A 139,151-nucleotide genomic window follows, 5' to 3' on the forward strand; every position below is an offset into this window, starting at 1 on the left:
GGTTACAGTCATTAGGGTTAAGTGTTTAGAGGTGAACGTTAGAGATGAGTGGTTTGGCTATAAGTCGCCCTCTGGAGGACATCTTTGGAGTACCGGTGCAGAACTGCACGGTACACGGTCACGTGACGCCCACTTCAGGACAAATACAAAGCTACAACAGATACATTAATAAAATAACGAAGTACCGAAGCAGACACGAGCCGCTACATATTTGTCCCTGCACATAAACGATTCAAGTGCTTTATGCATCCCATCAGCCACACAACCTTCTAAGAATGCATTCTATCAGCAGCATTGGTTGAACAACAAGCAATACTCTGGACAGGTTTTGACCCTCTTTTTTATATATATTTTTTATTTTTGTTTTGTTAAAAAAGATATTATTTTTCAATTTTTTGTTTTTATTTATTTATCTTATATTTTAAATATTTTTTTGACCCTCAGTCTCATCGCTTGTATCAATGCTTGTAAAGTGCCAGATGTTACAAGCAAGGCCCCACTCTGTCAGATATGGGTCCGAGTTGAGTGCAAAACTCCATGCAGCAGTGCCATGGCTCAACACCTGACCCTGTTGATGTTACAATGCAGTACACCTGCACATTATGCCTTCTTGTTCACAAATCTATTCCAACAGATTATTTGTACGTGCTGCGTGTACAGTGGAGAGCAAGGACAATTAACAACAAACACGACTCAACACAATCGTCAATGACACCGTCTTCAATGGAATATAAACATTAGGCGTCTGTTTCTAAGCAATGGCCGTTGTTGCCCAGACCAGTGGCTGGTCCCTTTGAAAGCGGACACCAAAATCCCCGTGCACGAGGACCACAATCCCCGTGCAGGAGGACCACAATCCCCGTGCACGGGGGCCACAATCCCCATGCACGGGGGCCACAATCCCCGTGCACACTTCCGTAGCAGCTCCTCGCTCTTCGTGCTCAGTCCCCCCCTCCCACCCCCTGTTCCGTAGGGCAACCCATGATCTTAGAAATAGCCGAGCAACGTTTGGGAACAACACTTTACCACACTTGTCCTACTCTAAATCACTTTTGGACCTCCAATCCCTTCAAGTGTACGTGCTCTTCTTTGCACACTTTAAGTTATTTACTTACATATTGTGTTCATCTCGCCTCGTGTTCTGTGTGCTGATTGCGCGTGATGTTGATGCATGACATTGCCATTCGGAACTCAACCTTGTACACTGGACCATTTACACTAGAACCTGCACACTGGAACCTGCACACTGGAACCTGCACACTGGAACCTGCACACTGGAACCTGTACACTGGAACCTGCACAGTGGACCCTGTACACTGGAACCTACACTCCCTCACACTTACACTCCCTCACACCTACACTCCCTCACACTTACACTCCCTCACAACTACACTCCCTCACACCTACACTCCCTCACACTTACACTCCCTCACACCTACACTCCCTCACACTTACACTCCCTCACAACTACACTCCCTCACACCTACACTCCCTCACACTTACACTCCCTCACACCTACACTCCCTCACACCTACACTCCCTCACACTTACACTCACTCACACTCACACTCCCTCACACCTACACTCCCTCACACCTACACTCCTTCACACCTACACTCCCTCACACTTACACTCCCTGACCTACACGCCCTCACACATACACTCCCTCACACCTACACTCCCTCACACTTACACTCCCTCACACTTACACTCACTCACACTCACTCACACTTACACTCCCTATCACCTGCACTCCCTCACACTTACACTTCCTCACACCTACACTTCCTCACACCTACACTCACTCACACCTACACTCCCTCACACCTACACTCCCTCACATTTACACTCCCTCACACACTCACACCTACACTCCCTCACACCTACACTCCCTCACACATACACTCCCTCACACCTACACTCCCTCACACCTACACTCCCTCACACCTACACTCCCTCACACTTCCACTCCCTCACCTACACGCCCTCACACTTACACTCCCTCACACCTACACTCCCTCACACTTACACTCCCTCACACCTACACTCCCTCACACTTACACTTCCTCACACCTACACTTCCTCACACCTACACTCCCTCACACTTACACTCCCTCACACCTACACTCCCTCACACTTACACTCCCTCACACCTACACTCCCTCACACTTACACTTCCTCACACCTACACTTCCTCAAACCTACACTCACTCACACCTACACTCCCTCACACTTACACTCCCTCACACTTACACTCCCTCACACCTACACTCCCTCACACTTACACTCCCTCACACCTACACTCCCTCACACTTACACTCACTCACACTCACACGCCCTCACACTTACACTCCCTCACACTTACACTCCCTCACACTTACACTCCCTCACACCTACACTCCCTCACACTTACACTTCCTCACACCTACACTTCCTCACACTTACACTCCCTCACACTTACACTCCCTCACACCTGCACTCCCTCACACCTACACTCCCTCACACCTACACTCCCTCACACTTACACTCCCTCACACCTACACTCCCTCCCACTTACACTCCCTCACACCTACACTCCCTCACATCTACACTCCCTCACACCTACACTCCCTCACACACTCCCTCACACCTACACTCCCTCACACTTACACTCCCTCACATCTACACTCCCTCACACGTACACTCCCTCACACCTACACTTGCGCACACCTACACTCCCTCACACTTACACTCCCTCACACTTACACACCCTCCCATTTACACTACCTCACACTTACACTCCCTCACACCTACACTCCCTCACACCTACACTCCCTCACACTTACACTCCCTCACACCTACAATCCCTCACACCTACACTCCCTCACACTTACACTCCCTCACACCTACACTCCCTCACACTCACACTCCCTCACACCTACACTCCCTCACACCTACACTCCTTCACACCTACACTCCCTCACACTTACACTCCCTGACCTACACGCCCTCACACATACACTCCCTCACACCTACACTCCCTCACACTTACACTCCCTCACACTTACACTCACTCACACTCACTCACACTTACACTCCCTATCACCTGCACTCCCTCACACTTACACTTCCTCACACCTACACTTCCTCACACCTACACTCACTCACACCTACACTCCCTCACACCTACACTCCCTCACATTTACACTCCCTCACACACTCACACCTACACTCCCTCACACCTACACTCCCTCACACATACACTCCCTCACACCTACACTCCCTCACACCTACACTCCCTCACACCTACACTCCCTCACACTTCCACTCCCTCACCTACACGCCCTCACACTTACACTCCCTCACACCTACACTCCCTCACACTTACACTCCCTCACACCTACACTCCCTCACACTTACACTTCCTCACACCTACACTTCCTCACACCTACACTCCCTCACACTTACACTCCCTCACACCTACACTCCCTCACACTTACACTCCCTCACACCTACACTCCCTCACACTTACACTTCCTCACACCTACACTTCCTCAAACCTACACTCACTCACACCTACACTCCCTCACACTTACACTCCCTCACACTTACACTCCCTCACACCTACACTCCCTCACACTTACACTCCCTCACACCTACACTCCCTCACACTTACACTCACTCACACTCACACGCCCTCACACTTACACTCCCTCACACTTACACTCCCTCACACTTACACTCCCTCACACCTACACTCCCTCACACTTACACTTCCTCACACCTACACTTCCTCACACTTACACTCCCTCACACTTACACTCCCTCACACCTGCACTCCCTCACACCTACACTCCCTCACACCTACACTCCCTCACACTTACACTCCCTCACACCTACACTCCCTCCCACTTACACTCCCTCACACCTACACTCCCTCACATCTACACTCCCTCACACCTACACTCCCTCACACACTCCCTCACACCTACACTCCCTCACACTTACACTCCCTCACATCTACACTCCCTCACACGTACACTCCCTCACACCTACACTTGCGCACACCTACACTCCCTCACACTTACACTCCCTCACACTTACACACCCTCCCATTTACACTACCTCACACTTACACTCCCTCACACCTACACTCCCTCACACCTACACTCCCTCACACTTACACTCCCTCACACCTACAATCCCTCACACCTACACTCCCTCACACTTACACTCCCTCACACCTACACTCCCTCACACTTACACTCCCTCACACCTACACTCCCTCACACCTACACTCCCTCACACTTACACTCCCTCACACCTACACTCTCTCACACTTACACTCCCTCACACTTACACTCCCTCACCTACACGCCCTCACACTTACGCTCCCTCACCCTTACACTCCCTCACACTTACACTCCCTCACACTTACACTCCCTCACACTTACACTCCCTCACACCTACAGTAATTGTCTAACTGCCTGTCCAGACGACCGGTGCTCCCTGACCAGACCACAGTGTCCACCACCACCACCATCGCTGCTGCTGCATCTCGCAGTCCCCTCCTCCCTACCTGACTTCCAGCTCGTCGCTTCGCCTCCTCCTCCTCGCTGGCTCCCTTCTTCTCGAACAGGAGAAGGGGGTTGTCAGCAGAGGCGTGGGGGGGCTCGCCATCCCCATCGGGCAATGGTCGTCTCTCTCATTAAGTAATGCACATTGAAGGTTTGTGCCACGAGCGGTTAGAAGCTGCTGCGGCAGTTACATTAAAAAACATAGCCCTTGATGGATGCATCTGCATTCGTTTTGGCTATTTGATCTGACAGGAGGCAAGTTATGGGCCACCTCGTCAAGTGATTCCATCGCTACTTGGATGTACTTACTGTATCCCCATCGCGGATGTTGGCAACGGACCCAGAATGTCCAAAGCTACCAGCATCACAAACTTCATGAACTCGTGCGACCACCGTAACGGATCGCAACTGCGCCCGCTCGTGCTGTGTTGGTGGCTCGCGCTGAGCGTGACCGCCGTTCACGGCCACCCCCACTGCTCGACATCGATCTCCATCCTTCGCGAGTGGAATCGTGGCGCGATGGCTTAGAAATAACTCGGCTTTGGGAGAGTGAGTGGAGGTCGCTTCAGCCGGGTTACACGGAGCATGGTGTACCACGTGTCGGCACGAATAAACTAATACACGTGTTCTGAGTAAAGGTTGTTCGGGGTTAGATAATGTAAATATAAATGCGTCGTTAACCCACCAGCACTCGACACAGCCAATTACTGAGGTTTGTCACCTTCACAAAACGTGCCAATTAGTTACTACGACATCACTAACAGGTTGTGTGTTGGAGAGTAAACCCACAACATTGACAATTTGAGTACGTTTCGCTGGTGATTATAACCAGCTTCATCAGGCGATTTGCCATAATTATGGGTGTGTCGGGTAGTGGTGGGTTAACGATATATTTATAGGATCTAAGTCAAAAATATTTATGATGAATAATATTAGTCGCGAAACCGACGAATATAATTAAAAGTGGGGATAATAATGCATGATTCATGTAAGGATTATTAAAATAAAACTTCAAAATATGAACCCAATGTAGGAGGACCCTCTCAGTGTGGCTCTCCTGGATAGATAGATAAGTAAATTATTATCGTGCATTGACGAGGGGCCTAGAGAGGAGGGTGATGCTTCAACCATATACTTGTGTCGACTTGGGGACATTAAAGCGGAGAATCAAACAAGACCGGCAGCAGGCAACACCATGTAATGACGCAGATGTGGCCACAAGCCCACGAGTAACGTTTATATCAGGGGTGGTAGGGTCAGGGGTTTGGGGGGGTTAGTGGTGTGGTTGTGGTTGAGTTACCAACGAGTAAGTTTATATGACGGTGGCGAGGGGTCGGAGTTCGCTGTGGTTACCTGTCACCCTCTCGTGGACATATTCAGTACTCTCTTATATACTCACTGTTTAGTGGTCATCGTTCGGGTTTAGGGTCAAGGGTTACAGCCATTAGGGTTAAGGGTTTAGAGGTGAAGGTTAGAGATGAGTGGTTTGGCTATAAGTCGCCCTCTGGGGGACATCTTTGGAGTCCCGGTGCAGTACTGCACTGTACACGGTCACGTGACGCCCACTTCAGGACAAACACAAAGCTACAACAGATACATTAATAAAATAACGAAGTACCGAAGCAGACACGAGCCGCTATATATTTGTCCCTGCACATAAACGATTCAAGTGCATTCTATCAGCAGCATTGGTTGAACAACAAGTAATACTCTGGACAGGTTTTGACCCTCTTTTTATATATTTATTTTTATTATTTTATTTTATTTTTTCAAATTATTTTTTTCTATTTTTTGTTTTTATTTATTTCTTTTATATTTTAAATATTTTTTTTGACCCTCAGTCTCATCGCTTGTATCAATGCTTGTAAAGTGCCAGATGTTACAAGCAAGGCCCCACTGTCAGCTATGGGTCCGAGTTGAGTGCAAAACTCCATGCAGCAGTGCCATGGCTCAACACCTGACCCTGTTGATGTTACAATGCAGTACACCTGCACATGATGCCTTCTTGTTCACAAATCTATTCCAACAGATTATTTGTACGTGCTGCGTTGACAGTGGAGAGCAAGGACAATTAACAACAAACACGACTCAACACAATCGTCAATGACACCGTCTTCAATGGAATGTAAACATTAGGCGTCTGTTTCTAAGCAATGGCCGTTGTTGTCCAGACCAGTGGATGGTCCCTTTGACAGCGGGGACCAAAATCCCCGTGCACGAGGACCACAATCCCCGTGCACGAGGACCACAATCCCCGTGCAGGAGGACCACAATCCCCGTGCACGGGGGCCACAATCCCCATGCACGGGGGCCACAATCCCCGTGCACGAGGACCACAATCCCCGTGCACGAGGACCACAATCCCCGTGCACGAGGACCACAATCCCCGTGCACGAGGACCACAATCCCCGTGCACACTTCCGTAGCAGCTCCTCGCTCTTCGTGCTCAGTCCCCCCCCTCCCACCCCCTGTTCCGTATGGCAACCCATGATCTTAGAAATAGCCGAGCAACGTTTGGGAACAACACTTTACCACACTTGTCCTACTCTAAATCACTTTTGGACCTCCAATCCCTTCAAGTGTACGTGCTCTTCTTTGCACACTTTAAGTTATTTACTTACATATTGTGTTCATCTCGCCTCGTGTTCTGTGTGCTGATTGCGCGTGATGTTGATGCATGACATTGCCATTCGGAACTCAACCTTGTACACTGGACCATTTACACTAGAACCTGTACACTGGAACCTGCACACTGGAACCTGCACACTGGACCCTGTACACTGGAACCTGCACACTGGAACCTACACTCCCTCACACTTACACTCCCTCACACCTACACTCCCTCACACTTACACTCCCTCAAACTTACACTCCCTCACACTTACACTCCCTCACACCTACACTCCCTCACACCTAAACTCCCTCACACCTACACTCCCTCACACCTACACTCCCTCACACTTACACTCCCTCAAACTTACACTCCATCACACCTACACTCCCTCACACCTACACTCCCTCACACTTACACTCCCTCACACTTACACTCCCTCACACTTACACTGCCTCACCTACACGCCCTCACACTTACGCTCCCTCACCCTTACACTCCCTCACACTTACACTCCCTCACACCTACACTCCCTCACACTTACACTCACTCACACGCCCTCACACTTACACTCCCTCACACTTACACTCCCTCACACTTACACTCCCTCACACCTACACTCCCTCACACTTACACTTCCTCACACCTACACTTCCTCACACTTACACTACCTCACACTTACACTCCCTCACACCTGCACTCCCTCACACCTACACTCCCTCACACCTACACTCCCTCACACTTACACTCCCTCACACCTACACTCCCTCCCACTTACACTCCCTCACACCTACACTCCCTCACATCTACACTCCCTCACACCTACACTCCCTCACACACTCCCTCACAGCTACACTCCCTCACACTTACACTCCCTCACATCTACACTCCCTCACACGTACACTCCCTCACACCTACACTTGCGCACACCTACACTCCCTCACACTTACACTCCCTCACACTTACACACCCTCCCATTTACACTACCTCACACTTACACTCCCTCACACCTACACTCCCTCACACCTACACTCCCTCACACTTACACTCCCTCACACCTACAATCCCTCACACCTACACTCCCTCACACTTACACTCCCTCACACCTACACTCCCTCACACTTACACTCCCTCACACCTACACTCCCTCACACCTGTACTCCCTCACACTTACACTCCCTCACACCTGCACTCCCTCAAACTTACACTTCCTCACACCTACACTTCCTCACACTTACACTCCCTCACACTTACACTCCCTCACACCTGCACTCCCTCACACCTACACTCCCTCACACCTACACTCCCTCACACCTACACTCCCTCACACTTACACTCCCTCACACACTCACACCTACACTCCCTCACATCTACACTCTCTCAAACTTACACTTCCTCACACCTACACTCCCTCACACCTACACTCCCTCACACCTACACTCCCTCACACTTACACTCCCTCATCTACACGCCCTCACACTTACACTCCCTCACACCTACACTCCCTCACACTTACACTCCCTCACACTTACACTCCCTCACACTTACACTTCCTCACACCTACACTTCCTCACACCTACACTCCCTCACATTTACACTCCCTCACACCTACACTCCCTCACACCTACACTCCCTCACACCTACACTCCCTCACACTTACCCTCACTCACACCTACACTCCCTCACACCTACACTTCCTCACACACTCACACCTACACTCCCTCACACCTACACTCCCTCACACACTCACACCTACACTCCCTCACCCCTACACTCCCTCACACTTAAACTGCCTCACACCTACACTCCCTCACACTTACACTTCCTCACACACTCACACCTACACTCCCTCACACCTACATTCACTCACACTTACACTCATTCACACCTACACTCCCTCACACCTACACTCCCTCACACTTACACTCCCTCACACCTACACTCCCTCACACTTACACTTCCTCACACCTACACTCACTCACACTTACACTCCCTCACACACTCACACCTACACACCCTCACACCTACACTCCCTCACACTTACACTCCCTCACACCTACACTCCCTCACACCTACACTCTCTCACACTTAAACTCCCTCACACCTACACTCCCTCACACTTACACTCCCTCACACACTCACACCTACACTCCCTCACACCTACACTCCCTCACACCTACACTCCCTCACACTTACACTCCCTCAAACTTACACTCCTTCACACCTACACTCCCTCACACCTACACTCCCTCACACTTACACTCACTCACACTCACACGCCCTCACACTTACACTCCCTCACACCTACACTCCCTCACACCTACACTCCCTCACACCTAAACTTCCTCACACTTACACTCCCTCACACTTACACTCCCTCACACCTGCACTCCCTCACACTTACACTCCCTCACACCTACACTCCCTCACACCTACACTCCCTCACACTTACACTCACTCACACTCACACTCCCTCACACCTACACTCCCTCACACCTACACTCCCTCACACTTACACTCCCTCACACTTACACTCCCTCACACCTACACTCACTCACACTTACACTCCCTCACACCTACACTCCCTCACACCTACACTCCCTCACACTTACACTCACTCACACTCACACTCCCTCACACCTACACTCCCTCACACCTACACTCCCTCACACCTACACTCCCTCACACTTACACTCCCTCACACACTCACACCTACACTCCCTCACACCTACACTCCCTCACACCTACACTCCCTCACACCTACACTTCCTCACACTTACACTCTCTCACATTTACACTCCCTCACTCCTACACTCACTCACACTTACACTCCCTCACACCTACACTCCCTCACACCTACACTCCCTCACACTTACACTCACTCACACTCCCTCACACCTACACTCCCTCACACCTACACTCCCTCACACTCACACTCCCTCACACCTACACTCCCTCACACTTACACTCCTTCACACCTACTCTCCCTCACACTTACACTCCCTGACCTACACGCCCTCACACTTACACACCCTCACACCTACACTCCCTCACACTTACAATCCCTCACACTTACACTCCCTCACACCTACACTCCCTCACACCTACACTCCTTCACACCTACACTCCCTCACACCTACACTCCCTCACACTTACACTCCCTCACACTTACACTCCCTCACAACTACACTCCCTCACACTTACACGCCCTCACACTTACACTCCCTCACACCTACACTCCCTCACACTTACACTCCCTCACACCTACACTCCCTCACACCTACACTCCCTCACACCTGCACTCCCTCACACTTTCACTCCCTCACACTTACACTCCCTCACACCTGTACTCCCTCACACTTACACTCCCTCACACCTGCACTCCCTCACACTTACACTTCCTCACACCTACACTTCCTCACACTTACACTCCCTCACACTTACACTCCCTCACACCTGCACTCCCTAACACCTACACTCCCTCACACCTACACTCCCTCACACCTACACTCCCTCACACTTACACTCCCTCACACACTCACACCTACACTCCCTCACATCTACACTCTCTCAAACTTACACTTCCTCACACCTACACTCCCTCACACCTACACTCCCTCACACCTGCACTCCCTCACACTTTCACTCCCTCACACTTACACTCCCTCACACCTGTACTCCCTCACACTTACACTCCCTCACACCTGCACTCCCTCACACTTACACTTCCTCACACCTACACTTCCTCACACTTACACTCCCTCACACTTACACTCCCTCACACCTGCACTCCCTCACACCTACACTCCCTCACACCTACACTCCCTCACACCCACACTCCCTCACACTTACACTCCCTCACACACTCACACCTACACTCCCTCACATCTACACTCTCTTAAACTTACACTCCCTCACACCTACACTCCCTCACACCTACACTCCCTCACACTTACACTCCCTCATCTACACGCCCTCACACTTACACTCCCTCACCTACACTCTCTCACACTTACACTCCCTCACACTTACACTCCCTCACACATACACTTCGTCACACCTACACTTCCTCACACCTACACTCCCTCACATTTACACTCCCTCACACCTACACTCCCTCACACCTACACTCCCTCACACCTACACTCCCTCACACTTACCCTCACTCACACCTACACTCCCTCACACCTACACTTCCTCACACACTCACACCTACACTCCCTCACATCTACACTCCCTCACACACTCACACCTACACTCCCTCACACTTACACTCCCTCACACCTACACTCCCTCACACCTACACTCCCTCACACCTGCACTCCCTCACACTTTCACTCCCTCACACTTACACTCCCTCACACCTGTACTCCCTCACACTTACACTCCCTCACACCTGCACTCCCTCACACTTACACTTCCTCACACCTACACTTCCTCACACTTACACTCCCTCACACTTACACTCCCTCACACCTGCACTCCCTAACACTTACACTCCCTCACACCTACACTCCCTCACACCTACACTCCCTCACACTTACACTCCCTCACACACTCACACCTACACTCCCTCACATCTACACTCTCTCAAACTTACACTTCCTCACACCTACACTCCCTCACACCTACACTCCCTCACACCTGCACTCCCTCACACTTTCACTCCCTCACACTTACACTCCCTCACACCTGTACTCCCTCACACTTACACTCCCTCACACCTGCACTCCCTCACACTTACACTTCCTCACACCTACACTTCCTCACACTTACACTCCCTCACACTTACACTCCCTCACACCTGCACTCCCTCACACCTACACTCCCTCACACCCACACTCCCTCACACTTACACTCCCTCACACACTCACACCTACACTCCCTCACATCTACACTCTCTCAAACTTACACTCCCTCACACCTACACTCCCTCACACCTACACTCCCTCACACTTACACTCCCTCATCTACACGCCCTCACACTTACACTCCCTCACACCTACACTCTCTCACACTTACACTCCCTCACACTTACACTCCCTCACACATACACTTCGTCACACCTACACTTCCTCACACCTACACTCCCTCACATTTACACTCCCTCACACCTACACTCCCTCACACCTACACTCCCTCACACCTACACTCCCTCACACTTACCCTCACTCACACCTACACTCCCTCACACCTACACTTCCTCACACACTCACACCTACACTCCCTCACATCTACACTCCCTCACACACTCACACCTACACTCCCTCACCCCTACACTCCCTCACAACTACACTCCCTCACACTTAAACTGCCTCACACCTACACTCCCTCACACTTACACTTCCTCACACACTCACACCTACACTCCCTCACACCTACATTCACTCACACTTACACTCACTCACACCTACACTCCCTCACACCTACACTCCCTCACACTTACACTCCCTCACACCTACACTCCCTCACACTTACACTTCCTCACACCTACACTCACTCACACTTACACTCCCTCACACACTCACACCTACACACCCTCACACCTACACTCCATCACACTTACACTCCCTCACACCTACACTCCCTCACACCTACACTCTCTCACACTTAAACTCCCTCACACCTACACTCCCTCACACTTACACTCCCTCACACACTCACACCTACACTCCCTCACACCTACACTCCCTCACACCTACACTCCCTCACACTTACACTCCCTCACCTACACGCCCTCACACTTACACTCCCTCACACCTACACTCCCTCACACTTACACTCCCTCACACTTACACTCCCTCACACCTACACTCCCTCACACTTACACTCCCTCACACTTACACTCCCTCACACCTACACTCCCTCACACTTACACTCCCTCACACTTACACTCCCTCACACACTCACACCTACACTCCCTCACACCTACACTCCCTCACACCTACATTCCCTCACACTTCCAGTCCCTCACCTACACGCCCTCACACTTACACTCCCTCACACCTACACTCCCTCACACTTACACTCCCTCACACTTACACTCCCTCACACCTACACTCCCTCACACTTACACTCCTTCACACTTACACTCCCTCACACCGACACTCCCTCACACTTCCTCACACCTACACTCACTCACACTCACACTCCCTCACACCTACACTCCCTCACACCTACACTCCTTCACACCTACACTCCCTCACACTTACACTCCCTGACCTACACGCCCTCAAACATACACTCCCTCACACCTACACTCCCTCACACTTACACTCCCTCACACTTACACTCCCTCACACCTACACTCCCTCACACTTACACTCCCTCACACCTACACTCCCTCACACTTACACTCACTCACACGCCCTCACACTTATACTCCCTCACACCTACACTCCCTCACACTTACACTCCCTCACACTTACACTCCCTCACACCTACACTCCCTCACACTTACACTTCCTCACACCTACACTTCCTCACACTTACACTCCCTCACACTTACACTCCCTCACACCTGCACTCCCTCACACCTACACTCCCTCACACCTACACTCCCTCACACTTACACTCCCTCACACACTCACACCTACACTCCCTCACATCTACACTCTCTCAAACTTACACTTCCTCACACCTACACTCCCTCACACCTACACTCCCTCACACCTACACTCCCTCACACGTACACTCCCTCATCTACACGCCCTCACACTTACACTCCCTCACACTTACACTCCCTCACACTTACACTCCCTCACACTTACACTTCCTCACACCTACACTTCCTCACACCTACACTCCCTCACACCTACACTCCCTCACACCTACACTCCCTCACACCTACACTCCCTCACACTTACCCTCACTCACACCTACACTCCCTCACACCTACACTTCCTCACACACTCACACCTACACTCCCTCACACCTACACTCCCTCACACACTCACACCTACACTCCCTCACCCCTACACTCCCTCACAACTACACTCCCTCACACTTAAACTGCCTCACACCTACACTCCCTCACACTTACACTTCCTCACACACTCACACCTACACTCCCTCACACCTACATTCACTCACACTTACACTCACTCACACCTACACTCCCTCACACCTACACTCCCTCACACTTACACTCCCTCACACCTACACTCCCTCACACTTACACTTCCTCACACCTACACTCACTCACACTTACACTCCCTCACACACTCACACCTACACACCCTCACACCTACACTCCCTCACACTTACACTCCCTCACACCTACACTCCCTCACACCTACACTCCCTCACACTTACACTCCCTCACACACTCACACCTACACTCCCTCACATCTACACTCTCTCAAACTTACACTTCCTCACACCTACACTCCCCTCACACCTACACTCCCTCACACCTGCACTCCCTCACACTTTCACTCCCTCACACTTACACTCCCTCACACCTGTACTCCCTCACACTTACACTCCCTCACACCTGCACTCCCTCACACTTACACTTCCTCACACCTACACTTCCTCACACTTACACTCCCTCACACTTACACTCCCTCACACCTGCACTCCCTCACACCTACACTCCCTCACACCCACACTCCCTCACACTTACACTCCCTCACACACTCACACCTACACTCCCTCACATCTACACTCTCTCAAACTTACACTCCCTCACACCTACACTCCCTCACACCTACACTCCCTCACACTTACACTCCCTCATCTACACGCCCTCACACTTACACTCCCTCACACCTACACTCTCTCACACTTACACTCCCTCACACTTACACTCCCTCACACATACACTTCGTCACACCTACACTTCCTCACACCTACACTCCCTCACATTTACACTCCCTCACACCTACACTCCCTCACACCTACACTCCCTCACACCTACACTCCCTCACACTTACCCTCACTCACACCTACACTCCCTCACACCTACACTTCCTCACACACTCACACCTACACTCCCTCACATCTACACTCCCTCACACACTCACACCTACACTCCCTCACCCCTACACTCCCTCACAACTACACTCCCTCACACTTAAACTGCCTCACACCTACACTCCCTCACACTTACACTTCCTCACACACTCACACCTACACTCCCTCACACCTACATTCACTCACACTTACACTCACTCACACCTACACTCCCTCACACCTACACTCCCTCACACTTACACTCCCTCACACCTACACTCCCTCACACTTACACTTCCTCACACCTACACTCACTCACACTTACACTCCCTCACACACTCACACCTACACACCCTCACACCTACACTCCATCACACTTACACTCCCTCACACCTACACTCCCTCACACCTACACTCTCTCACACTTAAACTCCCTCACACCTACACTCCCTCACACTTACACTCCCTCACACACTCACACCTACACTCCTCACACCTACACTCCCTCACACCTACACTCCCTCACACTTACACTCCCTCAAACTTACACTCCTTCACACCTACACTCCCTCACACCTACACTCCCTCACACTTACACTCCCTCACCTACACGCCCTCACACTTACACTCCCTCACACCTACACTCCCTCACACTTACACTCCCTCACACTTACACTCCCTCACACCTACACTCCCTCACACTTACACTCCCTCACACTTACACTCCCTCACACCTACACTCCCTCACACTTACACTCCCTCACACTTACACTCCCTCACACACTCACACCTACACTCCCTCACACCTACACTCCCTCACACCTACATTCCCTCACACTTCCAGTCCCTCACCTACACGCCCTCACACTTACACTCCCTCACACCTACACTCCCTCACACTTACACTCCCTCACACTTACACTCCCTCACACCTACACTCCCTCACACTTACACTCCTTCACACTTACACTCCCTCACACCGACACTCCCTCACACTTCCTCACACCTACACTCACTCACACTCACACTCCCTCACACCTACACTCCCTCACACCTACACTCCTTCACACCTACACTCCCTCACACTTACACTCCCTGACCTACACGCCCTCAAACATACACTCCCTCACACCTACACTCCCTCACACTTACACTCCCTCACACTTACACTCCCTCACACCTACACTCCCTCACACTTACACTCCCTCACACCTACACTCCCTCACACTTACACTCACTCACACGCCCTCACACTTATACTCCCTCACACCTACACTCCCTCACACTTACACTCCCTCACACTTACACTCCCTCACACCTACACTCCCTCACACTTACACTTCCTCACACCTACACTTCCTCACACTTACACTCCCTCACACTTACACTCCCTCACACCTGCACTCCCTCACACCTACACTCCCTCACACCTACACTCCCTCACACTTACACTCCCTCACACACTCACACCTACACTCCCTCACATCTACACTCTCTCAAACTTACACTTCCTCACACCTACACTCCCTCACACCTACACTCCCTCACACCTACACTCCCTCACACGTACACTCCCTCATCTACACGCCCTCACACTTACACTCCCTCACACTTACACTCCCTCACACTTACACTCCCTCACACTTACACTTCCTCACACCTACACTTCCTCACACCTACACTCCCTCACACCTACACTCCCTCACACCTACACTCCCTCACACTTACCCTCACTCACACCTACACTCCCTCACACCTACACTTCCTCACACACTCACACCTACACTCCCTCACACCTACACTCCCTCACACACTCACACCTACACTCCCTCACCCCTACACTCCCTCACAACTACACTCCCTCACACTTAAACTGCCTCACACCTACACTCCCTCACACTTACACTTCCTCACACACTCACACCTACACTCCCTCACACCTACATTCACTCACACTTACACTCACTCACACCTACACTCCCTCACACCTACACTCCCTCACACTTACACTCCCTCACACCTACACTCCCTCACACTTACACTTCCTCACACCTACACTCACTCACACTTACACTCCCTCACACACTCACACCTACACACCCTCACACCTACACTCCCTCACACTTACACTCCCTCACACCTACACTCCCTCACACCTACACTCTCTCACACTTAAACTCCCTCACACCTACACTCCCTCACACTTACACTCCCTCACACACTCACACCTACACTCCCTCACACCTACACTCCCTCACACCTACACTCCCTCACACTTACACTCCCTCACACTTACACTCCCTCACACCTACACTCCCTCACACTTACACTTCCTCACACCTACACTTCCTCACACTTACACTCCCTCACACTTACACTCCCTCACACCTGCACTCCCTCACACCTACACTCCCTCACACCTACACTCCCTCACACTTACACTCCCTCACACCTACACTCCCTCCCACTTACACTCCCTCACACCTACACTCTCTCACATCTACACTCCCTCACATGTACACTCCCTCACACCTACACTCCCTCACACTTACACTCCCTCACATCTACACTCCCTCACACGTACACTCCCTCACACCTACACTTGCGCACACCTACACTCCCTCACACTTACACTCCCTCACACTTACACACCCTCCAATTTACACTACCTCACACTTACACTCCCTCACACCTACACTCCCTCACACCTACACTCCCTTACACTTACACTCCCTCACACCTACAATCCCTCACACCTACACTCCCTCACACTTACACTCCCTCACACCTACACTCCCTCACACCTACACTCCCTCACACCTACACTCCCTCACACTTACACTCCCTCACACCTACACTCCCTCACACTTACACTCCCTCACACTTACACTCCCTCACACTTACACTCCCTCACACCTACAGTAATTGTCTAACTGCCTGTCCAGACGACCGGTGCTCCCTGACCAGACCACAGTGTCCACCACCACCACCGCTGCTGCTGCTGCATCTCGCAGTCCCCTCCTCCCTACCTGACTTCCAGCTCGTCGCTTCGCCTCCTCCTCCTCGCTGGCTCCCTTCTTCTCGACCAGGAGAAGGGGGTTGTCAGTAGAGGCGTGGGGGGGCTCGCCATCCCCATCGGGCAATGGTCGTCTCTCTCATTGAGTAATGCACATTGAAGGTTTGTGCCACGATCGGTTAAAAAAAAACATGGCCCTTGATGGATGCATCTGCAATCGTTTTGGCTGTTTCATCTGACAGGACGTAAGTTACGGGCCACTTCAAGTGATTCCATCGCTACTTGGATGTACTTACTGTATCCCCATCGCGGATGTTGGCAACGGACCCAGAATGTCCAAAGCTACCAGCATCACAAACTTCATGAACTCGTGCGACCACCGTAACGGATCGCAACTGCGCCCGCTCGTGCTGTGTTGGTGGCTCGCGCTGAGCGTGACCGCCGTTCACGGCCACCCCCACTGCTCGAGATCGATCTCCATCCTTCGCGAGTGGAATCGTGGCGCGATGGCTTAGAAATAACTCAGCTTTGGGAGAGTGAGTGGAGGTCGCTTCAGCCGGGTTACACGGAGCATGGTGTACCACGTGTCGGCAAAGGGTCTTCGTGCACGAATAAACTAATACACGTGTTCTGAGTAAAGGTTGTTCGGGGTTAGATAATGTAAATATAAATGCGTCGTTAACCCACCAGCACTCGACACAGCCAATTACTGAGGTTTGTCACCTTCATAAAACGTGCCAATTAGTTACTACGACATCACTAACAGGTTGTGTTTTGGAGAGTAAACCCACAACATTGACAATTTGAGTACGATGTTTCGCTGGTGATTATAACCAGCTTCATCAGGCGATTTGCCATAATTTTGGGTGTGTCGGGTATTGGTGGGTTAACGATATATTTATAGGATCTAAGTCAAAAAATATTTATGATGAATAATATTAGTCGCGAAACCGACGAATATAATTAAAAGTGGGGATAATAATGTATGATTCATGTAAGGATTATTAAAATAAAACTTCAAAATATGAACCCAATGTAGGAGGACCCTCTCAGTGTGGCTCTCCTGGATAGATAAATAAGTAAATTATTATCGTGCATTGACGAGGAGGGGCCTAGAGAGGAGGGTGATGCTTCAACCATATACTTGTGTCGACTTGGGGACATTAAAGCGGAGAATCAAACAAGACCGGCAGCAGGCAACAACATGTAATGACGCAGATGTGGCCACAAGCCCACGAGTAACGTTTATATCAGGGGTGTTAGGGTCAGGGGTTTGGGGGGGTAGTGGTGTGGTTGTGGTTGAGTTACCAACGAGTAAGTTTATATGACGATGGTGAGGGGTCGGAGTTCGCTGTGGTTACCTGTCACCCTCTCGTGGACATATTCAGTACTCTCTTATATACTCACCGTTTAGTGGTCATCGTTCGGGTTTAGGGTCAAGGGTTACAGTCATTAGGGTTAAGGGTTTAGAGGTGAAGGTTAGAGATGAGTGGTTTGGCTATAAGTCGCCCTCTGGGGGACATCTTTGGAGTCCCGGTGCAGTACTGCACGGTACACGCTCACGTGACGCCCACTTCAGGACAAATACAAAGCTACAACAGATACATTAATAAAATAACGAAGTACCGAAGCAGACACGAGCCGCTACATATTTGTCCCTGCACATAAACGATTCAAGTGCTTTATGCATCCCATCAGCCACACAACCTTCTAAGAATGCATTCTATCAGCAGCATTGGTTGAACAACAAGCAATACTCTGGACAGGTTTTGACCCTCTTTTTATATATTTTGTTTATTTTTTATTTTCCAAGAAATATATTTCTATTTTTTTATTTATTTTCTTTCCAATTTGTATTTTTTATTTATTTTATATTTTTAATATTTATTTTTGGCCCTCAGTCTCATCGCTTGTATCAATGCTTGTAAAGTGCCAGATGTTACAAGCAAGGCCCCACTCTGTCAGATATGGGTCCGAGTTGAGTGCAAAACTCCATGCAGCAGTGCCATGGCTCAACACCTGACCCTGTTGATGTTACAATGCAGTACACCTGCACATGATGCCTTCTTGTTCACAAATCTGTTCCAACAGATTATTTGTACGTGCTGCGTTGACAGTGGAGAGCAAGGACAACTAATGACAAACACGACTCAACACAATCGTCAATGACACCGTCTTCAATGGAATGTAAACATTAGGCGTCTGTTTCTAAGCAATCCCCGTTGTTGTCCAGACCAGTTGCTCGTCATTTTGACAGCGGAGACCACAATCCCCGTGCACGGGGGCCACAATCCCCATGCACGGGGGCCACAATCCCCGTGCACACTTCCGTAGCAGCTCCTCGCTCTTCGTGCTCAGTCCCCCCCCTCCCACCCCCTGTTCCGTATGGCAACCCATGATCTTAGAAATAGCCGAGCAACGTTTGGGATCAATACTTTACCACACTTGTCCTACTCTAAATCACTTTTGGACCTCCAATCCCTTCAAGTGTACGTGCTCTTCTTTGCACACTTTAAGTTATTTACTTACATATTGTGTTCATCTCGCCTCGTGTTCTGTGTGCTGATTGCGCGTGATGTTGATGCATGACATTGTCATTCGGAACTCAACCTTGTACACTGGACCATTTACACTGGAACCTGCACTCTGGAACCTGCACTCTGGAACCTGCACACTGGAACCTGTACACTGGAACCTGCACACTGGAACCTGCACACTGGAACCTGCACACTGGACCCTGTACACTGGAACCTGTACAGTGGACCCTGTACACTGGAACCTGTACACTGGACCCTGTACACTGGAACCTGCACACTGGACCCTGCACACTGGAACCTGTACACTGGAACCTGCACACTGGACTCTGTACACTGGACCCTGCACACTGGAACCTGTACACGAAACCCTGTACACTGGAACCTGCACACTGAATCCTACACTCCCTCACACTTACAATCCCTCAAACTTACACTCCTTCACACCTACACTCCCTCACACCTACACTCCCTCACACTTACACTCCCTCACCTACACGCCCTCACACTTACACTCCCTCACACCTACACTCCCTCACACTTACACTCCCTCACACTTACACTCCCTCACACCTACACTTCCTCACACTTACACTCCCTCACACTTACACTCCCTCACACCTACACTCCCTCAGACTTACACTTCCTCACACTTACACTCACTCACACTTACACTCCCTCACACCTACACTCCCTCACACCTACACTCCCTCACAAATACACTCCCTCACACTTACACTCACTCACACGCACACTCCCTCACACCTACACTCCCTCACACCTACACTCCTTCACACCTACACTTCCTCACACTTACACTCCCTCACACTTACACTCCCTCACACCTACACTCCCTCAGACTTACACTTCCTCACATCTACACTCACTCACACTTACACTCCCTCACACCTACACTCCCTCACACCTACACTCCCTCACACTTACACTCACTCACACTTACACTCCCTCACACCTACACTCCCTCACACTTACACTCCCTCACACCTACACTCCCTCACACTTACACTCACTCACACTCACACGCCCTCACACTTACACTCCCTCACACTTACACTCCCTCACACCTGCACTCCCTCACACTTACACTTCCTCACACCTACACTCACTCACACTTACACTCCCTCACACCTACGCTCCCTCACACCTACACTCCCTCACACTTACACTCCCTCACACCTACACTCCCTCACACCTACACTCCCTCACACTTACACTCCCTCACACACTCACACCTACACTCCCTCACACCTACACTCTCTCACACCTACACTCCCTCACACCTACACTCCCTCACACCTACACTCCCTCACACCTCCACTCCCTCACACTTCCACTCCCTCACCTACACGCCCTCACACTTACGCTCACTCACACCTACACTCCCTCACACTTACACTCCCTAAAAGTTACACTCCCTCACAAATACATTCCATCACACCTACACTCCCTCACACCTACAATCCCTCACACCTACACTCCCTCACCTACACGCCCTCACACTTACACTCCCTGACCTACACGCCCTCACACTTACACTCCCTCACACCTACACTCCCTCACACTTACACTCCCTCACACTTACACTCCCTCACACCTACACTCCCTCACACTTACACTCCCTCACACCTACACTCCCTCACACTTACAATCACTCACACTCACACGCCCTCACACTTACACTCCCTCACACCTACACTCCCTCACACTTACACTCCCTCACACTTACACTCCCTCACACTTACACTCCCTCACACCTACACTCCCTCACACCTACACTTCCTCACACCTACACTCACTCACACTCACACTCCCTCACACCTACGCTCCCTCACACCTACACTCCCTCACACTTACACTCCCTCACACACTCACACCTAAACTCCCTCACACCTACACTCTCTCACACCTACACTCCCTCACACCTACACTCTCTCACACCTACACTCCCTCACACTTACACTCCCTCACCTACACGCCCTCACACTTACGCACTCTCACACCTACACTCCCTCACACTTACACTCCCTCAAACTTACACTCCCTCACACCTACACTCCCTCACACTTACACTCCCTCACACTTACACTCCCTCACACCTACACTCCCTTACACTTACACTCCCTCATACCTACACTCCCTCACACCTACACTCCCTCACACTTACACTCCCTCACACTTACACTCCCTCACACCTACACTCCCTCACACTTAAACTCCCTCACACCTACACTACCTCACACTTACACTCCCTCACACCTACACTCCCTCACACCTACACTCCCTCACACTTACACTCCCTCACACTTACACTCCCTCACACTTACACTCCCTCACACTTACACTCCCTCACACCTACAGTAATTGTCTAACTGCCTGTCCAGACGACCGGTGCTCCCTGACCAGACCACAGTGTCCACCACCACCGCTGCTGCTGCTGCTGCATCTCGCAGTCCCCTCCTCCCTACCTGACTTCCAGCTCGTCGCTTCGCCTCCTCCTCCTCCTCCTCGCTGGCTCCCTTCTTCTCGACCAGGAGAAGGGGGTTGTCAGCAGAGGCGTGGGGGGGCTCGCCATCCCCATCGGGCAATGGTCGTCTCTCTCATTGAGTAATGCACATTGAAGGTTTGTGCCACGATCGGTTAAAACAAAAAAAAACATGGCCCTTGATGGATGCATCTGCAATCGTTTTGGCTATTTGATCTGACAGGACATAAGTTACGGGCCACCTCGTCAAGTGATTCCATTGCTACTTGGATGTACTTACTGTATCGCCATCGCGGATGCTAGCAACGGACCCAGAATGTCCAAAGCTACCAGCATCACAAACTTCATGAACTCGTGCGACCACCGTAACGGATCGCAACTGCGCCCGCTCGTGCTGTGTTGGTGGCTCGCGCTGAGCGTGACCGCCGTACACGGCCACCCCCACTGCTCGAGATCGATCTCCATCCTTCGCGAGTGGAATCGTGGCGCGATGGCTTAGAAATAACTCGGCTTTGGGAGAGTGAGTGGAGGTCGCTTCAGCCGGGTTACACGGAGCATGGTGTACCACGTGTCGGCAAAGGGTCTTCGTGCACGAATAAACTAATACACGTGTTCTGAGTAAAGGTTGTTCGGGGTAAGATAATGTAAATATAAATGCGTCGTTAACGACGCATTTATATTCATAGGATCTAAGTAAAAAAATATTCATGATGAATAATATTAGTCGCGAAAGCGAATAATATTATGATGAAAAGTGGGGATAATAATGTATGATTCATGTAAGGATTATGGAAGGTTTAAGTGAGATTATGGTTAAAGGTTGGGCATTATTTTAGCCAGTGGAATAACTGCTATCTGTTACCATCAGTACAGGGATAGAGTGTTGCCCCCTTGCGCATGTGGGTTTTTTCCACGTATAATAAACGCTGATAATCAATTGGCAAAATAAAACCTCAAAATATGAACCCAATGTAGGAGGACCCTCTCAGTGTGGCTCTCCTGGATAGATAAATAAGTAAATTATTATCGTGCATTGACGAGGAGGGGCCTAGAGAGGAGGGTGATGCTTCAACCATATACTTGTGTCGACTTGGGGACATTAAAGCGGAGAATCAAACAAGACCGGCAGCAGGCAACAACATGTAATGACGCAGATGTGGCCACAAGCCCACGAGTAACGTTTATATCAGGGGTGTTAGGGTCAGGGGTTTGGGGGGGTAGTGGTGTGGTTGTGGTTGAGTTACCAACGAGTAAGTTTATATGACGATGGTGAGGGGTCGGAGTTCGCTGTGGTTACCTGTCACTCTCTCGTGGACATATTCAGTACTCTCTTATATACTCACCGTTTAGTGGTCATCGTTCGGGTTTAGGGTCAAGGGTTACAGTCATTAGGGTTAAGGGTTTAGAGGTGAAGGTTAGAGATGAGTGGTTTGGCTATAAGTCGCCCTCTGGGGGACATCTTTGGAGTCCCGGTGCAGTACTGCACGGTACACGCTCACGTGACGCCCACTTCAGGACAAATACAAAGCTACAACAGATACATTAATAAAATAACGAAGTACCGAAGCAGACACGAGCCGCTACATATTTGTCCCTGCACATAAACGATTCAAGTGCTTTATGCATCCCATCAGCCACACAACCTTCTAAGAATGCATTCTATCAGCAGCATTGGTTGAACAACAAGCAATACTCTGGACAGGTTTTGACCCTCTTTTTATATATTTTGTTTATTTTTTATTTTCCAAAAAATATATTTCTATTTTTTTATTTATTTTCTTTCCAATTTGTATTTTTTATTTATTTTATATTTTTAATATTTATTTTTGGCCCTCAGTCTCATCGCTTGTATCAATGCTTGTAAAGTGCCAGATGTTACAAGCAAGGCCCCACTCTGTCAGATATGGGTCCGAGTTGAGTGCAAAACTCCATGCAGCAGTGCCATGGCTCAACACCTGACCCTGTTGATGTTACAATGCAGTACACCTGCACATGATGCCTTCTTGTTCACAAATCTGTTCCAACAGATTATTTGTACGTGCTGCGTTGACAGTGGAGAGCAAGGACAACTAATGACAAACACGACTCAACACAATCGTCAATGACACCGTCTTCAATGGAATGTAAACATTAGGCGTCTGTTTCTAAGCAATCCCCGTTGTTGTCCAGACCAGTTGCTCGTCATTTTGACAGCGGAGACCACAATCCCCGTGCACGGGGGCCACAATCCCCATGCACGGGGGCCACAATCCCCGTGCACACTTCCGTAGCAGCTCCTCGCTCTTCGTGCTCAGTCCCCCCCCTCCCACCCCCTGTTCCGTATGGCAACCCATGATCTTAGAAATAGCCGAGCAACGTTTGGGATCAATACTTTACCACACTTGTCCTACTCTAAATCACTTTTGGACCTCCAATCCCTTCAAGTGTACGTGCTCTTCTTTGCACACTTTAAGTTATTTACTTACATATTGTGTTCATCTCGCCTCGTGTTCTGTGTGCTGATTGCGCGTGATGTTGATGCATGACATTGTCATTCGGAACTCAACCTTGTACACTGGACCATTTACACTGGAACCTGCACTCTGGAACCTGCACTCTGGAACCTGCACACTGGAACCTGTACACTGGAACCTGCACACTGGAACCTGCACACTGGAACCTGCACACTGGACCCTGTACACTGGAACCTGTACAGTGGACCCTGTACACTGGAACCTGTACACTGGACCCTGTACACTGGAACCTGCACACTGGACCCTGCACACTGGAACCTGTACACTGGAACCTGCACACTGGACCCTGTACACTGGACCCTGCACACTGGAACCTGTACACTAAACCCTGTACACTGGAACCTGCACACTAAATCCTACACTCCCTCACACTTACAATCCCTCAAACTTACACTCCTTCACACCTACACTCCCTCACACCTACACTCCCTCACACTTACACTCCCTCACCTACACGCCCTCACACTTACACTCCCTCACACCTACACTCCCTCACACTTACACTCCCTCACACTTACACTCCCTCACACCTACACTTCCTCACACTTACACTCCCTCACACTTACACTCCCTCACACCTACACTCCCTCAGACTTACACTTCCTCACACTTACACTCACTCACACTTACACTCCCTCACACCTACACTCCCTCACACCTACACTCCCTCACAAATACACTCCCTCACACTTACACTCACTCACACGCACACTCCCTCACACCTACACTCCCTCACACCTACACTCCTTCACACCTACACTTCCTCACACTTACACTCCCTCACACCTACACTCCCTCAGACTTACACTTCCTCACATCTACACTCACTCACACTTACACTCCCTCACACCTACACTCCCTCACACCTACACTCCCTCACACTTACACTCACTCACACTTACACTCCCTCACACCTACACTCCCTCACACTTACACTCCCTCACACCTACACTCCCTCACACTTACACTCACTCACACGCCCTCACACTTACACTCCCTCACACTTACACTCCCTCACACCTGCACTCCCTCACACTTACACTTCCTCACACCTACACTCACTCACACTTACACTCCCTCACACCTACGCTCCCTCACACCTACACTCCCTCACACTTACACTCCCTCACACCTACACTCCCTCACACCTACACTCCCTCACACTTACACTCCCTCACACACTCACACCTACACTCCCTCACACCTACACTCTCTCACACCTACACTCCCTCACACCTACACTCCCTCACACCTACACTCCCTCACACCTCCACTCCCTCACACTTACACTCCCTCACACTTCCACTCCCTCACCTACACGCCCTCACACTTACGCTCACTCACACCTACACTCCCTCACACTTACACTCCCTAAAAGTTACACTCCCTCACAAATACATTCCATCACACCTACACTCCCTCACACCTACAATCCCTCACACCTACACTCCCTCACCTACACGCCCTCACACTTACACTCCCTGACCTACACGCCCTCACACTTACACTCCCTCACACCTACACTCCCTCACACTTACACTCCCTCACACTTACACTCCCTCACACCTACACTCCCTCACACTTACACTCCCTCACACCTACACTCCCTCACACTTACAATCACTCACACTCACACGCCCTCACACTTACACTCCCTCACACCTACACTCCCTCACACTTACACTCCCTCACACTTACACTCCCTCACACTTACACTCCCTCACACCTACACTCCCTCACACCTACACTTCCTCACACCTACACTCACTCACACTCACACTCCCTCACACCTACGCTCCCTCACACCTACACTCCCTCACACTTACACTCCCTCACACACTCACACCTAAACTCCCTCACACCTACACTCTCTCACACCTACACTCCCTCACACCTACACTCTCTCACACCTACACTCCCTCACACTTACACTCCCTCACCTACACGCCCTCACACTTACGCACTCTCACACCTACACTCCCTCACACTTACACTCCCTCAAACTTACACTCCCTCACACCTACACTCCCTCACACTTACACTCCCTCACACTTACACTCCCTCACACCTACACTCCCTTACACTTACACTCCCTCAAACCTACACTCCCTCACACCTACACTCCCTCACACTTACACTCCCTCACACTTACACTCCCTCACACCTACACTCCCTCACACTTAAACTCCCTCACACCTACACTACCTCACACTTACACTCCCTCACACCTACACTCCCTCACACTTACACTCCCTCACACTTACACTCCCTCACACTTACACTCCCTCACACTTACACTCCCTCACACCTACAGTAATTGTCTAACTGCCTGTCCAGACGACCGGTGCTCCCTGACCAGACCACAGTGTCCACCACCACCGCTGCTGCTGCTGCTGCATCTCGCAGTCCCCTCCTCCCTACCTGACTTCCAGCTCGTCGCTTCGCCTCCTCCTCCTCCTCGCTGGCTCACTTCTTCTCGACCAGGAGAAGGGGGTTGTCAGCAGAGGCGTGGGGGGGCTCGCCATCCCCATCGGGCAATGGTCGTCTCTCTCATTGAGTAATGCACATTGAAGGTTTGTGCCACGATCGGTTAAAACAAAAAAAAACATGGCCCTTGATGGATGCATCTGCAATCGTTTTGGCTATTTGATCTGACAGGACATAAGTTACGGGCCACCTCGTCAAGTGATTCCATTGCTACTTGGATGTACTTACTGTATCCCCATCGCGGATGTTGGCAACGGACCCAGAATGTCCAAAGCTACCAGCATCACAAACTTCATGAACTCGTGCGACCACCGTAACGGATCGCAACTGCGCCCGCTCGTGCTGTGTTGGTGGCTCGCGCTGAGCGTGACCGCCGTACACGGCCACCCCCACTGCTCGAGATCGATCTCCATCCTTCGCGAGTGGAATCGTGGCGCGATGGCTTAGAAATAACTCGGCTTTGGGAGAGTGAGTGGAGGTCGCTTCAGCCGGGTTACACGGAGCATGGTGTACCACGTGTCGGCAAAGGGTCTTCGTGCACGAATAAACTAATACACGTGTTCTGAGTAAAGGTTGTTCGGGGTAAGATAATGTAAATATAAATGCGTCGTTAACGACGCATTTATATTCATAGGATCTAAGTAAAAAAATATTCATGATGAATAATATTAGTCGCGAAAGCGAATAATATTATGATGAAAAGTGGGGATAATAATGTATGATTCATGTAAGGATTATGGAAGGTTTAAGTGAGATTATGGTTAAAGGTTGGGCATTATTTTAGCCAGTGGAATAACTGCTATCTGTTACCATCAGTACAGGGATAGAGTGTTGCCCCCTTGCGCATGTGGGTTTTCTCCACGTATAATAAACGCTGATAATCAATTGGCAAAATAAAACCTCAAAATATGAACCCAATGTAGGAGGACCCTCTCAGTGTGGCTCTCCTGGATAGATAAATAAGTAAATTATTATCGTGCATTGACGAGGAGGGGCCTAGAGAGGAGGGTGATGCTTCAACCATATACTTGTGTCGACTTAGGGACATTAAATCGGAGAATCAAACAAGACCGGCAGCAAGCAACACCATGTAATGACGCAGATGTGGCCACAAGCCCACGAGTAACGTTTATATCAGGGGTGTTAGGGTCAGGGGTTTGGGGGGGTAGTGGTGTGGTTGTGGTTGAGTTACCAACGAGTAAGTTTATATGACGGTGGTGAGGGGTCGGAGTTCGCTGTGGTTACCTGTCACTCTCTCGTGGACATATTCAGTACTCTCTTATATACTCACCGTTTAGTGGTCATCGTTCGGGTTTAGGGTCAAGGGTTACAGTCATTAGGGTTAAGTGTTTAGAGGTGAACGTTAGAGATGAGTGGTTTGGCTATAAGTCGCCCTCTGGGGGACATCTTTGGAGTACCGGTGCAGAACTGCACGGTACACGGTCACGTGACGCCCACTTCAGGACAAATACACAGCTACAACACATACATTAATAAAATAACGAAGTACCGAAGCAGACACGAGCCGCTACATATTTGTCCCTGCACATAAACGATTCAAGTGCTTTATGCATCCCATCAGCCACACAACCTTCTAAGAATGCATTCTATCAGCAGCATTGGTTGAACAACAAGCAATACTCTGGACAGGTTTTGACCCTCTTTTTTATATATATTTTATTTTTATTTTATTAAAAAATATATTATTATTCAATTTTTTATTTTTATTTATTTATCTTATATTTTAAATATTTTTTTGACCCTCAGTCTCATCGCTTGTATCAATGCTTGTAAAGTGCCAGATGTTACAAGCAAGGCCCCACTCTGTCAGATATGGGTCCGAGTTGAGTGCAAAACTCCATGCAGCAGTGCCATGGCTCAACACCTGACCCTGTTGATGTTACAATGCAGTACACCTGCACATTATGCCTTCTTGTTCACAAATCTATTCCAACAGATTATTTGTACGTGCTGCGTGTACAGTGGAGAGCAAGGACAATTAACAACAAACACGACTCAACACAATCGTCAATGACACCGTCTTCAATGGAATATAAACATTAGGCGTCTGTTTCTAAGCAATGGCCGTTGTTGCCCAGAACAGTGGCTGGTCCCTTTGAAAGCGGACACCAAAATCCCCGTGCACGAGGACCACAATCCCCGTGCAGGAGGACCACAATCCCCGTGCACGGGGGCCACAATCCCCATGCACGGGGGCCACAATCCCCGTGCACACTTCCGTAGCAGCTCCTCGCTCTTCGTGCTCAGTCCACCCCTCCCACCCCCTGTTCCGTAGGGCAACCCATGATCTTAGAAATAGCCGAGCAACGTTTGGGAACAACACTTTACCACACTTGTCCTACTCTAAATCACTTTTGGACCTCCAATCCCTTCAAGTGTACGTGCTCTTCTTTGCACACTTTAAGTTATTTACTTACATATTGTGTTCATCTCGCCTCGTGTTCTGTGTGCTGATTGCGCGTGATGTTGATGCATGACATTGCCATTCGGAACTCAACCTTGTACACTGGACCATTTACACTAGAACCTGCACACTGGAACCTGCACACCGGAACCTGCACACTGGAACCTGCACACTGGAACCTGCACACTGGAACCTGTACACTGGAACCTGCACAGTGGACCCTGTACACTGGAACCTGTACACTGGAACCTGCACACTGGACCCTGTACACTGGAACCTACACTCCCTCACACTTACACTCCCTCACACCTACACTCCCTCACACTTACACTCCCTCACAACTACACTCCCTCACACCTACACTCCCTCACACTTACACTCCCTCACACCTACACTCCCTCACACCTACACTCCCTCACACTTACACTCACTCACACTCACACTCCCTCACACCTACACTCCCTCACACCTACACTCCCTCACACTTACACTCCCTGACCTACACGCCCTCAAACATACACTCCCTCACACCTACACTCCCTCACACTTACACTCCCTCACACCTACACTCACTCACACCTACACTCCCTCACACCTACACTCCCTCACATTTACACTCCCTCACACACTCACACCTACACTCCCTCACACCTACACTCCCTCACACATACACTCCCTCACACCTACACTCCCTCACACTTACACTCCCTCACACCTACACTCCCTCACACCTACACTCCCTCACACTTCCACTCCCTCACCTACACGCCCTCACACTTACACTCCCTCACACCTACACTCCCTCACACTTACACTCCCTCACACCTACACTCCCTCACACTTACACTTCCTCACACCTACACTTCCTCACACTTACACTCTCTCACATTTACACTCCCTCACACTTACACTCCCTCACACTTACACTTCCTCAAACCTACACTCACTCACACTTACACTCCCTCACACCTACACTCCCTCACACCTACACTCCCTCACACTTACACTCAATCACACTCCCTCACACCTACACTCCCTCACACATACACTCCCTCACACTTACACTCCCTCACACCTACACTCGCTCACACCTACACTCCCTCACACCTACACTCCCTCACACCTACACTCACTCACACTCACTCACACTTACACTCCCTCACACCTACACTCCCTCACACTTACACTCCCTCACACCTGCACTCCCTCACACTTACACTTCCTCACACCTACACTCACTCACACTTACACTCCCTCACACCTACACTCCCTCACACCTACACTCCCTCACACTTACACTCACTCACTCTCCCTCACACCTACACTCCCTCACACCTACACTCCTTCACACTTACACTCCCTCACACACTCACACCTACACTCCCTTACACCTACACTCCCTCACAACTACACTCCCTCACACTTACACTCCCTCACACTTACACTCCCTCACACCTACACTCCCTCACTTACACTCCCTCACACCTACACTCCCTCACACTTACACTCCCTCACACCTACACTCCCTCACACTTACACTTCCTCACACCTACACTTCCTCACACTTACACTCCCTCACACCTACACTCCCTCACACTTACACTCCCTCACACTTACACTCCCTCACACTTACACTCCCTCACACCTACACTCTCTCACATTTACACTCCCTCACACCTACACTCCCTCACACCTACACTCCCTCACACTTACACTCACTCACACTCCCTCACACCTACACTCCCTCACACCTACACTCCCTCACACTTACACTCCCTCAAACTTACACTTCCTCACACTTACACTCTCTCACATTTACACTCCCTCACACCTACACTCCCTCACACTTACACTCCCTCACACCTACACTCCCTCACACTTACACTCCCTCACCTACACGCCCTCACACTTACACTCCCTCACACCTACACTCCCTCACACTTCCACTCCCTCACCTACACGCCCTCACACTTACACTCCCTCACACCTACACTCCCTCACACTTACACTCCCTCACCCCTACACTCCCTCACACTTACACTTCCTCACACCTACACTTCCTCACACTTACACTCTCTCACATTTACACTCCCTCACACTTACACTCCCTCACACTTACACTTCCTCAAACCTACACTCACTCACACTTACACTCCTTCACACCTACACTCCCTCAAACCTACACTCCCTCACACTTCCACTCCCTCACCTACACGCCCTCACACTTACACTCCCTCACACTTACACTCCCTCACACCTACACTCCCTCACACCTACACTCACTCACACTCACACTCCCTCACACTTACACTCCCTCACACCTACACTCCCTCACACTTACACTCCCTCACACTTACACTTCCTCACACTTACACTCCCTCACACCTACACTCCCTCACACCTACACTCCCTCACACTTACACTCACTCACTCTCCTTCACACCTACACTCCCTCACACCTACACTCCCTCACACGTACACTCCTTCACACTTACACTCCCTCACACACTCACACCTACACTCCCTCACACCTACACTCCCTCACAACTACACTCCCTCACACTTACACTCCCTCACACTTACACTCCCTCACACCTACACTCCCTCACTTACACTCCCTCACACTTACACTCCCTCACACCTACACTCCCTCACACTTACACTCCCTCACACCTACACTCCCTCACACTTACACTTCCTCACACCTACACTTCCTCACACTTACACTCCCTCACACCTACACTCCCTCACACTTACACTCCCTCACACTTACACTCCCTCACACTTACACTCCCTCACACCTACACTCCCTCACACCTACACTCCCTCACACTTACACTTCCTCACACCTACACTCACTCACACTTACACTCCCTCACACCTACACTCCCTCACACCTACACTCCCTCACACTTACACTCACTCACACTCCCTCACACTTACACTCCCTCACACCTACACTCCCTCACACTTACACTCCCTCACCCCTACACTCCCTCACACTTACACTTCCTCACACCTACACTTCCTCACACTTACACTCTCTCACATTTACACTCCCTCACACTTACACTCCCTCACACTTACACTTCCTCAAACCTACACTCACTCACACTTACACTCCTTCACACCTACACTCCCTCAAACCTACACTCCCTCACACTTCCACTCCCTCACCTACACGCCCTCACACTTACACTCCCTCACACTTACACTCCCTCACACCTACACTCCCTCACACCTACACTCACTCACACTCACACTCCCTCACACTTACACTCCCTCACACCTACACTCCCTCACACTTACACTCCCTCACACTTACACTTCCTCACACTTACACTCCCTCACACCTACACTCCCTCACACCTACACTCCCTCACACTTACACTCACTCACTCTCCTTCACACCTACACTCCCTCACACCTACACTCCCTCACACGTACACTCCTTCACACTTACACTCCCTCACACACTCACACCTACACTCCCTCACACCTACACTCCCTCACAACTACACTCCCTCACACTTACACTCCCTCACACTTACACTCCCTCACACCTACACTCCCTCACTTACACTCCCTCACACTTACACTCCCTCACACCTACACTCCCTCACACTTACACTCCCTCACACCTACACTCCCTCACACTTACACTTCCTCACACCTACACTTCCTCACACTTACACTCCCTCACACCTACACTCCCTCACACTTACACTCCCTCACACTTACACTCCCTCACACTTACACTCCCTCACACGTACACTCCCTCACACCTACACTCCCTCACACTTACACTTCCTCACACCTACACTCACTCACACTTACACTCCCTCACACCTACACTCCCTCACACCTACACTCCCTCACACTTACACTCACTCACACTCCCTCACACCTACACTCCCTCACACCTACACTCCCTCACACTTACACTCCCTCAAACTTACACTCCCTCACACCTACACTCCCTCACACCTACACTCCCTCACACTTACACTTCCTCACACCTACACTTCCTCACACTTACACTCTCTCACATTTACACTCCCTCACACCTACACTCCCTCACACTTACACTCCCTCACACCTACACTCCCTCACACTTACACTCCCTCACCTACACGCCCTCACACTTACACTCCCTCACACCTACACTCCCTCACACCTACACTCACACCTACACTTCCTCACACTTACACTCCCTCACACCTACACTCCCTCACACTTACACTCCCTCAAACTTACACTCCCTCACACTTACACTCCCTCACCTACACGCCCTCACACTTACGCTCCCTCACACCTACACTCCCTCACACCTACACTCCCTCACAATTACACTCCCTCAAACTTACACTCCCTCACACCTACACTCCCTCACACCTACACTCCCTCACACTTACACTCCCTCACCTACACGCCCTCACACTTACACTCCCTCACACTTACACTAGCTCACACTTACACTCCCTCACACTTACACTCCCTCACACTTACACTCCCTCACCTACACGCCCTCACACTTACACTCCCTCACACTTACACTCCCTCACACTTACACTCCCTCACACTTACACTCCCTCACACCTACAGTAATTGTCTAACTGCCTGTCCAGACGACCGGTGCTCCCTGACCAGACCACAGTGTCCACCACCACCGCTGCTGCTGCATCTCGCAGTCCCCTCCTCCCTACCTGACTTCCAGCTCGTCGCTTCGCCTCCTCCTCCTCCTCGCTGGCTCCCTTCTTCTCGACCAGGAGAAGGGGGTTGTCAGTAGAGGCGTGGGGGGGCTCGCCATCCCCATCGGGCAATGGTCGTCTCTCTCATTGAGTAATGCACATTGAAGGTTTGTGCCACGATCGGTTAAAAAAAAACATGGCCCTTGATGGATGCATCTGCAATCGTTTTGGCTGTTTCATCTGACAGGACGTAAGTTACGGGCCACTTCGTCAAGTGATTCCATCGCTACTTGGATGTACTTACTGTATCCCCATCGCGGATGTTGGCAACGGACCCAGAATGTCCAAAGCTACCAGCATCACAAACTTCATGAACTCGTGCGACCACCGTAACGGATCGCAACTGCGCCCGCTCGTGCTGTGTTGGTGGCTCGCGCTGAGCGTGACCGCCGTACACGGCCACCCCCACTGCTCGACATCGATCTCCATCCTTCGCGAGTGGAATCGTGGCGCGATGGCTTAGAAATAACTCAGCTTTGGGAGAGTGAGTGGAGGTCGCTTCAGCCGGGTTACACGGAGCATGGTGTACCACGTGTCGGCAAAGGGTCTTCGTGCACGAATAAACTAATACACGTGTTCTGAGTAAAGGTTGTTCGGGGTTAGATAATGTAAATATAAATGCGTCGTTAACCCACCAGCACTCGACACAGCCAATTACTGAGGTTTGTCACCTTCATAAAACGTGCCAATTAGTTACTACGACATCACTAACAGGTTGTGTTTTGGAGAGTAAACCCACAACATTGACAATTTGAGTACGATGTTTCGCTGGTGATTATAACCAGCTTCATCAGGCGATTTGCCATAATTTTGGGTGTGTCGGGTATTGGTGGGTTAACGATATATTTATAGGATCTAAGTCAAAAAATATTTATGATGAATAATATTAGTCGCGAAACCGACGAATATAATTAAAAGTGGGGATAATAATGTATGATTCATGTAAGGATTATTAAAATAAAACTTCAAAATATGAACCCAATGTAGGAGGACCCTCTCAGTGTGGCTCTCCTGGATAGATAGATAAGTAAATTATTATCGTGCATTGACGAGGAGGGGACTAGAGAGGAGGGTGATGCTTCAACCATATACTTGTGTCGACTTGGGGACATTAAAGCGGAGAATCAAACAAGACCGGCAGCAGGCAACAACATGTAATGACGCAGATGTGGCCACAAGCCCACGAGTAACGTTTATATCAGGGGTGTTAGGGTCAGGGGTTTGGGGGGGTAGTGGTGTGGTTGTGGTTGAGTTACCAACGAGTAAGTTTATATGACGATGGTGAGGGGTCGGAGTTCGCTGTGGTTACCTGTCACCCTCTCGTGGACATATTCAGTACTCTCTTATATACTCACCGTTTAGTGGTCATCGTTCGGGTTTAGGGTCAAGGGTTACAGTCATTAGGGTTAAGGGTTTAGAGGTGAAGGTTAGAGATGAGTGGTTTGGCTATAAGTCGCCCTCTGGGGGACATCTTTGGAGTCCCGGTGCAGTACTGCACGGTACACGCTCACGTGACGCCCACTTCAGGACAAATACAAAGCTACAACAGATACATTAATAAAATAACGAAGTACCGAAGCAGACACGAGCCGCTACATATTTGTCCCTGCACATAAACGATTCAAGTGCTTTATGCATCCCATCAGCCACACAACCTTCTAAGAATGCATTCTATCAGCAGCATTGGTTGAACAACAAGCAATACTCTGGACAGGTTTTGACCCTCTTTTTATATATTTTGTTTATTTTTTATTTTTCAAAAAAATATATTTCTATTTTTTTATTTATTTTCTTTCCAATTTGTGTTTTTTATTTATTTTATATTTTAAATATTTATTTTTGGCCCTCAGTCTCATCGCTTGTATCAATGCTTGTAAAGTGCCAGATGTTACAAGCAAGGCCCCACTCTGTCAGATATGGGTCCGAGTTGAGTGCAAAACTCCATGCAGCAGTGCCATGGCTCAACACCTGACCCTGTTGATGTTACAATGCAGTACACCTGCACATGATGCCTTCTTGTTCACAAATCTGTTCCAACAGATTATTTGTACGTGCTGCGTTGACAGTGGAGAGCAAGGACAACTAATGACAAACACGACTCAACACAATCGTCAATGACACCGTCTTCAATGGAATGTAAACATTAGGCGTCTGTTTCTAAGCAATGCCCGTTGTTGTCCAGACCAGTTGCTCGTCATTTTGACAGCGGAGACCACAATCCCCGTGCACGGGGGCCACAATCCCCATGCACGGGGGCCACAATCCCCGTGCACACTTCCGTAGCAGCTCCTCGCTCTTCGTGCTCAGTCCCCCCCCCTCCCACCCCCTGTTCCGTATGGCAACCCATGATCTTAGAAATAGCCGAGCAACGTTTGGGATCAATACTTTACCACACTTGTCCTACTCTAAATCACTTTTGGACCTCCAATCCCTTCAAGTGTACGTGCTCTTCTTTGCACACTTTAAGTTATTTACTTACATATTGTGTTCATCTCGCCTCGTGTTCTGTGTGCTGATTGCGCGTGATGTTGATGCATGACATTGTCATTCGGAACTCAACCTTGTACACTGGACCATTTACACTAGAACCTGCACTCTGGAACCTGCACTCTGGAACCTGCACACTGGAACCTGTACACTGGAACCTGCACACTGGAACTTGCACACTGGAACCTGCACACTGGACCCTGTACACTGGAACCTGTACAGTGGACCCTGTACACTGGACCCTGTACACTGGACCCTGCACACTGGAACCTGTACACGAAACCCTGTACACTGGAACCTGCACACTGAATCCTACACTCCCTCACACTTACAATCCCTCAAACTTACACTCCTTCACACCTACACTCCCTCACACCTACACTCCCTCACACTTACACTCCCTCACCTACACGCCCTCACACTTACACTCCCTCACACCTACACTCCCTCACACTTACACTCCCTCACACTTACACTCCCTCACACCTACACTTCCTCACACTTACACTCCCTCACACTTACACTCCCTCACACCTACACTCCCTCAGACTTACACTTCCTCACACTTACACTCACTCACACTTACACTCCCTCACACCTACACTCCCTCACACCTACACTCCCTCACAAATACACTCCCTCACACTTACACTCCCTCACACGCACACTCCCTCACACCTACACTCCCTCACACCTACACTCCCTCACACCTACACTCCCTCAGACTTACACTTCCTCACATCTACACTCACTCACACTCCCTCACACCTACACTCCCTCACACTTACACTCCCTCACACCTACACTCCCTCACACTTACACTCACTCACACTCACACGCCCTCACACTTACACTCCCTCACACTTACACTCCCTCACACCTGCACTCCCTCACACTTACACTTCCTCACACCTACACTCACTCACACTTACACTCCCTCACACCTACGCTCCCTCACACCTACACTCCCTCACACTTACACTCCCTCACACCTACACTCCCTCACACCTACACTCCCTCACACTTACACTCCCTCACACACTCACACCTACACTCCCTCACACCTACACTCTCTCACACCTACACTCCCTCACACCTACACTCCCTCACACCTACACTCCCTCACACCTCCACTCCCTCACACTTACACTCCCTCACACTTCCACTCCCTCACCTACACGCCCTCACACTTACGCTCACTCACACCTACACTCCCTCACACTTACACTCCCTAAAAGTTACACTCCCTCACAAATACATTCCATCACACCTACACTCCCTCACACCTACAATCCCTCACACCTACACTCCCTCACCTACACGCCCTCACACTTACACTCCCTGACCTACACGCCCTCACACTTACACTCCCTCACACCTACACTCCCTCACACTTACACTCCCTCACACTTACACTCCCTCACACCTACACTCCCTCACACTTACACTCCCTCACACCTACACTCCCTCACACTTACAATCACTCACACTCACACGCCCTCACACTTACACTCCCTAACACCTACACTCCCTCACACTTACACTCCCTCACACTTACACTCCCTCACACTTACACTCCCTCACACCTACACTCCCTCACACCTACACTTCCTCACACCTACACTCACTCACACTCACACTCCCTCACACCTACGCTCCCTCACACCTACACTCCCTCACACTTACACTCCCTCACACACTCACACCTAAACTCCCTCACACCTACACTCTCTCACACCTACACTCCCTCACACCTACACTCTCTCACACCTACACACCCTCACACTTACACTCCCTCACCTACACGCCCTCACACTTACGCACTCTCACACCTACACTCCCTCACACTTACACTCCCTCAAACTTACACTCCCTCACACCTACACTCCCTCACACTTCCACTCCCTCACACTTACACTCCCTCACACCTACACTCCCTTACACTTACACTCCCTCATACCTACACTCCCTCACACCTACACTCCCTCACACTTACACTCCCTCACACTTACACTCCCTCACACCTACACTCCCTCACACTTAAACTCCCTCACACCTACACTACCTCACACTTACACTCCCTCACACCTACACTCCCTCACACCTACAGTAATTGTCTAACTGCCTGTCCAGACGACCGGTGCTCCCTGACCAGACCACAGTGTCCACCACCACCGCTGCTGCTGCTGCATCTCGCAGTCCCCTCCTCCCTACCTGACTTCCAGCTCGTCGCTTCGCCTCCTCCTCCTCCTCCTCGCTGGCTCCCTTCTTCTCGACCAGGAGAAGGGGGTTGTCAGCAGAGGCGTGGGGGGGCTCGCCATCCCCATCGGGCAATGGTCGTCTCTCTCATTGAGTAATGCACATTGAAGGTTTGTGCCACGATCGGTTAAAACAAAAAAAAACATGGCCCTTGATGGATGCATCTGCAATCGTTTTGGCTATTTGATCTGACAGGACATAAGTTACGGGCCACCTCGTCAAGTGATTCCATTGCTACTTGGATGTACTTACTGTATCGCCATCGCGGATGCTAGCAACGGACCCAGAATGTCCAAAGCTACCAGCATCACAAACTTCATGAACTCGTGCGACCACCGTAACGGATCGCAACTGCGCCCGCTCGTGCTGTGTTGGTGGCTCGCGCTGAGCGTGACCGCCGTACACGGCCACCCCCACTGCTCGACATCGATCTCCATCCTTCGCGAGTGGAATCGTGGCGCGATGGCTTAGAAATAACTCGGCTTTGGGAGAGTGAGTGGAGGTCGCTTCAGCCGGGTTACACGGAGCATGGTGTACCACGTGTCGGCACGAATAAACTAATACACGTGTTCTGAGTAAAGGTTGTTCGGGGAAAGATAATGTAAATATAAATGCGTCGTTAACGACGCATTTATATTTATAGGATCTAAGTAAAAAAATATTCATGATGAATAATATTATTCGCGAAAGCGAATAATATTATGATGAAAAGTGGGGATAATAATGTATGATTCATGTAAGGATTATGGAAGGTTTAAGTGAGATTATGGTTAAAGGTTGGGCATTATTTTAGCCAGTGGAATAACTGCTATCTGTTACCATCAGTACAGGGATAGAGTGTTGCCCCCTTGCGCATGTGGGTTTTCTCCACGTATAATAAACGCTGATAATCAATTGGCAAAATAAAACCTCAAAATATGAACCCAATGTAGGAGGACCCTCTCAGTGTGGCTCTCCTGGATAGATAAATAAGTAAATTATTATCGTGCATTGACGAGGAGGGGCCTAGAGAGGAGGGTGATGCTTCAACCATATACTTGTGTCGACTTAGGGACATTAAATCGGAGAATCAAACAAGACCGGCAGCAAGCAACACCATGTAATGACGCAGATGTGGCCACAAGCCCACGAGTAACGTTTATATCAGGGGTGTTAGGGTCAGGGGTTTGGGGGGGTTAGTGGTGTGGTTGTGGTTGAGTTACCAACGAGTAAGTTAATATGACGGTGGTGAGGGGTCGGAGTTCGCTGTGGTTACCTGTCACTCTCTCGTGGACATATTCAGTACTCTCTTATATACTCACCGTTTAGTGGTCATCGTTCGGGTTTAGGGTCAAGGGTTACAGTCATTAGGGTTAAGTGTTTAGAGGTGAACGTTAGAGATGAGTGGTTTGGCTATAAGTCGCCCTCTGGGGGACATCTTTGGAGTACCGGTGCAGAAATGCACGGTACACGGTCACGTGACGCCCACTTCAGGACAAATACAAAGCTACAACAGATACATTAATAAAATAACGAAGTACCGAAGCAGACACGAGCCGCTACATATTTGTCCCTGCACATAAACGATTCAAGTGCTTTATGCATCCCATCAGCCACACAACCTTCTAAAAATGCATTCTATCAGCAGCATTGGTTGAACAACAAGCAATACTCTGGACAGGTTTTGACCCTCTTTTTTATATATATTTTTTATTTTTGTTTTGTTAAAAAATATATTATTTTTCAATTTTTTGTTTTTATTTATTTATCTTATATTTTAAATATTTTTTTGACCCTCAGTCTCATCGCTTGTATCAATGCTTGTAAAGTGCCAGATGTTACAAGCAAGGCCCCACTCTGTCAGATATGGGTCCGAGTTGAGTGCAAAACTCCATGCAGCAGTGCCATGGCTCAACACCTGACCCTGTTGATGTTACAATGCAGTACACCTGCACATTATGCCTTCTTGTTCACAAATCTATTCCAACAGATTATTTGTACATGCTGCGTGTACAGTGGAGAGCAAGGACAATTAACAACAAACACGACTCAACACAATCGTCAATGACACCGTCTTCAATGGAATATAAACATTAGGCGTCTGTTTCTAAGCAATGGCCGTTGTTGCCCAGAACAGTGGCTGGTCCCTTTGAAAGCGGACACCAAAATCCCCGTGCACGAGGACCACAATCCCCGTGCAGGAGGACCACAATCCCCGTGCACGGGGGCCACAATCCCCATGCACGGGGGCCACAATCCCCGTGCACACTTCCGTAGCAGCTCCTCGCTCTTCGTGCTCAGTCCCCCCCTCCCACCCCCTGTTCCGTAGGGCAACCCATGATCTTAGAAATAGCCGAGCAACGTTTGGGAACAACACTTTACCACACTTGTCCTACTCTAAATCACTTTTGGACCTCCAATCCCTTCAAGTGTACGTGCTCTTCTTTGCACACTTTAAGTTATTTACTTACATATTGTGTTCATCTCGCCTCGTGTTCTGTGTGCTGATTGCGCGTGATGTTGATGCATGACATTGCCATTCGGAACTCAACCTTGTACACTGGACCATTTACACTAGAACCTGCACACTGGAACCTGCACACTGGAACCTGCACACTGGAACCTGCACACTGGAACCTGCACACTGGAACCTGCACACTGGAACCTGCACACTAGACCCTGTACACTGGAACCTGCACAGTGGACCCTGTACACTGGAACCTGTACACTGGAACCTGCACACTGGACCCTGTACACTGGAACCTACACTCCCTCACACTTACACTCCCTCACACCTACACTCCCTCACACTTACACTCCCTCACAACTACACTCCCTCACACCTACACTCCCTCACACTTACACTCCCTCACACCTACACTCCCTCACACCTACACTCCCTCACACTTACACTCACTCACACTCACACTCCCTCACACCTACACTCCCTCACACCTACACTCCTTCACACCTACACTCCCTCACACTTACACTCCCTGACCTACACGCCCTCACACATACACTCCCTCACACCTACACTCCCTCACACTTACACTCCCTCACACTTACACTCACTCACACTCACTCACACTTACACTCCCTATCACCTGCACTCCCTCACACTTACACTTCCTCACACCTACACTTCCTCACACCTACACTCACTCACACCTACACTCCCTCACATTTACACTCCCTCACACACTCACACCTACACTCCCTCACACCTACACTCCCTCACACATACACTCCCTCACACCTACACTCCCTCACACCTACACTCCCTCACACCTACACTCCCTCACACTTCCACTCCCTCACCTACACGCCCTCACACTTACACTCCCTCACACCTACACTCCCTCACACTTACACTCCCTCACACCTACACTCCCTCACACTTACACTTCCTCACACCTACACTTCCTCACACCTACACTCCCTCACACTTACACTCCCTCACACCTACACTCCCTCACACTTACACTCCCTCACACCTACACTCCCTCACACTTACACTTCCTCACACCTACACTTCCTCAAACCTACACTCCCTCACACTTACACTCCCTCACACTTACACTCCCTCACACTTACACTCCCTCACACCTACAGTAATTGTCTAACTGCCTGTCCAGACGACCGGTGCTCCCTGACCAGACCACAGTGTCCACCACCACCGCTGCTGCTGCATCTCGCAGTCCCCTCCTCCCTACCTGACTTCCAGCTCGTCGCTTCGCCTCCTCCTCCTCGCTGGCTCCCTTCTTCTCGACCAGGAGAAGGGGGTTGTCAGTAGAGGCGTGGGGGGGGCTCGCCATCCCCATCGGGCAATGGTCGTCTCTCTCATTGAGTAATGCACATTGAAGGTTTGTGCCACGATCGGTTAAAAAAAAACATGGCCCTTGATGGATGCATCTGCAATCGTTTTGGCTGTTTCATCTGACAGGACGTAAGTTACGGGCCACTTCGTCAAGTGATTCCATCGCTACTTGGATGTACTTACTGTATCCCCATCGCGGATGTTGGCAACGGACCCAGAATGTCCAAAGCTACCAGCATCACAAACTTCATGAACTCGTGCGACCACCGTAACGGATCGCAACTGCGCCCGCTCGTGCTGTGTTGGTGGCTCGCGCTGAGCGTGACCGCCGTACACGGCCACCCCCACTGCTCGAGATCGATCTCCATCCTTCGCGAGTGGAATCGTGGCGCGATGGCTTAGAAATAACTCAGCTTTGGGAGAGTGAGTGGAGGTCGCTTCAGCCGGGTTACACGGAGCATGGTGTACCACGTGTCGGCAAAGGGTCTTCGTGCACGAATAAACTAATACACGTGTTCTGAGTAAAGGTTGTTCGGGGTTAGATAATGTAAATATAAATGCGTCGTTAACCCACCAGCACTCGACACAGCCAATTACTGAGGTTTGTCACCTTCACAAAACGTGCCAATTAGTTACTACGACATCACTAACAGGTTGTGTGTTGGAGAGTAAACCCACAACATTGACAATTTGAGTACGATGTTTCGCTGGTGATTATAACCAGCTTCATCAGGCGATTTGCCATAATTATGGGTGTGTCGGGTAGTGGTGGGTTAACGATATATTTATAGGATCTAAGTCAAAAATATTTATGATGAATAATATTAGTCGCGAAACCGACGAATATAATTAAAAGTGGGGATAATAATGCATGATTCATGTAAGGATTATTAAAATAAAACTTCAAAATATGAACCCAATGTAGGAGGACCCTCTCAGTGTGGCTCTCCTGGATAGATAGATAAGTAAATTATTATCGTGCATTGACGAGGGGCCTAGAGAGGAGGGTGATGCTTCAACCATATACTTGTGTCGACTTGGGGACATTAAAGCGGAGAATCAAACAAGACCGGCAGCAGGCAACACCATGTAATGACGCAGATGTGGCCACAAGCCCACGAGTAACGTTTATATCAGGGGTGTTAGGGTCAGGGGTTTGGGGGGGTAGTGGTGTGGTTGTGGTTGAGTTACCAACGAGTAAGTTTATATGACGGTGGTGAGGGGTCGGAGTTCGCTGTGGTTACCTGTCACTCTCTCGTGGACATATTCAGTACTCTCTTATATACTCACCGTTTAGTGGTCATCGTTCGGGTTTAGGGTCAAGGGTTACAGTCATTAGGGTTAAGGGTTTAGAGGTGAAGGTTAGAGATGAGTGGTTTGGCTATAAGTCGCCCTCTGGGGGACATCTTTGGAGTCTCGGTGCAGTACTGCACTGTACACGGTCACGTGACGCCCACTTCAGGACAAATACAAAGCTACAACAGATACATTAATAAAATAACGAAGTACCGAAGCAGACACGAGCCGCTACATATTTGTCCCTGCACATAAACGATTCAAGTGCATTCTATCAGCAGCATTGGTTGAACAACAAGTAATACTCTGGACAGGTTTTGACCCTCTTTTTATATATTTATTTTTTATTTTTTCAATTTATTTTTTTCTATTTTTGTTTTATTTATTTATTTTATATTTAAAAAATGTTTGGACCCTCAGTTTCATCGCTTGTATCAATGCTTGTAAAGTGCCAGATGTTACAAGCAAGGCTCCACTGTCAGCTATGGGTCCGAGTTGAGTGCAAAACTCCATGCAGCAGTGCCATGGCTCAACACCTGACCCTGTTGATGTTACAATGCAGTACACCTGCACATGATGCCTTCTTGTTCACAAATCTATTCCAACAGATTATTTGTACGTGCTGCGTTGACAGTGGAGAGCAAGGACAATTAACAACAAACACGACTCAACACAATCGTCAATGACACCGTCTTCAATGGAATGTAAACATTAGGCGTCTGTTTCTAAGCAATGGCCGTTGTTGTCCAGACCAGTGGATGGTCCCTTTGACAGCGGGGACCAAAATCCCCGTGCACGAGGACCACAATCCCCGTGCACGAGGACCACAATCCCCGTGCACGGGGGCCACAATCCCCATGCACGGGGGCCACAATCCCCGTGCACGAGGACCACAATCCCCGTGCACGAGGACCACAATCCCCGTGCACGAGGACCACAATCCCCGTGCACGAGGACCACAATCCCCGTGCACACTTCCGTAGCAGCTCCTCGCTCTTCGTGCTCAGTCCCCCCCCTCCCACCCCCTGTTCCGTATGGCAACCCATGATCTTAGAAATAGCCGAGCAAGGTTTGGGAACAACACTTTACCACACTTGTCCTACTCTAAATCACTTTTGGACCTCCAATCCCTTCAAGTGTACGTGCTCTTCTTTGCACACTTTAAGTTATTTACTTACATATTGTGTTCATCTCGCCTCGTGTTCTGTGTGCTGATTGCGCGTGATGTTGATGCATGACATTGCCATTCGGAACTCAACCTTGCACACTGGACCATTTACACTAGAACCTGCACACTGGAACCTGCACACTGGAACCTGCACACTGGAACCTGCACACTGGACCCTGTACACTGGAACCTGCACAGTGGACACTGTACACTGGAACCTGTACACTGGAACCTGCACACTGGAACCTGCACACTGGACCCTGTACACTGGAACCTGCACACTGGAACCTACACTCCCTCACACTTACACTCCCTCACACCTACACTCCCTCACACTTACACTCCCTCACACACTCACACCTAAACTCCCTCACACCTACACTCTCTCACACCTACCCTCCCTCACACCTACACTCTCTCACACCTACACACCCTCACACTTACACTCCCTCACCTACACGCCCTCACACTTACGCACTCTCACACCTACACTCCCTCACACTTACACTCCCTCAAACTTACACTCCCTCACACCTACACTCCCTCACACTTCCACTCCCTCACACTTACACTCCCTCACACCTACACTCCCTTACACTTACACTCCCTCACACTTACACTCCCTCACACTTACACTCCCTCACACCTACACTCCCTCACACTTAAACTCCCTCACACCTACACTACCTCACACTTACACTCCCTCACACCTACACTCCCTCACACCTACACTCCCTCACACTTACACTCCCTCACACTTACACTCCCTCACACTTACACTCCCTCACACCTACAGTAATTGTCTAACTGCCTGTCCAGACGACCGGTGCTCCCTGACCAGACCACAGTGTCCACCACCACCACCACCGCTGCTGCTGCTGCATCTCGCAGTCCCCTCCTCCCTACCTGACTTCCAGCTCGTCGCTTTGCCTCCTCCTCCTCCTCGCTGGCTCCCTTCTTCTCGACCAGGAGAAGGGGGTTGTCAGCAGAGGCGTGGGGGGGGCTCGCCATCCCCATCGGGCAATGGTCGTCTCTCTCATTGAGTAATGCACATTGAAGGTTTGTGCCACGATCGGTTAAAACAAAAAAAAAACATGGCCCTTGATGGATGCATCTGCAATCGTTTTGGCTATTTGATCTGACAGGACATAAGTTACGGGCCACCTCGTCAAGTGATTCCATTGCTACTTGGATGTACTTACTGTATCGCCATCGCGGATGCTAGCAACGGACCCAGAATGTCCAAAGCTACCAGCATCACAAACTTCATGAACTCGTGCGACCACCGTAACGGATCGCAACTGCGCCCGCTCGTGCTGTGTTGGTGGCTCGCGCTGAGCGTGACCGCCGTACACGGCCACCCCCACTGCTCGACATCGATCTCCATCCTTCGCGAGTGGAATCGTGGCGCGATGGCTTAGAAATAACTCGGCTTTGGGAGAGTGAGTGGAGGTCGCTTCAGCCGGGTTACACGGAGCATGGTGTACCACGTGTCGGCACGAATAAACTAATACACGTGTTCTGAGTAAAGGTTGTTCGGGGAAAGATAATGTAAATATAAATGCGTCGTTAACGACGCATTTATATTTATAGGATCTAAGTAAAAAAATATTCATGATGAATAATATTATTCGCGAAAGCGAATAATATTATGATGAAAAGTGGGGATAATAATGTATGATTCATGTAAGGATTATGGAAGGTTTAAGTGAGATTATGGTTAAAGGTTGGGCATTATTTTAGCCAGTGGAATAACTGCTATCTGTTACCATCAGTACAGGGATAGAGTGTTGCCCCCTTGCGCATGTGGGTTTTCTCCACGTATAATAAACGCTGATAATCAATTGGCAAAATAAAACCTCAAAATATGAACCCAATGTAGGAGGACCCTCTCAGTGTGGCTCTCCTGGATAGATAAATAAGTAAATTATTATCGTGCATTGACGAGGAGGGGCCTAGAGAGGAGGGTGATGCTTCAACCATATACTTGTGTCGACTTAGGGACATTAAATCGGAGAATCAAACAAGACCGGCAGCAAGCAACACCATGTAATGACGCAGATGTGGCCACAAGCCCACGAGTAACGTTTATATCAGGGGTGTTAGGGTCAGGGGTTTGGGGGGGTAGTGGTGTGGTTGTGGTTGAGTTACCAACGAGTAAGTTAATATGACGGTGGTGAGGGGTCGGAGTTCGCTGTGGTTACCTGTCACTCTCTCGTGGACATATTCAGTACTCTCTTATATACTCACCGTTTAGTGGTCATCGTTCGGGTTTAGGGTCAAGGGTTACAGTCATTAGGGTTAAGTGTTTAGAGGTGAACGTTAGAGATGAGTGGTTTGGCTATAAGTCGCCCTCTGGAGGACATCTTTGGAGTACCGGTGCAGAACTGCACGGTACACGGTCACGTGACGCCCACTTCAGGACAAATACAAAGCTACAACAGATACATTAATAAAATAACGAAGTACCGAAGCAGACACGAGCCGCTACATATTTGTCCCTGCACATAAACGATTCAAGTGCTTTATGCATCCCATCAGCCACACAACCTTCTAAGAATGCATTCTATCAGCAGCATTGGTTGAACAACAAGCAATACTCTGGACAGGTTTTGACCCTCTTTTTTATATATATTTTTTATTTTTGTTTTGTTAAAAAATATATTATTTTTCAATTTTTTGTTTTTATTTATTTATCTTATATTTTAAATATTTTTTTGACCCTCAGTCTCATCGCTTGTATCAATGCTTGTAAAGTGCCAGATGTTACAAGCAAGGCCCCACTCTGTCAGATATGGGTCCGAGTTGAGTGCAAAACTCCATGCAGCAGTGCCATGGCTCAACACCTGACCCTGTTGATGTTACAATGCAGTACACCTGCACATTATGCCTTCTTGTTCACAAATCTATTCCAACAGATTATTTGTACGTGCTGCGTGTACAGTGGAGAGCAAGGACAATTAACAACAAACACGACTCAACACAATCGTCAATGACACCGTCTTCAATGGAATATAAACATTAGGCGTCTGTTTCTAAGCAATGGCCGTTGTTGCCCAGACCAGTGGCTGGTCCCTTTGAAAGCGGACACCAAAATCCCCGTGCACGAGGACCACAATCCCCGTGCAGGAGGACCACAATCCCCGTGCACGGGGGCCACAATCCCCATGCACGGGGGCCACAATCCCCGTGCACACTTCCGTAGCAGCTCCTCGCTCTTCGTGCTCAGTCCCCCCCTCCCACCCCCTGTTCCGTAGGGCAACCCATGATCTTAGAAATAGCCGAGCAACGTTTGGGAACAACACTTTACCACACTTGTCCTACTCTAAATCACTTTTGGACCTCCAATCCCTTCAAGTGTACGTGCTCTTCTTTGCACACTTTAAGTTATTTACTTACATATTGTGTTCATCTCGCCTCGTGTTCTGTGTGCTGATTGCGCGTGATGTTGATGCATGACATTGCCATTCGGAACTCAACCTTGTACACTGGACCATTTACACTAGAACCTGCACACTGGAACCTGCACACTGGAACCTGCACACTGGAACCTGCACACTGGAACCTGTACACTGGAACCTGCACAGTGGACCCTGTACACTGGAACCTGTACACTGGAACCTGCACACTGGACCCTGTACACTGGAACCTACACTCCCTCACACTTACACTCCCTCACACCTACACTCCCTCACACTTACACTCCCTCACAACTACACTCCCTCACACCTACACTCCCTCACACTTACACTCCCTCACACCTACACTCCCTCACACCTACACTCCCTCACACTTACACTCACTCACACTCACACTCCCTCACACCTACACTCCCTCACACCTACACTCCTTCACACCTACACTCCCTCACACTTACACTCCCTGACCTACACGCCCTCACACATACACTCCCTCACACCTACACTCCCTCACACTTACACTCCCTCACACTTACACTCACTCACACTCACACGCCCTCACACTTACACTCCCTATCACCTGCACTCCCTCACACTTACACTTCCTCACACCTACACTTCCTCACACCTACACTCACTCACACCTACACTCCCTCACACCTACACTCCCTCACATTTACACTCCCTCACACACTCACACCTACACTCCCTCACACCTACACTCCCTCACACATACACTCCCTCACACCTACACTCCCTCACACCTACACTCCCTCACACCTACACTCCCTCACACTTCCACTCCCTCACCTACACGCCCTCACACTTACACTCCCTCACACCTACACTCCCTCACACTTACACTCCCTCACACCTACACTCCCTCACACTTACACTTCCTCACACCTACACTTCCTCACACCTACACTCCCTCACACTTACACTCCCTCACACCTACACTCCCTCACACTTACACTCCCTCACACCTACACTCCCTCACACTTACACTTCCTCACACCTACACTTCCTCAAACCTACACTCACTCACACTTACACTCCCTCACACCTACACTCCCTCACACTTACACTCACTCACACTCACACTCCCTCACACTTACACTCCCTCACACTTACACTCCCTCACACTTACACTCCCTCACACCTACAGTAATTGTCTAACTGCCTGTCCAGACGACCGGTGCTCCCTGACCAGACCACAGTGTCCACCACCACCGCTGCTGCTGCATCTCGCAGTCCCCTCCTCCCTACCTGACTTCCAGCTCGTCGCTTCGCCTCCTCCTCCTCGCTGGCTCCCTTCTTCTCGACCAGGAGAAGGGGGTTGTCAGTAGAGGCGTGGGGGGGGCTCGCCATCCCCATCGGGCAATGGTCGTCTCTCTCATTGAGTAATGCACATTGAAGGTTTGTGCCACGATCGGTTAAAAAAAACATGGCCCTTGATGGATGCATCTGCAATCGTTTTGGCTGTTTCATCTGACAGGACGTAAGTTACGGGCCACTTCGTCAAGTGATTCCATCGCTACTTGGATGTACTTACTGTATCCCCATCGCGGATGTTGGCAACGGACCCAGAATGTCCAAAGCTACCAGCATCACAAACTTCATGAACTCGTGCGACCACCGTAACGGATCGCAACTGCGCCCGCTCGTGCTGTGTTGGTGGCTCGCGCTGAGCGTGACCGCCGTACACGGCCACCCCCACTGCTCGACATCGATCTCCATCCTTCGCGAGTGGAATCGTGGCGCGATGGCTTAGAAATAACTCAGCTTTGGGAGAGTGAGTGGAGGTCGCTTCAGCCGGGTTACACGGAGCATGGTGTACCACGTGTCGGCAAAGGGTCTTCGTGCACGAATAAACTAATACACGTGTTCTGAGTAAAGGTTGTTCGGGGTTAGATAATGTAAATATAAATGCGTCGTTAACCCACCAGCACTCGACACAGCCAATTACTGAGGTTTGTCACCTTCACAAAACGTGCCAATTAGTTACTACGACATCACTAACAGGTTGTGTGTTGGAGAGTAAACCCACAACATTGACAATTTGAGTACGATGTTTCGCTGGTGATTATAACCAGCTTCATCAGGCGATTTGCCATAATTATGGGTGTGTCGGGTAGTGGTGGGTTAACGATATATTTATAGGATCTAAGTCAAAAATATTTATGATGAATAATATTAGTCGCGAAACCGACGAATATAATTAAAAGTGGGGATAATAATGCATGATTCATGTAAGGATTATTAAAATAAAACTTCAAAATATGAACCCAATGTAGGAGGACCCTCGCAGTGTGGCTCTCCTGGATAGATAGATAAGTAAATTATTATCGTGCATTGACGAGGGGCCTAGAGAGGAGGGTGATGCTTCAACCATATACTTGTGTCGACTTGGGGACATTAAAGCGGAGAATCAAACAAGACCGGCAGCAGGCAACACCATGTAATGACGCAGATGTGGCCACAAGCCCACGAGTAACGTTTATATCAGGGGTGTTAGGGTCAGGGGTTTGGGGGGGTAGTGGTGTGGTTGAGTTACCAACGAGTAAGTTTATATGACGATGGTGAGGGGTCGGAGTTCGCTGTGGTTACCTGTCACCCTCTCGTGGACATATTCAGTACTCTCTTATATACTCACCGTTTAGTGGTCATCGTTCGGGTTTAGGGTCAAGGGTTACAGTCATTAGGGTTAAGGGTTTAGAGGTGAAGGTTAGAGATGAGTGGTTTGGCTATAAGTCGCCCTCTGGGGGACATCTTTGGAGTCTCGGTGCAGTACTGCACTGTACACGGTCACGTGACGCCCACTTCAGGACAAATACACAGCTACAACACATACATTAATAAAATAACGAAGTACCGAAGCAGACACGAGCCGCTACATATTTGTCCCTGCACATAAACGATTCAAGTGCATTCTATCAGCAGCATTGGTTGAACAACAAGTAATACTCTGGACAGGTTTTGACCCTCTTTTTATATATTTATTTTTTATTTTTTCAATTTATTTTTTTCTATTTTTGTTTTATTTATTTATTTTATATTTAAAAAATGTTTGGACCCTCAGTTTCATCGCTTGTATCAATGCTTGTAAAGTGCCAGATGTTACAAGCAAGGCTCCACTGTCAGCTATGGGTCCGAGTTGAGTGCAAAACTCCATGCAGCAGTGCCATGGCTCAACACCTGACCCTGTTGATGTTACAATGCAGTACACCTGCACATGATGCCTTCTTGTTCACAAATCTATTCCAACAGATTATTTGTACGTGCTGCGTTGACAGTGGAGAGCAAGGACAATTAACAACAAACACGACTCAACACAATCGTCAATGACACCGTCTTCAATGGAATGTAAACATTAGGCGTCTGTTTCTAAGCAATGGCCGTTGTTGTCCAGACCAGTGGATGGTCCCTTTGACAGCGGGGACCAAAATCCCCGTGCACGAGGACCACAATCCCCGTGCACGAGGACCACAATCCCCGTGCACGGGGGCCACAATCCCCATGCACGGGGGCCACAATCCCCGTGCACGAGGACCACAATCCCCGTGCACGAGGACCACAATCCCCGTGCACGAGGACCACAATCCCCGTGCACGAGGACCACAATCCCCGTGCACACTTCCGTAGCAGCTCCTCGCTCTTCGTGCTCAGTCCCCCCCCTCCCACCCCCTGTTCCGTATGGCAACCCATGATCTTAGAAATAGCCGAGCAAGGTTTGGGAACAACACTTTACCACACTTGTCCTACTCTAAATCACTTTTGGACCTCCAATCCCTTCAAGTGTACGTGCTCTTCTTTGCACACTTTAAGTTATTTACTTACATATTGTGTTCATCTCGCCTCGTGTTCTATGTGCTGATTGCGCGTGATGTTGATGCATGACATTGCCATTCGGAACTCAACCTTGTACACTGGACCATTTACACTGGAACCTGCACACTGGAACCTGCACACTGGACCCTGTACACTGGAACCTGCACACTGGAACCTACACTCCCTCACACTTACACTCCCTCACACCTACACTCCCTCACACTTACACTCCCTCAAACTTACACTCCCTCACACTTACACTCCCTCACACCTACACTCCCTCACACCTAAACTCCCTCACACCTACACTCCCTCACACCTACACTCCCTCACACTTACACTCCCTCAAACTTACACTCCATCACACCTACACTCCCTCACACCTACACTCCCTCACACTTACACTCCCTCACACTTACACTCCCTCACACACTCACACCTACACTCCCTCACACCTACACTCCCTCACACCTACATTCCCTCACACTTCCAGTCCCTCACCTACACGCCCTCACACTTATACTCCCTCACACTTACACTCCCTCACCTACACGCCCTCACACTTACACTCCCTCACACCTACACTCCCTCACACTTACACTCCCTCACACTTACACTCCCTCACACCTACACTCCCTCACACTTACACTCCTTCACACTTACACTCCCTCACACCGACACTCCCTCACACTTACACTTCCTCACACCTACACTCACTCACACTTACACTCCCTCACACCTACATTCCCTCACACCTACACTCCTTCACACCTACACTCCCTCACACTTACACTCCCTGACCTACACGCCCTCAAACATACACTCCCTCACACCTACACTCCCTCACACTTACACTCCCTCACACTTACACTCCCTCACACCTACACTCCCTCACACTTACACTCCCTCACACCTACACTCCCTCACACTTACACTCACTCACACTCACACGCCCTCACACTTACACTCCCTCACACCTACACTCCCTCACACTTACACTCCCTCACACTTACACTCCCTCACACCTACACTCCCTCACACTTACACTTCCTCACACCTACACTTCCTCACACTTACACTCCCTCACACTTACACTCCCTCACACCTGCACTCCCTCACACCTACACTCCCTCACACCTACACTCCCTCACACTTACACTCCCTCACACCTACACTCCCTCCCACTTACACTCCCTCACACCTACACTCCCTCACATCTACACTCCCTCACACCTACACTCCCTCACACACTCCCTCACACCTACACTCCCTCACACTTACACTCCCTCACATCTACACTCCCTCACACGTACACTCCCTCACACCTACACTTGCGCACACCTACACTCCCTCACACTTACACTCCCTCACACTTACACACCCTCCCATTTACACTACCTCACACTTACACTCCCTCACACCTACACTCCCTCACACCTAGACTCCCTCACACTTACACTCCCTCACACCTACAATCCCTCACACCTACACTCCCTCACACTTACACTCCCTCACACCTACACTCCCTCACACTTACACTCCCTCACACTTACACTCCCTCACACTTACACTTCCTCACACCTACACTCACTCACACTTACACTCCCTCACACCTACATTCCCTCACACCTACATTCCCTCACACCTACACTCCTTCACACCTACACTCCCTCACACTTACACTCCCTGACCTACACGCCCTCAAACATACACTCCCTCACACCTACACTCCCTCACACTTACACTCCCTCACACTTACACTCCCTCACACCTACACTCCCTCACACTTACACTCCCTCACACCTACACTCCCTCACACTTACACTCACTCACACTCACACGCCCTCACACTTACACTCCCTCACACCTACACTCCCTCACACTTACACTCCCTCACACTTACACTCCCTCACACTTACACTTCCTCACACCTACACTTCCTCACACTTACACTCCCTCACACTTACACTCCCTCACACCTGCACTCCCTCACACCTACACTCCCTCACACCTACACTCCCTCACACTTACACTCCCTCACACCTACACTCCCTCCCACTTACACTCCCTCACACCTACACTCCCTCACATCTACACTCCCTCACACCTACACTCCCTCACACACTCCCTCACACCTACACTCCCTCACACTTACACTCCCTCACATCTACACTCCCTCACACGTACACTCCCTCACACCTACACTTGCGCACACCTACACTCCCTCACACTTACACTCCCTCACACTTACACACCCTCCCATTTACACTACCTCACACTTACACTCCCTCACACCTACACTCCCTCACACCTACACTCCCTCACAATTACACTCCCTCACACCTACAATCCCTCACACCTACACTCCCTCACACTTACACTCCCTCACACCTACACTCCCTCACACTTACACTCCCTCACACCTACACTCCCTCACACCTACACTCCCTCACACCTACACTCCCTCACACTTACACTCCCTCACACCTACACTCTCTCACACTTACACTCCCTCACACTTACACTCCCTCACACTTACACTCCCTCACCTACACGCCCTCACACTTACGCTCCCTCACCCTTACACTCCCTCACACTTACACTCCCTCACACCTACACTCCCTCACACTTACACTCCCTCACACTTACACTCCCTCACACTTACACTCACTTACACTCCCTCACACTTACACTCCCTCACACTTACACTCCTTCACACCTACACTCCCTCACCCTTACACTCCCTCACACTTACACTCCCTCACACTTACACTCCCTCACACTTACACTCCCTCACACCTACAGTAATTGTCTAACTGCCTGTCCAGACGACCGGTGCTCCCTGACCAGACCACAGTGTCCACCACCACCACCACCGCTGCTGCTGCATCTCGCAGTCCCCTCCTCCCTACCTGACTTCCAGCTCGTCGCTTCGCCTCCTCCTCCTCCTCGCTGGCTCCCTTCTTCTCGACCAGGAGAAGGGGGTTGTCAGCAGAGGCGTGGGGGGGGCTCGCCATCCCCATCGGGCAATGGTCGTCTCTCTCATTGAGTAATGCACATTGAAGGTTTGTGCCACGATCGGTTATAAGCTGCTGCGGCAGTTACATAAAAAAAAAACATAGCCCTTGATGGATGCATCTGCATTCGTTTTGGCTATTTCATCTGACCAGGAGGCAAGTTATGGGCCACCTCGTCAAGTGATTCCATTGCTACTTGGATGTACTTACTGTATCCCCATCGCGGATGTTGGCAACGGACCCAGAATGTCCAAAGCTACCAGCATCACAAACTTCATGAACTCGTGCGACCACCGTAACGGATCGCAACTGCGCCCGCTCGTGCTGTGTTGGTGGCTCGCGCTGAGCGTGACCGCCGTTCACGGCCACCCCCACTGCTCGACATCGATCTCCATCATTCGCGAGTGGAATCGTGGCGCGATGGCTTAGAAATAACTCGGCTTTGGGAGAGTGAGTGGAGGTCGCTTCAGCCGGGTTACACGGAGCATGGTGTACCACGTGTCGGCACGAATAAACTAATACACGTGCTCTGAGTAAAGGTTGTTCGGGGTTGGATAATGTAAATATAAATGCGTCGTTAACGCCACATTTATATTCATAGGATCTAAGTCAAATAATATTTATGATGAATAATATTAGTCGCGAAGGCGAATAATATAATTAAAATTGGGGATAATGTATGATTCATGTAAGGATTATGGAAGGTTTAAGTGAGATTATGGATTAAGGTTGGGCATTATTTTAGCCAGTGGAATAACTGCTATCTGTTTCCATCAGTACAGGGATAGAGTGTTGCCCCCTTGCGCATGTGGGGTTTCTCCAGGTGCTTGGGTTTATTCCCCACATTGTATAATAAACACTCATAATCAATTGTCAACATAAAACCTCAAAATATGAACCCAATGTAGGAGGACCCTCTCAGTGTGGCTCTCCTGGATAGATAGATAAGTAAATTATTATCGTGCATTGACGAGGAGGGGCCTAGAGAGGAGGGTGATGCTTCAACCATATACTTGTGTCGACTTAAGGACATTAAAGCGGAGAATCAAACAAGACCGGCAGCAGGCAACAACATGTAATGACGCAGATGTGGCCACAAGCCCACGAGTAACGTTTATATCAGGGGTGTTATGGTCAGGGGTTTGGGGGTTAGTGGTGTGGTTGTGGTTGAGTTACCAACGAGTAAGTTTATATGACGGTGGTGAGGGGTCGGAGTTCGCTGTGGTTACCTGTCACCCTCTCGTGGACATATTCAGTACTCTCTTATATACTCACCGTTTAGTGGTCATCGTTCGGGTTTAGGGTCAAGGGTTACAGTCATTAGGGTTAAGGGTTTAGAGGTGAAGGTTAGAGATGAGTGGTTTGGCTATAAGTCGCCCTCTGGGGGACGTCTTTGGAGTCCCGGTGCAGTACTGCACGGTACACGCTCACGTGACGCCCACTTCAGGACAAATACAAAGCTACAACAGATACATTAATAAAATAACGAAGTACCGAAGCAGACACGAGCCGCTACATACTTGTCTCTGCACATAAACGATGCAAGTGCTTTACGCATCCCATCAGCCACACAACCTTCTAAGAGTGCATTCTATCAGCAGCATTGGTTGAACAACAAGCAATACTCTGGACAGGTTTTGACCCTCAATGTCTCATCGCTTGTATCAATGCTTGTAAAGTGCCAGATGTTACAAGCAAGGCCCCACTCTGTCAGATATCGGTCCGAGTTGAGTGCAAAACTCCATGCAGCAGTGCCATGGCTCAACACCTGACCCTGTTGATGTTACAATGCAGTACACCTGCACATGATGCCTTCTTGTTCACAAATCTGTTCCAACAGATTATTTGTACGTGCTGCGTTGACGGTGGAGAGCAAGGACAACTAATGACAAACACGACTCAACATAATCGTCAATGACACCGTCTTCAATGGAATGTAAACATTAGGCGTCTGTTTCTAAGCAATGGCCGTTGTTGTCCAGACCAGTGGCTCGTCCCTTTGAGAGCGGGGACCAAAATCCCCGTGCAGGAGGACCACAATCCCCGTGCACGAGGACCACATTCCCCGTGCACGAGGACCACAATCCCCGTGCACGAGGACCACAATCCCCGTGCACGAGGACCACAATCCCCGTGCACAGCGTCCCCACGTCGACATGAAAACACGAAACGCCCCCTCCCACTGTCTACAGCGTCCCCACGTCAAAATGAGGAGGCTTACTCGTGGTCGCAGGTTGCTGATGACGGGAAAGAAAGGTGATCCGAACTCTAACCCCCAAGGACAGGTGTGCAGGTTTGTGAAACATTTCTGAGGTCTTAGGGAAAGGGAAATCCCTCAGCCCAGACAACGTCATGGGGGAAAGTCGGGATACCTCTGCTGAGGCTGCCGTGCCTCAAATCTCGGAAGGAGTCGCACCTTGTGAGTGGTTGGCTGTTTCTCTCTCCCACCTGAAGACGATTGCTTGTGGCGATCGAAACGTCGTGATCTAGTATTATTTTTTCTACCTACGTGACTTGACCGAAAGAACCAAAGAGTATGGATTCCTGCAGTCACGAAATCTTCAAATCATGTTTATAGGCAAGGGCCCTCTCTGTTAGACGTGGGTCTCAGTTCACGTAACGTGTCACGGTGGCTTACGGCAGTTGTTGTTGGTTGTGGTGACGGTGGTGCTGTTGCTGGGTGGTGGTTTCTGGTATTGGGTGGCGACTGGAGCCTGGATAGCCAGGCGGACAGGGCCGGACACGTCCGACGTTTCGTGATTTGTGCTGAACGCGCGCTCGTGGCCGCTAGGTGCCGATGGCGACTGACGGTGGAACAGTTTTTGTAAAAATCCGTGCGGTGTGCGCTGTCAAAGCCTTGCCTGAGGGGTGGTGGGGGGGATTCTGCCCCACATGAAGCCAAACTATTTTTGTTTTTATAATCATTTTTGTGACATAGACGAAAATGTATCTGCAAATATCACTGCGTATCATCTCAACGCAAAGTATTGTCATCTTAAGCATGGAAACTTTTGTATCCGTAGAATCCGAAATAAAAGTGATAAACGTGTGACGTGACCGCTGTTGTGTTCTTGGAGTCTGGGCCTAGTAACGTTCTGTGCACTGTAACCCCAACCCATGGCATCAACCGTGGCGAAGGCGACGTTATCTCCCTCGCCTGGCATGGAGGATGTCGTGGGTTCGGTGCTGGAACCTGGCGATGCCTGTTGTATATTTTGAGCTTGCGTGTTCTATCTCCGTCTGGTGATCACGTGGATTTTTCTCTGGGTCCTCCAGCGTTGCTGATAGATTAATGAGGCCTATGATCAGTGGGCATAGTATATTAACGGTTGTTAGTGTAAGCATGGCTATGTAAAGTAGGAGGGGGACAGATAGAGGGGCGACCAATTCACCATGTGTCCTGGTTGAGCCATCCAAACATTTGGTAGCCTTCAGAAAATGACGATGAACACATCGTGGTTAATGCCGCTGTGTCTTCCCATATAAAGGCCCGGTTGGTGTGTCATGCCCAGTGAGTTTTTGTTTTGCTATTCATCTTCGTGTGTATTTGTGCATGTTTTGCAGTTATTTTTTGCTGTTTACACACCAGGAACACAAACCATTGTATATATTGCATACAAGCAACCATGACACAATGTAGCAATTCATGGTTTTTATTTAATTTACGAATAAATGATTTACTGTTTAACACGTAAGCTTTCGCGACTGACGTCATCCACAATACAGGTTTTTTTGTTGTTAGATCGCGTAAATATATGTGTCAAAAAACCTGCCACCACCCGACACAGCCAATTAGTAATGTTTATCATGTAAACAGAACGTGCCAATTCGTTACTAGTAGAGCACACTGCTGTGTTGGAGAGCAAAGCCACAACATTTACAATCTGAGTACGACGTTTCGCCAGTAATAACAACGAGCTTCATCAGGTGACAGCCAGATTGGTGGAGAAATCCTCCTGTTTTGTTAAATAGAGGGGTAGATGTGATGACATCACTTGTGTGCCGTTCTTGCGCGAAGTGGGGGAGGGATGAATTAATGCATATAAATTACTGTGGGTATCCGTTGCCGTTTGAGTTATATATATATGGTAATCAATGTACATTATGCATGCGCATTATGCAAGGCCATTGTTATTGTACCTGCTGCTGATTGTGTATACTAAAATAGCCATACCAACGGTAATCACTATTGAAGCATGCTGACCTGCATTTAAACATTTTATTATTTGATGGTTCGCTTACAAAGCAGCAATTAGATACATTATTTATATACATAAATTATATACATAAATTATATACATAAATTATATACATTAATTATATACATTAATTATATGCATTATTTATATGCATTATTTATATACATTGATTATATACATTATTTATATATATATTAATTATATACATTAATTAATTCCCCCCCCCCACTCCGGCACAAGAAGAACACACAAGTGTTTTCATCACATCTACTACCCCTCTAGTTAAGGAACGAAACAGGATTTCTCCACAAATCTGGCTGCAGCCTGAAGAAGCTCATTGTCATTACTGGCGAAACGTCGTACACAGATTGTAAATGTTGTGGCTTTGCTCTCCAACAAAGCGGTGTACTGTACTAGTGACGAATTGGCATATTCTGTTTACGTGACAAACCTTACTCATTGCCTGTGTCGGGTGGTGGCGGGGTTAACGACACATTTATACACTTACGCGATCTAACCTAGAAAACCTGTATTATGGGAGTTACTTGCATAAAACATATATTTACATAATGTACAGGTGTGAAGGGTGATCTTATTAAGCCTTCCAAAATTCTTCTGAGAGATGCCCGCTTGGCAAAGGAATCTCCCGATTAACAAAACAGTCCTGCAGGCAAACACAACACACACAAACACAACACACACAAACACACACAAACACAACACACACACAAACAGGGATTAATGTGGATACTCGAGTCCGGGCAGCCCAGCAGCCCCACATGGGATTTGAAGGGCCAACCAGTGGCAGCGTGCCAATAGAATGCCTCGCTCTGGTGTCTTGAGTGCTGTTAAGGTGAATATTTAATAAGTTATTTTAATGTAGCTGCTGTTTCTTGTGCAGGAAGCGATGCACGCCGGTCAGAGGCTTTTTCAGCCCAAAGCGCACTTTGTGGAGAAGTTCTAGACGCGTACTTGGTTGTGCTATTTGTATGTTTATTGAACAGTCCGACACACGCGTTAAGAGTTTCCTGGCAAATGTCCCGATCCACCATCGAGCTTTTCCCTCAACCCTTCCCTGCCTTTCCCCTTCAACCCTCCTGGCCAATCACCTTTCAACCCATCCTCCTGCTCCTCCCATTCAGGTGTGAGGTAGATGATCCCAATTACCTAACCCACCATCCCTGGTGTAATGCGTTAGGGAATTATGTAATTAGTGAGTTATACACAATCCTGGGGTAGGATTGCCGCACATGTCTGATGATGTACTAGAAACCCTGTGTGAAGGGGAGACCTGGTGATTCAGGCAATTAACTATTAACCGTCCCTTCGTGTGTACGCATGCCGCAATGAGAGGAGAATTACTAATTTATTTCTGGGAAGTGTTTCCCAACTTCCCGACACGTAAAAAATTACATTAGGTGACAAAGTGAATACGGGGCTAATTATGCGTTCGAGTGCAAAGCCAACACCACTCAGATCCTGGGTTTGAATTGAGGTTTCAGCCACCTGTGATTAAACCGGAGTCTCAAGTATAGCGAGTTTAAGGTATTATCCTGGGCACAGATTCCTTCACGAAAAAAATACCTTTGTTCAACTCAAGTTTTCATCTAATTTGGATTTTCTAACTCTTAATATTTATGATTTCATTGGCATGTACTTACAAATACTTTGACAATAATTACACCCACACACATGGTACTAACTATGCCCCTAATGAATGTAACTTTGGCCACATTGAGTGTTAACACTCTACTTCAGGATGGCCCTGTATTGGGATGTTTGGCGAATTCTGTAAAGGCAAGTTTGGCGATTGGGAAGAATCCAGAATACCCGGGGAAAAGCCACAACACATTCGGATAAAACACAGCTCCGCACAGTTACGTTCACTCCGCTGCTGTACTGACGTCTCCTGACCAGCTCGCAATGTGCCCACTAAGGATGGCGATTGCTGCGAGCATGGATAAAGGGAGCTATTGAGTGACTTCAGATATCATTGTGATGTCACCTTCCGCGGCTGTTATGACTTAAGGTAATGCTACACACATTGCTGTGCGGGTTATGACAACGGCACTAGAATAAATATGTGTGTCAAAGTTGTGTGGTCAAAGCCGGTACCTCGAGGAACAGCCTCAGTCTGACCACAGTTCCCATCTGCTGCGGGATGGATACTTTCTCGATTCTGCAGGACAAGAACAGATGCAGCGAGTTTAGTTGCGCATCCATCGATTCTTACAAACTTCTGGCTCCAGTCCTTAACCGGTGACCATCACCAACCACAGCTTTAAGCTCGTTCAGAGACACACTGTAACGGGAGCCTGCTGTCGACAGCTGACTTCACAGTCACGTCGATCGCATCGCTACCGCCTCCCTGCAAATTGCTGTGGGTGGATAACTGGGCTGGTCAAGAGTCTTCCAAGAGCCAAAGTTTATGATCCGCAGGGGAAAATTATGGCGGTGCAAGGACCCTTCTGTATGTACAAGTGCAATGTTACTTTGATATTAGCTGGTTACTTGACAAGGTGATTCAGTCTATTGCCACAACATAAAAACAGTAGAAAGCAAATCGTCAATGCAAGGAACACGTGCAAATATAAATGGCTTCGTGAAGGTGAGATGGAGACGAGACTGCCACCGGGCGAGAGGTACCTTGGGATGTATTCTTTCCTTAACCCATCGAGCAGCTCCCAGAGCTGATCGCCGTATTCAATCGCCATTGCATTACCTGCCACCTGCTCACACACGCCAGGAGCATGTGAACAAGTCACAGGGCAGCCTCGTCTCTATCACAATGCTTGTGCGCTGTGTTCCCGTGCGTGTACCCGTGTGTTCCTGTGCACGCGCTGTGTGCTCATGCCCGTGTGCTCTCGTGCGTACCTCCAGAAAGCTGAAGAGCACCGTGGGGGTGACATTGGCCATGGGCTCCATATCCAGGACCTGCATGAGCCAGGTCCAGCCGTGACTCATGCCGTGGGGGTGGCTCTGCGATTCACGCACACGGCACGCGTGGGGTAGGGTGGCAGGTGTGGGAGAGATTCGTCAATTTAAAATCCCATTATCGTACTTGCGCTACACAGAGCCAGTGGCTTACGATTTAAGCAAATCGCATGCAAACAATGTTACACGTACACTAGCAGAGCGAACCAAACTGTACGTGACGGAGAGAGTGAGATCCGATTCTTGATGGGGATCGTGACCCCGGATTGGCGGTGCTACCTTGTTGCCACTGGAGGGGGGCACGGGCGCGGAGATGATGGCCGCGTACATGCGCGCCATGCCCGACATTCTCTGGAGAAACAAGTCTTCGTTCTCTACTCTCCCATCCTCGAAGCGGTAACCGAGGATCCTGCGGGTGATGGGGGGAGACACGGGCGTCAAGCACACGCCACACCCACGCACAGCTCTCACCGCTCACTCCTCACCCCCCAACTACCACCGACCCCCCCCCCCCCACCAGATCCCTAGTGCCCTCACCTGAAAGCGTCCTCCTGGCTCTGCCCAGGCGTGGGACGAGGGAAGACGGGGCCCATGTAGGGGCACTTGCTGAGCAGGTGAGCAAGCAGGAGCTCCCCGAGGGCTGGGTGGCGGTGCCACAGTTCCACGGTGACAGCCGCGATGGGGAACACCGCCGCGTGGTTCCACCCCACCTCCTCCTCGCTCTGCTTCTGTAGTGGCAGGGACGCAGGGGGAGAGAGGGTGAGGTGAAGAAACCGGAACCGAAGACAACCAATTTGCTGTACTTATTTAGTTTGTCATAAATAACCTATCTCATTTATCTTTCCCAATTAAACGGGCAATTATGAACTTCACAAACATTGCAAGAGGAGCCCCGCTGAAAAAAAAAATTCTTGATGAGACGCATTGTGGCTTTCTGGTATAAGAAGCATCGATGAATGAACCGTGAGAATAAATGAACACACATTCAAGTGAACTGATCCTAGCAGCGAGCACACAGGCGAAGGTGAAATGCAGATGTCGGTGGATGATGGCGATGACGACGGTGGTGTCGTGGAGGTGCGTGCATGCGAGGTGCATTTGACTGCGAGGCAAGACGCGGGGGCTTTGCGAGGGGGCATGTCGACGTACCACGAGCCTCTCAGCCACCCGGTGCAGGACGTAGAGCAGGCCCTGCGGGTGGTCCGACACGCTGGTGGAGCGCGTGCCCGACACGACGGCCGTGCCGCTCAACAGCAAGTCCAGCTTGCCGGTGATGACGCGCAGGTGAGAACCTGCGCACGAGGACACGTTGGGGGGGGGCACGGGTAAAAACGGGGGGACGTGTATTATACAACAGCGCTGCACTACGGCAGTCGTGACACAGTGACTGCCGCGCAAGCTGCCCGATTGTGCGTTTACACCGCGGGAGCTGGGGAAGGCTGAGACTCGACGTTTCACGAGAGAGGGGAGGGGACGGCCCTCACCAGACGTGTTGGAGATCTGGTTGATGGGCAGTGACGAGGCCTTGGCCAGCTCGAACTTCATGACCTTGGTCTGCCCATCACACACACACACAGGTACACTCACACTATTAAAACTAAACTATGACACTAAAACTATTTGTTTTTTATTTTACTAGGTAAGGCCCACTGAGCTATATAGCTCTTTTTCAGAAGAGACTCGGCTACAACTGCTAGCTCCACGAAGTGAAATATCGCATGGATATTTATAGCAGCCAAATACTCTAAAAACACGCGTTTCTAAATGTGGAGGGAAAAACTGGAGAACCTGGAGAAAAATCCACGCAACCATGAGGAGAATACGTACACTGCAAATATACAGTAGCTGTCAGAATCGGGCATTTGAACTCACGACCCCCCCCCGCATACCTTGAGGTCCTGGTTGCCGTTGAGCTCCTTCAGTCTCTCCACCGTCTCCGCCAAGTGGCGCTGCAGCTCTTGGTGACGGCGCTGCGGGACGCTGCCCTCCGCCCAATCTCCACCCGCTGTGGCAATCAATGCAACACACAGCCCGTTAGAAGCAGGGACCCATACAACACACATTATAACCAGGGTTCCACACGCAGCCCGTTAGAAGCAGGGACCCATACAACACACATTATAACCAGGGTTCCACAAACAGCCCGTTAGAACCAGGGACCCACACAACACACATTATAACCAGGGTTCCACACGCAGCCCGTTAGAACCAGGGACCCACACAACACACATTATAACCAGGGTTCCACACGCAGCCCGTTAGAAGCAGGGACCCATACAACACACATTATAACCAGGGTTCCACACGCAGCCCGTTAGAACCAGGGACCCACACAACACACATTATAACCAGGGTTCCACACGCAGCCCGTTAGAACCAGGGACCCACACAACACACATTATAACCAGGGTTCCACATATGGGTCATAATTACCAGGGTCCCACACATGACCGCTTATAACCAAAGACTCACACACGGTCCATTATAACCGGGGATCCACACGCAACCCGTTATAACAGAGGAAACGACGCCTCACCTTGCTCCAGCGGCTCGCACTCGCGTGCCAGACGCGGTGCATCCTCGCCACCATCACCGCTGTTCTGCAGACAGCAAACCACACCAGACCACGCTGTATTTTATAAGGGTGTGCCGCCAAATGCATTCTCATAGCTGATGAATGTTCCGACTTAAGAAAAATCAAAGCACACGTGTCTGTTTCACAGTCTATAAAGAAATTAACATTTTAGTTCATCGGACTATGAGCTTGTGGGACCAATGTTTTCCATCAGGGAATCTCTGGGCCGGTGTTAATGATCTGAGTCTCGTCAGCAGGGTATGCCTGATTGCTGTGTAGATGGGTGTCAAGGTTGCGTGTTCGGGCTAAGCCGCACGTTTGAAACATCGTAACAAACGTAGAGTCCGTAATCCCTGATATCCCCCTCCAATTAATCTAGCCTTTGCTGGGAATCCAACTGAGGTGGCTGGGTTCACAGCACAGCGTGCAAACTGCTGTGCCGAACTACCAAAGCAAGTGGCAAAACAAATGTTACGTGACAATTGGTGACCAAGCTGAGACTATAAACTCGCTACACCAAGACTCTTACCGCGATTCCAGAGAAACGCTCCTCAGTGATGATCTCGAGGATAACATTCTCAGAGCTGAACAAAAACAAAACAACAAATGATCACAATAGTGTTCGCTAGTGTCATTCTGCGTACCCTTATGCTAGCTGGAACCAACACCAGTGTACACGAGCTCTAGCTGACACTCACACTCATATATGAGCCTGCACAAAGACTCACACGTACACTACCTCACACCTACACTCCCTCACACTTACACTCACTCACAGCTACACTCCCTCACACCTACACTCCCTCACACTTACACTCCCTCACACTTACACTCCCTCACACCTACACTCCCTCACACTTACACTCCCTCACACCTACACTCCCTCACACTTACACTCACTCACACTCACACACCCTCACACTTACACTCCCTCACACCTATACTCACTCACACCTACACTCCCTCACACCTACACTCAATAACACTTACACTCCCTCACACTTACACTCCCTCACACCTACACTCCCTCACACCTACACTCCCTCACACCTACACTCCCTCACACCTACACTCCCTCACACTTACACTTGCTCACACTTACACTTGCTCACACTTACACTCCCTTAGACTTACACTCCCTCACACTTACACTCCCTCACACCTACACTCCCTCACACCTACACTCCCTCACACCTATACTCCCTGACACTTACACTTGCTCACAATAACACTTGCTCACACCTACACTCCCTCACACTTACACTCCCTCACACTTACACTTGCTCACACTTACACTCCCTCACACCTACACTCCCTCACACCTACACTCCCTCACACTTACACTCCCTCACACACTCCCTCACACTTACACTCCCTCACACTTACACTCCCTCACACTTACACTTGCTCACACTTACACTCCCTCACACCTACACTCCCTCACACCTACACTCCCTCACACTTACACTCACTCACAGCTACACTACCTCACACCTACACTCCCTCACACGTACTCACTCACACCTACACTCCCTCACACCTACACTCCCTCACAACTACACTCACTCACACCTACACTCGCTCACACCTACACTCAATAACACTTACACTCCCTCACACCTACACTCCCTCACACCTACACTCCCTCACACTTACACTTGCTCACACTTACACTTGCTCACACTTACACTCCCTTAGACTTACACTCCCCCACACTTACACTCCCTCACACCTACACTCCCTCACACTTACACTTGCTCACACTTACACTCCCTTAGACTTACACTCCCTCACACTTACACTCCCTCACACCTACACTCCCTCACACCTACACTCCCTCACACTTACACTTGCTCACAATAACACTTGCTCACACCTACACTCCCTCACACTTACACTCCCTCACACTTACACTTGCTCACACTTACACTACCTCACCCTTACACTCCCTCACACCTACACTCCCTCACACCTACACTCCCTCACACTTACACTCCCTCACACCTACACTCCCTCACACTTACACTCCCTCACACCTACACTCCCTCATACCTACAGTAATTGTCTAACTGCCTGTCCAGACGACCGATGCTCCCTAACCAGACCACAGTGTCCACCGCTGCATCTCGCAGTCCCCTCCCTACCTGACTTCCGGCTCATTGTCGCGTCGCTTCGCCTCCTCCTCGCTGGGTCCCTTCTCCTCGACCAGGAGAAGGGGGTTGTCAGCGGAGGCGTGGGGGGGCTCGCCATCCCCATGGGGCAATGGTCGTCCAGTGATGTCAAGTGGGGAGAGCGGCACAATGACCTGGCCCTCTGCCGGCGCCTCCTGTCGAGGGAATCACGTTCATGGTTTACGCACCAGGTAGAGAGTGCACACGTGCAGTGCAGTGGTAGGGGAACACAAGCTAAAGTGTGCACCAAGACGCGTATAAAGTCACGTTTGAACCATCCAATTGGCCGTTCCGATAAACGGGATTGTGCAGGATACATTGCGAGAACTGATGGACGGGATTGGTAATTGAATGGCAGCCAAAAAGGAAAGAGTACGGCCACCGCAGAGATGGATCAATGAGTTCAGTTCCCGTGCAGGAGTCGGATACATTGTGGCATTGCGTGACTGTGATGGGTGGTGATGATGTGTGTCGGGCCGTCAATTGGGAGCAGATAGAAAATAGCTGGTGATGATACGATGACAGAGGAATCATTCAACAATTGTCACTTATATAATCATCAGCCATAGTTAATCTGATGTTGGATGAAGGCCTCCCCAATCTGTCACTCCCTCTCACAGTCCGAAAATTCAAAATAATCCTCTCACAGTCCGACGATGCAAAAGAGTCTAGCTGGCACCTGCACATAAACTTATTTTATAATTCCATCTCCGTGGTGGATGTGTTCTATGCTGGTTACCATGTGGCTGAATGCACGAGATTGTGTGTTCGTGTGGGACGGTGATGATGATGATTATTACCTTTCCACATGAGGTGTCTGCACCACCTTCCTGCACCACCGGTGACGCCGTGGTGGGAGTGGATGCATCGGCGTGGTCATCAAGGCCATTCTTCACACGGTTATGCCTGCAGCGGTGTTTCTTACAATGCCTGCAATAAGTGATTCGATTTTAATATCAGCATTGAGTTCGTCCAAGCAATGGATCTCAATCTCATAAAACATCTGGCATTTCACCAAAGCCGTAGCCATGGAGTCAACATTGGGGGGGACCAAATCTTCCAGGGGGTCCCACCCCCCCAGAAAAAAAATCTAAATTTGAAACGAATTTCCTGCCTAAAATATAAAAAATAGAAACTAACATACGGGATTATTATTTATTTATTAACAATAATGTCTGATAGTGTATATTGTATTATATTGCTGTTTTTTTATTTTTTTACTTTTTCTTGTTACATTCTATGTAATGGCAGAGATTAGTGATTTCTAAAGTACAACCATAACCACAATCATATAAACGGAAATCTATTTTATAGCAATATAATGGGGTGGACATTTTGTGTGGGGGGGGATGCGTCCCCCCCCCCCCACACAATATTTATTATAATTACGGCCTTGTATGTCACCAGTATTGGGTCAAGCAAGCCCGACTTTGGTGATGAGACACTGTCCAGTAGACAGGACTTGCTTGCTCCAATGCTGATGAAAGTTTGGGTTCTCAGAGGCAGTATTTGTTGTCACTGTGAATGGGCGCGATCAGTGCTTGGATAGGCGACCACTAAATCACAACAGGTGCTAGAGACTGCGGGGCTACAATGTGATTGGTGGACTGTGCTGAACACATCGTTGTACTGCACTTACATACTCCACCATCGCTGTCCCCCGCCTTGACAACCTCGCACTGCCCAGAGTGGTGAAGTATGGTTAAATAACCCCCACGACCCATACGGTGTGGGGAGGTCCTCATCCAGCAGTAGAGTGACTTGAATAAGACGCGAGACCGTGGATAAGTTGTGGCTACGATTATAACAATGGTCACCAACCCCTCCCCCAGTGTTTACACTGCGGGGCTTTAGCGTCCGACTCACACGGAGCCCGGCGTGGGGCTTTAGCGTCCGACTCACACGGAGCCCGGCGTGGGGCTTTAGCGTCCGACTCACACGGAGTCTGGCGTGAGGCTTTAACGTCCGACTCACACGGAGCCCGGCGTGGGGCTTTAGCGTCCGACTCACACGGAGCCCGGCGTGGGGCTTTAGCGTCCGACTCACACGGAGCCCGGCGTGGGGCTTTAACGTCCGACTCACACGGAGCCCGGCGTGAGGCTTTAGCGTCCGACTCACCTCTTCTTGCTGGGACGCTCGCGCTTCGGAGTTCGGGAATAGCACGCTCCCATGGCGGGACCGTTCGTCCGCACGGGGACACGAGGGGCGAGTCGAGGCGATCGCCCTTTGGGTACCGACGAAGATCGCCGACGAGGAGGATCAAGATTGAGGAGGAGGATCAAGATTGAGGAGGAGGATCAAGATTGAGGAAGAGGAGGATCAAGATTGAGGAGGAGGAGGATCAAGATTGAGGAGGAGGAGGATCAAGATTGAGGAGGAGGCGATTCGAGCGGACGTAGGAGCGCTGCTGCTTTCCACTGCCCAGCTCCACGTCGAGTGAGGTCACGCCCACAGGCCACGCCCCGCGCCTCCCATTAGCCACGCCCCGCGTCTCCCATTAGCCACGCCCCGCGCCGCCCACAGTCCACGCCCCCCGCCGCCCACAGGCCACGCCCCGCGCCGCCCACAGGCCACGCCCCGCGCCGCCCACAGGCCTCGCCGCGCGCCGCCCACAGGCCACGCCCCGCGCCGCCCACGTGACCACCACTCGATTAATCGATTCTCAACGAATCGAGGCCTCATCGCGCCCTGATCCACTCAGGTTCGCAGCGCTATTTGGTTGAATTCCCAACTGCGGCTGTCCTATCGATGAGGGTTCGCCATTAGACGTCCCCTGTTTATTTTTCAATTGTTTTGTTTGTAAACGGAGACAGAATGACACATGATTAATAATCGACTCACGTTAACACTAACCGAGAGACATCGATTGCAACTATATGAATCGAATCGCGACCGTGGTGAAGATTGGGGCCAACGGCTCGCGAAAATGTTTTATCTCACCTGACATTGATGCCGATGGAGCGAGCAACAGTGGGCACGCGAGATCGATAGAAGATAAAATACGAAGTAGAGAGAGTGAACGGGGGGGGGATGGAGAGAAATCGATTACCAATTCGAATCGCGACCGTTCATCGCGACGACCCCAGGTGAATGGCCTCGTCGTGTGAGCAGTTTGCAGGCGAACGCGGGGGCCCAGCTGCTGCTGCTGCTGCTGCCCGCATGGCTGGGGGGGGGGGGTGGCAGCGCTGCTGCTGCCCGCATGGCTGGGGGGGGGCCCAGCTGCTGCTGCTGCTGCCCGCATGGCTAGGGGGGGGGGGTTGGCAGCGCTGCTCTGTGGCCCGGCGTGGATCAGCGCCCAGCCGCTGCTGCTGCTGCTCTGCCGCTCCGAGTGTGGGGAGCCGCCTCTTCGTACGCAAGGCCTCAGGCTCGCCACTCGCTTCACGTTCGGGCATCGTTCGTAAACGACTACAATCTGATCTTTTCAAGTTTAACGAAACGGAGTAGGCTTTCGCGACCAATATTGTCCATAGTAGAGGACTGTGGATTGGATCGCGTGAATAGAAATCTGTCGTTAAGCCCGCCACCACCCGACATCCAATTAGTAAGGTTTGTCACGTAAACAAAACACACCAAATAGCGTGTTGGAGAGTAAACCCACAACATATTCTTGATTTCGATATAAAGCTTTCGTGACTGCAAGGATTCATCTTCTTTGGTTCTTTCGGTAAAGTCACGTAGAATGAGAATAAAATAATAAATTGATAAAATAACAATCATCTCACGACGTTTCGGCCACAACACAAGCGGCCTTCATCAGGTGAAGGGACTAGACTGTCTGGAGGACAGCGCTGGAGTGAGAAAGCCACGCTGAGATCACGACCTTTAAGCTGTGTGAGAAGAAACAAAGCGCCTTGACAAAGGAATTAGCATAAAAATTAGCATTGAAATGGCTGAGTGATTAGCTTGTGACTGGTCACAGAAAAGGCTATGTTAAAGTTAAAGCATACACATCCGCAAAGGCACCCCTTGACAAAGGAATTAGCATAGAATTTAGCATTGAAATAGCTAAGTTAAAGTATACACATCCGCAAAGGCACTCCTTGACAAAGGAATTAGCATAGAATTTAGCATTGAAATAGTTGAGTGATTAGCTTGTGACTGGTCACAGAAATAGCTATGTTAAAGTCAGAGCATATACATTCACCGAGGCACCTAGTACAAATCAAACAGGAGAATTTAGCATTGAAATAACTAGGCGAATTTAGCTTTGAAATAACTGAGTGATTAGCTTGTGACTGATCACAGAAATGGCTATGTTGAAGTTAAGGCCTACACATCTGAGCTTTTCACAGTAACTGGGTATACAATACAATATATAATGAATACTATATAGTGAACCAATAAAAAATACTAAAATATAAATTACCTCAATGTTATATTCTTAGTTTTTTCGGTAAAGTCACGTTGAAGAGAAACAACGTGACTTTACCGAAAAAAACTAAGAATATGAATTACTGCAGTCACGAAAGCTTTAAATCAAAATTTACCTCAATGTTATCAATAAACTCTATATTCTCCAATCAGCTAAGCTACCAACAATAAGTCGTTATATATCACAATGCTATATGGCGAAAAATGGGGGACAATTTCAACCGAGAAGATGGATTCTGGCTTAGTAACCATTGGAAAGATGTTTTAAACCATTTCCGTTCATAATTAATCGTATTTTACGATGACCTTTAGACCGCAGCTCTTTCGCTGGCATTGACTCTTAATACCTCTCACACCACGGTTAATGGTATGGTTTACAACATGGAGTATAATAGCGCCTCGCAGCTGTCTCTCTCCCCCTCCTCTGTTCCGACCATGGATGAACTCGTCCGTCTGAACGGGACCCGTAGCTATCCGTGTTCCTAAAGTTGAGGGTAAGAATCCACCCATTTTTCGCCATATAGCATTGTGATATATAACGACTTATTGTTGGTAGCTTAGCTGATTGGAGAATATAGAGTTTATTGATAACATTGAGGTAATTTATATTTTAGTATTTTTTATTGGTTCACTATATAGTATTCATTATATATTGTATTGTATACCCAGTTACTGTGAATAGCTCAGATGTGTAGACCTTAACTTCAACATAGCCATTTCTGTGACCAGTCACAAGCTAATCACTCAGTTATTTCAATGCTAAATTCTCCTGTTTGATTTGTACTAGGTGCCTCGGTGAATGTATATGCTCTGACTTTAACATAGCTATTTCTGTGACCAGTTACAAGCTAATCACTCAACTATTTCAATGCTAAATTCTATGCTAATTCCTTTGTCAAGGAGTGGCTTTGCGGATGTGTATACTTTAACTTAGCTATTTCAATGCTAAATTCTATGCTAATTCCTTTGTTAAGGGGTGCCTTTGCGGATGTGTATGCTTTAACTTTAACATAGCCTTTTCTGTGACCAGTCACAAGCTAATCACTCAGCCATTTCAATGCTAAATTATATGCTAATTCATTTGTCAAGGCGCTTTGTTTCTTCTCACACAGCTTAAAGGTCGTGATCTCAGCGTGGCTTTCTCACTCCAGCGCTGTCCTCCAGACAGTCTCGTCCCCTTCACCTGATGAAGGCCGCTTGTGTTGTGGCCGAAACGTCGTGAGAATATTGTGTTATTTTATTTTATCAATTTATTATTTTATTCTCATTCTACGTGACTTTACCGAAAGAACCAAAGAAGTCACGTAGAAGGGAAATAATAAAATAAAACAATAACATTCTCACGACGTTTTGATTGCAACACAAGCAATCATCATCAGGTGTGAAAACCACAGCAAGAATTTATTTTTGAAAAAAGTGGCGTTTTTGTCTTAACGTTAGCACCACGGACAGCGACTAGCGGTTGTTGAGACGGACGAGTCCATCTATGCTCAGAGCGGAGGAGGGGGGAGAGAAGGAGAATGGAATGAGGTCTGAAAGTCGGTCGAGTTAATCAATTGGCATTGTGCAGAGCAATTACTGCCCCCTTACTGCGGAAACTTGGCAGGACCCTCCAAAGGAAGGAAGATATAGTGAGGCTTTCCACGGTAAACACGTGTAGGAATAATATAATACAAATATCTATTTTTTTAAAGGCAAAGTAATTTCTGGCTCGAATGAGAGTTACAGAGGTACTCATCTGTGGTTTGCAGCTGAGAACCAGCGGTGGAAATTCCACATTCCTATGGTGGGGGGGGGTCTGTCCATAAGGCAACGACTTGTTTTCGCTACCCAAGATAGGATTGCATGGTACAATAATATAGGATTATTGTGGACCAGGGATACCTTGTGTTGTAGTGGTAGTGCCTTATGCCAATAGTCCCTACATGCAAGCCAGCCTAGCAGCATTTAGAAAATGAATCCCGGGGTATAAGTTGCTGGGGAGTCGAGTCCGTAATGTCTGTCCTAAGCCGCTCTGCTTGGCTCTCTTCCCCATGTCCCTCCCCCACGCGCACTCCTAGGATCCCTCCAGTTCCTCCTGCTCCTCCTCCTCCCGCTCGTTGGGGCGGTGCTGCTCGCTGTGCGGTTCGCACGCGGAACGTGGCACAGAGAGAGGTCCCACGCACGGGGAGGTGAGCGGTGGCGTACTCACCACGACTCCCCACAACTCACCACTCCCCACAACTCACCACCACTCCCTGCACCACTCACCACCACTCCCCACAACTCACCACCACACCCTGCACCACTCACCACCACTCCCCACAACTCACCACCACACCCTGCACCACTCACCACCACTCCCCACAACTCACCACCACACCCTGCACCGCTCACCACCACACCCTGCACTGCTCACCACCACTCCCCACAACTCACCACCACTCCCTGCACCGCTCACCACCACTACACCCTGCACCACTCACCGCTAGAGCTGTGATATCTGATTATATGTTTTATTTGAGTGATTGATTTCCCTACCGATTACCGGTTCGATTACTCAACCAATCGGATAACAGATTCTCAGGAGTAGTTTTGTCATGTCCGATCCCGAGGGTCGTTCGCCGTCACAAATGTGCACTGCTCGCTGAAAATATTTCCAAATGGATGCTTCACGTCTCGACACGCCACCCAATGCATAACCAGAACAGCAGAATTCTGGTTACATTTGGCACAATATTTTGTTGCATATCAGACATTGAAATCACACGCGGCAACAAATAATTATTCCACGGTTAAATAGACACGAAAACTAAATAATTTAACTGATCCTCTCATCCTCTGCCAGGTGGCATCAGATTACCGGTGACGGAATCGCAGCTCGTCCGCACTTCGACATCAACGCCATCACCGCCATCATCGTCATCACTGTCACCTCCGCCGTCGTCGCCGGCACCGCTACCCCTGGGCAATCACAAGGTCGAAAATTATGTGCGACTTGCACACTTTCATCCAACAAGTTCCACTGCTTGAGCCTAGACGTCAAAAGCTTGGTATTGGGCTTGTTGAGACCAAGATATCTGATCAAGTCGTTGAGGTTTTTTTGGTTGGGGTAGTATGGGTTTCTCTCCTCAGCTCCATCTCTGAAATTGTCATCTGGATCGACAACGTCTTCCTCGCTCTCTGACTTGCTGCTCTCTCTCCGGAGGAGTGGGTACGGGTAGCTCATGGCAGTGTGGCACCGGGGCGATGGATGAAGGAAGGTGATAGCGGGTGCATTCTTGACAGGGTCCACCATGCAGAAGTAGCTGTTGCTTCAGTGGTCAGTGGGTTCTTGCCAAATTCTTGGGATAGCGAACTTCATGGCTCTCATGACTGTGTAAGATTCTCGCAACATTTTTCATATATGATATATTTTTTCAATAACATTGAAAATTGTAAAACATTTTCAAATGTAAAACTTTTACAATTCTCTTTTTTTTTTTACAAATTTCATAACATAAAATTACGAGCAACAATTGTCCATCTTATCGTGCAGAGTTTTTTTTAATTGCTCGCAGGTGAAATGAGGTGCCCAGGGTTTTTCTTGATCCTCGACAGGCATGCCGAAATATGGCTTGAAGGCCTCACACATCTTAGCAGACGCTTCCACAGTGTACTTTTTCGCTCTTGTCTTGATAAATTGGCCGCAGACATCGCAAAATGCGTCTGCCGGATGCTTGCAGCCTCTTGATGCCATCTCAGAAAAATGCAGATATGTATGCACTTAGGCAGCTGGAACTAAAATGAACTGGTGGGCTTAAGGCCCCTGTATTTATACTACTATTTATATTACTGGAAAGTTCTAGAATGTTCTAGAAGTTACTCCAAGTTTACTCAGCACTGAATCTTTCTGGAATGTTCTGGAAAATATGTAAATTACAAAATATCACTGTCCTGGTCACAAAAGCAAAGCTTGTGGGTGATAATTTCCATCTTCTCTACTTTTGAGGCATAAGCAATTAGGAAATAACACTTACTACCCAGGAACAAAAAAAATGTTACACAGTGCATTATCAGTGCTGTAGTGACTACATTATTAGTGGTGTAGTAACTACATTATCATTGACGTAGTAACTACATTATCAGTGGTGTAGTAACTACATTATCAGTGCTGTAGTGACTACATTATCAGTGGTGTAGTAACTACATTATCATTGACGTAGTAACTACATTATCAGTGGTGTAGTAACTACATTATCATTGACGTAGTAACTACATTATCAGTGCTGTAGTGACTACATTATCAGTGGTGTAGTAACTACATTATCAGTGGTGTAGTGACTACATTATCAGTGGTGTAGTAACTACATTATCAGTGACATAACTACATTATCAGTGATGTAGTAACTACATTATCAGTGCTGTAGTGACTACATTATCAGTGGTGTAGTAACTACATTATCAGTGGTGTAGTGACTACATTATCAGTGGTGTAGTAACTACATTATCAGTGACGTAGTAACTATATTATCAGTGATGTAGTAACTACATTATCAGTGGTGTAGTAACTACATTATCAGTGGTGTAGTAACTACATTATCAGTGGTGTAGTGACTACATTATCAGTGGTGTAGTGACTACATTATCAGTGGTGTAGTGACTACATTATCAGTGGTGTAGTAACTACATTATCAGTGCTGTAGTGACTACATTATCAGTGGTGTAGTGACTACATTATCAGTGGTGTAGTGACTACATTATCAGCGGTGTAGTAACTACATTATCAGTGGCGTAGTAACTACATTATCAGTGCTGTAGTAACTACATTATCAGTGGTGTAGTAACTACATTATCAGTGGCATAGTAACTACATTATCAGTGCTGTAGTGACTACATTATCAGTGGTGTAGTAACTACATTATCATTGACGTAGTAACTACATTATCAGTGGTGTAGTAACTACATTATCATTGACTTAGTAACTACATTATCAGTGCTGTAGTGACTACATTATCAGTGGTGTAGTAACTACATTATCAGTGGTGTAGTGACTACATTATCAGTGGTGTAGTAACTACATTATCAGTGATGTAGTAACTACATTATCAGTGACGTAGTAACTACATTATCAGTGGTGTAGTGACTACATTATCAGTGGTGTAGTGACTACATTATCAGTGGTGTAGTAACTACATTATCAGTGGCGTAGTAACTACATTATCAGTGACGTAGTAACTACATTATCAGTGGTGTAGTAACTACATTATCAGTGGCATAGTGACTACATTATCAGTGGTGTAGTGACTACATTATCAGTGCTGTAGTAACTACATTATCAGTGGTGTAGTAACTACATTATCTGTGGTGTAGTGACTACATTATCAGTGGTGTAGTGACTACATTATCAGTGGTGTAGTAACTACACTATCAGTGGTGTAGTGACTACATTATCATTGACGTAGTAACTACATTATCAGTGGAGTAGTAACTACATTATCAGTGGAGTAGTAACTACATTATCAGTGGTGTAGTAACTACATTATCAGTGGCGTAGTAACTACATTATCAGTGCTGTAGTAACTACATTATCAGTGGTGTAGTAACTACATTATCAGTGGTGTAGTAACTACATTATCAGTGGTGTAGTGACTACATTATCAGTGACGTAGTGACTGCATTATCAGTGACGTAGTAACTACATTATCAGTGGTGTAGTGACTACATTATCAGTGGTGTAGTAACTACATTATCAGTGGTGTAGTAACTACATTATCAGTGACGTAGTAACTACATTATCAGTGGTGTAGTAACTACATTATCACTGACGTATTAACTACATTATCAGTGCTGTAGTGACTACATTATCAGTGGTGTAGTAACTACATTATCAGTGGTGTAGTGACTACATTATCAGTGGTGTAGTAACTACATTATCAGTGACGTAGTAACTACATTATCAGTGACGTAGTAACTACATTATCAGTGGTGTAGTAACTACATTATCAGTGGTGTAGTGACTACATTATCAGTGGTGTAGTAACTATATTATCAGTGACGTAGTAACTACATTATCAGTGGTGTAGTGACTACATTATCAGTGGTGTAGTAACTACATTATCAGTTGTGTAGTAACTACATTATCAGTGACGTAGTAACTACATTATCAGTGGTGTAGTGACTACATTATCAGTGGTGTAGTAACTACACTATCAGTGGCGTAGTGACTACATTATCATTGACGTAGTAACTACATTATCAGTGGAGTAGTAACTACATTATCAGTGGAGTAGTAACTACATTATCAGTGGAGTAGTAACTACATTATCAGTGGTGTAGTAACTACATTATCAGTGGCGTAGTAACTACATTATCAGTGCTGTAGTAACTACATTATCAGTGGTGTAGTAACTACATTATCAGTGGTGTAGTAACTACATTATCAGTGGTGTAGTGACTACATTATCAGTGACGTAGTGACTACATTATCAGTGACGTAGTAACTACATTATCAGTGGTGTAGTGACTACATTATCAGTGGTGTAGTAACTACATTATCAGTGGTGTAGTAACTACATTATCAGTGACGTAGTAACTACATTATCAGTGGTGTAGTAACTACATTATCACTGACGTATTAACTACATTATCAGTGCTGTAGTGACTACATTATCAGTGGTGTAGTAACTACACTATCAGTGGCGTAGTGACTACATTATCATTGACGTAGTAACTACATTATCAGTGGAGTAGTAACTACATTATCAGTGGAGTAGTAACTACATTATCAGTGGTGTAGTAACTACATTATCAGTGGCGTAGTAACTACATTATCAGTGGTGTAGTAACTACATTATCAGTGGTGTAGTAACTACATTATCAGTGGTGTAGTGACTACATTATCAGTGACGTAGTGACTACATTATCAGTGACGTAGTAACTACATTATCAGTGGTGTAGTGACTACATTATCAGTGGTGTAGTAACTACATTATCAGTGGTGTAGTAACTACATTATCAGTGACGTAGTAACTACATTATCAGTGGTGTAGTAACTACATTATCACTGACGTATTAACTACATTATCAGTGCTGTAGTGACTACATTATCAGTGGTGTAGTAACTACATTATCAGTGGTGTAGTGACTACATTATCAGTGGTGTAGTAACTACATTATCAGTGACGTAGTAACTACATTATCAGTGACGTAGTAACTACATTATCAGTGGTGTAGTAACTACATTATCAGTGGTGTAGTGACTACATTATCAGTGGTGTAGTAACTATATTATCAGTGACGTAGTAACTACATTATCAGTGGTGTAGTGACTACATTATCAGTGGTGTAGTAACTACATTATCAGTTGTGTAGTAACTACATTATCAGTGACGTAGTAACTACATTATCAGTGGTGTAGTGACTACATTATCAGTGGTGTAGTAACTACACTATCAGTGGCGTAGTGACTACATTATCATTGACGTAGTAACTACATTATCAGTGGAGTAGTAACTACATTATCAGTGGAGTAGTAACTACATTATCAGTGGTGTAGTAACTACATTATCAGTGGCGTAGTAACTACATTATCAGTGCTGTAGTGACTACATTATCAGTGGTGTAGTAACTACATTATCAGTTGTGTAGTAACTACATTATCAGTGATGTAGTAACTACATTATCAGTGGTGTAGTGACTACATTATCAGTGGTGTAGTAACTACACTATCAGTGGCGTAGTGACTACATTATCATTGACGTAGTAACTACATTATCAGTGGAGTAGTAACTACATTATCAGTGGAGTAGTAACTACATTATCAGTGGTGTAGTAACTACATTATCAGTGGCGTAGTAACTACATTATCAGTGCTGTAGTAACTACATTATCAGTGGTGTAGTAACTACATTATCAGTGGTGTAGTAACTACATTATCAGTGGTGTAGTGACTACATTATCAGTGACGTAGTGACTACATTATCAGTGGTGTAGTGACTACATTATCAGTGGTGTAGTGACTACATTATCAGTGGTGTAGTAACTACATTATCAGTGGTGTAGTAACTACATTATCAGTGACGTAGTAACTACATTATCAGTGGTGTAGTAACTACATTATCACTGACGTATTAACTACATTATCAGTGCTGTAGTGACTACATTATCAGTGGTGTAGTAACTACACTATCAGTGGCGTAGTGACTACATTATCATTGACGTAGTAACTACATTATCAGTGGAGTAGTAACTACATTATCAGTGGAGTAGTAACTACATTATCAGTGGTGTAGTAACTACATTATCAGTGGCGTAGTAACTACATTATCAGTGGTGTAGTAACTACATTATCAGTGGTGTAGTAACTACATTATCAGTGGTGTAGTGACTACATTATCAGTGACGTAGTGACTACATTATCAGTGACGTAGTAACTACATTATCAGTGGTGTAGTGACTACATTATCAGTGGTGTAGTAACTACATTATCAGTGGTGTAGTGACTACATTATCAGTGGTGTAGTAACTATATTATCAGTGACGTAGTAACTACATTATCAGTGGTGTAGTGACTACATTATCAGTGGTGTAGTAACTACATTATCAGTTGTGTAGTAACTACATTATCAGTGACGTAGTAACTACATTATCAGTGGTGTAGTGACTACATTATCAGTGGTGTAGTAACTACACTATCAGTGGCGTAGTGACTACATTATCATTGACGTAGTAACTACATTATCAGTGGAGTAGTAACTACATTATCAGTGGAGTAGTAACTACATTATCAGTGGTGTAGTAACTACATTATCAGTGGCGTAGTAACTACATTATCAGTGCTGTAGTGACTACATTATCAGTGGTGTAGTAACTACATTATCAGTTGTGTAGTAACTACATTATCAGTGATGTAGTAACTACATTATCAGTGGTGTAGTGACTACATTATCAGTGGTGTAGTAACTACACTATCAGTGGCGTAGTGACTACATTATCATTGACGTAGTAACTACATTATCAGTGGAGTAGTAACTACATTATCAGTGGAGTAGTAACTACATTATCAGTGGTGTAGTAACTACATTATCAGTGGCGTAGTAACTACATTATCAGTGCTGTAGTAACTACATTATCAGTGGTGTAGTAACTACATTATCAGTGGTGTAGTAACTACATTATCAGTGGTGTAGTGACTACATTATCAGTGACGTAGTGACTACATTATCAGTGACGTAGTAACTACATTATCAGTGGTGTAGTGACTACATTATCAGTGGTGTAGTAACTACATTATCAGTGGTGTAGTAACTACATTATCAGTGACGTAGTAACTACATTATCAGTGGTGTAGTAACTACATTATCACTGACGTATTAACTACATTATCAGTGCTGTAGTGACTACATTATCAGTGGTGTAGTAACTACATTATCAGTGGTGTAGTGACTACATTATCAGTGGTGTAGTAACTACATTATCAGTGACGTAGTAACTACATTATCAGTGACGTAGTAACTACATTATCAGTGGTGTAGTAACTACATTATCAGTGGTGTAGTGACTACATTATCAGTGGTGTTGTAACTACATTATCAGTGACGTAGTAACTACATTATCAGTGGTGTAGTGACTACATTATCAGTGGTGTAGTAACTACATTATCAGTTGTGTAGTAACTACATTATCAGTGACGTAGTAACTACATTATCAGTGGTGTAGTGACTACATTATCAGTGGTGTAGTAACTACACTATCAGTGGCGTAGTGACTACATTATCATTGACGTAGTAACTACATTATCAGTGGTGTAGTAACTACATTATCAGTGGCATAGTAACTACATTATCAGTGGTGTAGTGACTACATTATCAGTGCTGTAGTAACTACATTATCAGTGGTTTAGTAACTACATTATCTGTGGTGTAGTGACTACATTATCAGTGGTGTAGTGACTACATTATCAATGACGTAGTAACTACATTATCAGTGGTGTAGTAACTGCATTATCAGTGGTGTTGTGACTACATTATCAGTGGTGTAGTAACTACATTATCAGTGGTGTAGTGACTACATTATCATTGACGTAGTAACTACATTATCAGTGGAGTAGTAACTACATTATCAGTGGCGTAGTAACTACATTATCAGTGCTGTAGTGACTACATTATCAGTGGTGTAGTGACTACATTATCAGTGGTGTAGTGACTACATTATCAGTGACGTAGTGACTACATTATCAGTGGTGTAGTAACTACATTATCAGTGACGTAGTAACTACATTATCAGTGAAGTAGTGACTACATTATCAGTGACGTAGTAACTACATTATCAGTGGCGTAGTAACTACATTATCAGTGACGTAGTAACTACATTAACAGTGACGTAGTGACTACATTATCAGTGACGTAGTAACTACATTATCAGTGGCGTAGTAACTACATTATCAGTGACGTAGTAACTACATTATCAGTGACGTAGTAACTACATTATCAGTGACGTAGTAACTACATTATCAGTGACGTAGTAACTACATTATCAGTGACGTAGTAACTACATTATCAGTGGTGTAGTGACTACATTATCAGTGGTGTAGTAACTACATTATCAGTGGTGTAGTAACTACATTATCAGTGACGTAGTAACTACATTATCAGTGACGTAGTGACTACATTATCAGCTCAGGGGGTGCGGCAAGGTGAGGCCCCAATATTTGATTTGTCTCGCACGGTCGCACCCTAGAGGCTATGAGACATCGCGGCTCCTCTTGCCCTAAACACATCATCCGTACGCTCACGGTCGCAAACATTTAATGCTGTAGGAGGCGCTCCATCTTCACAAAATGCAGCCACCACAGCTCCGTAGTCCTAGTTACCTCTTTGTAACATCACCTTACTGCTCTTAACTGAATTTAAATAAAACGTGGAACGTAAATGGACTCATTTTCATTTTTTTAAAAATTACGTGAACTGCGTTGTCAATAACTTTTTTGTTGTTCTTTGATGCCGTTGTTGAAATCAAATACCATGGTGGTTGTCAGGGGGGGGGGCAGCTCGTAGCTTTGGCCACCAACGGGGAGAGGGGGTGGCACCTCGTGCCTCCGCGCTTGCTGCCACGGTTGCTAGGAGATGTTAACTACCTCGCCTGGTAGGCAGGATGCCGTGGGTTCGATCCCCACCTTGAACCCTGCTGTATATTTGTAGTTTGCGGCGTCTCTCTCCCCGCGGTCGTGTGGATTTGTTCGTCTCCGGCTTCTCCAGCTTTCCCCCTCCACGTTTTAGAATCAACATCGTGGGGTTTAGAGTATTATTTGTGCTGCAATACATTGACGTGCGATGATATCAGCAGCCACTTCGTCGAGCCATCTGCTTTGTGAGAGCCAGGGCGCTTATCTGGTATACAATAACACTGAAAAAATAATTCTAGATTTAAAGCTTTCGTGACTGCAAGGATCCATACTCTTTGGTTCTATTCGGTAAAGTCACGTAAAAAAAACAACAAAAAATAATAATAATAATAAATAAAAAATGCCGCGACGTGTCGGCCAGCACGTGCGGTCGACACTTGCTCCCCCCCTGTACATCGTTCATCATGCTAAGTCCTCCAATTAAATGCTATTTTTTATGCTAATTCCTTTGTCAAGGCGCTCTGCTCCCTCTCACACTGCTTAAAGGTCGCGGTCTGAGCTTGGCTCTGTTTCACTCCAGCGCTCTCCTCTAGACAGTCTGCTCCCTTCACCTGATGAAGGCCACTTGTGTTGTGGCCGAAACGTCGTGAATTTTTTTGTTGTTGTTTTTTTACGTGACTTTGCCGAATAGAACCAAAGAGTACTGAAAAAATTATTTAGTTTTGCTACTGGTCGGTCTATGCAAAGCCTACGGCACTCACATTTCCGGCCGGCGATGCCGCCCCTCCGGCTGGCTGACGTCTCATCATCTCCTCCATCCTACTAGAACCCCACACACGCGCGAAGCATTGTAATTTTTACGCAAACATTAAACACCACCCCCGCCCACCCCCGCGCCCTGGCCTTCGCAACACTGATTCACAAGTAATGATCTCACGTCATGTCCCGCTATTTAAGAACCGGGCAGGAGGAGGATTTATCCACAGCTCTGTGGCTGTCCGCCTGATGATGCTGAGTTGTAATTACAGGCGGAACGTCACGGGGCTCATATTGTAAATGCTGCAGTGGCTTTACTCTCCAACAAACAACCGCTGTGTGCTGTACTGGTAACGAATTGGCCACGTTTTGTTTACGTGACACACCTTACTAATTGGCTGTGTCGGGTGGTGGTGGGTTTAACGACACATTTATATTCACACGATGTAACCCAACAAAATCTACAGAGACTCCTCTACTTAGGAACTAGTTGGGTTCCATATGTCTGTTCGTATGTCGATTCGTTCGTAAGTCCAACTTTACTCCTGTCGATTCCAAACATGTTGTATGGCGTGTACACTTAACCCGGGAATGGCATTTAAAGTTATATAATCTCATTTAGATGTAGATGTCACTGGTTTTTCACGTTCTGCAGATGTAGATGCCACTAGTTCTTAATGTTCTACTGATGTAGATGCCACTGGTTCTTCACGTTCTGCAAATGTAGATGCCACTGGTTTTTCATCTTCTGCAGATGTAGATGCCACTGGTTCTACAGATGTAGATGCCACTGGTTCTTCATGTTCTGTGGATGTAGATGCCACTGGTTCTTCATGTTCTGTAGATGTAGATGCCACTAGTTCTTCATGTTCTGTAGATGTAGATGCCACTAGTTCTTCATGTTCTGCAGATGTAGATGGAACTGGTTCTTCATGTTCTGTAGATGTCACTACCGCCATCTATTGCATGGCGGTTGAACTTACGACTCTCGGTCCGAACAGGCAACTGGACACACGGACAGGTTTGTTCATATCTCTGAAAGTTCGTAATTCACATATATTCGTAAGTAGAGGAGTCCGTGTGTTATGGATAATATTCAACCACGCAATATCTCTCTATCCAGTCCACTCGATCCACGCCCGACCGCGTTTGTTTCCCCCAGTAGTGATGCTGACACAGCGCACCATGTCAGTGGACGCACTTGAGGCCGAGTCGACCTAGGGGAGGCCCAGGATGGGTTCAGATAATCATCGCCGATGTTGGTCGTGAGCGGGAGTCGAACATCAGGTCGCCAGGGTTCGTGGCGCAGTGCGGAGCTAACCGCTACCACTAACCGCTCCCTATTTGGCCACTCACCCACCCACCCACTCACCCGCTCAAGCCATCACCCACCCACTCGCCCGCACACTTACCCACTCGCCCGCACATTGACCCACTCGCCCGCCCAACTCGCCCGCACACTTACCCACTCGCCCGCACACTCACCCACTTCCCCGCACACTCACCCACTTCCCCGCACACTCACCCACCCACTCACTCACTCGCCCACACACTCGCCCACAGACTCGCCCACTCGCCCACCCACTTGCCCACCCAACTCACCCACACACTCACCCACTCGAACGCACACTCACCCACTCACCCGCACACTCACCCACCCGCCCACCCACTCGCCTGCCCAATTCGCCCGCACACTGACCCACTCGCCCACCCACTCACCCACTTGACCGCCCACTCGCCCACTCACCCGCACACTCACCCACTCGCCCACCCACTCGCCCACTCACCCGCACACTCGCCCACTCACCCGCACACTCGCCCACTCACCCGCACACTCACCCACTCGCCCACCCACTCGCCCGCCCAACTCGCCCGCACACTGACCCACTTGCCCACCCACTCACCCACTCGACCGCACACTCACCCACTCAACCGCACACTCACCCACTCGCCCACCCACTCACCCACTCGAACGCACACTCACCCACTCACCCGCACACTCACCCACCCGCCCACCCACTCGCCTGCCCAATTCGCCCGCACACTGACCCACTCGCCCACCCACTCACCCACTTGACCGCCCACTCGCCCACTCACCCGCACACTCACCCACTCGCCCACCCACTCGCCCACTCACCCGCACACTCGCCCAATCACCCGCACACTCGCCCACTCACCCGCACACTCACCCACTCGCCTGCACACTCGCCCGCCCACTCGCCCGCCCACTCGCTCACCCGTCCGCTCACCCGCCCGCTCACCCACTCGTCCACCCATTGACCCACCCACTCGCCCACCCATTGACCCACCCATTGACCCACCCACTCGCCCACCCACTCGCCCACCCACTCGCCCACCCACTCGCCCACCCACTCGCCCACCCACTCGCCCACCCACTCGCCCACCCACTCGCCCACCCACTCGGCCCCCCACTCGCCCACCCACTTGGCCAACCACTCAGCCACTCACTCGCCCACTCACTCACCCACCCACTCGCCCACCCATTGACCCACCCACTCGCCCACCCACTCACCCAACCACTCGCCCACCCCCTTGCCCGCCCGCTCATCCACTCACCCACCCACTCGCCCACCCATTGACCCACCCACCCACTCACCCAATCGCCCACGCGCTCGCCCACTCGCTCACTCGCTCACCCACCCGCTCACCCACTCGGCCACCCGCTCGCCCACTCGGCCACCCGCTCACCCACTCGCCCACCCATTGACCCACCCACTCGCCCACCCATTCACCCACCCACTCACTTGCCCACTCACCCGCCCACCATCACCGGTGAAAGTAACCGAGGCCACCACCCAAGGTCGTCAATCATCCCCACCTCCTCTTTTAGTTCCTTGCATTGCTCCATTGTTCCCGTCATCATCAACAGCACCTGGTCTCGCTGCGATATGTACAAATACACGGGACGTGTGTGTGGTGCACAAGTCTACACCTCGCTCCTTCACAGCATCACCCCCCCCCCCCTTCCTTCCTTCCCCCCGCCCCCCAACAGCCCAGCGATAGACAATGAGAATAATCTATGGATTGTTAGACGCACTCAATAACCCCCCCCCTGCCCCCCGTCACGCTACGTTAAAGCAAACGTTTGGGAGTGCGTCTTATACTCCGGTAGCTGTGTACGGTGTTAACTTAATTTACACAGGGAAGACACCCGGAGTGGCGTCTTACTTTCCGGATCGTGTCTTATACTCCGGAGAATACGGGGGTAGCGATTATTCATCGATTAATGATCGATTATTTACATCAATTAGTTTTTGGCTCCAGGTACATTGCATAGAGTATTTTCGCGCCCGCGAACGAGTGTCGATTCTTCTCATTACTTTTAACCCGGCACGCGGAGGCACCCGCAGAGTTGCCGGACAATTGGCTCGGGAATCACGAGACGGAACGACACCGCCAACGCAGACAGAACGACACCACCAACGCGGACAGAACGACACCACCAACGCAGACGGAACGAACGACACCGCCAACGCAGACGGAACAAACGACACCACCAACGCAGACGGAACGACACCACCAACGCAGACAGAACAAACGACACCGCCAACGCAGACAGAATGACACCAACGCAGACGGAACAACACCGCCAACGCAGACAGAACAAACGACACCGCCAACGCAGACGGAACAACACCGCCAACGCAGACGGAACGAACGACACCACCAACGCAGACGGAACAAACGACAACGCCAACGCAGACGGAACAAACGACACCACCAACGCAGACGGAACAAACAACACCGCCAACGCAGACGGAACAAACAACACCACCAACGCAGACAGAACGACACCACCAACGCAGACGGAACAACACCGCCAACGCAGACGGAACGAACGACACCACCAACGCAGACAGAACGACACCACCAACGCAGACGGAACGAACGACACCACCAACGCAGACGGAACAACACCGCCAACGCAGATGGAATAAACGACACCACCAACGCAGACAGAACGAACGACACCACCAACGCAGACGGAACAACACCAACGCAGACGGAACAAACGACACCGCCAACGCAGACGGAACAAACGACACCACCAACGCAGACGGAACAAACGACACCGCCAACGCAGACAGAACGACACCAACGCAGACGGAACAACACCGCCAACGCAGACAGAACAAACGACACCGCCAACGCAGACGGAACGACACCAACGCAGACGGAACAACACCGCCAACGCAGACGGAACAAACGACACCACCAACGCAGACGGAACGAACGACACCACCAACGCAGACGGAACAAACGACACCAACAATCGGACAAAACGACGCAACCGAGACGACACGAAACGAAGGAGGCAGACTCTCACCCCCCCCCTCCCTCCCTGAGATGATAAATCTCGACTCTAGAGTCCCACATCCGCAACCTCCGCCCGAATCTCGGCGTGCGGAGATGGCGAGGTGAACGCACGCAGGGACTGTGCTTAGGGTTGCCACCTGTCCCGGGGTTTCCCCCCGAGATCGACCTCTCGTTATTGAAGAGGCAGCTCTGACGTCCTCCTGGGAGAGCCGAGCCCCCCCCCCCACACCCCCTACCCCCGCTTCTGTCAGTTTGATGAGAACCGTCGTGGTAGTGGTGGTGATGGTAGTGATGGTTGTGGTAGTGATGGTGGTGATAGTGATGGTGGTGATAGTGGTGATGGCCTTGGTGGTGATGGTGGTGGTGATGATGATGGCGGTGGTGATGGTGGTGATGGTGGTGATGGTGATGGCGGTGGTGATGACGGTGATTATGGTGGTGATGATGATGCACGCGGTGCACCATTTCCCACCAATCGTTGGGAGTCATTTCGGCTACGCCGCATCCACTTCGCCTCTTCGCGTCAGTCTCGTTTTCGCAACGCAGCTGACAGGATTATTTCAATGCGGGACAAAGAGAGTTGAATCGTACGGGATTATTATCGGGCAGGCTTTGCCACTCCGACGGTTTTCGCCCAACGCCGTGGAACCCCGGACTCCCAAGCCCGCCGAGCAGCGTTCCGAACAGACATCGAGCGAGAGCAACAACGGAAGCTCCGATAAGTAATGAGGCATCAACAACTCCAGAATAATGGGTGCACCTGCGTGGCCGTGTGCGATATCCTCTTGCACACGATACGTCCCGGTTTTTGTGAACTCGGAGGTGGCAACCCCCCGCCCCAAGCACCCCCGGTACAGAGGAGATGCGTTTACATCCATAGCCGGTAGTGTCCCTGAAGAGTTCCATTTGTGGCGATGGTTCCGCCCACCCCACGGTAGCCAAGCCGCTGTCCCCCGTGTCACCCTCCGCCCCCCCCGGATGTCACATGGAACTGGCCGTTCTTCACTCTGTCGCGTTGCCCGGATTATTTTTACCACGATGCCGCGGGGGGGGGAGGGTGAATGTTTACGCGTCCTTCATGACGGCGCTGGTGGCTGAACCCACCCACCCACCCCGCCCCCAACATAAAGCGGAACCGGGCAGAGAAGAAAGTGAAAGGGGAAGCCGTCCAGTTGTGGCCGTGGGCCTCGAGTTGAAGGTTCCTGTTCCTCCTCTTCCGTCTCGGATGCCACTTTGCCCATCTCGTCCGCCCCTCCGCCCCACGCTCCCTCCATCTCGTCCGCCCCTCCGCCCCCAATTCACGGTGATTGCCAAACGAAGCCACGGCGTGATGCAGCAGACGCGTGATGCTGGTTCGCATTAAGATCGAGATCCTGTACACGTGTGTATACACGTGTGCGTGCATGCCCCACGTGACACGGGCGAGCGTCGGTTCAAATCGAGACACCGTGCGAGTCGACGAAGGTCGAGGCAGCCCCCACAATGTCTGTCTGACGCCAGCACCACTGGGCAGGCTCAACGTAAAATCTCTCCTCGCTTCTGGCACACTCCAGGTGATGTGGTCGTAGGTGTCTGGAGATGGCATCGCGTGAGATCACGCGTCCTGTCATCATCCCCATCGTCGTCATCAATATCATCTTCCTCTCATCAACAAGCAACATCATCATCATCATCAATACCACGTCCATCACCAATCACCACTCTAAAAACGTTACCATCAAACATCGCCATCATCATCACCCCCGATGCCATCATCACCATTGTCATCAGCAGCATCATCACCATCTTCACCATTGTCAGCAGCATCGATACTATAACCATTGCCATCACCAGCCATCACCATCGTCATCACCACCATTATTATTAGCAGCAGCAGCAGCAGCAGCAGCATCATAACGTATTCTTCGTTGGTGGCAAACGCAGGCTCACGAACAGAGTTTGCGACTTCCCGGACCACAGCCATTGCCCCGCTCAGTGGCAGTGGGGGGGTGGGGACCTCCCACAACCCCCTCCTCCGGTGGTGGCTGTGTGGTGGTGGCGGTGGTGGGGGCCACTGTTTAGACGTCCACCCCCCTCCCCGCTCGCCCCCCCCCACACTCACGCCACCCGTTGTGTTTACTTTCGGAGAGTTCAGTTTCCGAAGGTCAAAGCCTTCCACCGAGGGGCAGCGGGGGTGGGGGTTGTGTGTCTAGGGGGGTAGAATGCGGGGGTGGGGCGGGTACAGCCGAGGGGGCTCCCCCCACCCAAGGGGGGTGCCTCAGTACATGTCCTTGAAGATCTCCTGCAGCAGGGGCGGCATGGCCGTGTCGGCCTCCGTGCGCCGAATGTCGTGCACCATCTGGGCGTGCTCGGCCACCAGCTGGCGCAGGTCGGAGAGCTTCTGCAGCAGCTTGGGGAAGAGGAAGGAGCTCTCGGGGTGGCTGCGCCTCAGCTGCAGGTCGAGCGCCTGCAGCACGCGCTCCTGCATCCGCTCCACGGGGCCCACGTCCAGGAGGCCCGGTCGGTCTGGGCGCGGGCAAGCGAGCGACGATTAGAAAGCGGCGAGGGAAAATTTCGCCCGGCCGAGACTTTCAGGTGGCGCGCAACGCGGCAGGGAGGAGGGTGATTCAGGGGTTCGAGAAAATCCACAGGCAAGCGGGAAAGGAAGGCCCAGAGTTGCTCGCCAACAATTGTCCAAGCTCTGCCGTCCTTACAGTGGAACGTCCAACTGGGGATAGTGAGCGGTGTACACACGGCAGAGAAAACCGCGAGTTCCCCGGACAAAACGTGTTGGCCGTGAGCGGGAATCGAACTCGGGTCACTGGGTTCGTAGCGCGGCATGTTTATCGCTATAAAGACAAAGATCCCCCGTGTAGCCTTAGCATACTGCTGGGGAAAGTGCTGTGAGCGAGCACCTACGCAGGCCGGGACGTCACACGAGGGGGTGTGTGGCCAGCACCACACTCGGCCGCCTTTGTCTCCCCAGTGGCGCTTATTTTACCCACCGCACCAGGTTATACGACCACGATGAGACACACGGACATACATACACACAGACACACGCGTGTACACGAAGACAAATATCCCGTAGCCCACTGTTGGCGCAAGTGCTGAAACACAGGGACACAGACGCAGAGGGAAGGCCACCGCGTGGCCTCGGTAGCACCGTGACCGCACTGCCACCTGCTGCCCGCAGCATCGCTCTGCAGCCTGCATCATCTCGTCAAGGAGAATGAAGCCAGCGAGTGTTCTTCGTGTGCTAAGGCCACCGCGAGCCACTGGGGGCCTTCAGTGCGCACCCCCCCCCCCCCCTGCCGAACGTGAAAACTGAAAACTCCCCCCAACATCATCATCATCATCATCGTGCTGTTGTCACAAACCCAACAGTGGTTTCACATGGTGTGGCGGTCCCTCACACTGATGATGTCTGATCGGCCAAAGTGCCCACCCCCCCTCCCCTCCCACGTCGACTCCGGTGGCCATCCTCGCGGCGGCGGCGGCGGTGGCGGCGGCTTCCGGCTGCTGCCATCTCACACAGACGACGGCGGCGGTCACCGCATCGCGTGGCGCTTTCGGACACGCTTTCTGCGGCCGTCTGGAACGCCTCTTCCTTCCCAAAAAACGAATCAGCTGGGAGCTGTGCACTTTAAAATCGCCATCTAGATTGACAAAACTCACTTCTTTAGAGCTGCGTTTTGTGTTTAGCTTGTTGGGTCCGCGCCTGCACCCGCGATGAGCACGGGTGGCTACATTGGGCACGAAAGAAGTTCAACAAACTTGCTGCTATGCAGCTGTGCAGGCCGTCGAGACGACCGCTGTCAGCGAGCCCCCATTTGGCGTGGTGTGGCTGGGACCACACCCAGTCACCTTTGTCTCCCCGCTGAACTCATCATCGTAGTCAGTCACCTGTGCGTGACTTGTGCTCTTTGGCACCAACCTTGGTTTCAAGATATCGCACAGTCATAAACCGCACACACCCCCACAAACACGGATTATACAAACACGGATTACACAAACACATTGCACACACATTTACAAACATATTACACAGGTTACACACAAAGATCCCACGTATAGCCTGTAACCGCGACACTACTGCTCCCCACGGGCACATTACACACACACACAGATTACACACACACACGGATTCCACGAACAGATTACACACACACACATTAACACTACAGATTGTACACACACACAGATTACTTGCACAGATTACACACAAACATTACAAATACAGATTACACACACACATTGCATACACACAGATTACACACATTACACACAGATTACACAGACACGTTACAAGTACAGATTACACACACACAGACTACACGTACAGAGTACACACACACAGACTACACACACATTATACGTACAAAGATTACACTCCAGATTACACACACAGATGACACGTATTGATTAGACAAACAGATGACACATACAGATTATATACACAGATTACACGTACAGAATCCATATACACAGATTACACACACAGATTACACATACACATTACACACACACATTACATACACAGATTACACATACAGATTACATACACATTACACGTACAGAATCCATATACACAGATTACACATACAGATGACACACACAGATTACACGTACAGAATGCATATACACAGATTACACACACAGATTACACACACACATTACACACACACAGATTACACGTACAGAATACATATACACAGATTACACATACACACACACATTACATACACAGATTACACGTACATAATACATATACACAGATTACACATACAGATTACACACACACATTACATACACACATTACACATACAGATTACACGTACAGAATCCATATACACAGATTACACATACACATTACACACACATTACATACACACATTACATACACACATTACACGTACATAATCCATATACACATATTACACATACACATTACACACACACATTACACACACAGATTACACATACAGAATACATATACACAGATGACACACATTACATACACAGATTACACGTACAGAATACATATACACAGATTACACATACAGATGACACACACATTACATACACAGATTACACGTACAGATGACACACACATTACATACACAGATTACATGTACAGAATCCATATACACAGATTACACATACAGATTACACACACACATTGCACACACAGATTACACGTACAGAATCCATATACCCAGATTACACATACAGATTACACACACACACATTACACACACAGATTACATGTACAGAATCCATATACACAGATTACACATACAGATGACACACACACATTACACACACAGATTACACGTACAGAATACATATACACAGATTACACATACACGGATTACACATACACATTAACACACAGATTACACGTACAGAATACATATACACAGATTACATATACAAATGACACACACACATTACATACACAGATTACACGTACATAATCCATATACACATTACACATACACATTACATACACAGATTACACGTACATAATCCATATACACAGATTACACATACAGATGACACACACACATTACACACACAGATTACACGTACAGAATCTTTATGCACAGATTACACATACACAGATTACACGTACAGAATCTATATGCACAGATTACACATATAGATTACACACAGATTACACATACAGATTACACACACAGATTACACGTACAGATTACACATACAGAATACATATACACAGATTACACACACAGATTACACGTACAGAATCCATATACACAGATTACATATACACAGATTACATATACACAGATTACATATACAGATTACATACACAGATTACATATACACAGATTACACATACAGATTACACATACACAGATTACACACACACATTACACACACACATTACACAAACACATTACATACACAGATTACACATACACATTACATACACAGATTACACACAGATTACACGTGCTGATTATATACACACGGAGGCCGATCTTGATACCGTTGGTACCAGTCATCGGCAAGTACACTCAGCTCCACATCATCTTGTACCGCATCAGCTCCATCTCTTCTCCAGCCTGTTTGCCCCCCTCTAGCAATCCCTTCACTTCAATCCCACTGCCCGTCACCTAACCCTCAACCCTTGCACCCCCCCCTCTCCATGACCGCCGTCTAACCCCCCCCCCCCCATCCCCCGGCTCAGGATGATGGTGCTCTGGGCCTGCACCGTTCAAGAGGTGGACTTGAACATCGCCGGGGGCGATCAATCGATCAGTCAATCGGTGTCTCTCGCACAGGATGATGGCGCTCTGGGCACTATGGTGGCTAGGAGATGTTAACTACCACGCCTGGTATACAGGAGAACATGAGTTCGATCCCGACCCTGACGCCTGTTGTGTATTTGTAGTTTGCGTGTCTCTCTCTTTCCCTGTGGTCACGTGGATTTTCTCCGGGTGCTCCGGTTTTACACTCAACATTTAGAATCAACGTCACGCGTTTAGAGAATTTGACTGCTACTCATTGTTTTTTTCGGTAAAGTCACGTATGTAGAAATACAATAAAATTATATTGAAATAAAAACAATAACGACGTTTCGATCACAACACAAGCGATCTTCATCAGGTGTCAAGAACAAATCATGGAGGTAAATACAACAAGATGAGAGAATTCAACAAACCTAAGAAACATGTGAAGCACAACCAGTCAGGCCAACAACACAGACACTTCCTGGCGGACCACGAATTTCAGAAGAGTGTTAAATTTCGTGTCCAACCTCTGGATTGCACATACCAGCATAGAATGAAAAAATACGAGGTGCACAGTCAGTAGAAATACATATACAAGCTCACAAGAGGCAAGGAGGGAGGAAAGACGGACAGGGAAGCAAGGAGAGAGAGAGGGGGGGCTGGAGGGATGAACAGAAGCCTTAAATAGGAAATAAGGTTGGGGGGAGGGGCCAGAGAGAGCGCGGCAGCTGAAACAAGCACATCTTGCACATCAACAGAAGCTTCACATAATGTTTCTTAGGTTTGTTGAATTCTCTCATCTTCTTGTTGTATTTACCTCCGTGATTTGTTCTTGACACCTGATGAAGATCGCTTGTGTTGTGATCGAAACGTCGTGATTGTTTTTGTTTCAATATAATTTTATTGTATTTCTACATACGTGACTTTACCGAAAAAACCAATGAGTAATTTTATGCAGTCACGAAAGCTTTAATTCTTTAATAATTTGACTGCTATAAATGTCCATACGTTGATAAGCCACTTCGTTGAGCAATCATCTGTGATAGCCAGGTCGCTTCTGAAAAAGAGCTACGTACCTCAGTGGATCCTACCTGGTGCAATAAAAACAAGTTTCGTTTATAAGAATAGGTTTTACCCTTTTAACTGGCACAAAAACTGACACCTTTATTCAAGGCATCATGTTTGCAATAACCACAACACAAGCAGTCAAAATGCAAAAAAAAAAACTCTCATAATAATATGTACTGTCCTTGAATTTGATTGGTCCACACCCGAGACAGCTTTTCTTAGAGCCTAGTCTCCATTGGTGTTGGACCAGAAGACGCCAAAAGGCGTACAACTCAAAAACAGCGCACTATCAGAGTATTGAGGGCTCGGGGTGAGCATTAACATTATGAGACCTCCTTTGCCAGAAACAAGATATAAGAATAGGTTTTACCCTTTTAACTGGCACAAAAACTGACACCTTTATTCAAGGCATCATGTTTGCAATAACCACAACACAAGCAGTCAAAATGCAAACAAAAAAGACAACTCTGATAATAATATGTACTGTCCTTGAATTTGATTGGTCCACACCCGAGACAGCTTTTCTTAGAGCCTAGTCTCCATTGGTGTTGGACCAGAAGACGCCAAAAGGCGTACAACTCAAAAACAGCGCACTATCAGAGTATTGAGGGCTCGGGGTGAGCATTAACATTATGAGACCTCCTTTGCCAGAAACAAGATATAAGAATAGGTTTTACCCTTTTAACTGGCACAAAAACTGACACCTTTATTCAAGGCATCATGTTTGCAATAACCACAACACAAGCAGTCAAAATGCAAACAAAAAAGACAACTCTGATAATAATATGTACTGTCCTTGAATTTGATTGGTCCACACCCGAGACAGCTTTTCTTAGAGCCTAGTCTCCATTGGTGTTGGACCAGAAGACGCCAAAAGGCGTACAACTCAAAAACAGCGCACTATCAGAGTATTGAGGGCTCGGGGTGAGCATTAACATTATGAGACCTCCTTTGCCAGAAACAAGATATAAGAATAGGTTTTACCCTTTTAACTGGCACAAAAACTGACACCTTTATTCAAGTTTCGTTTAGAGCCAGACTGAACACCGCAGGCGGCGGCGATGAATCGGTGTCTCTCACCGCCACAGGATGATGGGGCTCTGGGCCTGCGCTCATTTGGCTACGTGTGGCGCGAAAGAAGTTCAACACACAGAGCCCAGAATGAACACCGCAGGACGGGGGGGGGGAGGGGCGACCGATCGACCGATCGGTGTTTCTCACCGCCGCACAGGATGATGGCGGCGACGTAGAGAGCCAGGTCAGTGTCGTCCAGCGCCAGGGCGTTGAACCGCACCGAGAAGACAAACTTGGGCTCGAGGACGTGGCAGAAGGGCGTGCGCAGCGAGCGCAGGAATTCGCGCGTGATGAACGCTGTGCCGTACGCCATGAGCAGCCCGTCCTTGTTGATCTGGGCAGCCAGCATCGCGAAGATCACCTCGTACACACCGTACTGGCGTGGCGTGCGCGGGCACACGGGGCACACGGGGCAAGCTGGAGTTAGTCAACGAGCTCCAGTGACGGTAATTCCGTAAGGCTCAGCCGTCGTGGTGAGCTGTAGCTCCTCCCTTTCTGTGCCAGCCCCGCCCACTTTCATATAGCCACGCCCACCCACCCACTCGCCCTCACTACCTCGCAGGCCCCGCCCATCCCACTGTCAACCCTTACCCACGTATTCCCGCGCCCACCGCTCAGATAGCCCCGCCCACTACGCAGTTAGCCCCGCCCACTAATCGGGTAGCCCCGCCTTTGCCCGCCCCTCCCCCCGGGACACACCTTGAGCAGCGTGACCTGGTCGTTGAGGTCGAGGGCCATGAAGCCCGGGATGCTTTTGGCGAACTCGGTGACCTCCCGCACGGACTCCACCACGCGGTAGTGGCAGCGGTTGAACATGCGGATCTCTGGCGTGCCCTTCCGCAGCAGGTCGGCCTGAGCGTCGGCGCCGCAGCCTCCTCTGCGGACTCCGCCGATGCCGACGCCGCCGCCGCCGCTCACCACGGTGATGAAGATGCGGTCGTTGCCGAGCACGCGGCCGCGCGCCGCCGCGTCGCACACTGCGCCGTCGTCCCCCGCGGCGCCACCGGCGCCGCCGCAGGCTCCGCCGCAGCCGCCGCAGCCGGTGGCGGCGGCGACGCTGGCGAGGCTGACGCCAATGGCGCCGCTGCTCTCGTGGATGGTGCCGTAGCCCAGCTTGCGCAGGATAGTGTCCTCTGCCCGGGCGAGCGAGTCGTGGTCGTGGATCACCACCTGCCGGGATGCGGCGGACCAAGAGACAAAAACGTCAGGGTCGGACGTCGCTAAACCGAGTGCGCCAAAAGCCGGACAGTGTCGCGTCGTCAAGGTAAAGGCACCACCCTACAATTGCGTATTCGTGGCACTGCATGGAGACTTGCACAGAGACGGAGAGAATTAGATAAGACACCCACACACAGTGGACGCACCGACTTATACAGGGACCCAGGTTTACATTTAGAACTTAATATTTTCCATGTCACTAATAGACTACAGTAGACGACCGTGATGATGTGTAGACTCCACAGCGATGGCAAGAGGCTGCATACTGGACGTGGCATGCCGGGGGGTGCCAAGAATTCCCCCAGGGTCGCTGACAGACCTGGCTGAAATACATCTCTTTGTATCGATCGATTTACTTATTTAGTTTCCTAGCTGCCATTGATGGAACGAGCTGAAAATCCCAACACAGGACAACAGAGCTTGGGCAATCAGCCAGCGGCCACATCTGCCTCCCCCCCTCCCTCCCTCGTCCCTGAGTCTCCCCTCCTCTTCCGTCTCTCCGTCTCCGAGGATCGTGAGGGAAGGCGAACCGCGCGTTTCCGCTGATTCCGCGTGGCTCCCGACGTTCGGGCCGCGCGCCCTGCCGCCCGCGATGCTCACCGCACTGCCGGCCGCCTTGCCGGCCAGGATGGCCTGCGCCCGGGCCTTGGACAGCGGGAAGATGCGGAGGTAGGCCTCCTGGATGACGCGCGCCAGCGAGCGCAGGTCTCCCGCCGCAGCGGCCGCCTCCGTCTCCCCCGCCCCTCCTCCTCCGCCGCCGCCGCCGCCCCCCCCCGCCACCGTTCCCGAGACCCCCCCCACCGCCAAGCACCGCGGGGGCCCCCCCCCGGTGCCGCGGGCTCCCCCCCCGACGCCGCCGCGCGAGACCAGGAGGGCGGAGGCCGAGATGGGCCCTCCCACGAGCCCGTTGGCGCACACCTCGGCGATGAGCCGCTCCTTCTCCGCCTGGGGCATCCTCCCGAAGCGGATCGCTGTGGGTGCCACGCGGTCACCGCCACCGGCGTCATCGTCATTCGACAGAATCTATCTGCTGCCGGATAAAGGCATCCTCACGATCACGGCAAAAGGCGTTCATCATTATCGTCATCGTCATCACCGTCATCATCATCGTTATCATCGTCGTCATGGTTCTCATCGTTATTGTCACTATCCGCTGCTGGACGAAGGCCGCCCCCAAGCCGTCGTCTCTCCGGGCAATCTCAATCATCACGCTCACCCTCGTGCGACATGCCGACGACGAGGCACTTCTGGAAGCGGCAGTGCTGGCACTTGTTACGACTCTTCTTCTGGATCTTGCAGCGCTGCTCGCACTGCTCGTACTCCAGCTTCATGCGGATCGTGCGGCGGAAGAATCCCTGGGAGGAGGGAGGAGGAGAGAGGGAGGAGGGAGAGAAGGAGAGAGAGTCAGAGAGAGTGCGTCACCAGCTAACAAGTGGGCGCTCCACACGGTGGAGCTGTCGTCACAACGGCCGTAACAGCGGCACTGAGAACCCGGCACGGGGGATTTCACAGCCAGGGCTCTGATGCACTGCCGAGTTTGGTGTTAGGCCGCGGTGAAAGGTTCGTATCGAGTCAACGGAGCTGCGTCGCCCGAGTAGGAATAAACGGCAGTACGGCGGCTGCCTTGGCATCGCATTATCATTATCATTTCACAAAGCGGGATGCTGCTGGATGCTTCTAGATGCTACCCACACGCCTCAATCTTTGTTCCACTTGTGTACGCATCTCACGTGCTATCGCGGACCGTGCTTTACTGTTATGCAATAGTTATTATAACCCAATGTTTCCATAACGCAGCGTTCTTCAGGAAAGCAATAACAACTACTACCGCGCTGTAGGATAAAACGGACAGTGATCATCATCTACATGTCTTAAAGTGGCGCATCTCATCCGCGGGTCTCAATTCGCCACCACCGTGTATGGAAAGCCAGGAGACTAAACAGAACCTGTAGGGTGAAACGGCCAAAATTATGGGGTAGAGCCAAATTTAAAGAAGTAAGCTTCCAAGAGAGGTCCTATGATGTAGTTGCTCACCCCGAGCTCTCAATGCCCTGATAGTGGCATTGTCTTTGTGCTGTTCGCCTTTTGGCGTTGTCCTCTGGTCTAACACTTTGAGACGAGGTTCTTAAGAAAGCTGACTCTGGTGTGGACCAATCAGTTTCAAAGACAATGCATCATCATATACTACCAGAGCATGTTTTTTTGCATGTTCACCACAAGTATATGTGGTTAATGCAGACATGATTCCTTGAAAAAGGTTTTGGTTTGGTGTTTTAACATCTTAACACCTGTGTTCTTGCCAGAAAGGGTAAAACCTATTCTTACATTCCAATAGAGACTTAAATATATATAACGACTCCGATTGTCTTCTCGCTGCACTGGGAAAATCCCGATCGGCCCTGCAGGAACAGAGCCTTGACCTCGGGGGTCCTGAGAAGAAGGCGATCGAAAGATCTCGGCGACCTCGTTGGAATGTACAGAGGGATCAGCTTCTGCAAATGTGTTTCTTGGGCTGCGTGGGGTGGGTGGAGAGTGAATGACGAGGCTTTGGTGGGAACGCCAACACGGCCAGCAACCCAGCAAAGCGTTGTCGCGAACCGTCGACACGGAGAGACAATGCAGACTCCATCGCGGCGACCCTCGTGACGAGCGGAGTAATTGAAGGCACGGTGGCGAGATGTTAACTACCTCGCCTGGTATGCGGGAGGTCCTGGGGTTCGATGCCGACCCTCACTCTTGTATGTATAGAGTTTGCAGTGCCTCTCTGTCTCTCCCCCTGGATTTTCCTCCAGATCCTCCGGGTTTTCCCTCCAGATTTAGAATCAACATTACACGTTTAGAGTATTTGGCCGCTGTACATTTCCACGTGATAAGCCACTTTGTTGAGGCAGGCTGCTTCTTAAAAAAAAGAGCGACGTAGCTCAGTGGGGTCTTACCTGGTAAAATATATTTTTTTATTTAGTTTAATTTGCGATGACGATGATGATTGAAATAACCTTTTTTTATTTACAGAGCGCCTTCCGTACCACTGCGGGTTCAGAGGCTCTTCGCGTGATTTATGACAAAACATGAAAACATTTACAGAGACGAGCGTGCACATTTTTTTATCACTTCACTTATCGTGAAGTGATAAAAATACATCAAGAGAAAGTATACAATGAGAAAAGTGGTAAAATAACCACGCGGTGCCAAGGTGAGCTCAGATTACGACGCCGACGCCATCACCGCCGGTACCACCACTGCCACCACCGTTGCCACCGCCGCCACCGCCACCACCGCCACCACCACCACCGCCACCACCGCCGCCGCCACCGCCGCTGCCACCGCCGCCGCTATCACCGCCGCCACCACCGCCGCCACCACTGCCGCCACCACCGCCGCCACCGTCGCTACCGCCACCACCACCGCCATCATTACCACAACCACCACCACCGCTACCGCCACCGCCGCCACCACTGTCACCGCCACCGCAGCCGTCACCACAGCACTACCACAACACCGCCACAACCACCACCACCGCCGGCACCAGCACTGCCGCCTGCCCCACCTTGCACCCCTCGCAGGCGTGGACCCCGTAGTGGAAGCCGGAGGCGCGGTCCCCGCACACGCGGCACTCGATGGGCAGCGCTGCCACCCCCAGCGCCAGCACCGGCACCTCGGGGGCCGTGCGCGGCGTCGCTTGCGGCGGCGGCGCTACGCCGAGATCAGCGTAGCCGGCGTAGGCGCCGTAGCCGGCGTCCTGGCCCTCGACGCTGCCGAAGTCCGGTCCCGGCCAGGGCTTGGATGGCGAGTCGGCAGGGGTGGAGAAGGGCGCAGAGTCGGACTCTGCGAGGAGACGGAGAGAGAGGGAGACAGAGAGCGAGAGACAGAGAGGGAGACGGAGGACATCGCAATCAGCACCTCGGACAGCGGCTGCAGGACACCTGGCCACGTGAACACACCGCAATCCGGCGGTGCACACAACAACACACCCACACCCCGACACACACACACCGACACACACCCACACGCCGACACACCGACTCACCCACACACCGACTCACCCACACACCCGCACACTCACACACCCACACGCCAACACACCACATCCACACGCCAACACACCACATCCACACACCCGCACGACCGCACACCAGCACATCCACACGCTGACACACCCACAAGCCCATACGCCGACACACCAGCACACACACACACCCACTTACCCACACGCTGACACACCCACACGCCGACACACCCACACGCCGACACACCCACTCACCCACACGCCGACACACCCACACATCCGCACACCCACCACGCCGACACACCACACACACATCCAAACACCAGCACACCCACACAACCACACGCTCGCATACTCTGGGCCGCACACCGCTCTGAACAACTCGTGAGCAACATCCAGAACGAAACAGGAGGATTTCTCCACAAATCTGGCTGTCGCCTGATGAAGCTAGTTGTAATTACTTGCGAAACGTCGAACTCAGATTGTAAATGTTGTGGCTTTGCTCTTCAACACAGCGGTGTGCTGTACTAGTGACGAATTGGCACGTTTTGTTTACGTAGAAAACCTTACTGATTGCCTGTGTCAGGTGGTGGCGGGTTTACCGACACATTTACGCGATCTAACCCCAAAAAAACCTGTATTATGGTATGTGAAGAGTTTTTAAAATAATTTCGGATTTTTTTTTATTGGGGCAAGAGGCACTGGTGAGTACCATTGTACATAATTCGGAATATTGGCTAATTCGGCAAGGCCAGAGCCCTGTATGTGTCGAATGAACAAGGCTTTATTGTATATAGCTCAGTGGGGCCTTACCTGGTAAAATGAGAAATTGTTTAGTTTTATAATGACATCCGGAAGACTTCGGAACGCTGTTCCAGGAATTATCGCGCAGTGCATCCATTTCGCCATATGTTGTTGAGGTTAATTGTACAAACCTTTTCGTAGGATAACGGATGTGGGTCACGATAATATCGGTTTTTTTTATTACGCACACGGGCTCCAGTGGTGGTGCCTTACGGCGCCAATACCCCACTCCACACAAAGCCTGTGGCAGCATTCCCGCGAGTGGCGGGCCGAGAAGTGAGAAGCCGCGACGGTCGTGTGTGTGTGACCGGCAATGTGGTGGTAGCGGCCGGCAGAGGTCGGAGGGTCAAGGGGTGCGTGGAGGGCAGAGGGGGCGGCGGTTTCTGACCTGTGCACACGGAGTCGCCCAGGCTGCAGGTGGGACTCACGGGGTCCATGTTCAGGTCCGGCCACCCGAACAGGCCGTCCAGACCTGCGCACGACCATGACCACAGGCAGGGAGACGCCCACATCAACGTTGTGGGGTGACCGGATTCTTGCCACCGCCGCCCACCCACTCGCCCCCATGCGGATGCTTCACCCCGTCGGTCACCGCCGACTTGAAGGCGACGTCCTGATTGGGGGGGGTGGGGGGGTGACAAACGCTTGGTCACGTTCGACTGAAATAAAAACCCGCCTGTGATTGTATCCACACGAGGCCGGGGCAATTCCACGCCGCCTGCGGCCAAACCTCGCGATGACGACGACGTTGTTCTTATTCACGGTCGAACCGTCAATCTGCGTGGCACAGCAGGCTCTGTTTCCTACCGTGGAATGGCCCTGTTACCGACATGGCTCAGGAGGTATCGGAGAAGCCGTTCTTTAACTCCCAGCGATTACCACGATGCTACAGAGCGAACATTCTGCCCAAGTTGGAGTCCTGCTGTCATTTCTGGGGGTGGAGCACCCAATTCCTACCTCACTGATGTACGCGACATAAGTCGGTTTATCACGTAGGCTTTCGCGACCAATATCAACCATAAGAGGTTATTTGGGTTAGATCGCGTAATATATAAACGTGTCGTTAAACCCGCCACCACCCGACACAGCCAACCAGTAAGGGCTGTCACGCAACCAGAACGTGGCCAAATCGTCACTAGTACAGCACACCGGTGTGTTGGAGAGCCAAGCCACAACATTTACAAACTGAGTACGACGTTTCGCCAGTAATGGCAACTAGCTTCATCAGGCGATAGCCAGATTTGTGGAGAAGTCTTACTGTTTCGTTCCTTATATAGAGGCGTAGATGTGGTGACCACGCTTCTGTGATCTTGCTCAAAGTGGGGGGAGGGGGGTTGCCGAGTGTACATGATGCATGCGCATTATGCGAGCCCTTTGATCTTGTCCTTCCTGTCTATTGTGTCTATTAAAATAGCCGTACCAACGGTAACCCCTATTGAAGTATGCTGACCTTCATCGCCATGCATTTAAACAATCTATCATTTGATGATTCGCTTCCACGCAGCACTAAGTCGGTAGCTTTACGAACGGTTAAAATTATATGTATTTCGTTTAATTTCGATAGATTCTGTAATTAGTCTTGGCCAGTAGTAGCTATATTTTTTGGGTAAAGTCACGTAGATAGGTTCAAAGAAAATAACTAAAAACTACGACGTACCGATCGCAACACAAGCGTTCGTCATCAGGAAGAACCTATCTACGTGACTTTACCGAAAGACCCAAAGAATATGAATTCCTGCAGTCACGAAAGCTTTAAGTCAACAGTAGTAGCTAGTTTTGCACAGAACTTCAACATGATCAAAATCAATTGAGTGTCCTTGTTGGCATGCGTGTTCTGCTACTGCTGACAGTTGTATTTGGGAGGATTTAATATTTCCCTGATCTTCTTTTAGTCTCGTCCTGATCATTCGTCTTTTTTGCCCAACATAGCATTTGCCACAAGTGCAGTTAATCCTGTACACACCTTCTGTTAATAGCTTCAGTAATCCATCTTTTGTACCAGATATGAATTTATGTATTTATGTACCGTGCCAAATCTGACTCTGGTATTTTGTTTTTTCCAAACATCTGGCTAGTTTATCAGTTACTCCCGCAATGTACGGTATTTTTATCGTTTTAATTACTTGGGCAGTTTCAATGCTCGTGTTATTTGATTTAGTTTTGGCATTCAATGCCCTGTAGATTTGTGCATCATTGTAACCGTTCATTTGCAGCGCTTCTTGAACATGTTGAATTTCACTTCTCAAACTGTCACCATCTGACGCTTTTTTAGCTCGATGAATGAGCGTCTTGATAAGAACAGATTTCTGTGCGGGGTGATGGTGTCACTCTGCATTCACATAGGCGTCAGTATGCGTTTTCTTTCGGTAAACGCTGTGTTAATATAATTAAAGATATTAAGCTTAACCTTAATGATATCCTGGTATCACGAGGGTTCTGGTCAACGAGTCAATTAAATTACTCGACACTGGTAACGAACAACGGTTGAGCCAAAGATATGCCAAGACGAGCTGAACATTGTCTGAAGAACACTTACCTCTTGTGGCAAGGTGACTTCTATAAACAAAAGGAGCAGCAATGGGCTTGTGGTGCCACGACCACGGAGCAACTCCGCAAAAGCCGCGATCCCCTCCCGGCCCCCGGCACTAAACACGCACCCGCACGCAGCGCACCCACGTGGTGTCCAACGCGCAACTCGATGGGTCCTCGCTAGCGGCACTTTGCCCCGTCCGTTCCTTGTGGCTGTATGGGGGAGTGGGCAGTGTAGTGGCGAGCCCGCTGGGGGGACCGAAATTGATGTCTTCGCTGGCGTTCCTCAAGAGATGCAGAGGTGCACGGGCGATGATGGGTCACGCGGTGATGATATCACCGTTACTCTACTAATCGCCTGACGACGCCGCTAGTTGTTGTAATCGCAAACTGCGTACTCAAATTGTAAATGTTGTAGTGGGTTTACTCTCCAACACAGCAGTGTGCTCAAGCGGTAACTAATTGCCACGTTTTGTTTACGTGACAAACCTTAGTAATTGGCTGTGTCGGGTGGCGGTGTATTGACGACACATTTATATTTACGCGATCGAACCTAAACACCTTTATTATGAGCAGTTGCCCCAACATTCTGTTCAGGCTACACCCAGGATCTTTGTCTTCGAGGGGGTGAGTGTGGCGCAGTGGTTAGCACGCCGCGCTATGAACCCAGCGACCCAAGTTCGTTTCCCGCTCATGGCCAACACCAATGCTGATTATCTGAACTGCTCCTCGGCCTCCCTTAAGTCAACTGAGCCTCAAATTAGTGCCTGGTGCGGTGTGCAAACATCGGCATTCGGGAGACAAAGGCGGCCGGGGCATGGTGCTGGCCACCCACCTCCTCGCATGCCATGACGGTCTTCATGGGTGCTACCCGCCAACAGCACTTGCCCCAGCAGTCTGTCAAGTCTATACGGGGGATCTTTGTCTATGTGTGGCGGTGTGGCTGTGATGTGTTATCTCCGTGTTGGTACCCGATAACTTTAACCCGCGTGTGCGACGATCATGATGATGATAACGATAACGATGACGATGATGATGGTGATGATCCGAATCGACGAGCACGCAACGTGCCGCGAGCGTGCAACGCGCAGCGCCGGTGTTTGCAGACTCTCGGCCCCCAATCTCCGCCGGACTTTGATCTTTGACCGTCGGAGTTCGAGACGATGACGACGACACCGCCGTGCCATGTCGAGGACGAACTATCCCAACAAAGCCAAACACCGCCGTGGATGGGAGATGTCAACTACCTCGCCAGGTATGCAGGAGGTCGTGAATTCGACCCCGACGCCTGCTGTATATTTGGAGTCTGCGTGTGGATGTTTCTCCGGGTCCTCGGAACTTTCCCTCCACATTTATGAGCAACGTCACACGTTTAGAGTATTTGGCTGCTATACATTTCCACGCAATGAGCCACTTTGTTGCGCTATCATTTGTGATTGCCAGGTAACTTTTGAAAAAAAATACGTAGCTCAGTGGGCCTTACCTGGTAAAATAATAAAAATATTAGTGGTTAGTTAAATAGTTAAATCGACAAAAGGGCACCATGTGCACACGGTGAGCCTGAGTGGGAGTTGGCCATTATGAACGTCGCTCAGACGTCCTGGTACAGTGGTCCTCTCCGGCTGGAGCGTCCGGAACGCTGCTCTGGAAAATATAAACTGAAGCTATTTTTTTTATTTTAGCAGGTAAGGGCCCACTGAGTCACGTAGCTCGTTTTCAGAAGCGACCTGGCTATCACAAATTATTGCTCAACGAAGTGGTTTATCGCGTGGACATTTAAAGCAGCCAAATAATCTAAACGCGTGACGTTCATTTTAGATGTGAAGAGGAAAACTGGAAGACCTGGAGAAAAATTCACGCGACCACGGGGAGAGAGACACCGCAAACTTCAAATACACAGCAGGTGTCAGGGTCGGGATCGAACCCACAACCTCCTGCATACCAGGCGAGGTAGTTAACATCTATTTTAGCAGCCACATCCATTTCGGCCTATTTTTCCTCAATGTACCTTAGCTTCTTCCAACCCTATTATAATATATGACAGGATTACAATGACGTAGTGCTATGAATAGGCGTACCATGTAGCTCTAGTACAACCAAAAGAAGGAGTAGAGGCAATTTTTTTCGTCGAATTCTTTAAAAAAAACAACAACACCCGCAATGTCTCAAGAGCTTGCAGCCGCAATGCGAACACGTGGAGACGGTGACGGTCCCGTAATAAACAACGGTCAGAGCTCCGGAGCCGCAGGTTGCCGCCGAGCTTCTGGCTCCAGGGCCAGTGGTTCTTAACCTTGACTGCAGCCTTGCACCCCCATTGGTTCTCAATTGTTACAAAAAAGTATAATGTTAATAAACACACAGAGGGCGCGATGAAACTAAGCAAGTTGTACTTTCACGTGCTTAACTTGTGTTTTCGATTATTTACCGTCTTTTAAAAACAAATCTGGCCACGTCTCACACTCCCCAGAGAGGGCATCACGCACCCGCAGGGGGTGCGTGATGCGCCACAGGTTAAGAAGAAGAAGAACCACTGCTCTAGTGGGTCCTGCCTTACGTGGGTCATCCCTCCTCCGAGCCAGCCTAGCGGCGCTTGGGCAAATACCGAGTGACAGCCGGCGGGAGCCTCGCCGAGTCTCGAGACATGAGGCTCTCCTGGATAAACAAAGGGCATCATTATCATTATTATTGGTGTTATTGTTACGTAAACCAGCATACAGACACAATCTTGGGTTTAATTTCACCTGGGCCTGTTTGAGTGAGGGACACCTGAACACGCGTCTGCACCCGGCCACACCACGTCCAGGATACCTCTCAGCATGGCCGTGGCTGCTCGTCGCGCGCCAACCAACTCCCCGTGGGCTGCCAGCGAACCAGAACCACTGCCGAGCGAGAAACGCAGCCCCCGGTTGGCGCGGGCCGGCGAGGGAGGCGAACACGGACGCAACGGGCACGACAGCGATGGGTTTCTGGCTGCATTGCCCATCGGGGCCACGGGGATTCGGCCGTACAGCTGCACCCAACGTGGTGTGATGCTTCAGAATTGTACCTGGCTATCACAGGTGGTCGCTTTCGGGAAGTGGCTCGCAGTCGTTCGATCATTTTCAGCAGCAGACAAAAACCCTCAAACGCGCAACGTTGACGTGGAGGGCAAACCCGGAGGACCCGGAGGAAAATCCACACGACCACGGGGGACAACCCACGACCTCCGGTGGACCAGGCGAGGTCGTCAGCGTCTCGCCACCGCGGCGCCCCCACGGTCAAACATCCCTCACGGCCCGCCAGGCGTGGGTGAAGAAGCCTTCATCCAGCAGTGGATTGACAATGGGCCTCGCGCTTGGAGAGATACAGCAGCCTATAATTAAACCGCACGGCGCACGAACAGAATGTGCCCAATGTTATCGTCCGGCAGCCTTGCTCCTGCACCCTGCGAGGCTAAATGGGGAAGCTTCGGCAAAGTAAACCCTGCGAACCCGCAGCCGGTTTTACCTGTTAAGTTTTTTTTGTCGTTGTTGTTGTTGTTGTTTTTCATTGCCTGTAAGCGTGAAGTTCCACAGCGGGCAAGTTACTCGGTCCTCCGGCGACGCGAGGCTCGCGCGTGCGCCGGGGCCGTGGTGGAACTCTGGGGCCCGAGGCTGCCCTGCGAGTGACAGAAGCCAATCCGATCACTTTTCTTGGCCCACATTCAAAAATGCTGATTTTGTTGGACTCGTGCCAGATGATGCGGCGCCGCCCTCTCTCTCTCCAGCTACCCCACTGGAATCTATCTCAGTTCTGCGATCTCCGCATCGGTCACCCCCCCCCCCACCGTGTGTCTCCCTCCACTGCTGGAGCTGCCCCACCATTCGCCGATTTGCCAACCCGAGTCTCGCTGCTATTTACGGGGACGCTCGCCGTGCAAGGAGATTCGCGGGCGGCTCGCTGGGACTCGCGGTCAATCCGCAGCTTTTGCCGGTTCCATCTCCAGGCGCGGCAGTTAAAGGTGGTGCAAGTTGATTAAACACCCCCAGCCAGAAGCAACGGTGGGTGGTGCGTATTGGTGGTGGGATAAAGTGTGGGGCCGATCGCTTTCGTGCGCTCCCAACAACTCGCAGCAAACGTTTCAACGAGCCCAACTCTGCCGACGAGACCCAGAAAGTGGAAACTTGCCCCAGCAGCGGTTCGCTCGCTCGCTCTGCGTGCTCAAAACGAACGCTGCTGCCGCCGCTGCTGCTGCTGCAATGTTGATGTCGGGCAAGCCGGCAGGCCGATGGGACTATGAACCACGTGTTGGGTTTTACTGTAACTACATATACCACGTATGTACGTGGGGACACACAGCGGGGCCTTGCTGATAACTCGCCGTCTATCTCGGCTGTTGATACATTCGTTACATTCGTTACAAACTGCTTTTTTTGTGTTTAGTTTGTTCTTTCTCCCGCACCACCCATGAGCACGGTTGGCTATGTAGGGTGCGAAAGAAGTTCAACATACATACATAGACTAATACAGAGACATAATAGACTCACACAGAGACCCAGACTCACAGAGAGAACCATAGACTCACACAGAGACAAATAGACTCATACAGAGACATAATAGACTCACACAGAGACCCAGACTCACACAGAGACACATAGACTCACACAGAGACACAGACTCACAGAGAGACCATAGTCTCACACAGAGACACATAGACTCACACAGAGACACATAGACTCATACAGAGACATAATAGACTCTCACAGAGAGAACCATAGACTCATACAGAGACATAATAGACTCACACAGAGACCCAGACTCACACAGAGACACAGACTCACACAGAGACACAGACTCACAGAGAGAACCATAGTCTCACAGAGAGTACCATAGTCTCACACAGAGACACATAGACTCACACAGAGACACATCGACTCATACAGAGACATAATAGACTCACACAGAGACCCAGACTCACACAGAGACACATAGACTCACACAGAGACACAGACTCACAGAGAGACCATAGTCTCACACAGAGACACATAGACTCACACAGAGACACATAGACTCATACAGAGACATAATAGACTCACACAGAGACCCAGACTCACAGAGAGAACCATAGACTCATACAGAGACATAATAGACTCACACAGAGACCCAGACTCACACAGAGACACAGACTCACACAGAGACACAGACTCACAGAGAGAACCATAGTCTCACACAGAGACACATAGACTCACACAGAGACACATCGACTCATACAGAGACATAATAGACTCACACAGAGACCCAGACTCACACAGAGATCCATAGACTCACACAGAGACACAGACTCACAGAGAGAACCATAGTCTCACACAGAGACACATACTCACACAGATACACATAGACTCGCACATGAGACAAATAGACTCACACAGAGACACATAGACTCACACAGAGACACATAGACTCACACAGAGACACAGAGACTCACACAGAGACACATAGACTCACACAGAGACACATAGACTCACACAGAGACACAGAGACTCACACAGAGACTCACACAGAGACACATAGACTCACACAGAGACACATAGACTCACACAGAGACACAGAGACTCACACAGAGACACATGGACTCACACAGAGAGTCCTACCCCCGTACCTCCGATTAGCATGGTCGGCTTCGTACGGCGCGTAATAAGTCAACAAACATACAGCTCTACCTTGACTTTCGTCGCTTCACTCTCGGCCGTTCTCAACTATCAACACATTTCAAATTTCGTCCACGCGGTTTTCCTCTTTCGTCCGATTTCATCCCCAAACCTTCCACGACGTTCAGTCTTTGACGAGAAGCCGTTCAGTGAGCATCTCTTATATTTGTGTTTATTCATATGTTATTCATACTGTACGAATTTCTGTGATTATACTGTAAACGATTCATAGTTATTTTCGTGATTATAAAACGTGCACAGTATTCATACTGTGCTTATTTTTGTGATTACTGTAAAATACTTATTTTTTGTGCTTTTATACATTCATAATGGGTCCTCAGTGTGGTGATAGCAAAGCTACCCATAAGGTTCTCAATTTGCAAGAATTTGCACGCATTTGTGCTCTATAATCACTGTAGCTATGTGCACGTTTTTCGCCGGCCAAAACAAATTTGCACGATAAATAAAGAATCTGCTCTGACATTCGTCCATGCTGGTCCCTAACCAGACGAAAGTGCAAGGCGTTCCTGTACATAGTTTCATGGACACACCTTCTAATACGTGAAGGGACTCCCCTAGTCCTGCTCCCTCACCAGGACCCATCCTTCCGTCTCACAATCTTCCCGCGTCCCACCCACCCAAAGATGCCCCGTGTAGCCTGAACAAACTGTAGGGGCAAGTGCTGTTAGCGAGCACCTCTGAAGGCCGGCACGACACACGAGGGGGTGGGTGGCCAGCACCACGCCCGGCCGCCTTTGTCTCCCTAGTGGCGATGTTTACACACCGCACCAGGTACCCATTTGAGGCTGAGTTAACCTAGGGGAAGCCCAGGACCGGTTCGAGATAATCGTCATCGGTGTTGGCCGTGAGCGGGAATCGAACTTAGGTTGCCGGGTTCGTAGGGCAACGCGCTAACCGCTACACCACCGCTCCCCACCCACCCACTCACCCACCTTACCACACACACACACACACCCACCCTACCACACACACCCACCCACCCACCCTGCCACACACACCCACCCACCCACCCTGCCACACACACCCACCCACCCACCCTGCCACACACACCCACCCACCCACCCTGCCACACACACCCACCCACCCACCCTGCCACACACACCCAACAACAACCACCGCCATTCGCCACGAAGTGGCGGTGACGTCACCACGACGCTTGTGCCAGGCTATGTGCACCCTGAGGCCACGTGAAGTGTCGAACGCCCGCTGGCAGGAGGTCACGGGGCAGACCCAGGTGCCACGGGTCGACTGACTGAGATGACTAGCTGATGCACCACCTGTGCCCCCTACTGTGCCAACCTGCTGTGCTTTAGCCACCCGGCGCTCCGCTCGTTGTTGTGAGCGTCGCTCCTCCGCCCTCTGTTGTTGTTGGAGGGCGACTGCCTCCAACTGCCCAGTAGCGTCCTTCACGAGCCTCCTTCACAGAGGCCGATCTTGACACCGCTGGTACCAGTCATCGGAAAGTCCACTCAGCTCCACGTCCTCCTGTACCACATCACTCCATCTCTTCTCTAGCCCGTGCCGCGCCCATTTAGCCCCCTCAATCTGGCCGAACAAAAGCTGTTTCGGCATGCGGTGGCTGGGCATGCGGGCTACATGACCCAACCATCGCAGCCTTGCCCGCCGGAGGAGCTCACCGATGGGACCTTGCCCAGATCTTTCAAGGATTTGTGAGCTCACACAATCCAGTCTGGTTAAACCCAGGATGGATCGTAGGCAGGTCAGCCTAAATGTTTCTAACCGGCGAAGATGTTTCATTAGGGGGGTCCACGTTTCGCAAGCGTAGAGAAGGGAGGGAATGACCGTGGCCGAGAAGACCTGAAGCTTAGTGCGGAGCGACAGACCAGGTAGCTTCCACACAGCGTTACGCCACCGATGAAAAGATATTGCCGCTTGACTGATTCGGAGTGAGACCTCTGCTGTTAAACTGGAGTCAGTCATAAGCACACTGCCCAAGTATGGGAAACTCTCCACTCTCTCCACAACTGCCCCATCACCGATTGGGAGTTGTGGGGGTGGAGTGTCCGATGGTACAAAACACCCAGGCAGGTGCTTAGTTTTGGTGGGGCTGATGGTAAGGCCCCACCTCTTAGTGGCACGCTCCAGTCTCAGCAGCAGCGTCTCCAACTCCTCCTCTGAATGAGCAGCTATTACCAAATCATCAGCATACATAACGTGGTTGAGCAATAGGGAGTCATCCCTTGACCGTACCCGGGCATCGATCAGCCTCCCATTATATCTGTACCATATGGAGATTCCCCCGGTACACACACACCCACCCACCCTGACACACACACACCCACCCACCCTGACACACACAAACACCCACCCTACCACACACACCCACCCACCCTGCCACACACACCCACCCACCCTGCCACACACACACACCCACCTACCCTGCCACACACACACACACACCCACCCTACCACACACACACACACACCCACCCTACCACACACACACAACCACCCACCCACCCTACCACACACACCCACCCTACCACACCCACCCACCCTACCACACCCACACACCCACCCACCCTACCACACACACACACCCACCCACTCTACCACACACACCCACCCTACCACACACACACACCCACCCACCCTACCACACACACACACACACCCTACCACACACACACACACCCTACAACACACACACACACCCACCCTACCACACACACACCCACCCTACCACACCCACCCACCCTGCCACACACACACACCCACCTACCCTGCCACACACACACACCCACCCACCCTGCCACACACACACACCCACCCACCCTGCCACACACACCCACCCACCCTGACACACACACACACCCACCCACCCTGCCACACACACACCCCACCCACCCTGCCACACACACCCACACACCCACCCTGCCACACACACACACCCTGCCACACACACACACTGCCACACACACACCCTGCCACACACACACACCCTGCCACACACACACACACCCTGCCACACACACACACACACCCTGCCACACACACACCCTGCCACACACACACCCTGCCACACACACACCCTGCCACACACACACACACCCTGCCACACACACACACACCCTGCCACACACACACACCCTGCCACACACACACCCTGCCACACACACACACACACCCTGCCACACACACATCCTGCCACACACACACACACCCTGCCACACACACACACACACCCTGCCACACACACACACACACCCTGCCACACAAACACCCTGCCACACACACACACACCCTGCCACACACACACACACACCCTGCCACACACACACACACCCTGCCACACACACACACACCCTGCCACACACACACACACCCTGCCACACACACACACCCTGCCACACACACACACACACCCTGCCACACACACACCCTGCCACACACACACACCCTGCCACACACACACACACACACCCTGCCACACACACCCTGCCACACACACACACCCTACCACACACACACACACCTTACCACACACACACCACAGCAAGAAAAAACCACAGCAAGAAAATTTTCTTGCTGTGGTTTTCACACCTGATGATGATTGCTTGTGTTGCAGTCGAAACGTCGTGAGAATTTTATTGTTTTATATTTTTATTATTTTATTGTTTCCCTTCTACGTGGTGACTTTACCGAAAGAACCAATAAAACAATATAGGGTAAAGCACGGTCTGCGATAACGCGTGAGATGGGTACACAGGCCGAACAAAGACTGAGGCGCGTGGGTAGCATCTAGAAGTATCCAGCAGCATCCCAGTTCCTCGTGTGATGATGATGTTGATGCTACGCTGAGGCAGCCGTACGACCGCTTATTCCTACTCGCGCGACGTAGTTCCGTTCACTCGATCGCGTTACATCCAATTAGCATCCGCGTCATGAAAAAAAATGTGTTCCCCCGACACATTAATTGTCACGTTATATCCGATTCGCGTTCTGAAAACAACAACAACAACGACGACATGCAAATGGTTTAGCCATCCCACGAGCCGCACAGCCTTCTGGGAGCGCGTATATCCCAGCGGCATTGAGTTCAACCACGTGGCACGGGCTCCGAGCCGCTGTCGACGTTCGCTGCCCCGTAGGCCGTCTCGGAGGTTACTAAAACAAAGGCGCACAACGCACTGCCAGGGAGTACCGCGCCTGTGTAAAGCCACTACTACTACCACGACGGCGACGCTCGTTTCAACCTCTCACATTGGGAGGCACGGGCGCGGTGGGAATGAGAATGAGGCGATCACTCGTCCGCTCCTTCGCGGTGACGACTGGCCACGGGATGAGAACGAAAATATCGGGGGAACATAGAGTAGGGAGAGAGGGGGTAGAGAGAGAGGGGGGGGGGTAGAGAGAGGGGGTAGAGAGAGAGGGGGGGTAGAGGTGGTAAGAAGGAGGAGAGCAGAGCGTGAAATCTTTCATTTAAACAGGGGGGTCACGTAAAGCAAAGCATTGGAAAAAAAAACCCGAAATGATAAACGAAGCCAAGTGCCGACTACACCGAGCATCTTCTTGCTTCCTCTGATCGTAAAAAAAGAGAAAAATAAAATAGAAGAGAACGAGAACGAGGTGTGCGGCGTGCAGGCCGCACGCCCAGAGAGGGAGAGAGAGAGAGAGCCGGCCACGTGGAAGGTCACCGGTTCAACTCCTGCTTGGGGCGGGGTAGGGGGTGAGTGGTTGACTCAGGACATCGTCCTTCCCGACGTCCTTTCGATAGACTCCGCCACGCCCCCGCCATGAGAATGTGGAATTCCCACGACTGGCTCAGGGGGCTGTAAACCGAGAGGCGAGCCAGCGTCTCGGGGGTGATCGGTTTTGAGTAGCGAGGTCACTCCGCGCCAGCCGGACTGCCAGCTACAAGCGGGCACGCGAGCGGCGAAGGGAAAGTTGGATCGACTCTTGGTGATGGGGAGCCCAGGACGGCCCGACCGACCGCGTGCCTGGGAGATTTTGGTAGTTCGAGAGGGCGTGGGGCACCACGTGTCAGCCCCCCCCCGACACTCCACCCCCCACGCTCCGGGTGCCTGAACACGGCCGAGTTATTTTTGTCTGCGCGGCGCGTGACAGAATCCCCCCACCCCCCGCTCCCTACTGCACCCGCCCCTCTGTCTGTACATTCACTGCCTTTGTGGGGGGGGGGGGTGTTGGAGGCACGCCTGGTCGTCATTGGGTCGACCAAGTGTGTTTACGTGTGCAGGTGTGTGAAAGCACGTGTGTACGTGTGTGAGAAGACTATGTATGTGCATGTGTGTATACGTATGTGTGTGCACGTGTGTGAGATAACGCGGAATCTGATTGATTGATTGCTTCTGTGGACAGGTGTCTTTTATACAGGTAACAAGCTGAGATTAGGAGCACTCCCTTTAAGAGTGTGCTCCTAATCTCAGCTTGTTACCTCTATAAAAGACACCTGGGAGCCGGAAATCTTTCTGATTGAGAGGGGGTTCAAATACTTATTTTCCTCATAAAAATGCAAATCAATTTATAAAAATTTTGACATGCGTTTTTACGGATTTTTTTGTTGTTATTCTGTCTCTCACTGTTCAAATAAACCTACCATTAAAATTATAGACTGATCATTTCTTTGTCAGTGGCCAAACGTACAAAATCAGCAGAGGATCAAATACTTTTTTCCCTCACTGTATACGTATGTGTGTGCACGTATGTGTGAGAACATGTGTGTGTCTACGTATGTGAGATTACGCATGTGTGTACGTGTGCGTGAGAACACGTGTGTGTGTGTGCGCACTCGTGTGAGAGTGTGTACGCCTGTGCACACGTATGTATATATGAACACGCAGTTACACGAATGTCTAAGCACACACACGCGCACATGTGCGTGTGAACACGTGGTTGTGTTCGCACCTGTGTATTCACGTTTTAAATGTAACTCTGTGTTGACGCAGGTGTGTGTAGGTCGACTCAGCCTCAATGAGTACCTGGTGCGGTGTCGAAACATCGCCACTGGGGAGACAAAGGCGGCCGGGCGTGGTTCTGGTCACCCATCCCTTAGCATGCCGTGCCGGCCATTATAGGTGCTCGCATTTGCCCCAACGGTCTGTTCAGGCTACACGGGGGATCTTTGTCTTTGTGTGTCTCTGTGTGTGTTGTGTGTGTGTGTGTGCGTACGCGTGGGGAGTGGTACACACGCGTGGACACGTGGCCTGTCTGTGTGTGTCTGTGTGTCTATCTGTGTCTGTGTGTGTGTGTCCCCAATAACCCTTTAGTGACTTTGCCCAGGAGGTCAATGTGCTCTTGAGTAGACGTGGGAACACGACCTGACCCCCCCCACCAAACCCTACTAGAACTGTTAACGACCCCCCTTAGCCCCCACCTCCTCTTGAAACAAGAACGTTTTCAATCAGTGCGCGGCGTCGTGCTATAAACGGACGGTTCAGAAACAGGGAAATGAGGAGAGCGGAGATGCGGTGGAAAGCGTCGCCAAATCAACGCGTGAACAAACGCGTGAGCAAACACGCGTGGGGGGATGGTGAGAGAGTTTGATGCGTGCACACTCCCGGATTAATTGGAGTAGCTCACGAGAGCGAGAGAGAGACTTGCGTGTCTCTCTCTCTCTCGCCAGGCGAGGGAGAGAGAGAGAGACTTGTTTCTCTCTCTCTCTCGCCAGGCGAGGGAGAGAGAGAGACTTGCGTCTCTCTCTCTCCCTCGCCAGGGAGAGAGAGAGACGAGGAAGTGGGCTGGGGGCGAGACGCGTCGCTGTGGTGGTCGAGACGAATGACGGCGCAGCAGCCAAAGGCTGTCACGCATCAGAGAGGGGCCAGCAGAGAGCGAACTATGTCGAGGGATAGATTGGTCGCAGGATCGTGAGTGGTGGCGGCTTGGATAGGCCTTCATCTAGCAGTGGATTGACCATGGCTGCTGCTGCTGCTGCTGATGATGATTAACCGAAGCGTTAGAGCTGTGATTAGTATGGTTGGCTACGTACGGTGCGAAAGAAGTTCTACATACATTCAGCAGTGGATTGACCATAGCTGATCATGATAACCGAAGCAGTGACCATGGCTGACGATGATCCCCCAACTCCCTGAGTGCATGGAAAAGGCAGCGACGTTTCGGGCGACACGCCACGATATGAAAGTCCAGGCTCAAGCGACACCTCCGACAAAGATGACGACGATGATGATGACGATGATGATGACGACGATGATGATGACGATGATGATGACGACGATGATGATGACGATGATGATGATGACGACGATGATGACGACGATGATGATGATGACGACGACGGTGATACAGACTCAGGCACCTGAGTACAGGTGTGGCGTGTTCCAAACCCAGGTGTGTAGAGACCACAATTCAGGCGCATGTGTGTGTGTGCGGCGTGTTGGTGTCACGGTTATCTTGAACCGGTCCTGGGCCTACCCCTAGGTGGACTCAGCCTCAACTGAGTAACTGGTGCGGTGCGTAAAAACATCGCTACTGGGGAGACAAAGGCGGCCGGGCGTGGTGTTGGCCACCCACCCCCTCGTGTGCCGTGCCGGCCTTCATAGGTGCTACTCGCTAACAGCACTTGCCCCAACAATCTGTTCAGGCTATACGGGGGATCTTTGTATCGTGTGCAGGTGTGTGTGTGTGTACACGTGTGTGTATGATATGAACAGGGGCAGTGTGTTTACACTTGCCTGAACAACGGACTATACAGGCTACACGGGATAACCTTTGTCATTGTAACACACAGATGCGTGTGTGTAGATGTGCGCACACAGGTGTGTGTAGGTGTGTGTGTGTGTAGGTGTGTATACACAGGTGTGTGTGTAGGTGTGTGCACACAGGTGTGTGCGTAGGTGTGTGCGTAGGTGTGTGTGTAGGTGTGTGCACACAGGTGTGTGTGTAGGTGTGTGCACACAGGTGTGTATGTGTAGGTGTGTGCACACAGGTGTGTATGTGTAGGTGTGTGAAAAGAACAAAGATAAACAAAGATCCCCCGTATAGCCTCAACAGACTGTAGGGGCAAGTGCTGTTAGCGAGCACCTATGAAGGCCGGAACGGTACACGAACACACACACATACACAGGGGGTGGGTGGCCAGCACCACGCCCGACCGCCTTTGTCTCCCTAGTGGCGATATTTACACACCGCACCAGGTACTCATTTGAGGCTGAGTCGACCTAGGGGAGGCCCGGGACCGGTTCAGATAATCGTTACGGGTGTTGGCCGTGAGCGGGAATCGAACCCGGGTCGCCAGGTTCATAGCGCAGCGCGCTAACCGCTACACTACCGCTCTCCACTTACACGAACACACACATACACACACACCCTTACACAAACCTACACACACACCCTTACACGAACACACACATACACACACACTCTTACACGAACACACACTCTTACACGAACAAACACACACTCTTACACGAACACACACACACCGGAGCACGCACTCCTACATACGCATACTCATAAACTAACCTATGCACACACACACGCGCGTGCACGAACACACTACCACAACACACGCCTACCTGCACGCACCTGTACACACACACACGCGCGTGCACGAACACACTACCACAACACACGCCTACCTGCACGCACCTGTACACACACACACGCGCGTGCACGAACACACTACCACAACACACGCCTACCTGCACGCACCTGTACACACACACACGCGCGTGCACGAACACACTACCACAACACACGCCTACCTGCACGCACCTGTACACACACACACACGCGCGTCGGCACACCTGTGCGTGCACCTGCAAACTCGGCCACGAACCTGACAACTCGGCTCCATCCCCAACCACCGTACACATGTCGGCCCAGTTCATCGCTTCTCCTCCCGGATTCCTGGTGGAAGTGCGAGGAGGCGGCAGGACGAGAGGCGACGAGGAGGTCGGAGCAGCGCCACGGTCGCACCTGACTCCCGGCCTGAGAACGGCGAGTGAGCGCACCGCGTCCGTGCCGTGCGTACAGTGGCGGCCAGCGAGCACGGGGGGTGTGTGGGGGTGCTGAGCGGGTGGGTGAGCAGTGTTGAGGGGGGGATGGGCGAGAGTGGGTGTGGGTAAGCTGCTGTGAGCGCGCGTGTGTTTGTGTACAAATGCGTGTGTAGGTATGTGTGTGTGTTTGTGTGTGTGTGTAGGTATGTGTGTTTGTGTACGAATGCGTGTGTAGGTATGTGTGTTTGTGTGTGTAGGTATGTGTGTGTTTGTGTGTGTGTGTAGGCATGTGTGTGTGTTTGTGTGTTGGTGTGCGTGTGTGTTTGTGTGTGTTTGTGTGTTTGTGTGTGTGTAGGTGCTCGCTAACAGCACTTGCCCCTACAGTCTAAGCCTGTACGGGGATCTTTGTCTTTCTGTTTGTCTGTGTGTTCGTGTGTTTGTGCGTGCGTGTGTGTTTGCATGTGTGTATGTGCGTGTGTGTGTGTTTGTGCGTGTGTGTGTTTGCGTGTTTGTGTGTGCGTTTGTGTTTGCGTGTGTTTGTGCGTGTTTGTGTGTGTGTTTGTGCGTGTGTGTGTTTGCGTGTTTGTGTGTGTTTGCGTGTGTGTGTTTGTTTGCGTGTGTGTGTTTGTGTGTGTTTGCGTGTGTGTGTGTGTATGTGCGTGTGTGTGTGTTTGCGTGTGTTTGTGCGTGTGTGTTTGTGTGTGTTTGTGTGTGGGGAACGGTAGTGTAGGGGTTAGCGCCCTGCGCTACGAACCTGGCGACCCGAGTTCGATTACTTGCTCACGGCCACCAACACCAGTGACGAATATCTGAACCGGTCCTGTGCCTCCCCTAGGTCAACTCAGTCTCAAATGAGTACCTGATGCGGTATGTAAACATCGTCACTGGGGAGACAAAGGCGGCCCGGCGTGGTGCTGGCTGCCCACCCACCCCCTCGTGAGCCACAGTGCCGGCCTTCAAAAGTGTTTGCACACAGTCTGTCCACTTGCCAAACAGCCCGTGAAGGCTGTACGAGGGGTGCTACTAAACTATGAACCCTGTGACCCGGGTTCGATTTCAGTGGAGAATGCTACCATAACCTTTCCTGGGACACCCCTAGGTCAACTCAGTCTTAAATAAGTACCTGGTGGGGAGGGGTGGTGGGGAGGGGTGGTGGGGAGGAGTGGTGGGGAGGAGTGGTGGGGAGGAGTGGTGGGGGGCTTTGTTGTGTGTGTTTGTGGGGAGCGGTAGTGGTCAGCGCGCCGCCCGAGTTCTATTCCCCGCTCACGGACAGCACCAGTGACGATTTTCTGAACCGGTCATGGGTCTCCCCTAGGTCGACTCAGCCTTAAATAAGTACCCGGCGCGGTGTGTAGTAAACATCGCCACTGGGGATACAAAGGCGGTCCGGGCGTGGTGTTGGCCACCCACCTTACAGCACTTGCTAACTGCACTTGCCCCAACAGTCTGGTAAAGGCTATACGGTGGACCTTAGTCTTTGTGTGTGTGTGTTTTTTGACAGCAGGAGTGAACGTGGAGCTGATCCGTCCTCTCTGACGATCGCTTTGTCGCCTCTGAGATCCTCGCTACGCTGCCGCTGCTGCGGTAGTGAGTGAGGTGGTCACCACCCTCCTCATTCAAACCCGCAATAGCCCGCGTCTGAGGTCAGCTGCTTTAAAATTGCAAGCGATCACGTTGGTCATCGTTTGCAGCTGCGGTTGGCATTGTCCTGCCGCTTCTCCTGGTACACCGATGAGGTTCGACCCCCGACTCTGACGCCCTGCTGCTGTATACTTGGAGTTTGCGGTGTCTCTCTCGCTTCTGAAGCGCTCGCTCGTCACCGTGGCGCGCGCGATGACCACCACCACCACGTGACTTTTCTTTCGTGTTGTACGCGCTGCATTTAGGGCCAAAGCGCGTGGATTTATAGCGATCATTTGTGTTGCTGGTGACTTTGTGTATTCGTGTTGCTGGTGACTTTGTGTGTTTGTGTTGCTGGTGACTTTGTGTATTCGTGTTGCTGGTGACTTTGTGTATTCGTGTTGCTGGTGACTTTGTGCGTTTGTGTTGCTGGTGACTTTGTGTATTCGTGTTGCTGGTGACTTTGTGTATTCGTGTTGCTGGTGACTTTGTGCGTTTGTGTTGCTGGTGACTTTGTGTATTTGTGTTGCTGGTGACTTTGTGCGTTTGTGTTGCTGGTGACTTTGTGTATTTGTGTTGCTGGTGACTTTGTGTTGCTGGTGACTTTGTGTATTTGTGTTGCTGGTGACTTTGTGTGTTTGTGTTGCTGGTGACTTTGTGTGTTTGTGTTGCTGGTGACTTTGTGCGTTTGTGTTGCTGGTGACTCTGTGTGTTTGTGTTGCTGGTGACTTTGTGTATTTGTGTTGCTGGTGACTTTGTGTGTTTCATATCGGAATCGCCTCCAGTGCTGTTGCTGCTGGCGGTATTTGTGTTGCTGGTGACTTTGTGTGTTTGTGTTGCTGGTGACTTTGTGTATTTGTGTCGCTGGTGACTTTGTGTATTTGTGTTGCTGGTGACTTTGTGTATTTGTGTCGCTGGTGACTTTGTGTGTTTGTGTTGCTGGTGGCTTTGTGTGTTTGTGTTGCTGGTGACTTTGTGTATTTGTGTTGCTGGTGACTTTGTGCGTTTGTGTTGCTGGTGACTTTGTGTATTTGTGTTGCTGGTGACTTTGTGTGTTTGTGTTGCTGGTGACTTTGTGTATTTGTGTTGCTGGTGACTTTGTGCGTTTGTGTTGCTGGTGACTCTGTGTGTTTGTGTTGCTGGTGACTTTGTGTATTTGTGTTGCTGGTGACTTTGTGTGTTTCATATCGGAATCGCCTCCAGTGCTGTTGCTGCTGGCGGTATTTGTGTTGCTGGTGACTTTGTGTATTTGTGTTGCTGGTGACTTTGTGTGTTTGTGTTGCTGGTGACTTTGTGTGTTTGTGTTGCTGGTGACTTTGTGTATTCGTGTTGCTGGTGACTTTGTGTATTTGTGTTGCTGGTGCCTTTGTGTGTTTGTGTTGCTGGTGATTTTGTGTGTTTGTGTTGCTGGTGACTTTGTGTGTTTGTGTTGCTGGTGACTTTGTGTGTTTGTGTTGCTGGTGACTTTGTGTATTCGTGTTGTTGGTGACTTTGTGTATTCGTGTTGCTGGTGACTTTGTGTGTTTGTGTTGCTGGTGACTTTGTGTGTTTGTGTTGCTGGTGACTTTGTGTGTTTGTATTGCTGGTGACTTTGTGTGTTTGTGTTGCTGGTGACTTTGTGTATTTGTGTTGCTGGTGACTTTGTGTATTTGTGTTGCTGGCGACTTTTGTGTATTTATGTTGCTGGTGACTTTGTGTATTTGTGTTGCTGGTGACTTTGTGTGTTTGTGTTGCTGGTGACTTTGTGTATTTGTGTTGCTGGTGACTTTGTGTGTTTGTGTTGCTGGTGACTTTGTGTGTTTGTGTTTCTGGTGACTTTGTGCGTTTGTGTTGCTGGTGACTTTGTGCATTTGTGTTGCTGGTGACTTTGTGTATTTGTATTGCTGGTGACTTTGTGTATTTGTGTTGCTGGTGACTTTGTGTATTTGTGTTGCTGATGACTTTGTGGATTTGTGTTGCTGGTGACTTTGTGTTTGTGTTGCTGGTGACTTTGTGTATTTGTGTTACTTGTGACTTTGTGTATTCGTGTTGCTGGTGACTGTGTGTTTGTGTTGCTGGTGACTTTGTGTGTTTGTGTTGCTGGTGACGTTGCGTGTTTGTGTTGCTGGTGACTTTGCGTGTTTGTGTTGCTGGTGACTTTGTGTGTTTGTGTTGCTGGTGACTTTATGTGTTTGTGTTGCTGGTGACTTTGTGTGTTTGTGTTGCTGGTGACTTTGTGTGTTTGTGTTGTGGGTGACTTTGTGTGTTTGTGTTGCTGGTGACTTTGTGTGTTTGTGTTGCTGGTGACTTTGTGTGTGTTGTGTTGCTGGTGACTTTGTGTATTTGTGTTGCTGGTGACTTTGTGTATTTGTGTTGCTGGTGACTTTGTGTATTTGTGTTGCTGGTGACTTTGCGTGTTTGTGTTGCTGGTAACTTTGTGTATTTGTGTTGCTGGTGACTTTGCGTGTTTGTGTTGCTGGTGACTTTGTGTATTTGTGTTGCTGGTGACTTTGTGTATTTCATATCGGAATCGCCTCCAGTGCTGTTGCTGCTGGCGGCAATAAAAGTTGTTTAAAGTCAAAAGTCTCTCTGTCTGTCCTCGTGGCCCCGTAGATTTCCCTCCGGGTCCCCCCCACCGCCGCTCCCCTCCACATTTAGAATCAACATCACGCGTTTAGGAGTATTTGGCTCCTGCTATGAATTACCACTCGATGAAGACAAGTCACTTCTTTGAGCTATCTATCATTTGTGATAGCAAGGTACCGTAAGGGACAATGGCCTGCTGCTGAAAAAGAGCTCTACATAGCAGCGCAGTAGGGCCCTTACCTGGTTAAAAAAATACAATTATATAACACAACTGAGGTGCTTGCGTCCGGGGGTGGAATTCCTTTCCAGCTCAGACCCCGCTCGCTTGCCCATCGCCACGTAAATAACCTCTTGTTGGTGTTGTTGTTGTAGCTGCTCTCTCGCTGGTTCAGCTGTTCTACTGCTGGATTATTTTTTTTCCGCCTGAGGGCGACGGCTTGTGTTGCGATCGAAACGTCTTGATCTATTTTATTTTTCTACCCACGTGACTTTACCGAAAGAACCAAAGAGTATGGATTCCTGCAGTCACGAAAGCTTCAAATCAAGATGAATACTAACACGGTAGTCAATGGGCGCCATCGCATCAGGACCGTGGCTCGTACCCCCCCCCCCCCCCCCCCCGGTGCGTTGTTTTTGGCAGCGCGTGGCCCACGGCGCAGGGGACCCGGGCTGACGGGAGGAGTTGATCCATCATGTTCACAGATCGGCAGTGCCATGCTTAGAATCTATTGACCCCCACCCACCCCCCCCCCCAGGACTATATCTGAATATTTGCTGAACCTTTTATTTTGCGAGTGAAGTAATTGGCGAAGGCAGAAGCCCGCCCCCCGCCCCCCCCCCCCCCCGCCACCACCCCCAACATTTTCCTGACCGCCAATGGCCACGTGCTTGTGAAGGCCGCTGTGCGTGGCCGCAGCAATGGGAATGTCCATCTGGTACGCACGGAACTCCACGGGGAGTTGACCGATGCAGGGGTGAGGTCGTGGAGATGGTTTGCCCGATTGGGTCCACCGTGTTGTGCACAAATCTGCTCTGTCCGTCTGATGAAGCTCATTGTAATTACTGGCGAAACGTCGTACTCAGATTGTAAATGTTGTGGATTTGCTCTCCAACAAAGCGGTGTGCTGTACTCATAACGAATTGGCTACGTTCTGTTTACGTGACAAACCTTACTAATTGGCTGTGTCGGGTGGTGGCGGGATTAACGACACATTCATATTGACGCGAGCGAACCCAAAACACCAATATTATCGTGTTATGCATGCTGCTGCTGATGATGTTCTGGTAATTGCTGCTCACTCGGATGAGTCAGGGACTCTGCTGCTGCTGCTGCCACTAAACCTGGAGGGTGCCACGAAGAGGTGGGGGCCTCACCATCATCCCGACCAAAATGGAACAGCGTATCCACGAATCTGCGTGAGCAGCGACTTCAGAGGGAAGGCGGCCTGCCTCTGACCGCCTTGTCAGCGGAGGTCTCACTCCAAATCAGTCGAGTGGCATGATATTTTCATTCGCTGCCTAACGCTGTTAGAAGCTACCTGGCCTATCGCTGCACATAGAAATCCCCGGGTCATCTCGGCCACAGTTATGCCTTCTGAACGCTTGCCAAACGTGTACCCCTTGAATGAACATCTGCGCCGGTGTGAAACATTCAGGGTTTAAAGCAGACTGGATTGTGTGAGGAGCTCACATATCCTTGAACGGTCTGGACACAGTCCCATCGGTGAGTTCCTCTGGCAGGCAAGGCTGCGTTGGACGTGTTATGTAGCTCGCATGCCCAGCGACTGCATGCCCAAGCAGTTTCTGCTTAGGAAAATAGGGGGGGCTAAACAGGCGTGGCACGGGCTAGAGATGAGATGGACTGATGTGGTACAGAAGGGTGTGGAGTTGATTGGAATTGCAGATGACCGGTAGCAGCGGTTTCAAGATCGGACTCTGTGTTGGAGGTCCCATGAAGGACGCTGCTGGGGCAGTTGGAGGCAATCGCCCTCCAACATTGTGGGTGCCCCGGTGGCTAGGAGATGTTAACTACCTCGCCTGGTATACAGGAGGTCATGGATTAGATCCCGACCCTGACGATTCAAGTCTGGAGTCTGCGTCTCTGTCTCATCATCACAGTGGCTAGGAGATGTTAACTACCTCGCCTGGTACACAGGAGGTCGTGGGTTAGATCCCGCCCCTGACACCTGCTGCATATTTTTGAGTTTGCGTCTTTCTATCTCCCAGTGGTCGCGTGGATTTTTCTCTGGATCCTGCGGTTTTTCCCTCAATATTTAGAATCACGCGTTTAGAGAATTTTGCTGCTAAAATTGTCCACGTGACGATAAGCCCACTTCGTTGAGCTATAATTTGTGATAGCCAAGTCGCTTCTGAAAAAGAGCCACGTAGCTCAGTTACCTGTTAAAATAAAAAAAATATATAGTTTAGTTTTAACAACAACTGCCGCTCCCACAAAGTTCGACACACACGTACACATACACACACAAAGATAAGAGAAAGATCCCCCGTCACTCCTCCCCCCCCCCCAAAGGCGGGAAACCCCCGCGCGAGCCATGCCCGGCAGCGTGACGCGGCTGATTATGCCGACGGCGTCACCGAGCGCTTCCGCCTAAGCACGTCCCGTCCAGCGGCACATGCGGGATCCAGACACCGAGGCTGCCTTTGTGTGGCCCCCGACTATCGCCGTGGTGTTTGAAGCAGTGGAGAGTGCAGTCTCTCCTCCTATAACGCGGTAGTTGCGTTCCTGAAGAACACCGTGTTATGGTAAATTCGCGTTATAATAAACACTGTAGGGTAAAGCACGGTCCGCGATAACGCGTGAGATGGGTACACAGGCCGAACGAAGACTCAGGGGCGTGAGTAGCATCTAGAAGCATCCAGCAGCATCCCAGTTCCTCGTGTGATGATGATGATGATGTTGATGCTACGCCGAGGCAGCCGTACGACCGCTTATTTCTACTCGTGCTGCGACGCAGTTGCGTTCGCCAATTCACGTTATATCCAATTCGCGTTATATCCAATTCGCGTTATATCCAATTCGCGTGATGTCAACGACAACACGCCGTGTAACAGGAGCACACAGACTGACACTCGAACCGCAGCGAACGCAATCCGTTCACCAGCGCGGCACGGTGAAGCAACGGCAACGTCCATAATGGAGAGGTTTTTTTTTGTTTGTTTGTTGGGTTAGATCTCGTAAATACGAATGTGTCGTTAAACCCGCCACCACCCGACACGGCCAATTAGTTAGGGTTTGTCACGTAAAGAAAACGTGGCCGATTCGTTACGAGTATAGAGGCGTTAACTACTCACTGTTTGGTAACCTGCATCGCCACTAGGTATCAAAGGGGCAGTGCAGCGTTACCTCTCCGTGTACATAACGGTTGGGGTCAGACGAGGTGAAGTGGATCGTAGCCACAGTTTGGTAAGAACCAATCAGACAGTTCCACGTGGGAGTGTAGGATTGGTTACACCTGGCCACAAACGGGTATAAGAAGGGTGAGCGTGGAGAGCGCGGGGAGTTCTCTCCCTACACGAAGACCGAAGCCCGGGCTGAAGGTAGACAGGACCCTGGACCCAGCCTTCCAGCCCTTCTGAGGGCTAAGGCTCGGCGTATCCAGTGGTCAAGACCCACCAGGCCAGCGGTGGGTCAGATAGCCTCCCCTAGGTCCCAGCCGGAGGACTCTAGGATAGCGGTAGACGTGTGAGTAAGTCCCGCCAAGATAGGAGGCTGTACCTCCTTAGGTTAGGAAGAGAGCTGTGTGTAGGTCACGCTAAGTCCGGAGGCTGTACCTCCTTAGGGTATCGTGTGAGTCGACCGCATACCCCTTTGTGAGTTAGGGACTGTGTAAGAGAAGAATTACAATAAACAGAGTGTGCCTCGTAAGAAGTGTATTCGTCTTTATAAACACAACACGAGTACAGCGCACACAGCGGCTGTGTGTTGGTCGCGAAACCCTCCGGGTTAAACTAACGACAACGTTTTAATTTTAAATAAATTACTCCACCCCCCTCCCCCCCCCCCGTACAGTCAGACGATCGATCACATGTAGTGGTGGCGGGGGGGAGGGGGGGGTCAAATTGTGGGGGTCATACTCCCCACTTCCTCCGCGACGGAAGAGTAGGCCAAGTACCCTCGAGAGGGGAGGCTCATCTGAATTCTTCCTCGAGTGGCAGGCGCCGTCGGCGCCAGCCAGCAGGGGTCGTGGTGCACCCCCCCCCCTCTCTCCCACCCCGATCGCTTGTGGCTGAGGTGAGGGGACACCCCAGCACCCACCACCACGCGTGGGTCTTGCACGTGGCGCCTTCGGGTGGCGTTGTGAGAGCGTGGAGACTACTCGGTGTCGAGTCACCGGTGGGGGGGGGGTGCGGGGGGTGGGTGCGGGGGGTGCGGGGGGAGGGGGTGCGGGGGGGGTGACCCCAGACATGGGTGGAGGGCGAATTTCGCAAAAGACGTCAACACAAACACGAAGACAAAGATCCCCCGTGTAGCCTTAACAGACTGTCGGGGCAAGTGCTGTTTGCGAGTAGCAGCTATGAAGGCCGGCACGGTAAACGAGGGTGTCAGTGGCCAACACTCCGCCCGGCCGTCTTTGTATCCCCAGTGGAAATCTTTACGCACCACCCCAGGTACTCATTTGAGGCCGAGTCGACTTAGTTGCGGCCCAGGACCCGTTCAAATAATCGTCGGGATCGTAGCGCAGCGCGCTAACCGCTGCACCACCGCTCTCACACGCGCAAGTAATCTCAACCAGAATCGCTCCGTCTGCACCACCACCGATCAATGTTCCTCCACCATCAGCAACACCACCACCACCAGCAGCAGCATCAAGCCAAGTACAAAGATCCCCCGTATAGCCATACAGGCGTGTTGAGCCAAGTGCTGTTCGCATGCACGGCCGGAGGGACGCCACGCGACCAGGTGGTGTGGCGAGAATCTCCATCAATCACCAAGACAAAGATCCCCCCAATAGCCTTTAACAGGCTGTTAGGGAAAGTGCTGTTGGCGAGCACTATGAAGGCCGGAACGGCGCACGAGGGGGTGGGTGGCCAGCACCACGCCTGAACCACCACCACCACCACCATCACCACAACCACTACCACTACTATCACTACCATCACCACCACTACCATCACCACCACTACTATCACTACCACCATCACCACCACAACCACTACCATCACCACCACTACCATCACCACTACCACCACCACCATCACCACTACCACCATCACCACCACTACCATCACCACCACTACCATCACCACTACCACCACCACCATCACCACCACTACCATCACCACCACCACCATCACCACCACTACCATCACCACCACTACCATCACCACTACCACCACCACTACCATCACCACCACTACCATCACCACCATCACCACCACTACCATCACCACTACCACCACCACCATCACCACCACTACCACAACCACTACTATCACTACCATCACCACCACTACCACCACCACCACTACCATCACCACTACCACCACCACCATCACCACCACTACCACAACCACTACTATCACTACCATCACCACCACTACCACCACCACCACTACCATCACCACTACCACCACCACCATCACCACCACTACCATCACCACTACCATCACCACCATCACCACCACAACCACTACTATCACTACCATCACCACCACCACCACTACCATCACCACTACCACCACCACCATCACCACCACTACCACAACCACTACTATCACTACCATCACCACCACTACCACCACCACCACTACCATCACCACTACCACCACCACCATCACCACCAATACCATCACCACTACCATCACCACCATCACCATCACCAACACAACCACTACTATCACTACCATCACCACCACTACCACCACCACCACTACCATCACCACTACCACCACCACCATCACCACCACTACCATCACCACTACCATCACCACCATCACCACCACAACCACTACTATCTCTACCATCACCACCACTACCATCACCACCACTACCATCACCACTACCATCACCACTACCATCACCACTACCATCACCACCATCACCACCACTACCATCACCACCACTACCATCACCACTACCATCACCACCACTACCATCACCACCACCACTACCATCACCACCACTACCATCACCACCACTACCATCACCACCGCTTCCATCACCACTACCATCACCACCATCACCACCACTACCATCACCACCACTACCACCACCACCATCACCACCACTACCACAACCACTACTATCACTACCATCACCACCACCACCACCACTACCATCACCACTACCACCATCACCATCACTACCATCACCACTACCATCACCACCATCACCATCACCACCACAACCACTACTATCACTACCATCACCACCACTACCACCACCACCACTACCATCACCACTACCACCACCACCATCACCACCACTACCATCACCACTACCATCACCACCATCACCACCACAACCACTACTATCACTACCATCACCACCACTACCATCACCACCACTACCATCACCACTACCATCACCACTACCATCACCACTACCATCACCACCATCACCACCACTACCATCACCACCACTACCATCACCACCACTACCATCACCATCACTACCATCACCACCACCACTACCATCACCACCACTACCATCACCACCACTACCATCACCACCGCTTCCATCACCACTACCATCACCACCATCACCACCACTACCATCACCACCACTACCATCACCACCGCTTCCATCACCACTACCATCACCACCATCACCACCACTACCATCACCACCACTACCATCACCACCATCACCACCACTACCATCACCACTACCATCACCACCACTACCATCACCACCACTACCATCACCACCATCACCACCACTACCATCACCACTACCATCACCACCACTACTATCACTGCCATCACCACCACTACCATCACCACTACCATCACCACCACTACCATCACCACCACTACCATCACCACTACCATCACCACCACTACCATCACCACCATCACCACCACTACCATCACCACTACCATCACCACCACTACCATCACCACCACTACCATCACCACTACCATCACCACTACCATCACCACTACCATCACCACCACTACCATCACCACCATCACCACCACTACCATCACCACCACTACCATCACCACTACCATCACCACCACTACCATCACCATCACTACCATCACCACCACCACTACCATCACCACCACTACCATCACCACCACTACCATCACCACCGCTTCCATCACCACTACCATCACCACCATCACCACCACTACCATCACCACCACTACCATCACCACCATCACCACCACTACCATCACCACTACCATCACCACCACTACTATCACTGCCATCACCACCACTACCATCACCACTACCATCACCACCACTACCATCACCACCACTACCATCACCACTACCATCACCACTGCTACCATCACCACCACTACCATCACCACCACTACCATCACCACCATCACCACCACTACCATCACCACCACTACTATCACTGCCATCACCACCACTACCATCACCACTACCATCACCACCACTACCATCACCACCACTACCATCACCACTACCATCACCACTGCTACCATCACCACCACTACCATCACCACTACCATCACCACCACTACCATCACCACCACTACCATCACCACTACCATCACCACTACCATCACCACTACCATCACCACCACTACTATCACTGCCATCACCACCACTACCATCACCACCACTACCATCACCACTACCACCATCACCACCACTACCACCACCACCACTACCATCACCACTACCACCATCACCACCACTACCACAACCACTACTATCACTACCATCACCACCACTACCACCACCACCACTACCATCACCACTACCACCACCACCATCACCACCACTACCACAACCACTACTATCACTACCATCACCACCACTACCACCACCACCACTACCATCACCACTACCACCACCACCATCACCACCACTACCATCACCACTACCATCACCACCATCACCACCACAACCACTACTATCACTACCATCACCACCACCACCACTACCATCACCACCACCACCATCACCACCACTACCACAACCACTACTATCACTACCATCACCACCACTACCACCACCACCACTACCATCACCACTACCACCACCACCATCACCACCAATACCATCACCACTACCATCACCACCATCACCATCACCAACACAACCACTACTATCACTACCATCACCACCACTACCACCACCACCACTACCATCACCACTACCACCACCACCATCACCACCACTACCATCACCACTACCATCACCACCATCACCACCACAACCACTACTATCTCTACCATCACCACCACTACCATCACCACCACTACCATCACCACTACCATCACCACTACCATCACCACTACCATCACCACCACTACCATCACCACCATCACCACCACTACCATCACCACCACTACCATCACCACTACCATCACCACCACTACCATCACCATCACTACCATCACCACCACCACTACCATCACCACCACTACCATCACCACCACTACCATCACCACCGCTTCCATCACCACTACCATCACCACCATCACCACCACTACCATCACCACCACTACCACCACCACCATCACCACCACTACCACAACCACTACTATCACTACCATCACCACCACCACCACCACTACCATCACCACTATCACCATCACTACCATCACCACTACCATCACCACCATCACCATCACCACCACAACCACTACTATCACTACCATCACCACCACTACCACCACCACCACTACCATCACCACTACCACCACCACCATCACCACCACTACCATCACCACTACCATCACCACCATCACCACCACAACCACTACTATCACTACCATCACCACCACTACCATCACCACCACTACCATCACCACTACCATCACCACTACCATCACCACTACCATCACCACCATCACCACCACTACCATCACCACCACTACCATCACCACTACCATCACCACCACTACCATCACCATCACTACCATCACCACCACCACTACCATCACCACCACTACCATCACCACCACTACCATCACCACCGCTTCCATCACCACTACCATCACCACCATCACCACCACTACCATCACCACCACTACCATCACCACCGCTTCCATCACCACTACCATCACCACCATCACCACCACTACCATCACCACCACTACCATCACCACCATCACCACCACTACCATCACCACTACCATCACCACCACTACCATCACCACCACTACCATCACCACCATCACCACCACTACCATCACCACTACCATCACCACCACTACTATCACTGCCATCACCACCACTACCATCACCACTACCATCACCACCACTACCATCACCACCACTACCATCACCACTACCATCACCACTACCATCACCACCACTACCATCACCACCATCACCACCACTACCATCACCACTACCATCACCACCACTACCATCACCACCACTACCATCACCACTACCATCACCACTACCATCACCACTACCATCACCACCACTACCATCACCACCATCACCACCACTACCATCACCACCACTACCATCACCACTACCATCACCACCACTACCATCACCATCACTACCATCACCACCACCACTACCATCACCACCACTACCATCACCACCACTACCATCACCACCGCTTCCATCACCACTACCATCACCACCATCACCACCACTACCATCACCACCACTACCATCACCACCATCACCACCACTACCATCACCACTACCATCACCACCACTACTATCACTGCCATCACCACCACTACCATCACCACTACCATCACCACCACTACCATCACCACCACTACCATCACCACTACCATCACCACTACCATCACCACTGCTACCATCACCACCACTACCATCACCACCACTACCATCACCACCATCACCACCACTACCATCACCACCACTACTATCACTGCCATCACCACCACTACCATCACCACTACCATCACCACCACTACCATCACCACCACTACCATCACCACTACCATCACCACTGCTACCATCACCACCACTACCATCACCACTACCATCACCACCACTACCATCACCACCACTACCATCACCACTACCATCACCACTACCATCACCACTACCATCACCACCACTACTATCACTGCCATCACCACCACTACCATCACCACTACCATCACCACCACTACCATCACCACCACTACCATCACCACTACCATCACCACTACCATCACCACTGCTACCATCACCACCACTACCATCACCACTACCATCACCACCACTACCATCACCACCACTACCATCACCACTACCATCACCACTACCATCACCACCACTACCATCACCACCATTACCATCACCACCATTACCATCACCACCATCACCACCACTACCATCACCACCACTACCATCACCGCTACCATCGCCACTACCATCACCACCACCACCACTACCATCACCAATTCTATCACCACCACTACTATCACTGCCATCACCACCACTACCATCACCACCACTACCATCACCACCATTACCATCACCACCATCACCACCACTACCATCACCACCACTACCATCACCGCTACCATCGCCACTACCATCACCACCACCACCACTACCATCACCAATTCTATCACCACCACTACTATCACTGCCATCACCACCACTACCATCACCACTACCATCACCACCACTACCATCACCACCACTACCACCACCACCATCACCACCACTACCACAATCACTACTATCACTACCATCACCACCACTACCACCACCACCACTACCATCACCACTACCACCACCACCATCACTACCATCACCACTACCATCACCACCATCACCATCACCACCACAACCACTATCACTACCATCACCACCACTACCACCACCACCACTACCATCACCACTACCACCATCACCACCACTACCATCACCACCATCACCATCACCACCACAACCACTACTATCACTACCATCACCACCACTACCATCACCACCACTACCATCACCACTACCATCACCACTACCATCACCACTACCATCACCACCACTACCATCACCACCATCACCACCACTACCATCACCACCACCACCATCACCACTACCATCACCACCACTACCATCACCATCACTACCATCACCACCACCACTACCATCACCACCACTACCATCACCACCACTACCATCACCACCGCTTCCATCACCACTACCATCACCACCATCACCACCACTACCATCACCACCACTACCATCACCACCGCTTCCATCACCACTACCATCACCACCATCACCACCACTACCATCACCACCACTACCATCACCACCATCACCACCACTACCATCACCACTACCATCACCACCACTACCATCACCACCACTACCATCACCACCATCACCACCACTACCATCACCACTACCATCACCACCACTACTATCACTGCCATCACCACCACTACCATCACCACTACCATCACCACCACTACCATCACCACCACTACCATCACCACTACCATCACCACTACCATCACCACCACTACCATCACCACCATCACCACCACTACCATCACCACCACTACCATCACCACTACCATCACCACCACTACCATCACCACCACTACCATCACCACTACCATCACCACTACCATCACCACTACCATCACCACCACTACCATCACCACCATCACCACCACTACCATCACCACCACTACCATCACCACTACCATCACCACCACTACCATCACCATCACTACCATCACCACCACCACTACCATCACCACCACTACCATCACCACCACTACCATCACCACCGCTTCCATCACCACTACCATCACCACCATCACCACCACTACCATCACCACCACTACCATCACCACCATCACCACCACTACCATCACCACTACCATCACCACCACTACTATCACTGCCATCACCACCACTACCATCACCACTACCATCACCACCACTACCATCACCACCACTACCATCACCACTACCATCACCACTACCATCACCACTACCATCACCACCACTACCATCACCACTACCATCACCACCACTACCATCACCACCACTACCATCACCACCATCACCACCACTACCATCACCACTACCATCACCACCACTACTATCACTGCCATCACCACCACTACCATCACCACTACCATCACCACCACTACCATCACCACCACTACCATCACCACTACCATCACCACTACCATCACCACTGCTACCATCACCACCACTACCATCACCACTACCATCACCACCACTACCATCACCACCACTACCATCACCACTACCATCACCACTACCATCACCACTACCATCACCACCACTACTATTACTGCCATCACCACCACTACCATCACCACTACCATCACCACCACTACCATCACCACCACTACCATCACCACTACCATCACCACTACCATCACCACTGCTACCATCACCACCACTACCATCACCACTACCATCACCACCACTACCATCACCACTACCATCACCACTACCATCACCACCACTACCATCACCACCATTACCATCACCACCATTACCATCACCACCATCACCACCACTACCATCACCACCACTACCATCACCGCTACCATCGCCACTACCATCACCACCACCACCACTACCATCACCAATTCTATCACCACCACTACTATCACTGCCATCACCACCACTACCATCACCACTACCATCACCACCACTACCATCACCACCACTACCATCACCACTACCATCACCACCACTACCATCACTACCACTACTATCACTACCATCACCACCACTTCCATCACCACTACCATCACCACTACCATCACCACTACCATCACCACCACCATCACCACCAATACCATCACCACCACTACCATCACCACTACCATCACCACCACTACCATCACCACTACCATCACCACCACTACCATCACCACCATTACCATCACCACCATCACCACCACTACCATCACCACCACTACCATCACCGCTACCATCGCCACTACCATCACCACCACCACCACTACCATCACCAATTCTATCACCACCACTACTATCACTGCCATCACCACCACTACCATCACCACCACTACCATCACCACCACTACCATCACCACCATTACCATCACCACCATCACCACCACTACCATCACCACCACTACCATCACCGCTACCATCGCCACTACCATCACCACCACCACCACTACCATCACCAATTCTATCACCACCACTACTATCACTGCCATCACCACCACTACCATCACCACTACCATCACCACCACTACCATCACCACCACTACCATCACCACTACCATCACCACCACTACCATCACTACCACTACTATCACTACCATCACCACCACTTCCATCACCACTACCATCACCACTACCATCACCACTACCATCACCACCACCATCACCACCAATACCATCACCACCACTACCATCACTACTACCATCACCACCACTACCATCACCACCACTACCATCACCACCACTACCATCACCACCATTACCATCACCACCATCACCACCACTACCATCACCACCACTACCATCACCGCTACCATCGCCACTACCATCACCACCACTACCATCACCAATTCTATCACCACCACTACTATCACTGCCATCACCACCACTACCATCACCACTACCATCACCACCACTACCATCACCACCACTACCATCACCACTACCATCACCACCACTACCATCACTACCACTACTATCACTACCATCACCACCACTTCCATCACCACTACCATCACCACTACCATCACCACTACCATCACCACCACCACCAATACCATCACCACCACTACCATCACCACTACCATCACCACCACTACCATCACCACCACTACCATCACCACTACCATCACCACCACTACCATCACTACCACTACTATCACTACCATCACCACCACTTCCATCACCATTACCATCACCACTACCATCACCACTACCATCACCACCACCATCACCACCAATACCATCACCACCACTACCATCACCACCACTACCATCACTACCACTACTATCACTACCATCACCACCACTTCCATCACCACTACCATCACCACTACCATCACCACTACCATCACCACCACCATCACCACCAATACCATCACAGGCACCACTACCATCACCACTACCATCACCACCACCACCACTACTATCACTACCATCACCACCACTACCATCACCACTACCATCACCACCACTACCATCACCACTACCATCACC

General features: G+C 50.2%; 1 protein-coding gene, 1 long non-coding RNA gene and 1 pseudogene across 5 annotated transcripts; 1 reads left to right on the plus strand and 2 right to left on the minus strand.

Annotated features, from left to right (window-relative positions):
- Positions 1 to 60,267: 60,267 nt before the first annotated feature.
- Positions 60,268 to 70,945, minus strand: LOC116949272 (mRNA export factor GLE1-like). 2 transcript variants are annotated; one of them, XM_076072125.1, is made up of 14 exons: positions 70,626 to 70,944; positions 69,308 to 69,437; positions 68,481 to 68,662; positions 66,866 to 66,920; positions 66,298 to 66,361; positions 65,651 to 65,766; positions 65,246 to 65,315; positions 64,911 to 65,053; positions 64,299 to 64,489; positions 64,041 to 64,170; positions 63,702 to 63,806; positions 63,474 to 63,556; positions 62,943 to 63,006; positions 60,268 to 61,491 (listed from the first exon to the last, which is right to left on the minus strand). In XM_076072125.1, exons 1-14 carry the CDS (start codon positions 70,676 to 70,678, stop codon positions 61,423 to 61,425), a joined length of 1,455 nt encoding a protein of 484 aa, XP_075928240.1. In that variant the 5' UTR covers positions 70,679 to 70,944; the 3' UTR covers positions 60,268 to 61,422. The 2 variants fall into 2 exon arrangements, with proteins under 2 accessions (XP_075928240.1, XP_075928241.1); XM_076072126.1 differs by lacking the exon at positions 63,474 to 63,556 and having other exon boundaries at positions 70,626 to 70,945.
- Positions 70,946 to 71,196: 251 nt separating this feature from the next.
- On the plus strand, positions 71,197 to 95,430 carry LOC142930093 (uncharacterized). Of its 3 annotated transcripts, XR_012946058.1 has the most exons (4): positions 71,204 to 71,593; positions 74,939 to 75,049; positions 75,706 to 75,836; positions 95,255 to 95,430. It is a non-coding gene; the product is annotated as an uncharacterized LOC142930093 (long non-coding RNA). The 3 variants fall into 3 exon arrangements; XR_012946057.1 differs by lacking the exon at positions 95,255 to 95,430 and having other exon boundaries at positions 71,197 to 71,593; positions 75,706 to 78,525; XR_012946059.1 differs by lacking the exons at positions 71,204 to 71,593; positions 95,255 to 95,430 and adding an exon at positions 71,803 to 72,053 and having other exon boundaries at positions 75,706 to 78,526.
- LOC116949271 (peroxisome proliferator-activated receptor delta-like) lies at positions 87,540 to 121,696 on the minus strand (annotated as a pseudogene).
- Between the last annotated feature and the right edge of the window lie 17,455 nt (positions 121,697 to 139,151).

This window comes from Petromyzon marinus, chromosome 36 (assembly GCF_048934315.1).
Source record: "Petromyzon marinus isolate PM22_M1 ecotype Great Lakes invasive population chromosome 36, UKy_Petmar_22M1.pri1.0, whole genome shotgun sequence".
Lineage (NCBI taxonomy): Eukaryota > Metazoa > Chordata > Hyperoartia > Petromyzontiformes > Petromyzontidae > Petromyzon > Petromyzon marinus.

Excerpts from the sequence above, each read along its gene's own strand:
- LOC116949272 (XM_076072125.1), bottom strand. The coding sequence starts at position 70,678 with ATGGGAGCGTGCTATTCCCGAACTCCGAAGCGCGAGCGTCCCAGCAAG. Across the intron at positions 68,663-69,307 it reads CAGACACCTCATGTGGAAAG|GAGGCGCCGGCAGAGGGCCA; the intron begins GTAATAATCATC and ends TTCCCTCGACAG. Across the intron at positions 63,807-64,040 it reads CCCCCTCCAGTGGCAACAAG|AGCCACCCCCACGGCATGAG; the intron begins GTAGCACCGCCA and ends CGTGAATCGCAG.